The sequence below is a fragment of the Dendrobates tinctorius genome, unplaced genomic scaffold (assembly GCF_039654945.1).
Source record: "Dendrobates tinctorius isolate UK_male_01 unplaced genomic scaffold, ASM3965494v1 ptg000165l, whole genome shotgun sequence".
Lineage (NCBI taxonomy): Eukaryota > Metazoa > Chordata > Amphibia > Anura > Dendrobatidae > Dendrobates > Dendrobates tinctorius.
This window is the reverse complement of record NW_027361832.1, coordinates 19,039,299-19,183,477: the sequence shown is the minus strand read 5'-3', so window position 1 is coordinate 19,183,477 and position 144,179 is coordinate 19,039,299. Positions and strand designations below refer to the sequence as shown.

The 144,179-nt window shown below is 46.4% G+C and overlaps 2 long non-coding RNA genes across 2 annotated transcripts; both read left to right on the top strand.

Annotated features, from left to right (window-relative positions):
- Positions 1 to 26,046: 26,046 nt before the first annotated feature.
- On the top strand, positions 26,047 to 87,266 carry LOC141053067 (uncharacterized). The gene is made up of 2 exons (XR_012220955.1): positions 26,047 to 26,079; positions 86,895 to 87,266. It is a non-coding gene; the product is annotated as an uncharacterized lncRNA (long non-coding RNA).
- Positions 87,267 to 114,489: 27,223 nt separating this feature from the next.
- LOC141053064 (uncharacterized) lies at positions 114,490 to 136,230 on the top strand. Its single transcript, XR_012220954.1, has 3 exons — positions 114,490 to 114,613; positions 124,718 to 125,096; positions 134,404 to 136,230. It is a non-coding gene; the product is annotated as an uncharacterized lncRNA (long non-coding RNA).
- The last annotated feature ends 7,949 nt before the right edge of the window (positions 136,231 to 144,179 follow it).

Genomic DNA, 144,179 nt, shown 5'->3' with positions numbered 1-144,179 from the left:
TCAAATGATAAGGGACTCGGATGGGGTACATGGTGTACGGCTGGGGAACTCAGAGCATAAAATAAACCTATATGCAGATGATATCATACTCACACTGACGGATCCTGTTGAATCACTGAAGGAGATTTGGGATATTATTGATTTGTTTGGTTCAGTTTCATACTACAAACTTAATGTAAAGAAAACTAACGTTTTGTCACTTTTTATTTCAGCCCCCATTAAGCAGCAATTAAGGGACAAGTACCCTTTCAATTGGGATTGTACTAAGATCCCATATCTAGGAATTTGGCTTACAGGTAACCTCACACACATGAGCGAGATAAACACTGATTGTCTTTTGCAGTCTCTCGACCTTAAGTTGAAAGAACTGTCAAAAACCCCGGCCACTTGGATGGGTAAAATAGTCCTGTACAAAATGTTCTGCCTCCCAAAGGTGTTGTTTTTATATAGGAATGTTCCTCTGCCTCTTTCAATGCAGTCCATACAAAAACTAACTCACCAAATGAATAAATTTATTTGGAATAATCGGAAGCCTAGAGTGAGGAAACACACACTACTCAAATCTAAAGAAAATGGTGGGATAGCCCTTCCAGATCTAGAGGCATACTATTTTGCTACCAGGACTGAGTTAACAAAAATGTGGTTCACGGAACAGACTGAGTTGGGATGGCCAGAGATTGAGAGAGATCTGATGCCTAACAGGGAACTGACATTATATATATCTTATTTTCTTCTGCACAGAAAAGAAATCATACACATAGAGAATCCAATACTTAGAGCTTCTATGCTTTGTTGGTCACATTTATGCAGAAGAAGGTTTAATGTTTCCCCTCTTTCAACTAAAAAATTGAGACTCCCTTTTTTGTCACCTGTCAAGATTTCTTTAAGACCAATATTTGACAGTTGGACAAAATTCCCCATCACATTTGTGAATGACTTACTAGATAATAATAGAGTCATGCCCTTTGGGCTGATCAAAACCAAGTTTGGAGTCCCCAATACGGAATATATGAAATATCTCTTGCTCAAAGAGGAATACAGTAATTATAAGAAACACTTCTGCGGAGTGGTTTTGATTAACCATACCATTCATAACTTTTTAACTAATACATCTCCCAGTCACAGGAGTTCTCTTAAACCCTTGTACAACATCCTAACCGGTAAATACACCTTTTCTAGTGGAGGATGTTTTGAGAGGTGGGAAACCACTCTGCAGAAACAGATACAGATCCCCCAATGGACATCATCTTTTAAAATTGCGGCAAAGTCCACAAAATGTATGAACATACTTGAGACACACTATAAGCTAGTCCACAGATATTATCTTACCCCGAATAGACTCAGATATTTTGGAGGGGGGGGATCTGGATTATGCTGGCGTGGATGTGGATCTCAAGCTGACTTGCTCCATGTCTTTTGGGGATGCCCTGTATTGAAAGTATACTGGCTCAAGGTTTTTAACTTAATCTCGACCATATGTAACTGGCATGTCCAAACGCATCCTGCCCTAGCCCTGTTACTCATAGGTATTTACAGACTTAAAAAAGAAAAGTTTCTGGTCGCTCACATTCTTATGTCTGCAGTGTACCTTATAGCGAAAGGTTGGAACAATAAGCAACCTCCGGATATTGTCACACTGATTATGTTGATTGATAAACACTGTACTTATGAAAAGATTCACTATATCAATAATCTATCAATAAAATTATTTGGTGATAGATGGTATAAATGGTTGGAACTCAAGTCCAAAATAGAGGAGTTTATACCCTAAATCTTTGTTTTTCTCTTTTTTTATTATTCATGATGTGCCAAAATTTTATATATATCTAGGTCTCTGCCTGTGCTCTTACAATTGACTTTTTGTTCTGTTCTGTTCATGGTTAATCGCACTCACTTCAAGTGCTGATATGATTGTAATGGTATTATACTGTGATGTTTTGATTTACATTACTCCAAATTTCATTCGGATATGACTATATGAATGTATGTTTTACATTTCTATTACTCTGAAAACTCTAATAAAAATATTGTTTAAGAAAAATTGGACATGTTTGCAACCCCGTAGACTAACATTGGTCCAGCCCATGTTTTGTAGGATCGCATTCAGATGGAAAATACAGCTGTGGGTCTCAGAGAAACATGTTAGTTATGTGCTCCCCTTGTCTCCCTCCAAAAATAGGGCCATGTTGAAGTGAACAGACTGAGCTGAAGTATAAGACACAGCATAATGAGAAGTTTGACACTGTTTGTGGGGAAAAATGGATCAATGACACCTGTATTCCCCCTACAACCTGAAGTTGAACTTGAAGATGCATTTTAGGACTACATTATGCAAATAAATATTCCTTATTATTGTATATACTAGTGACTATTCTGTATGAGGACTTCTCATTACCACTGTCCTTATGATACAACTAGGATGATCCCTTCCCCTTTTTTTCTCCTTTGGATCTAGATCTATTACATGACCATGTTCCACTAAGCCAGCAAGAATTAAGCTTTTAGACTCACTTTAATTCTACGTCTTTTTAGTGTCCTTTAAAAAAAAAGGTTGGAAATAAAAATGCAGAGTCCTTTTATTTGTATTGACAGAAGATCCGGGGGCTTAGTTAAAATTCTGCTGGTGACTTGCAGAGCTCGAGGAAGATTTTAGCACAACCTTTGGAAAAATCAGGACTTTGGATTTCCTATACTGATTCAATTATTCATAAAGGCTTCCGCATGGAGTATGAGTACACAAGCAGAGCTACTGTGAGGCATGAAATCGTTTTATGTCTCATTGATGGCATCTCTGACAAAAGCACACTTTATTGTTCAGAGAGGCAAGCGGCCGTCCTTGTACTGAGACCCCTGAGATTGTGTTCATTCCGGTGCATAGCAATCTCCTGTGAAAAGAACACGCAGAAATATTGAACGAGGACACAATGTCTATTTTTGTAAAGTTGAGAAATAATTTCCACTCAATGATTTTGCATCAAACATGAAAAATATCCAGACTAGGTATGAGTGAGCACTGAAGTATTCGGACTCGCTATACTCGTACCGACTATACCCTAATACTCGGGTATTCGGTACGAATAGCTAGTTCAATGATAATCAATGGAAAATGCGAGTAATTGTCTGCTGGACCCTTCAAAGTGGTCTGGGGGCTGAGGAAAATGCTAAAAAATGTGTAAATGTTAAAAAATGTATGCTGTAAACAAATGTATATAACATGGGGGCACCTGGTCAGGGGCTGCACGATTGTTTTTACCCCACTGCTTCACTAGAATGTACAAACACTATTTTAAGTCCTTTGTTTTTTTGCCGGAAGAGCGGGACTCGTACGCCACTTACGCAGTGCCAGTGATATATCAAAAGTGCCGTAAGAGCGAGTGATGATGGAGGCGATCTGCCCTAGGGGTAGGGGCTGTGTTATGGTTAACGTAGGAAGAAGCCACCCATCATCATCATCATCACAAGGGATTCACAATTACAGTGGGGCAAAAAAGTATTTAGTCAGTCAGCAATAGTGCAAGTTCCACCACTTAAAAAGATGAGAGGCGTCTGTAATTTACATCATAGGTAGACCTCAACTATGGGAGACAAACTGAGAAAAAAAAATCCAGAAAATCACATTGTCTGTTTTTTTTTCATTTTATTTGGATATTATGGTGGAAAATAAGTATTTGGTCAGAAACAAAATTTCATCTCAATACTTTGTGATATATCCTTTGTTGGCAATGACAGAGGTCAAACGTTTTCTGTAAGTCTTCACAAGGTTGCCACACACTGTTGTTGGTATGTTGGCCCATTCCTCCATGCAGATCTCCTCTAGAGCAGCTTTTCGCTTGGCATCACGGACTTTCAACTCCCTCCAAAGGTTTTCTATAGGGTTGAGATCTGGAGACTGGCTAGGCCACTCCAGGACCTTGAAATGCTTCTTACGAAGCCACTCCTTCGTTGCCCTGGTGGTGTGCTTTGGATCATTGTCATGTTGAAAGACCCAGCCACGTTTCATATTCAATGCCCTTTCTGATGGAAGGAGGTTTGCACTCAAAATCTCACGATACATGGCCCCATTCATTCTTTCATGTACCCGGATCAGTCGTCCTGGCCCCTTTGCAGAGAAACAGCCCCAAAGCATGATGTTTCCACCACCATGCTTTACAGTAGGTATGGTGTTTGATGGATGCAACTCAGTATTCTTTTTCCTCCAAACACGACAAGTTGTGTTTCTACCAAACAGTTCCAGTTTGGTTTCATCAGACCATAGGACATTCTCCCAAAACTCCTCTGGATCATCCAAATGCTCTCTAGCAAACTTCAGACGGGCCCGGACATGTACAGGCTTAAGCAGTGGGACACGTCTGGCACTGCAGGATCTGAGTCCATGGTGGCGTAGTGTGTTACTTATGGTAGGCCTTGTTACATTGGTTCCAGCTCTCTGCAGTTCATTCACTAGGTCCCCCCGCGTGGTTCTGGGACTTTTGCTCACCGTTCTTGTGATCATTCTGACCCCACGGGGTGGGATTTTGCGTGGAGCACCAGATCGAGGGAGATTATCAGTGGTCTTGTATGTCTTCCATTTTCTAATTATTGCTCCCACAGTTGATTTCTTCACTCCAAGCTGGTTGGCTATTGCAGATTCAGTCTTCCCAGCCTGGTGCAGGGCTACAATTTTGTCTCTGGTGTCCTTTGACAGCTCTTTGGTCTTCACCATAGTGGAGTTTGGAGTCAGACTGTTTGAGGGTGTGCACAGGTGTCTTTTTATACTGATAACAAGTTTAAACAAGTGCCATTACTACAGGTAATGAGTGGAGGAAAGAGGAGACTCTTAAAGAAGAAGTTACAGGTCTGTGAGAGCCAGAAATCTTGATTGCTTGTTTCTGACCAAATACTTATTTTCCACCATAATATGCAAATAAAATGAAAAAAAAACAGACAATGTGATTTTCTGGATTTTTTTTTCTCAGTTTGTCTCCCATAGTTGAGGTCTACCTATGATGTAAATTACAGACGCCTCTCATCTTTTTAAGTGGTGGAACTTGCACTATTGCTGACTGACTAAATACTTTTTTGCCCCACTGTATAAAGCTTGGACTACTGTCCTTGTTGTGCCACTGCCCAATGTGTAGGCATAGATTTAGTGTCTTCCAAACATTAGCCATATGGGCTGTATCATGGTTGGTGAAGAAAGCAAGGCAGGTCTGAAGGGCCTAACAATTATGATAAAGCCAGGACTACTAGCATAGACGTGGCTGTGCCCAGTGTCCAGGCATAGCTATAGTGTCTCCAAAAATTAGCCCATGGGGCTGTATCATAGTTCATGAAGGAAGCAAGGCAGGTCTGAAGGGCCAAACAATTATGATATAGCTAGGAGTCGAACTACTAGCATAGAGGTGGCCGTGCCCAGTATCCAGGCATAGCAATAGTGTCTCCAAATATTAGCCCGTGGGGCTGTATAATAGTTCATGAAAGAAGCAAGGCAGGTCTGAAGGGCCAAACAATTATGAAGCTAGGAGTCGGACTACTAGCATAGAGGTAGCCGTGCCCAGTGTCCATGCATAGCCATAGTGTCTCCAAAAATTAGCCCAAGGGGCTGTATCATGGTTAATGAAGGAAGCAAGGCAGGTCTGAAGGGCCAAACAATTATGATGAAGCTAGGAGTCGGACTACTAGCATAGAGGTGGCCGTGCCCAGTGTCCAGGCATAGCAATAGTATCTCCAAATATTAGCCCGTGGGGCTGTATAATAGTTCATGAAAGAAGCAAGGCAGGTCTGAAGGGCCAAACAATTATGATGAAGCTAGGAGTCGGACTACTAGCATAGAGGTGGCCGTGCCCAGTGTCCAGACATAGCAATAGTGTCTCCAAAAATTAGCCCAAGGGGCATGATAGCATGGTTGATGAAGGAAGAAGGGTCTCACTCTCATCAGTGCCTCCGATGGGAAATATTAACGTAACATTGTTTTTAGCTTATTGACCATGAGGCACGTGTGTCAGAAGCAGGTTTTGAAAACGTGTAAGAAGAAGAAAAGGGGCTTGTATGGGAATGGAATGGGATGGATGTGAACACCAATTTTTTAAAAAAACATGTTGGGTAACTTTAGGTTGGGATACTGTCATCTGGAGGGCTTAAATACTGTTGCGAAATCCAGTCCTTGTTAAATTTTATCAGAGTCAGCCTGTCTGCATTCTCTGTAGTCAACCGTGTGCGTGTATCTGTGATGATTGCCCCAGCGGCACTGAAGACACGCTCTGACATCACACTAGCAGCAGGGCAGACCAGCACCTCCAAGGCATAGAAGGAGAGGTCGGGCCAACTATGCAGCTTGGATACCCAGTAATTAAACGGTACAGAAGCATCAGGAAGGACGCAGGTATCGTCACTTAGATAGTCGTTGACCATCTTGTTCAACTTCTCCCTCCTTGACATTGCTACTGTTGCAGCTAGTCCTTGGTGATGAGCCGGTTTATTGAAGATGGCCCAGTTTGTGGACATTTTACCACCACCTCTTTTGGACCTGTTTGGTGTATCTCTCCCCATTAATGCATGCTGTTGCACAGAGCTGGTATCTCTGCTAGCAGTGGTGTCTGAGGGTGCTGTTGCCATCAAATTATCGACAACGGCCTTCTTGAAGGATTCCATTGTGAAACCCCTTGGTGACTGCAACAGTAGCAAAGGAAATTTGTCCTTGTACTGTGGGTCTAGAAAGGTGGACAACCAGTATAGGTTGCTATTGAAAATGTGGATTACGGGAGGGTCTTGGCACAGACAGTCAGATATGAAGTGTGTTATGTGTGCCAAGCTGCATAGAGGCAAATTTTCTGTGACCCCTTAAGGAGGAGCAATACCCAACCTCTTCTCACGCTGACTCTCCTCCTCCACCTCCTCTTCAGCCCACCCATGCTGGACAGACATGAAGCTGGGGTTTGGATTCCCCTCTGTAGCATGACGTGTCCCCTCGGTACCACTGAAAAAGAAGTCCTCTCCCTCCTCATTTTCATCATCATCTTCACCTACCTGATGATATTGGCTGGGCTGGGTAGGATCACCCATTGTGAAATCTTGCTCTATACCCAGCTGCTGGGCACGCAAAGATTCCATTTTTTGATTCTGCAGAGATTTTTTCAGCAGACATAGCATAGGGATGGTTACACTGATAATAGCCTGATCACCGCTCACAAGCTTGGTGCAGTACTCATGTAGTTCCAAAGCTTTACTCACAGTCTGTTGAGCATACAGGTGCCCGCATCTGTGCGGTGTCCTCCAGGTCCAGGGCTCAGCCAACCTCCAGGCAAGATGAAGTACTCCGTTCCAACACTCCGCCAACATATGTGCCTTTTCTGAACGTCTCCCTTTTGAGCCTATAGTGAAGTACTCTCAGTACTGAGTTACGCTGGAGTTCCTCCTGTCAGATGTTCTTAGAACTCGCTCATGTTGCTGTTGTGCCCCCAAGTCTTGTGTGGGAATAAAGTGGTGACAACTTCTATTCCTCCGGTGTCTGTCGCAGGACCATTAGTATCCATACAGCCTCGGGGACCAGACCCCGGCCTTGCGCTATGAACTTGGGAAGGGTTCTGCTTTAACCCTGATCCTTAGTCCTCCTCTCCTTACGTTCCATACTAATCCTTCTTTCTTATGGAGAGAGTCAGGCTTTCTATCAATGTTCCTTTCCTGTGCCAGCGGACCAGGTCACTGAGGTCGGCTGTAGCACTTCCTTCATCCATCCCACTCAGGGGATCTTCACTCTTCCTCTGATTCTGTCAGACTGACCAAATCCTAAACTCTTTCCTCTCTTTTGATGCTAGCTAAACTCCACCCGCCTTCCAGCACGCTTCGTGTTCCCAGCAGGGAGCCACCAAAGGGTGCTTTGCTACACTACTGTGTTGTGTAGGATGCAGGTGTTGGAGCATGGTCAGGTGTCTCCACCTTACCTGAATGGTGGGGCACCACACCTCAGGAGGAGGTGCATTACCTCTATGGTGACTGAACCCTCAGGGGCGCCACACAGACACTGATTTAGTACCCTGTTGTTCAGCCCACCGACTAGGGTGCTTGGCTGCCATGTGTTTCCACATACTGGTGGTGCTTTGGTTGCCTTTGCCCTGGCCTCTGCTCAGCTTCCTATGGCAGATGCTACAGATGACAACATTTGATTCAGAAGGACAATCGGAAAAAAATTTCCAGACAGCGGCTGAACGCACCCTTGCCTTGACTTGGGGCACAGAAGGATTGCTCTTGGCAACAGTTGACACACTTCGCACTCTACTCAAACCAGTAGTCCTTGGTGCCTTTGTTGGTACTACGTATCCACCTTCATCCTCTGTGCTGCTGTGCTGGCTATGCGTGCCAATGGCCCATGTCGGATCGGTGGTCTCATCATGGACCACCTCGTCGTCCATGACATCCTCCTTCCGTGTTGATAGTGGTGACTGGACAGATGGCAACTGTGTGTCATCACCATCAGCCTCCACCTCTTCACCCGGTATATCAAGAGGATGAAAGTGGCTTTCTTCTGGACGTGGGGTTTCAAATATTTGGCCATTTTCAACAGACGATACCCCCTCACGTTCCTCTTCAATGTCGTGCGGTAAGAGGCCAGAGGCAACGAAAGAAAATGGACCAAAGAGATCCTCGGAGTGACCAAGGTTGGGGTCAAATGTTTCCTGTGACTCCTGACCGGGTGAAGAACTAGGAACAGATTGAGAATAGGATGACCCAGCGTTATCTGTATGGACAGTAGACTGTTTTGTCATGGACGATAGGGTGCTGCTAGAACATTTCGTGGAGGCCTTGTCAGCCATCCAAGACAGTATCTGCTTTTGTTCTTCTGGCTTCCAGGCCCGTTTATCTTCCAGACTGGGAAATTTCACCAGGAAACTAGATGCATCAACCTTCTTCAATCTCCAGGCTCTGTGCCTTGTTGGGCACCAACGACCCCACGTCCACGTCCCTGTCCCTTCGCAATAGCCTTTTTAGGAATTTTGGATTTTTCTGCCATAGTTGCAGATGTTCAGATGCAGATATTGGGGAACAAGGAGCAGTTAGTGCTTTGTGGAAGGTAGCACTATAGCCTGGTACTGCTTTGTGTTTTACAAACTGCACTGCAGTAGCAGAAAAAAATTGCCCTGAGGTCCAAGGTGAGATTACGCACCCCAGACACCACACAAGACAGCGGTGCTGCCTGCGTGTCAGTTGTGCAGTACCATGCGTGCGTACTATTTGCTGTTTTTATGCGAACGCAGCACGGTAGCAGCACAAAAAACTGCCCTGAGGTTTAAGGCAAGAATATGCACCCAGGACACCACACAAGACAGCGGTGCTTCCTGCGTGTTAGTTGTGCAGTACCGTGCGTGCTAGTTGCTGTGAATGCAGCATAACAGCAGCACAAAAACCTGCCCTGCAGGGGTAATTGTGACCTAAAAAAAGCTGGGAAAACGGTCACTACTCAGTCCCTGACCTTATACTTCCAGCTCTGAAAAGAGCTTTTGGGTTTCACAGAGGATTTCTGGCTGATTTGAACCAAAAAACACAACTCTCCATAGCAGCTGCTCACACTCTCCCTACACTAGCTGTGTTCTGCATGCAATGTGCAGAAAATGGTGGCGGCAGGCAGGGTTTAGTGCCAGGCTATGATTGATGACTCATAGGAAGCTGGGCAGCCAGCCAATCATAATAATGCCGCCCACAACCAAGAAGGGTGCGGCATTACTGTGATTGGCAAATGCTGGGCGGGAGAACCGAATAGCGAAGCGAGTAGTGAAATACTCGCTTTGGTTCGAGTACTGCGAGTACCGCAATACTCGCCGAGTACCGAATACCCATGAATATGCTCGCTCATCCCTAATCCAGACCTCTTATAGACAGCAAAGCAAAGAGCTCAGACCCCATATAGTGGCACAAAGAGGTGTTACAGGTCTGTATTAGTACGGTTGAAAAAAAGACACAAGTCCATTGACTCTCAGAGCTCCATAAGGCTAAGTTCACATGATGAGTATATAACGCGTTTCTCCTGCTGCGTATTTTCATGTGTAAGGGTGGTGGCCTGTGCTACAACGTTCCTTCCCCTGAAAACACTATTTGCATCCGAGTGAAAAATGTCTTTCGTCTTTTGCATATATAATGTATGTGATATGGTTACATATAGTGTGCAGTAATGTAAGATAAGTGTAATTTATAGTATAGGATGTATAGAATAAGGTATAGTGTTATAGGACAGGTAGTATAGGGATGTAGGTAGTTGACTATATTGTGAGGAAGTCCAGGGCTGTAGTTGTGGCCCACAATGGTGGCTGTTTCAGCGCACCCTGGCCCTCCGTCACATGCATACAATGTCCCCTTTGTAGCGTACCTTTCTTTGTGCTTACAGATCTATCAATCTGATCTGCTGAGGGTTTCCTTCTGACGGTTTTAAACAAAGAGAGACAGAGTCCAGTCGCAACTTCAAATAAACAAGATTACTTGGTACCATTCTCAGCACGTCCAGGTCAGTCACAGCAACATCATAGGGATCGTCATAGAGCACATTCCTTTCTGTCCCTGTTTTCCCTTGATTTTTCTAGAATGCCCTAGGGTTGTACCAACTTGTCCAGTACCGCAGCATTTCTTCTGGCCAGCCTAACTATGTTCAGGAGTTCCCCTGTCCGTTTCGCCCCAGACAAAAGGGCATCAGCCCTTGTAGTTAGCTGCCACATATTGGAGCTGCCCTGCATTCCTCTGCTGCCGTGACCTTCAGCCAACAGACCCTGGCTGACTGGCCTCCTTGCTTAATGTTGCATTGCCAACTGCCCTACCCGGGCTCTTAGGCCTTACTGACTAAAATGCAGAAAATTCTCTGCCTTACCCACAGTTTGCCCCTTGTAAATTAACTACTTCCTATCCTAAGTGGGTCGGCCTCCCAGGGCTGTGGGGTACTCGGTACCGGGCCGGTGTCAGGGGGATGTGTCACAGCAGCGGTGACCCGGTCCGTGGCCCTGGGCGCCCAAATCAATGGTGGTTGCGGTTTGTAGTGTAATAGTTCGTGACGCCACCTGTGGTGTTCGGCAAGTGAGATGTTAGTCCAACACTGCATGCAGATCCTCTGGGGCTGGTGGTGTGTTGCAGCATAGATGGTGTAGCTCCCCACAGGTGAAGCTGTAGCCCCAGGGCAGTGTAGTATTAATAGATGAGGAGAGGCGCAGGCGGTGTAGGAGATAGTACCCAGATGTAGTGGTGTTGAGGGTGTAGGCGCGATAATGAATGGAGGACACCAGGGTCTGTAGTTCCAATGCTTTACTCACAGTCAGTAGGGCACACAGGTGTCTGCCTCCGTGCGGTGTCCTCCGGGTCAGGGACTCAATCAACCCCCAGGCAAGATGGAAGGCTCCTCTCCAACACTCTGCCAACATGTACCTTTTTGAACGCCTCCTCTATTGCGCCTTTAAGTGTGAAGATCTCCTAGCACTAAGTTACACTGGAGTTCCTCCTTACAGATGTTCCTGTGTTCTCTACTCGTATGGCAGACAGCTTTAGCCTGCTTCGGGGACTCCCTTCTCCTGAGTCCAGGCTCTCTATACAGATGCTGTTGTGCCCCAAGTCTTAGAAGGGAGTAGTGCATTTACAGCCAACTACTCCACCGGTATCTGCTGCAGAACCATAAGTGTCCATACAACCTCGGGGACCGGACCCCGGCCTTGCGCTGAGAACCTATAGGCAGGGTTCCTCTTCCAACCCACTTCTCCTCTCTGCTCTCTACTTCTTCGTTCCGTACTTGACTCTCTTTCTTATGGAAACTTAGGTTACAGTTCTACGTCTTTCTCCTTTCTATCCTTTCCCGTGACAGCTGGCTCAGGTCACTGAGGCAGCTGCAGCACCTTCTTCCAGGGATCCCCACTCCTCTCCGAGTGGCTTCCTTCTCCTACTTTCCTAGGGGACTGCTCTCGCAGCCTGCCCCCCGTAGACTGACCTCCAGTCAGACTGACCTGTAATTCTAAACATTCCCAGTCTTTTTTGTATTCTAACTCCACCCACCTCCCAGCACGTCCAGTGTTCCAAGCAGGGAACCACCAAAAGTGCTCTGCTACTCTCTAAGTACAGAGCCGCTTGTGGCTGTGCAGAACTACTCTGTGTGTGTGGGGTGCGGGTGTTGGAGCGTGGAAAGGAGTTCCCACCTTACCTGGATGGTGGGGCACTACACCTTAGGAGAAGGTGCAGTACCTCTGTGGCGACTGAGCCTCAGGGGCGCCACATAAGTATGCTAAAGTGCCCCCATCTAGTAGGCTAACTTAAGTACTGCACTTTCCCTACAATATATATATTAACACATTACATACACAGTAACAGCATTACAAAACATATGTGACATAGCACAAAATAACATGGACTAGGGCAAAGGGAGTGGGGCATGAGTCAATCCCAGTACACCCCTTACAGTAGCATAGGTAGTGACGATAGTGTAAGTTAGGATAGAGTTAATGTTTGTGACTAGCCCACAAGAGCGGGTTTAAGGATAGGGCAAGTAACTGCTTCCTGTGAATTAGACAGTTCAAGTTTGGAGTGCAAAATGAGCAGTGCTATCTAAAGGGTGATCCTAAGTGACAGGAAACTAAGGCAAGGGATAGCATGATCCTGAAGAGAAGTGATTGATGAAACAGAAGGGTCCAAGTCACGAACCCCAGAGTTTGTAACTCAGAAGATAATAGACCTAAACAAGACTGAGACAAACTTGTGGGGGTCCCGAGTTAAGAGGATTCCAGGGCACCAGTATTGGAAGAACTAGGATGTGGAACTGCTGAGCAAGTAAGGAGACTTGCTAATCAGGACTGTAGATCTAAGGCTGTGTTGTGAGGAAGTAAAGAGAAACAGTGTGCCTCACTAGCCCTGGAGTAAACTATGGAGGAAGGATACTGTGTGGAAGATGCTTTATACTGTAAAGGAAATGTTCAGAAAACTTTGTACCTATTGTCCTATAAAACTTTACCAAGTTACCATTCAGTAAAAAGTTAGTTTTCGAACAGAAGTCTCCTTCATTGACCTATGAAACGCCTGGTTCTGGCCAGCCCACACCACCAACTACATGGGACCTGCTAGGAGGTAAGGCCTTCACAGCACCAATCCACACACACAGCCATGCTCTACACTTTCTTGTGGTGCGCCAGGGTGAAAAAGGAAAAAAGCCTAGCTATATCCCGCTCTGCATTAAACATGCACAAAAAACGCAGCGTCTCAGTTCTAGTAAAGTGGATGGGGTTTACAGAAATCTCATGCCCACTGTGCTTTTATTATAATGCTGCATACACTGACATGCAGTGCGTGTTTGAAATTTGCAACATGTCAGGTTCTCTTGCAGTAAAATGCAGTTTATTTGCAGATTTTCCCCATAGACTTTGATGTGATGAGGAAAATCTGATATAAAAAAAATGCACATGATATTTTATTGTGCTTACGCAGCAAAGACACATTAGCAATGCATGTGATCTTAACAAGTTTATCAATAAAATCAAAACCAAGTAACAGGAAGCATCCAAAACAACACAGCTTTATTTAAAACATGGCATACCAAAAAAGAGAAAAATACAATAAAAACGTTTAAAAAAAAAATACACTCAAAAACTGCTGCAGAAAATTTGAAACATCAAAAATGCACCAAATAACCATCTTGGCCTTTTAGTGAACATCTTCTATGGACACTGCATAGAGCTCTGTACTGTGGGCTTGAGGCCATAGAGAAAATAGAGAAGCAAAAAATGACTGTGTAGCAGCACATTGGTGGGGGGCGAGGGGTTATTAAGGTGAATCTGTCACCAAGTTTTTGCTGCCTCATTGGAGAGCAGCATAATGTAGGAAAAGAGACCCCGATTCCAGCGATGTGTCACTTAGTTTACTGGGTGCAACAGTTGTGACAGTCGGAGTCATTAGATGTAGCATGTACCAGAACTAAGAAAACTATCCCACCCACACCAGGCTTTCTGTGTACATTGTATATGGACAGGGAGCTGCTTATCAGAGGAAGGGAGTGGTCAGAGCAAGGCTCCTGTGAGTAGAGATGAGTGAACTTGTTCAGAAAATATCCACCAATCTCAAATTCGGTACAACGTAGCACATTTAGATTTGTGTTCGGTTTCCCGAGAATTTTCCTCAAAGTCGGCAAAATTAGGTCACAGTTCGGTAAATCATCACGTTTCTACTAATGCTTTTGTTTTAACTTTGTCTAGGAGAGTGGTGCTGTATGATGAGTGAGGGGGAGACGTTTATGATGAGGGGTGTCTAGGCAGAGAGGCTGCGGACAAAACCTACAAAAGACAAAATGAAAAAACCCTGCTATAATTAAATAAGTAAAAAGCAAAAGTGCATTTAAATCATACAGAGTTCTTAGTAATACTGTATTTGATCAAACATAGCATAAAAGCCGTCCCACCATCGACAAGGTGACTCTGTGGTCGGGGCGGTCCTACACTGTCTAGTATTAGTAACCTTATCATGTGTCAAAGTTGACGATAAGGGCAGACAAGGACCGGATCACAACCAGTGGACCCCAATTCTGACCACTGTACCTTTATGAGGTCATAACTCTGGAACGCTTCCATGGATCCCGGTGATTCTGACATTGTTTTCTCGTGACATATTGTACTTCATGTTAGTGGTAAAATTTCATTCAAATAACTTGCATTTATTTGTGAAAAAAGCGGAAATTTGGCAAAAATTTTGAAAATTTCGCAATTTTCCAACTTTGAATTTTTATGCCCTTAAATCACAGAGATACGGCACACAAAAAACTTGATAACTAACATTTCCCACATGTTTACTTTACATCAGCACAATTTTGGAACCAAAATTTTTTTTGTTAGGAAGTTATAAGGGTTAAAAGTTGACCAGCGATTTCTCATTTTTACAACACCATTTTATTTTTAGGACCACATCACATTTGAAGCCACTTTGAGGGGTCTATATGATAGAAAATACCCAAAAGAGACACCATTCTAAAAACTGCACCCCTTAAGGTGCTCAAAACCACATTCAAGAAGTTTATTAACCCTTTAGGTGCGTCACAGGAATTTTTTTGAATATTTAAAAAAAAATGAACATCTAACTTTTTTTCACAAAAAAAATATTCAGGTTCAATTTTTTTATTTTACCAAGGGTAACAGGAGAAATTGGACTGCAAAAGTTATTGTGCAATTTGTCCTGAGTACACTGATACCTGATTTGTGGGGGGGAACGACTGTTTCGGCGCATGGCAGAGCTCAGAATGGAAGGAGCGCCGTTTGACTTTTTCAATGCAAAATTGGCTGGAATTCAGATCGGACGCCATGTCACGTTCGGAGAGTCCCTGATGTACCTAAACAGTGGAAACCCCGTACAAGTGACCCCATTTTGGAAACTAGACCCCCCAAGGAACTTATCTAGATATGTGGTGAGAACTTTGAACCCACAAGGGCTTTACAGAAGTTTATAACGTACAGCGGTACAATTAAAAAATCATATTTTTTCCACAAAAATGATCTTTTCACCCCAATTTTTATTTTCCCAAGGGTAACAGGACCCTAAAAATTATTGTGCAATTTGTCTTGAGTACGCTGATACCCCACATGTGGGGGTAAACCACTATTTGGGCGCATGGCAGAGCTCGGAAGGGAAGCAGCGCCATTTGACGTTTTTGGCTGGAATTGAGATCGGACACCATGTCGCGATTGGAAAACCCCTGATGTACCAAAACAGTGGAAACCCCCCACAAATGACACCATTTTGGAAACTAGACCCCCTAAGGAACTTATCTAGATGTGTGGTGAGAACTTTTAACCCCCAAGGGCTTCACAGAAGTTTATAACATACAGCCGTACAATTAAAAAATCATATTTTTTCCACAAAAATGATCTTTTAACCCTCAATTCTTATTTTCCAAGGGTAACAGGACCCTAAAAGTTATTGTGCAATTTGTCCTGAGTACGCTGATACCCCACATGTGGGGGTAAACCACTATTTGGGAGCATGGCAGAGCTCGGAAGGGAAGCAGCGCCATTTGACTTTTTCAACTCAGAATTGGCTGGAATTGAGATCAGACGCAATGTTGCATTTGGAGAGCCCCTGATGTGCCCAAACAGTGCAAACCCTCAATTCTAACTCCACCCCTAACCCTAATCTCAGCCCTAACCCTGACCCTAGCCCTAACCCTAGCCCTAACCCTACCCTAATGGAAAAATGGAAATAAATACATTTTTTTAATTTTATTATTTTTCCCTAACTAAGGGGGTGATAACGGGGGGTTTGATTTACTATTTATGGCGGTTTTTATGTTTGGCAGCTGTCGCATGCTAAAAGACGCTTTTTATTGTAAAAAATAGTTTTTGCATCACCACATATTGAGAGCTATAATTTTTCCGTATTTTGACCCACCGAGTCATGTGAGGTCTTATTTTTTGCGGGACGAGTTGACGTTTTTATTGGTACCATTTTCGGGCACGTGACATTTTTGATCGCTTTTTATTCCGATTTTTGGGACGCAGAATGAACAAAAACCAGCGTTTCATGAATTTCTTTTGGGGGAGTGCGTTTACACCGTTACGTGTGCGGTAAAATTGATAAAGCAGTTTTATTCTTCGGGTCAGTACGGTTATAGTGATACCTCATTTAGGTCGTTTTTTTATGTTTTGTCGGTTTTATGCAATGAAAACTATTTTATATAAAAAATAATTATTTTTGCATCGCTTTATTCTGCGAGCTATAACTTTTTTATTTTTTCACTGATGATGCTGTGTGGCAGCTCGTTTTTTGCGGGACAAGATCACATTTTCAGTGGTACCATGGATATTCATATGCGTCTTTTTGATCGTGCGTTATTACACTTTTTGTTTGGCAGTATGATAATAAATCATTATTTTTTGCTTCGTTTTTTATTTTTATTTTTTAAGGGGTTCACTAAAAGGGTTAACTAATGGGACAGTTTTATAGGGCGGGTCGTTACAGACGCGGCGATACCTAATATGTGTACTTTTATTGTTTTGGGGTTTTTTTATTTCCAAAAAATGGATTTATTTGGGGGAATATTTTTTTTTTTCTAATGTATTTGGCAATTTTTTTTAATTATTTTAACACTTTTTTTTTTAACTTTATTAAATAGTCCCAGGTGGGACATCACTGTCCTGTGACAGATCGCTGATCTGTCACATCACAGATCACTGTGACAGATCAGCGATCTGTCACAGGCAGTGCCGAAGGCTTCCTCATGCCTGCAGGAAGGGAGCCCCCCGCAGCAGCGCTGCACATTGCGCTGCCGTGGGGGGCTCAGGGAAGCACGGAGGGAGCCCCCTCCCTGCCGATGCATCCCTTTAACCCCCGGTACACCGCGATCGTGTTTGATCGCGGTGTGTAAGGGGTTAACGTGTCGGGGGCGGTCCGTGACCGCCCCTGACACATTGTGCCGGGTGTCAGCTGTGATAATCAGCTGACACCCGGCCGCGATCAGCGGCGCTCACTACGTGGGCGCCGCTGATCGCGGTAGACGTACTATCCCGTCTATGGGCATAGGGGCCCGGGTCCCATGGACGGGATAGTACGTCTCATGTCAGGAAGGGGTTAAATACAATTTCCAGCTCAGGAGAGGGAGGCCACACCCCAGCTTGCACAGAATGCAAAAATACAAAGAAAAAACACACAAATTGAGCTTGGTTTGAGTTGGTACACATGCAGCATATAAATGCATGTTCACATGGCCAAAAAGCATTCAAAACCTACAAATGACAAAATGAAAAAAACCCTGCTATAATTAAATAAGTAAAAAGAAAAGTGCATGTAAATCATACAGAGTTCTTAGTAATACTGTATTTGATCAAACATGGCATAAAAGCCGTCCCACCATCGACAAGGTGACTCTGTGGTTGGGGAGGTCCTACACTGTCTAGTGCAGACAAGGACCGGGTCTCAACCACTGGACACCAGTCAGGGGAAGCCTTTAAATACAATTTCCAGCTTCCCCTGACTGGTGTCCACTGGTTGGGACCTGGTCCTTATCTGCCCTTATTCACACAGACATCAACTTTGACACATGATAAGGTTACTAATACTAGACAGTGTAGGACCGCCCCGACCACAGAGTCACCTTGTCGCTGGTGGGACGGCTTTTATGCTATGTTTGATCAAATACAGTATTACTAAGAACTCTGTATGATTTAAATGCACTTTTGCTTTTCACTTATTTAATTATAGCAGGGTTTCTTCATTTTGTCTTATGTAGGTTTTGTATGCTTTTTGGCCATGTGAACATGCATTTATATGCTGCATGTGTACCAACTCAAACCAAGTTCAATTTTTGTGTTTTTTTTTTTTGTTTTTTTTTAAAGAGGCTGCGGAGTGTAATTATTATTTTTTCTTTAATAACATAATGTGTGTGCATTCTGGCAGCCAATCAGGGTGCAGAAACCATCCACATCAGCATGACACAAGGTCTTCTGTGATTGGCTGCCGAAGTCACATGTCCCTCCCCATAAGAAAAGCAGACATGTTGTTTTGCTGTTGCCATTTTCTCAGTGTCACATTACAGAGCGGTCGCTCCTGCTACTGCTGTTGCTGCTGAAAGCTAACGTGTCAGTTAGGCTAGGTTCACATTAGCGTTTGAGTCCACAGTGTATCATCCGCATGTGCAAACGTATGCAAAAATGCATGTTTACGCAGCATTTTAATGCGCATCACCTTACGCTGCATGTGCATGCGTTTGTGTTTTGCATACATTTGGGTTGTTTATGCACATGCGTTCGATATGACATCAGACAAAAATGGGCGTGTCTCATGGGATTTCTATTTACATTTTGGAACGCATGCGTATGCATGTTCTTCCGTACCAATGTGTTCCCATAGACAGTAATGCGTTTTTTTTACGCACTCATCTTCACGCCTGCGCATATTTGCCAGATTTTTGATGCCTCAAAAAATGCAACATGTTGCCTTCGCCAGACACCACAGCACACCGCAAAATGACGCATGCGTTCACAAAAGCATGCTACCGCAAGCAAATGCATGTCCCTGCGTACACCATGTTAAATATATGTTGCATGATGCAGGGGCATCAAACGCTGCGCACACAAATGCTAATGTGAAACCAGCCTTAGCTTGATAGCATCCTATCATGTGTGAAATCGATCTTCTAGCATCTAACTAGATTTTACTAAAACGGTGTTGCAGTCTCAGGAGGCTCTGTTTGCTCATCAAAATCGTTTAGGCAAAAACTGTTGAAGTGAGGAATCAGGAGACCCCATTTTCTCTTAAAAATCATTAGGCCTAATATTAGGGTTCAGCCAGGAGGCCTTATTTGCTAATCCAAATCATTTGGTATAAAATTATGTTGCAGTGAGGACTCAAAAGGCCAGATTTCCTCTTAAAAATCATCATGCCTCATATTGGGGTTCAGCCAGGAGGCCCTATTTGGTAATAAAAATTATTTGAGATAAAAATGTGTTGCAGTGATGAATCAGGAGGCCACATTTCTTAAAAATTGTTAGGCCTAATATTGGGGTTCAGCCAGGAGGCCCTATTTGCTAATCCAACTCATTTGTGATAAAACTGTGCTGGAGTGAGGAATCAAGGCCTCATTTGCTCATCAAAATAGTTAGGTATAAGAGTTGTGACGCTAGTCACTTCTCACGGCCAAGCCGTGTGTCAGAGTGGTCAAGGAGTCCAAGGTCAGAAGCCAGGAGGGTATGTCATAAACAGAAGGAAGAGACAAAAGCATAGTCTGGTTACATTCTGAGGTCAGAGTACCGGGAGAATAACAGATCAGAGCTGAAGGGGTTAAACAGGCGAATGGTCAGAATGAAGTCCAAGGTCATACAGAACTCAAGACACAGGAAAGCACAAATCTCACAGGCTGAATGTACATCTGGCAAGAGTTCTGGGAGACACGGTTCAGTTAAGAAGCATGGCAATTAACTGGTATAATAAACACTTGGAGACAGCCAAAGCCTTACATTCTCAGATTGGATAGTCGAGCTGTCAATCAACACATTGACGGCTCAGCATGCCCCTGTACCAGATTGGATGGCCAAGCTGTCAGTAACTGCATCCCAGACACACTGAGAGATGGAACCATGACAAGAGTGCTTTTGAGGCACACTAAGAAAATAGTGATTGCTCATTTAGTGACAGGTGACGGACAGGTGTGGGTCTAAGGTTGTGAAGCACTAGGTTAAAAAAGGGAAAGGGTACATACAATATGAGTGGGAAAAAGTGAGGTCATGGTGGATGGGTGAATGTTAATGAAAGGTCAACTGAACAAACACTGTCTCATCCTATCGAAAGACCACTGACAACATCTGTTACTGGACCTGTCACTCCACTCCCTTTCTTTGGCAGCCGCACAGCGGTATGCCTTGTAGATGAAGCTCACAAAGAACATGTTCTCCAGTGGATGGCAAGTGCTGCATCAAGTGGCCTCTCCTCTTCTTCCTCCATCTTAACATCACACATAGTACAATTCTCAGAGGCGGCACCCCAATCACACTTATTTCTCCCCACGTTACAAATTTCTATACACCCAACTGACTGTGGGGAACCACATATGGGCCATTCTGCAAAGCTGTTCTCATATTCTATTCCATGGGCATCAGAGATCTGCTCCAAAGATTCACAGAATCCAGAGGAAGAAAGCATCTGCACAATGCCCAACATTTTTTCATGTTGGATCCAGGGCCGGACAAAGTAGGGTCCCAGCAAAATTCAGACCCTTGTCATCAGACGTTAACCACTGGGGGTGGAGAAGATCCTGATGAGACTCAGATATGAGAGGCGCATCGGACTATACTGTGGTGTCAGGGCAGGGAGAGGAGGAGGGTGACTCTTAGGGTGAGTAGTGTGAGAACAGAGAGGATGACAAAGAGGTTGTTGATCCCACTTGGTGTGAACCCAGATACGCAGCTGAGTAGCTCAGCAGAGGAGGTGGAGGAGGAGGAAGATGAGGAGGTTACATTGTGGATTCCCGCACAGACACAGAGTGATGCAGCCATGATAAGCACTGCATTATCAGCCACAACTCTGGCTGTCAACGTTATCTCAGAACATGTCCTCAACGCTGCTGGTGGTGTCCTGATGAATAAGCACATCCTGCTGTCCCCTGAGAGTGTAGACTGCTTAACTTTCATCAAAATGAACAAGTCACGGATCTACAATGACTTACTTTCACTCAACTACCTGTGTTATTATCCTTACATTTTTCTACCAATGGCTCTGTCATCTGCTGAGATTCTCCTACATCCACTATTAGAGTGCACCACCATATTTGTAATCAGGGTTAGCTGGATAGTGGTCCACTCTGGAGTTTCCCCCCCCGATCCAAATCACTAGCTATGCCTCCAATACTAGGACAACCCCTTCTTGATCTAAATGTTTGGCCATAATAAAGTAAAAACCGTGCTGCCCATTATGGACTCATTGCTGCATTCTCAGTGTGACGAGCACATTTACAGATGAGCTGATGTTCTGTGTGAAAAAAATCACAGTATGTGCTTATGCACACAACAGTTTTAATCAGACTAGTGCTGTCCGTGGTTTTGACAGATAGCATTTGGACCAATGCTATTCTATGGGGCTGTGCACATATCTGATTTTATCTGACCACATGGTTCAAGGAAAAAAAAATCACGTCATGAATGATTTGCCTCCGAGAATCAGATGGCACTTGCCCATTCATATCTGCGTGTCCATGAAAATTTTTTTGACCACACTCGGATGACATGTGAGTGCAGCCCGATTTTCATGGACTGACACAATGGCAAAGGTGGAAAAACTTTCATTTCCTTTCCACCTTCGAGAAAATCAGATCCCACTCTGATCAGAGGGTGATTAGCATATTTGGACTAATTTTCTCAAATGAAGGGCAAAACGGCCATGTGCAACAGCACTGTGCACGAGTCTGGTCCATAATATGGACAAGGCTTGTGCTTGTCAGTAGTAAGAAACTCTAGCGCTCTTCCACTATGAGCTGCATATGGAGCCTGAATTTTAATTCAGCAGTGTGAATCCCGCCTTATAGAGAAACGTTTGCTTTGAGCCAGGTTCGGACACAGACAGAAGGGGTCCCCTGTGAATGAACAATATATGGGCCCTTTTTTGCCCATTAGCTCATCATAATGCACAAATCCACTTACTTTGAAGGTAGACGTGGCCCCCTCACCTCTTGGGCCCCTGTGCGGCTGACAAGTTAGAGCAATGGCATGTCCGCCCTTACTTTGAACTGTAAAATTATATTATATAGTAGCTGAAGAGCCCGGCGCTGCCCGGGCATAGTAACTAACTGTGGGTAGTTATAGAAAATTATAATTATCCTCCATCCCATAGTCCCGTGCCCATATACCCATCATACATATCCACGATCCCATAGGCCCGTGCCCATATACCCATCATACATCCTCCATCCCATAGTCCCATGCCCATATACCCATCATACATATTCTCCATCCCATAGTCCCATGCCAATATACCCATCACACATCCTCCATCCCATAGTCCCATGCCCATATACCCATCATACATATTCTCCATCCCATAGTCCCATGCCCATATACCCATCATACATATTCTCCATCCCATAGTCCCATGCCCATATACCCATCATACATATTCGCCATCCCATAGTCGAGTGCCCATATACCCATCACACATCCTTCATCTCATAGTCCCATGCCCATATACCATCATACATATCCTCCATCCCAGTCCCGTGCCCATATACCCATCATACATATCCGCCATCTCATAGTCCCGTGCCCATATACCCATCACACATCCTCCATCCCATAGTCCCGTGCCCATATACATATCCGCCATCCCATAGTCCCGTGCTCATATACCCGTCAAACATATGCTCCATCCCATAGTCCAGTGCCCATATATCTATCACACACCCTCCATCCCATAGTCCCGTGCCCATATACATATCCGCCATCCCATAGTCCCATGCCCATATACCCGTCATACATATCCTCCATCCCATAGTCCAGTGTCCATATACCCATCACACATCCTCCATCCCATAGTCCCGTGCCCATATACATATCTGCCATCCCATAGTCCCGTGCCCATATACCCATCATACATATCCTCCATCCCATAGTCCCGTGCCCATATACATATCCTCCATCCCATAGTCCGGTGCCCATATACCTGTCATACATATCCTCCATCCCATAGTCCGGTGCCCATATACTCATCACACATCCTCCATTCCATAGTCAACCATTATGACATCATAATGAGCGGCGGCAGGGCTTGCAACCTTTGATGACATCAGCGTCGCCATGGCAACCATTGTGACATCATAATGAGGGGCGGGGCTTGATACGCACACACTGCTTCCCCAGTATACAAATAGGGGCATCGTGACATCACAATGAGGGGCGGGGCTTGACGCGCACACACTTTTTCCCCCAGTATGTAGATAGGGGCAAAATTGTTTGGTGAATTGGAACGTGCGGGGTTAAAATTTCGCCTCACAACATAGCTTAGGACGCTCTCGGGGTCCAGACGTGTGACTGTGCCAAATTTTGTGGCTGTAGCTGCGACGGTGCGGATGCCTATCCCGGACATACAAACATACACACACACATACATACACACATACATACACACTTTGAGCTTTATATATTAGATGTCACAATAAGGGTGCAAAGCTCTCCCAGGCATGTACCAAACCTTGTATGTAAGATGCAAAGAAAAATGGAAATTGAGCATGCTTAATTAAAATCACATAGAAAAGAATATAATCTATATATATAAAACTGAATGTATGTATGTGTGTATCACCAACCAATCACGAAGCATCTATCATTTTGCCAGAGCTGTTCAAAAGACGCTGAGCTGTGATTGGTTGCTATGAGCAACAGTTTTCCTTGCAACCAATTACACATACACACACACACACACATACATACACACTTTGAGCTTTATATATTAGACGTCACAATAAGGGTGCAAAGCTCTCCCAGGCATGTACCAAACCTTGTATGTAAGATGCAAAGAAAAATGGAAATTGAGCATGTTTAATTAAAATCACATAGAAAAGAATATAATCTATATATATAAAACTGAATGTATGTATGTGTGTATCACCAACCAATCACGAAGCATCTATCATTTTGCCAGAGCTGTTCAAAAGAAGCTGAGCTGTGATTGGTTGCAAGGAAAACTGTTGCTCATAGCAACCAATCACACATACACACATACACACACACACACACACACACATACTTTGAGCTTTATATATTAGATGTTACAATAAGGGTGCAAAGCTCTCCCAGGCATGTACCAAACCTTGTATGTAAGATGCAAAGAAAAATGGAAATTGAGCATGCTTAATTAAAATCACATAGAAAATAATATAATCTATATATATAAAACTGAATGTATGTATGTGTGTATCACCAACCAATCACGAAGCATCTATCATTTTGCCAGAGCTGTTCAAAAGAAGCTGAGCTGTGATTGGTTGCTATGAGCAACAGTTTTCCTTGCAACCAATCACTAAGCATCTCTCATTTCACCAGAGTTGGTTAAAAGAAACTGAGCTGTGATTGGTTGCTATGAGCAAGTTTTCCCACTTGACAACACCTCAGCAAACACTGACTGGGTGGGAGAAATCTGGCATCCCTGGGAACATAAGCTCCCAGCCACTGTCTGCCCCACAGAAAGGAGCACAGAGCACTTTGGTTTTGACCCCAGGCCTCTCTTAAATGGATCCCCAGTATGGAAGTTAAAACTGTTCCACTCAGCTCTGTGGTTCTGACCCCAGGGTCTCCTAAAGGGATCATTGGTATGGAAGTTAGGGCAAATCCACTCTGCGCTTTGGAACTGACCCCAGGCCTTTTCTTAAAAGGGATCTCCAGTATGGAAGTCAGGGCAAATACATCCAGCGCTTTGGTTCTGACCCCAGACCTCTCTTAAAGGGATCCCCGGTATGGAAGTCAGGGCAATTGCCTTCAAATTCTCTGGTAGTGACCCCAGGCTCTCTTAAAGTGATCTTCTGTATGCAAGTCAGGGCAAATCCACTCTGTGCTCTGATTCTCACCCCAGTCCTCTCTTAAAGGGTTCTTCGGTATGGAAGTCAGGGCAATTGCCTTCAAATGCTCTGGTACGGACCCCAGGGTCTCTTAAAGGGATCTCCTGTATGCAAGTCAGGGCAAATCCACTCAGAACAGTGGTTCTGATCCCAGTCTCTCTTAAAGGAATCATTGGTATGGAATTTAGGGCAAATCCACTCTGCGCTTTGGTACTGACCCCAGGCCTCTCCTAAAGGGATCTCCGGTATGGAAGTTAGGGTAAATCCCTCAGCGCTATGATTCTCACCCCAGGCCTCTCTTAAAGGGATCTCCGGTATGCAAGTCAGGGCAAATCCACTCAGAACAGTGGTTCTGATCCCAGTCTCTCTTAAAGGAATCATTGGTATGGAATTTAGGGCAAATCCACTCTGCGCTTTGGTACTGACCCCAGGCCTCTCTTAAAGGGATCTCCGGTATGGAAGTTAGGACCATTCCATTCAGTGCTCTGGTTCTGACATGGAAAAAGGTTGTCCAGCTCCACAATGTAGTGAAAACAAATTTCTTTTATTCACTTCAAATCGATACAGGGTAGAGGTTAAAATGCCAGCATAGAAGATATAGATGCCTGCGTTCTCAATGCGTTTCTGGTGTCTTAGTTACTATGCCCGGGCAGCGCCGGGCTCTTCATCAAGTAATTCATATAAAAGTGACCTGCATAAAGTGCATCAAAGGTCCACATGGACATAAATGTAATAAAGTGCAGTGCCATAACATACATATATATCTTAACATATTAATGCCGACTTATACATTAATTGATAATTAACATACAGCTGAATATCATAAATCATTGTCATGACTCACCCCATTCTAAGTACACACTCGCTCGCCTATGTCGGCGTCCTGCCAAACACAGTGCGCACGTCTCAGGAAAGAATACAAAGATCATATGACCGGGAATACAGATCAACCTGCGCATGCGCGGAGGATGATTCCTATCACCGGCTCCATTTCAGTTACTGACAAAACATGATTGCGCATGACAAAGTCTGCAAATATTTTATTACCCATAGGCGAGCAAGTGTGTACATAGAATGGGGTGAGTCATGACAATGATTTATGATATACAGCTGTATGTTAATTATCAATTAATGTTTAAATCGGCATTAATATGTTAAGATATATATGTATGTCATGGCATTGCACTTTATTACATTTATGTCCATGTGGACCTTTGATGCACTTTATGCAGGTCACTTTTATATGAATTATTATATTCTTTTCTATGTGATTTTAATTAACCATGTTCAATTTCCGGTTCACTATAATTACCTTGTATGTGCACTATTGTGTCGCTTGAGAAAGGCTCAATATGAGCCGAAACGTCGCTGTGATGGGCTATCAAAACTAAGCCCCTGTAAACTTAAATCTGAACGGTGTGCTGCCTCCATTTTTCTTTGGATCTGAAATATATATATACTGTATATATATATATATATATAGAAAAGTAAATATCACTTACACATTTATATGTGCACATGTCTTCCTAATTTAAAATCAGATAATAATGCTCCTCTATAGCAGTATGTGCACGGCGGTGCCCTGTGCTCTGATCATGCAGAAAATATTCAGGAAAGAACAATAGTCCTGCAGAACAGTGTCCGGTTACTCAGGGAATTCATGGTCGTGTCACAGTAACCTTGGCTGCTGGTGGCTATTGATTAACATAGCAAAGGAAGCAAAAGAATTCCTCCACTAACAAGAGATGTTTGTTTAAAATTAGCGACTAACGAAGAGGTTCTTTCAAAAATACTAAATCTATCACAAGGACTCTCGACGTCAGCAAGTGTGACAAGCTCTCCTTCAAGTTCAATAAGCTTTTATGTTTTCCATGTAGCAACACCTGCAAACCAAAGTAGAGGGAGAAAGTGCTGCACTAAAATGACTACTGGCTAGTTCCATTGAATTTAGGCTCATCTGATGGCCAAAGTGATGACTACTAACTACAATGTGCATTGTTTACTGAAAATGGCATCCTCAGCCATAAAAATCACTCCAAAATGTCACTAAGTAGGTGTCTTCCTTCTGACTAACCTGCTTTTTTTCTCCTTTTGGCAAATGTAATCCGTCTCTAGCAGAGGCACAGAGATGGATTACAGGGAGCGCAGGAAGGTTTTTCATAGATCATAAAATGTTAGAGTTGGAAGAGACCTCCAGGGTCAATGTGTCCAACCCCCTGCTCAATGCAGGATTCACTACACTATCTCAGACAGATGTCTGTCCAGCCTCTGTTCGAAGACTCCCATTGAAGGAGAACTCACCACGTCAAAAGGCACTCATTGATCATACTCATTGTCAAAAAGTTTTTTATAATCTCTAATCTGTATCTTCTCCCTTGACGTTGGTATTGTCAAGTGTTTATCTCGTGGGGAGTCCAAGCGTCTTGACTTTCCCCCGATACCCCAACATGACCATAAAAAACCCCACCACCACCCCGGCGCCAACTAATACACAGACACCGGTATTTCTTTTGGAATGTTTATGGCCACAGCAGCCTTTTATTATAACAACAAAACAAACAATAAACACTGTATCATAAATAACAAAAGTACAATGACTTTAACCCTGGAAGGAGAAGTCCTTGAAGCCACAAGATCATGGTGAAATAGTCCAAAATATTGTGAACCAACCCCGACCATTTGCTCCCAGCGGTTACCCCACAGGCTCGGGAGCACCAGTACACCAATAGATATTGTCCACAAACTACTTGGAGATCCGCCCTCTTCCGACGGAAAACTCCGCATCCACCTTTCACCAGATCACAACCAGCATACCTTTAAACGAAGGAGACCCTACACACTGAGTCTCCAAAACCAATTTCCACCGACTTCAAGGACTCCCCCCTCCCCCAAAACCGCCATGACCCAAAATTGGAATCGCACACTACTGCCCCAAAAAGAAAAAAGGGAGGTTGGGACTGTTCTGGAGCTGTGAAAGCAGGAACAGAGGGCGGGAACCCTCCAGCCCTTAGCTTAAATACCCCCTAGCTCCCCGTCCCCATTAACCCTTCCCTCCAATAAACCCTCCAACCCCCCGTCATGATGGCCTCCACCCACGCCTCCTCTAGGGGCCCGGGAGGCTCACTCCGGCCATTTCTTGACGTTGGTATTGTCAAGTGTTTACATCGTGGGGAGTCCAAGCGTCTTGACTTTCCCCCGATACCCCAACGTGACCATAAAAAACCCCACCACCACCCCGGCGCCAACTAATACACAGACACCGGTATTTCATTTGGAATGGTTATGGCCACAGCAGCCTTTTATTATAACAACAAAACAAACAATAAACACTGTATCATAAACAACAAAAGTACAATGACTTTAACCCTGGAAGGAGAAGTCCTTGAAGCCACAAGATCATGGTGAAATAGTCCAAAATATTGTGAACAAACCCCGACCATTTGCTCCCAGCCGTTACCCCACAGGCTCGGGAGCACCAGCACACCAATAGATATTGTCCACAAACTACTTGGAGATCCGCCCTCTTCCGACGGAAAACTCCGCATCCACCTTTCACCAGATCACGACCAGCATACCTTTAAACGAAGGAGACCCTACACACCGAGTCTCCAAAACCAATTTCCACCGACTTCAAGGACTCCCCCAAAACCGCCACAACGAGGGGGCCTTGAACGCCTCAATGACCCGAGACCCCCACAACCCGCCATGCGACGGCCTTCTCTATACCCTCCTGAAGGGCGAGGGCCCAAATATCAGAACCCACTGCATTTAAATGGATCCTGTCCGCCAACCAAATATCGCCCTCGCCCTTTTCCAAATCGAAATGTCGCATGGCAACGCCCCCATTTTTAACTATAAAAGCAGACACCGCTCTGTTGACCTTAATCCTGGCCCGATTGACATTCTCCAACGATCTCATAGACCGCCAACGCCTGCGTGGCACAATCTCAGACCACACAATCGTGATCCCCCAATACATCAACCACAACCGCAAGCAATCTTGCTTAATGTCCTTGATCAATTCCCGAAAGGGCCGGACAGCCAGATCGTTACCCCCAGCATGAATAACGAGAATATCTGGTGCACGGTCCAACTGGACACACTCGTGGATCTCCGGCAACACCCGACGCCACACCAGGCCCCTGAAACCGAGCCACCGCACCACCGCCACCATCCTGGAAATCCCCAACTGTCTGCCTTCGTTCCTGACATTGGCTCGCAATGCTCCCCAATAAACAAAGGAGTGACCAAATATCCAGACCAGCAGCGGATCCTCACCTGAAACACAAAACGACACTAACAGGAAAAACATACTTGCAGAAAGGATTGAACTCCAACCCCTTTAACATTTAATCAACCCCATGGACACCACCATCCGAATCCACCCCCCTCACGCTGAAAGGCCGAACATAACTGCGATACCGATTAGACCTCCACCCGCCAATGCGCTGTTTGAAAGAGGGACCCAAAACACGCTCTGCTGCCTCGGTCGCCGCTCCTATCCTAAATGAATGCAAGGCAAATCGAGAATCATCTATCCCCAAACACCGAATTGACTTTTTAAACACCACGCCAAACTGATACCGAGACAAACTACTCCTGTCTGCGTGGCACAACAAGGAGCCGCTCAAACTGGGCCGAAGTTCCCAAAAAGTACGCAAACACTGAACCGGGCACATTCCAGAACCAGGCACGACACCCAACACAACTCGACGGCCTTTTCCAGACTGGTCCGTTTTAGACCGACGCAGCCAGAACTCAACCCCCTGGGAGGTCAATACCACATCCCTGGCTAGCAAGCCACCCATCGACTCTTTATTGGGAGACACCAGTTCCTCAATCCGCAAAGCCCCAAAAAATGCAAGCGAAAAGGCCAAGCGAAACAACACAATCTCATACCAATCTGCGCAAACCGATCCCAGAACCAGCCCCAATTGCTCCAGCATATTAAACAACACAGGCCGTCTTAAATCACCCCCCCTCGGAAACAGTTGAAACCTTTTGCCGCCTGTCTCACCAGAAATGTTTTCATCAAATCCCTGCACCCACGCAACCGAAAACCAAAAGACAAACCTGCCAACAAGCGTGTCAACTTCACACAAGACCAACCTTCGCTCGCGCCCCGCCCCAACCAAGACAACAACAAACCCTCTTGCTCAAGCCCAACCCCACTGGTGGGGCCAGCCGTAAGGACCTCTTCCCACATGCGCCACACATTCCGGTAAGCCTCCAAAGTTTTTGGTGCCAATGACGATTCGATCAGTGACTCTGCGGCTCGTAAGCCACCCTCCACAGATCCTCCGGACAAATTAGACCCTCGAACTCTGCTTCCGGAGCCAAGGAACGAAAACGATCCCACTGCGAACGAGAGAGTCAGCTATCTCGTTCTTCACTCCAGGCACATGCGTCGCAGTCACATGTGCATTCAAAGACAAACACGAGAGCACCAACTTCTGCAAAACCCTGACAACTGGAGGGGACGATGCAGTAAGGCTATTAATCACGCTCACAACACCCATGTTGTCGCAATTAAAACGAAAGCGCCGATTCCGAAAATCCTGTCCCCATAAATGTACCGCCACCAGAATCGGAAAAATCTCCAACAACATGATGTTACGCACCAACCCGGCCGAAACCCACGCAGCGGCCACTGAGCTGCGCACCATTGCCCTCCGAAATAGGCACCAAAACCGAGTCTGCCAGCTGCATCCGCAAACAAATCCAAAGCATCGTTACAAACCACCTCAGCCATTACCAACGTGCGACCGTTGTACTCCTCCAAAAAGGACTCCCAGACAGCCAAATCAGCCCTGAGCTCCGCCGACAACCTCACAAAATGATGGGGGGCCTGAATCCCCGAAGTAGCGCTAGCCAGCCTACGTGAAAAAACGCGACCCATCGGCATCACCCGACAAGCGAAGTTAAGCTTCCCCAACAGCGACTGAAGATCCCGCAACGATATTTTCCGCAACCGACGTGCACGAACCAATTCCGACCTCAAATCTACCAGCTTGTCCTCCAGCAACCAAAATTCCCATTCGACTGTATCGATGACGAGCCCCAAAAAACGCAGACACGTACTGGGGCCCTCAGTCTTTTCGGGCGCCAACGGGACCCCGAACAAATCTGCCACCCACTCAATCGCTTTCAAAATCCTGAAACAATGTGAAGAATCCGCCGGGCCAACACACAAGAAATCGTCTAAATAATGAACCACCGAATCGAAACCAGAAGCGTCGCACACGACCCACTCGAGAAAGGAACTAAACGCCTCGAAATACGCACAGGACACCGAACAACCCATAGGTAAACACCTATCCACAATAAACCTGCCTTCCCAAAAACAGCCCAACAACTTCACGCTGTCAGGGTGGACCGGAAGTAGACGAAAAGCGGATTCGACATCGGTCTTAGCCATAAGGGCACCACAACCACATTTCCTCACCCAACATGCCGCCTCGTCAAACGAAGAATATACCACCGAACAAATCTCTGGATCAATACCGTCGTTAACCGACCTCCCACGTGGGTAAGACAAATGTTGAATGAGCCGAAACTTATTCGGCTCCTTCTTCGGAACCACCCCCAACGGGGAAACCACCAAATTCGGAAAAGGAGGGGACACGAAAGGGCCCGCCATGCGAACCAACAAAACTTCTTTCCTGAGTTTCTCTGAAGCAACTGAAGAATACTCCAAGGCTGAGCGCAAATTTTTTAAAACAAACGGAGGACTCGGAATGCGAAAACCCTCCTTAAAACCTGAATACAACAGCCCCGCTCTTTCCCTATCCGGGTACCTATTTAGATAGGGAACCATCCTTTCCAGATTCACCGGAGTCTCCCCCTTGCAAATTACCACCCCCAGATCTGGACTTCCCTATCTTGAAACACTTTGACGCCCCGGGTGAGGCGCCATTGCAATTTGAGCAGAGGTGTTTAAATTTACAGTTGGCCCTGAACTTACACTGGCCGTCATTAAACTGCCAGTAAACCCCCGCCCTGTGTGTTCCTGACTGCCCTTGCCCTCCGCCACCCGTAGAGCTGGAGGTGCCGCTACTCTGGCTGGTGCTTCCAGCCCCCCATGAAAGGAACTCCCAAACTTATTTTGCGCTATCACGCGCATCCACAACCCAATATCTTTTTGGTCCCAACGAATAGCCGGACGCACAGCTTTCCTCTGACGAAATTGCTCGTCATACCTCAGCCACGCCTGACCGCCATATACTCTGTAAGCCTCCCCAATAGTGTCCAAATAACAAAACAATGCGGAGCAATTATCGGGGGCCTGTTCCCCAATAACACTTGCCAAAATGGCAAAAGCTTGCTGCCAATTTACAAATGTCTGAGGAATCAAGCGCCACCTCCGCTTTTCCTCATCCTCCTTTTTGCTATCCTCCTTCTTACTTTTATCCAAATTAAACTTTTCAAGAGGCAATAACGAAAATATTTCCACATATTCATCCTTCCAAATCTGCTCTTTTACCTCCTTTTTTAAATGAGCCCCCAACAAACCTTCAAAGCACACATACACCTCGCCATGCGCCCGATCATCCAAATGCACACGACACTCTTTTTCTCTGTCGGTTTGCACGACCCAACAAAACCCCGCTCCAAGCATGACAGCAAGTTACGCACATCCGCCAGCATATCACACACGCCCCCGGCCGACCCTGAACTGCTCAACCCAGCCGCGAACCCAACGCCACTGGATTCTGCCGAGGGGCCCCTTACCACCACTGACGAAGATAAAAGCGGGAGACAAACAGGGGACATAGACACATACTCACCGGGCTGCGAGGGGGCTGTGTGCCCTCCAGCCGGAAATCCTGGATCCCCCAACGCCTCGTGGACCTCACGGCTCCCGGTGGCGGCCTCGCCGCCACGTTGTTGCAACCCGAACACCCCCGCAGCCAGGGCCGGGGTGGGAGGCCTGAACCCCTGGACTGAACCAGGTGGTGGTACCCCCAAATCCAAAGCCTCCTGGCACCCCCCGCCGAGAGTTCTTGCTGATGTGCCATCACGAGGCACCTGGGCACCTAGGGCCCCCCACGACAGCTGGGAGCCGACACCATCCTCCTCCGCACGAGTCGTCCTGCAGCCGGCACTGACCCCGCCAGGCCTCCCCCCCCCAGTCCCGCTGCAGCCCCAGGGCTGTAAGGTGTAGTCAGAGGGTCAGAAGCAGGCGCCGCTGCGGGGCCAGTGCAGCGGCGCCCCCCACCACGGCCGGTTCCCCCACACCGCTGGGGGACAAAGAAGGACCCGGCCCTGCCACCCGGCAGGCCGTCACTCTGCCGGCGGCTGAATTCCCCGATGATGCAGAGGCAGGCCGCGCGGCACGTCCACAACCGCCGCGGCCCCCCGAAGAAGCTGGTACAGCAGGAAGCCGGGCGTGTGCCGGCTCCGCCCCCTCCTTCCCCGGGGCGAAGGTCCGGACGCCGCCGCGGGGCCTCGCCGCACCTGAGGATTCCTCCCAGGCCGCGACGCCCTGGATGGAGGAGTCAGCGTTGCGCGGCCTGGAGGGTCCCGGGAGGGCCTCCGGCGGCGATGCGAGGCCCGGGGAGCGGTATCGGGCGAGAGCCGTTCTGGAGGCCTCGCCTGCCTGGACCTCCGCTCTCTCACCTCGGCCTGCGCTGGCGCCCCATGAAGCAGGCCAGCCACCCCGGAGGCTGCACCGCCGCTGCCGCCCGCAGTCTGTCCAGGGCCTGATCCACTCCAGACATCCCGGTAAGGTGTGGGACTGTTCTGGAGCTGTGAAAGCAGGAACAGAGTGCGGGAACCCTCCAGCCCCTAGCTTAAATACCCCCTAGCTCCCTGTCCCCATTAACCCTTCCCTCCAATAAACCCTCCAACCCCCATCATGATGACCTCCGCCCACGCCTCCTCTAGGGGCCCGGTAGGCTTACTCCGGCCATTTCTTTCAGTTTCATTCCATTGCGTCTCGTGTTTCTGTCACAGGTGTGACAAATGCTACAGACAGTCACTCTGCGTCTGGCTGCAGAAGGTCTCTACGTTTGGCATTGCAGACGCCTTCTTAATCCTTCTGACTTTTGGACCCAGTGCCAACCTCACTACCGCTCAAATTGACACACCTGGACCTGGGTGTTTATAGACTCTCAGTCTGTTTCAGAGAGTTACCAGTGATATTCACATTTTCCCTTGTGAAGGCTTGGAGCTATAGCAGTCAGCTTACTTCCTCCCTGGTGCTGTTGGAGGACGTTTAGTGTTATCTCTCTGAGTCTGCTCAAACTAAATGGCTTTCCCCTTGTTTATCTACCTTCTTCTCTTTAGCGTACAGTGGGGACTGACCAGTGCTCACCCGTCCCCTTCCCTATTCAGGGCCTAGCTCTAGGGATATACGGGGCTTAGGTTCCTGATTGCGATTGGTGTGGAACCAATATAGGGATGGTAGAGGAGGCAGGGTGCTATTAGATCTGCTTAAGGGGTCTTCACTCCCCCTTTCCCTAGCGTTTGGGCTTCTTTCCCTTCTTGTTGTACTTAGTCTTCCCACACTGTGTATGATAGTTTCCATGTGCAAATGAGAATAAGGATGATCCCTTTATGCTGTGACAGCCCTTTAGATAGTTGTAGACAGCTATTAAATTTTTGTCTCTCTACTCCTGCTCAGCTGTCTAACAAAATGCAGGCACAACAAAAGGATGGCTCTTAGTTCATAGCTGGCAAAACATTGGACACTGGTAGTGGGTCGCCCTTCCAGGGCTGTGGGGTACTCGGTACCGGGCCCGATGAGCTTTAATGGGAGATGTCACGGCAGCTGGGACCCGGCCCGTGGCCCTGGGCGCCCTTTGTAAAAGGGGAATGTTCAGTGTGCTGATGATGAGTGATTCGTGACGCCATCTGTGGTGTTCGGCAATAGAGATGTAAGCCGACGCTGCAGACAGATCCTCTGGGACAGATGGTGTGGTGCAGCAGTGATGTTATAGCCCTCCACAGGCGGGGCTGTAGTCCCAGGGCAGTGTAGGTGAAGTGACACTTAGATGGTGTAGTGTCAGGCGCAAGGGATATAGCAGTGCTGGACAGGTTGGCGCGGGAATAAGTGGAGGACAACAGGGCATGTAGTTCCAAAGCTTTACTCACAGTCTGTTGCAGGTACAGGTGCCCGCATCCGTGCCGTGTCCTCCGGGTCAGGAGCTCAGCCAACTTCCAGGCAAGATGAAGTACTCCTTTCCAACACTCCGCCAACATATGTGCCTTTTCTGAACATCTCCTCTTATAGCGCCTTTGAGTGAAGTACTCCTAGTACTGAGTTACACTGGAGTCCCTCCTGTCAGATGTTCCTATGAACTCTACTTGTATGGCAGATAGCTGTAGCCTGCTTCGGGGACTCCTTGCTACTAAGTCCCGGCTCACTAATATGTTGCTGTTGTGCCCCCAAGTCTTGAGTGGGAATAAATTGGTCACTACTTCTATTCCTCCGGTGTCTGCGGCAGGACCATTAGTGTCCGTACAAACTCGGGGACTGGATATTGGCCTTACGCTTAGAACTTGAAAAGGGTTCTCCTCTAACCCTGGTCCTTGTTCTCTTATTCTCCTAACTGTTGTGAGTTCATTTTCTGGTCTACCAGTCAGGCTCCCTCTGGTGGTAACAGGAGGTAGTGAGGCTGATTTAATCAGTAGAGATCTGCCACCTGATAATGAAAATGACAATTGGACCTCAGGAATCTCAGATTGGATTTAAGACAGCCGACGCCCTACTCTGGTGCTGGTGATTCCTTCTGCTTGTCAGGTCTTGGTTCTCAGCTCTGTTCCAGTCAGCTCAAGCTAAGTTTCTCTGCTAATGTTCACACTTGATTTTGTTGTTCTATTCAGTTTTTGTGTGGTCGGCCGGCCCCGGTTGGGGCTGTGCTGAATTTCCACTCTTATTTATCTGTATTTGCCAATTTACTTTTTATCCCTTATTAGATTGGCCTCTTTTTGCTCTGTCTCAGAATATTTCAGAGTGCTGATATAGTGGGAGAAGTCTAGTGACTTCAGGGTTAATTTTGTTATCAGAAGTGTTGGACATTATTTTGTAGGGTTTTGGGCAGATTGCAGACAGTGTCTTTCCTTTCCTATCCTTTCTAGTTAGTTTGGGCCCCATCATTTGCTCAGCCTATTTTCCTACCTGTGTTTGTGCTTTCATCTTGTTTCACCGTCAATACATGTGTGGGGTCTGTCTTTCCTTTGGGGTCTGCTCTGGGGCAGTTAGTTTTCCCTTTTCTTGCTTTAGGCTTATTTAGTCCTCTGGCCGTGACGAGGCGTCTAGGTTCATCGTAGGCACGCTCCACGGCTGCTGCTAGTTGTGTGGTTAGGATCAGGGATCTGCAATCTGCATAGTTACCAACCTCTCTGGCTTTTCTGGGCTTAACATGTTTAGGTTTTTTCCTCCTCGATGACCCATTCATAACACCTCACGTTCCATGCTAATCCTTCTTCCCAATGGAGAATCAAGCTTCCTTTCTCTGTCTCTTTCCGTTGCCAGCAGACCCAGATCACTGTGGCCTGCTGCAGCACTTCCTTCTTCCATCCCTCTTCCAGGGATCTTCTCTGTCCTTCTACATCTTCACTCACTGACTGAATGAAAGACTGACTGACTGACTCAACTCTTCCCGCTCTTTTATGTGAACTAAACTCCACCCACCTCCCAGCACGTTTCGTGTTCCAAGCAGGGAGTCACCAAGGGGTGCTATGCTACACTCCAAGCAGGGAGCCGCTGAAGGTGCTTTGCTACACTACTTTGTGGTGTGGGGTGCAGGTGATGGAGCGTGGTCAGGTGTCTCCACCTTGCCTGGATGGTGGGGTACCACACCTCAGGAGGAGGTGCAGTACCTCTGTGGCGACTGAACCCTCAGGGGCGCCACAGTAGTCATAATGTATCTTGGAAGGTGAGGGAAAAGAACTTCCAGTACCTATAGTGCTGGAAAAATGCTGATAAAGAAATACAGCTTAAGAAAGGACAGTGAGCAAGACCATTGTTTTACTCTGGTTTGCAGGTACATTTTTAAGTATGTTTAGGACTACTGCATATATGGTTATTTTGGTCCCTGTTACTAAACAGCTGTGTATGGAGATGTTAGAGAGAACCAGAGTTTCAGGAGTGAATACAAACACATGACATACATACAAACTGCATGGGCATATTGACTGCCCATGACTGTGAAATATATTGAGCACAATGTCATCTACACTGTGTCCTAGAAAGTGCAAATAACTAGTAATTGAATTAGAGATCAATGAGAGCTGCTCCACAAGTTGACGTTCATCACTCCACTCATATCACATGGAGAGTAAATGGCTTTATGCGTGATATTGATTGTCATCACAAAATGTAAATCGCAAATGTAGAATAAATTATATTCTGTACAATGCTAGCCTTTTATAGAAACAATCCATAGTAATGTACAGCATATATATATATATTTATACAGTATATATATATCACACACAGTATATATATATATATGGACCCGTATATACATGTGTGTAGTGTGTGTGGATGATATAAGTATTTGCTCTGACAAGCTGCAATTTGTTTTAAAAGAGGCTAGGGGGAGAACTTAATCCTACATTTAAGGACATTGGATTAGATCACAGTGATTCTTTCCAGGCCTGATAGTGGATCAGTTCATTTAATTGTGTCTGAGTGCCTCCATCCACCAATAATTACTCATGGGAATGGATGTGAATGTTTGGAAAACCTTCAGTTTTAGGCCTCATACCCATTGGCGATTAAAAAAACAGTCCGTTTTTGGTATGGAAAAATCGGACGATTGTCTTGTGATTGTGATGCGATTTCTGTGCGATTTTTCTACACATCATCCGTTTGCCATCAGTTTTACATCAGATTTCCATCTGATTTCCATAAGTTTTCCATAAGTTTTCCATCATTTTTAAACAGAGCTAGAAGGCATAATCAATTAGAAATCATTAGGGCCAGCCCTATATAAAGGCACTTAGCAACATATCTCATTGCTTGATGTGATTTTACACATGTTTATTTGTGTATTGCAACCAAGTAAGCATGGCAGCTAATAATCTAAGTCTTGATCCTACTGAGGAGCTCCTCTTTTACTGGGTGTTATCCCGGGAGTATGGTGTAGGATATTCCCCTGTAGTAGCTCCAAGGAGGCGGCACTGTTTTTGGGTGCATCCGCTAATCACCCAACGCCCAAAAAAAGCCCAAAATTTTTCGGTTGTCTTGTTGGCCTTAGTAGACAGCAAGTACAATTTTAGAATTGTAGCTATAGGGGCCTATGGAAGAACGTGAGATTCACGAATCTTCAATTGTTCCATGATGGGTCGGCAGCTGAAGGCCAATGAATTGGGTGTCCCACCACCAAGGAATCTTCCTTCTTCTGTTGGCCAACCAATGCCTTATGTAGTAGTTGCTGATGAGGCATTTCAACTTACACATTCAGTAATGAGGCCTTATGCTAGACGTGGTCTGGACAGACGTGGGCGCATATTTAATTAACAACTAACTCAAGCCCGTCGGCTTTTTGAATGTGCCTTTGGCATTTTGAGTGCTAAATTAAGGGTCTTGCTCAGTGCCCTTCAGTTAAGCGACCAAAATGTAAATTTGGTAATCAAGGCCTGTGTAATCTTGCATAATTTTAAGGCCCCGTCTCACTAAGCAATCTCGGTAGCGAGATCGCTGCTGAGTCACAACTTTTGTGACGTAACAGCGATCTCACCAGCGAGATCGCTGTGTGTGACAGCGATCAGCGAGCGGCCCCCCTGCCGGTATCGCTGATCGCTGCAAGAAACCTCTGGACATTTCTTTTGTCGCTGGTCTCCCGCTGGCCAGCACGCATCGCTGTGTGTGACAGCGGGAGACCAGCGATCAGGTGTAAAAAAATTATAAAAAAAATAAAAAATATAGTTATTCTCACCTTCCGATGTCCCGTTCAGCCATCCCGCCTCTCTCCACGCTCCGGTCCCAGTGATCCTTTGCATGAATGACCGCGAGATTTTGTTATCCCGCGAGACCGTGACATCTCGCTGTCATTCGTGCAAAGGATCACTGGGACCGGAGCGTGGAGAGAGGCGGGATGGCTAAACGGGACGTCGGAAGGTGAGAATAACTATATTTTTTATTTTTATTCTATTTTCTACAGCGATAGCCAGCGATGCCGGGCGCTCGGCATCGCTGTGCTGATCGCTGGTGAAGCTGTCTGTGTGACAGCTCACCAGCGATCACATAGCGACTTACCAGCGATCCTGACACCTTGATATCGGTGTCGGGATCGCTGGTGAGTCGCTTAGTGTGACGGGGCCTTTAGCCACCAACATGATTGCTCTGTGTCTTAGGATTTTGTTGGACAATTAGCCAATCAATCCTTCACACATTTCCCATGATTTGCCCAGAGTGAGACAGCTTTCAGGCCTCAGAGTCCGCAATCTATTAGCAAACTATTTTGTGTCACCTGAGGGAGCAATACTGTTTCAAGAAAAAGTACACACATGATTTTTAATTTTTCACCTGTATTGATTATTTTTGTCATAACCTTAATAACATTTGTTTAATGATTCTGCCAAAATAAGGTATTTGTGTGGTCTTTACCAGACCAACATTTTTTTGAGGTAACCCAAAAAATACTTTACAATTAAAACTAGATGTGTATTTCCTGAAGGAAGTACAGATAGTGGTTTGAAAAGGTACCCGGGCTGCCCCTTTAAGAGAGACTTGCCTGCTGCCCCTGCAAGACTTTCAACTCAGGATTCGTTTTAACTGTGAGTGCCTTTCAGGGGCCACTTTGGCCTCAGGGCATGATTTGGAGGGTGGGCCCCTCAGGATCCGATTCAGTGGCCTGGGCTCCTCAGGGCTTGAATTGCTGGCCGGGATCCCTCAGGGTCCGATTTTGTGGGTGTGTCCCCTCAGGGTCCGATTTTGTGGCTGTGGCCCCTCAGGGTCCAATTTTGTTGGTGTGGCCCCTCAGGGTCCGATTTTGTGGCCGGGGCCCCTCATGGTTCGATATTGTGAGTGGGGCCCCTCAGGGTCTGACTTTGTGGTCGGGGCCTCTCAGGATCCGATTTGGTGGGCGGGGCTCCTCAGGGTCCAATTTGGTGGGCGGGGCCCCTCAGGGTCCGATATGGTGAGCGGGGCCCCTCAGGGTCCGATTTGGTGGTCGGGGCCCCTCAGGGTCCGATTTGGTGAGCGGGGCCCCTCAGGGTCCGATTTGGTGGGTGTGGCCCCTCAGGGTCCGATTTGGTGGGCGGGGCCCCTCAGGGTCCAATTTGGCCACTCTGAGTCCGATTTGGTGGGCGGGGCCACTCTGGGTCCGATTTGGAGGCCAGGGTGTCTCAGCATCTGATTTGTAGGCCATGGTCGATCAGCCTCCGATTTGTGGCCTGGGGTCACTCAGCTTTCGATCTGGCGCGCCGGCCCTTTAAGACTCATTTTGGTGCGCCGGCCCTTTAAGAATCACTTTGGCGCGTCGGCCCTTTAAGAGCCAGTTTCGCTCACTGGGCTTCTAAATCCACTTTGGCGCACATTCTCTCTCAGGGGCATGCGTCATGTGATGAAGCAAGATTTGCATTTCTGCTGTGGGTTTCGCTTTAAGAGCAGAAATTATCTGGCAGAAACTTTGTCCTGGGGGGTCTTGAGAAGTTCATAGGCGTTGGCACAGTAACTGGGTGAGCCTGCGCATATCAATGAGCTTAACAGCCACCTCACGACTGCCCCATGTTTTCCCTATGACAACATTTTCCCGTTAAAATGCATTGAGACAATGCATTCCAATGACAGGAAAATGCTTTTTCAAACACAAATTGGGCAAAAACTACAAATCCGATCGACACGAAAAATACTTAGCACACCACTCTTGGACGTTGGCTTCAAAATGACGCCTCAACGGAGTCTGTGCGTGTAGCGGTTCGGGCCGCATTAATTGTGGAAATCAACTGAATAGTAATAATAATACTAGATGTGTATTTCCTGAAGGAAGTACAGATAGTGGTTTGAAATGGTGCCTGGGCTGCCCCTTTAAGAGAGACTTGCCTGCTGCCCCTGCAAGACTTTCAACTCAGGATCTGTTTTAAATGTGGGTGCCTCTCAGGGGCCACTTTGGCCTCAGGGTCTGATTTGGTGGGTGGGGCCCCTCAGGATCCGATTCGGTGGCCTGGGCTAATAAGGATTTGAATTAGTGGCTGGGATTCCTCAGGGTCCAATTTTGTGGGTGGGGCCCCTCAGGGTCCGATTTTGTGGGTGGGTCCCCTCAGGGTCCGATTTTGTGGGTGGGGCTCCTCAGGGTCCGATTTTGTGGGTGGGGCCCCTCATGGCTGATTTTGTGGGTGGGGCCCCTCAGGGTACGATTTTGTGGGTGGGGCCCCTCAGGGTACGATTTTATGGCCGGGGCCCCTCAGGGTCTGATTTTATGGCCGGGGCCCCTCAGGGTCTGATTTTGTGGGTGGCACCCCTCAGGGTCCGATTTTGTGGCCGGGACCCCTCAGGGTCCGATTTTGTGGTCTGGGCCCCTCAGGGTCCGATTTTGTGGCCGGGGCCCCTCAGGGCCCGATTTTGTGGCCGGGGCCGCTCAGGGTCCGATTTTGTTGGTTGGGCACCTCAGGGTCCGATTTTGAGGGTGGGGCCCCTCAGAGTCCGATTTGGTTGGCGGGGCCCCTCAGGGTCTGATTTGGTAGGCGGGGCCCCTCAGGGTCCGATTTTGAGGGCGGGGCACCTCAGGGTCCGATTTTGAGGGCGGGGCCCCTCAGGGTCCGATTTTGTGGGTGGGGCCCCTCAGGGTCTGATTTGGTTGGCGGGGCCCCTCAGGGTCCGATTTGGTAGGCGGGGCCCCTCAGGGTCCGATTTTGAGGGCGGGGCCCCTCAGGGTCCGATTTTGAGGGCGGGGCCCCTCAGGGTCCGATTTTGAGGGCGGGGCCCCTCAGGGTCCGATTTTGTGGCCGGGGTCTCTCAGGGTCCGATTTTGTGGCCGGGGCCTCTTAGGGTCCGATTTTGTGGTTGGGGGCCCTCAGGGTCCGATTTTGTGGGTGGGGCCCCTCCAAGTCCGATTTGGTTGGCGGGGCCCCTCCAAGTCCGATTTGGTTGGCGGGGCCCCTCAGGGTCCGATTTGGTGGGCGGGGCCCCTCAGGGTCCGATTTTGAGGGCGGGGCCCCTCAGGGTCCGATTTTGTGGGCGGGGCCCCTCAGGGTCCAATTTTGTGGGCGGGGCCCCTCAGGGTTCGATTTTGTGGCCGGGGTCTCTCAGGGTCCGATTTTGTGGTTGGGGCCCCTCAGGGTCCGATTTTGTGGTTGGGGCCCCTCAGGGTCCGATTTTGTGGCCGGGGCCCCTCAGGGTCCGATTTTGTGGCCGGGGCCCCTCAGGGTCCGACTTTGAGGGTGGGTCCCCTCAGGGACCGACTTTGAGGGTGGGTCCCCTCAGGGTCCGATTTTGTGGCTGGGGCCCCTCAGGGTCTGATTTTGTGGGTGGGGCCCCTCAGGGTTCGATTTTGTGGTTGGGGCCCCTCAGGGTCCGATTTTGTGGCCGGGGTCTCTCAGTGTCCGATTTTGTGGCTGGGGACCCTCAGGGTCTGGATTTGTGGGTGGGGCCCCTTAGGGTCCGATTTTGTGGGTGGGGCCCCTCAGGGTCCGATTTTGTGGCTGGGGACCCTCAGGGTCTGATTTTGTGGCTGTGGCCCCTCAGGGTCTGATTTTGAGGGTGGGGCCCCTCAGGGTCTAATTTGGTGGGCGGGGCCCCTCAGGGTCCGATTTTGTGGGTGGGGCCCCTCAGGGTCCGATTTTGTGAGTGGGGCCCCTCAGGGTCCGATGTTGTGGCCGGGGCCCCTCAGGGTCTGATTTTGTGGCCGGATCCCCTCAGGGTCCGATTTTGTGGCCGGGGCCCCTCAGGGTCCGATTTTGTGGCCGGGGCCCCTCAGGGTCCGATTTTGTGGCCGGGGCCCCTCAGGGTCCAATTTGGTGGGTGGGGCCACTCTGGGTCTGATTTGGTGGGCTGGGCCACTCTGGGTCCAATTTGGTGGGCGGGGCCACCCTGGGTCCAATTTGGATGCCAGGGTGGCTCAGCCTCCTTTTTGTAGGCCGGGTCTATCAGCCTCCGATTTGGAGCCTTGGGTCACTCAGCTTTCGATTTGGCGCGTCGGCCCTTTAAGACTCATTTTAGTGCGCCGGCTCTTTAAGAATCACTTTGGCACGTCGGCCTTTTAAGAGCCAGGGTGACTCACTGGGCTTCTAAATACACTTTGGCGCACATTCTCTCTCAGGGGCATACGTCATGTGATGAAGCTAGATTTGCATTTGTTCTGTGGGTTTTGCTTTAAGAGCTGATATTATATGGCAGAAGCTCTGTCTTGGAGAGGTCATGTGACGTTCGTAGGCGTTGGCATAGTAACTGGGTCTGCCTGCGCATATCAATGAGCTCAACTGCCATTTCAATCGCCTCAGGGCATGTTTTGTCTATAGCAACATTTCCCCATTCAAATGCATTGAGACAGTGCATTCCAATGACGGGAAAAAAAATTTTCAAACGCAAATTGCGCAAAAACTACAAATCCTATCGACACGAAAAATACTTAGCACACCTCTCATGGACGCTGGCTTCGAAACGACACCTCAACGGAGTCTGTGCGTGTAGCGGTTCGGGCTGTATTAATTGCGGAAATCAACTTAATAATAATAAGAAGAAGAAGAATAAGAATAATAAGTTAGCAGCGTTCGGATTACAATATAGTGGTTTTTTCAAACCACTATAATAACATAGAAACATTTCAAGAAGCTTCGTTTTGCCTTAACAAATAGCTTGCCTCAATTAGCGAGACTTTTTGGCTTGTCAAAAATGGATACATTACAAGGGCAAAAAAGACGGCTGGGATGTTGAGGGCGAGGATGTGGTTTGTGAGGTTTGTCTTTGTGATGGATTTTGGGAAGTTGGAGCCAAAGATAAATTGTGTGCCTGTGTTGTGATATGATGTGGGTTGTTTGTTTCCTCACTGTGGCTATATGCCTCATGTGGGCCATGTGCCCAACCAGGAACATTTTCAGACTGGTATGATCCTCTTGTACCGCGTTGCACAATGCGATCTTGCAGCAGTTGTCCTTGCTGAAAATAGTCAGCATGGCCATATGCATCATAAAAGCTGCTTTGCGGCCCATGGTGGTACCGGTCAATAAAATAATAAGATGGACCAGATGTAGGAGGCATTTGTGTGTAGCTATGAGTAGGCCTCAAAGTTTGTTGGCCATGGAGATGCTGCTGGTCTTGGGAATGTTGTGGTTGGACGTTTGTGTTATGACCTGTCTCTATCTGTTGCCCAGTGTTTGCAGTGTGATGTGTATGAGTCTGTTGTTGACTGGCTGGTTGCGGATGGTTTGAGGGTGTTGGTAATGGAAGTGTGGCAGAATCAGTTGTTTGGGGAATTTGTGCAAGAATTTGGTTTTGATACACTATAATAATAAATAATAATTTTTATTTATATAGCGCCAACATATTCCGCAGCACTTTACAATTAAGCGGGGACATGTACAGACAATAAATTCAATACAAGTTAAGACAATTCAAACAGTGACATTAGGAGTGAGGTCCTTGCTCGCAAGCTTACAATCTACAAGGAAATGGGGGGACACAGTAGGTGAGAAGTGCTTGTTAATTCAGGTCTGGCAATTATAATAAATAGGGATTTTCATATAAAGCTGCATGATCCGGTCATCAGCCCGTGTGTTTAAGTGCAATAGACAAGTATCAAGTGCAGTTATCGTGTGCATGGAGGGTGTGGAGACAGATGAATAGTAGGGTGCAGATTCAGAATAATATTTGGAAGGAGGGAACAGGGCAAAGTTAGTTTGCTGAGTAGTTGATGTGGTAGGCTTGTTTGAAGAGATGGGTTTTCAAAGCGCACTTGAATAGGTCAGGGCTAAGTATCAGTCTGATCGTCTGGGGAAGTGCATTCCAGAGAGCTGGAGCAGCACGAGAGAAGTCTTGGAGACGGAGGTGCGAGGTTCGGATTACGGGGGATGTTAGTCTTAGGTCATTTGTAGAACGGAGGGCACGTGTAGGGCGATGGACAGAGATGAGAGAGGAGATATAAGGCGGTGCAGAACAGTGGAGAGCTTTGTGGGTGAGAGAGATGAGTTTATACTGGACCCTGTAGCGAATAGGTAGCCAGTGTAATGACTGGCACAAGATGGAGGCATCGGTGAAGCAGCTGGACAGAAATATGACCCTGGCTGCCGCGTTCAAGACGGATTGGAGAGGAGAAAGTTTGGTAAGAGGGAGACCGATCAGAAGAGAGTTGCAGTAGTCCAGACGAGAATGAATAAGAGCGACAGTAAGAGTCTTAGCAGTTTCAAAGGTGAGAAAAGGTCGGATTCTGGAGATGTTTTTAAGATGCAGGTGACAAGAGCGACTGAGTGATCGGATGTAGGGAGTAAAGGAAAGTTCAGTGTCGAATATGACCCCAAGACAGCGGGCATGCTGCTTGGGAGTTATGGTTGAACCCTCCAGGGTTATTTCGATGTTAGGTAGAGTGAGGTTAGTAGAGGGGAGAAACACAAGAAGTTCAGTTTTGGAGAGATTTAGTTTCAGATAGAGGGAGGACATGATGCTAGAGACAGCAGACAGACAATCCTTGGTATTTTGAATTAGGGTAGGGGTGATGTCAGGGGAAGAAGTGTATAATTGGGTGTCATCAGCATAGAGATGATACTGGAACCCAAATCTGCTGATTGTTTGTCCAATAGGGGCAGTGTATAAAGAGAAGAGGAGGGGGCCTAGGACTGAGCCCTGCGGGACCCCGATAGTAAGGGGACGAGGAGAGGAAGAGGAACCGGAAAAAGATACAGTGAAGGAGCGGTCAGAGAGGTAGGAGGAGAACCAGGAGAGGGCTGTGTCCTTGAGGCCTATAGAGCGGAGCATAGTGAGGAGGAGCTGGTGATCCACAGTGTCAAATGCGGCAGAGAGATCCAGGAGAATCAGCAGGGAGCAATGACCTTTCGATTTAGCTGTTATTAGATCATTAGAGACTTTAGTGAGGGCAGTTTCAGTAGAGTGTAAAGAGCGGAAACCAGATTGTAAGGGGTTGAGAAGAGAGTTATCCGAGAGATAGCGGATTAGGCAGGAGTGGACCAAGCGTTCCAGGAGTTTAGAGATGAAGGAAAGGTTAGAGACAGGTCTGTAGTTAGCAGTGCAGTTCTGGTCCAGGGATGGCTTTTTAAGTAAAGGGGTTACGATGGCATGTTTAAATGAGGAGTGAAATATACCTGAAGAAAGAGAGAGGTTAAATATTTTAGTCAGGTGAGTGGTGACCACTGGTGAGAGAGACTGCAGGAGCTGTGAAGGAATGGGGTCACTGTTGCAGGTTGTAGGCCGAGCAGAAGCGAGGAGCTTGGAAACTTCTTCTTCTGAAACAGGCTCAAAGATGTCTAGTGAGCTTGAGGTGCGGCAGGGAAGGGGATCCAGGCACTGAGGAGATTGGGCTGAGATAGCCTGATGGATGTGGTTGATTTTTTCTAGGAAATAAGTGGCCAGATCCTCACCGCTGAGGTTGGTGATGGGGGCCTGTACTTTAGGTTTCAGGAGGGAGTTTAAGGTTTCAAAAAGTCGTCTTGGGTTGTTGGATAGTGAGGTGATGAGGGTGGTGAAGTAGGATTTTTTTGGCCAGATGAAGGGCAGAGTTATAGGTTTTGAGCAAGAACTTATAGTGGGTGAAGTCTTCTGCTAAGAGAGATTTTCTCCACTGCCGCTCTGCACACCTTGAGCAGCGCTGAAGAAAGCGTGTTTGCGTTGTGTGTCAGGGCAGCCATTGTCTGTGTCGGGTCTTTCTGCGTGTAGAAGGTGCTGCTTCATCTAGGGCATTCTTCAGTGTATTATTGAAGTGTGACAATGCTATGTCTGGACAGGAGAGGGTGGAGATGGGGGCTAAAGATGTGTGGAGATTGTCCATAAGCTGTTGGGTATTAATGGTACGTGTATTCCGATAAGTGTGGTAAGTGGGGGTGTCCCGGGTGAGGAGACAATTCTTGACTGAGAAGGAAAGAAGGTTGTGGTCCGAGAGCGGGAGAGGTGAGTTAGTAAAGTCGTGCAGTGAGCCGGGACGGGAGAAAACCAGATCCAGAGTATTCCCGTCCTCATGTGTAGGAGAATTAGTAAACTGTGAGAGGCCGAATGAAGAAGTTAGAGAAAGAAGATGAGAGACAGACTGGGAGAGCGGATCATTGATGGGGATGTTAAAGTCTCCCATGATGAGGGTGGGGATGTCACAGGATAGAAAGTGAGTAAGCCAGGTGGCGAAGTGGTCTAGAAACTGGCGGGATGAGTCTGGAGGGCGATAAACAACCGCCACTCATAAGGAGAAGGGCTTAAAGATTCTGACGGCGTGGACTTCAAAGGAAGGAAATGTAAGTGAGGGAACCGGGGTATGACCTGGAAAGCACATTGTGATGAAAGGAGCAAACCAACACCTCCACCCTGTCTGTTCTCAGGTCTGGTGGTATGTGAAAATTTCAGCCCACCAAATGAGAGAGCGGCAGCAGCGGTGGTGTCTGAATGCTGGATCCAGGTTTCTGTAATAGCCAGAAGGTTAAGGGAATTAGAGAGAAAAAGATTGTGAATGTAAGTCAGTTTGTTACACACAGACCGTGCATTCCAGAGAGCACATTGGAAAGTGATAGGGGAAGGCATGCACTGAATGTTAATAAGATTAGCAGGGTTTCTATATGCAGCTGGAGGAGAGTAACGTATGCTGGTGGAGGGAGGCACAGGGTTAGGGGAGATGTCACCTGCAACTAGTAAAAGGAGAAAAAACAGAAAAAGCAGGTGGTGGGATGATTTGTATGAACGTTTTGAGTGCTGCATGGAGGTTTTGGATGGTTTGGTGTGGGTAAGAAATGTCAATAGAGCCTCAGAGTTATACATGGGAGAGGGGAAAAGGGAGGGGTGGATATGCAGAGAGTGCACAGAATGTGTAAAAGGGCAGGCGAGTTGTTAAAAAGCAGAAGTGAAGACAAATAAGCAGCAGGTTGATATGATCAATGCATATGTAGTACAATTGACCAAGAAGCATGCGTGCATGAAAAACTTATGCACCTTACCTGTCTCCTGCCCAACTGCATTGTCTAACTGCAAAACACTTGATCCTGTTGCACTTAATATCTGTTGCCCGCACGCGTGCTATCCCAGCCAGAGCTAAATATATATGAAATGAAATGTCTGCTAGCTTCAGCCACCAAAAGGCCACAATCAGTAATTAACCAATTAGCAAAAGGCCAGAGCAGGCATTACTATGCAGGGTAAATAACTAAAGCTGGACAAGGCCATCAAACAGAGAAAGGGGAAAAAAAACCTTTCTACACTTTAAAGCAGAAACCAAAAAGAAAAAAAAAAAAAGAAAGACCCACCACAGGAGTGATGGAATTAAATACCATGAAAATATCTTGCAACATATGATGCAGTTCACACTTGTCAGACAGCACACATGGATGATGGAATTAAATACCTGTGTGAAGAAGAGAAGAGAGGAACATCAGCTTCAATGCATTGTCTAACTGCAAAACACATACATTCAAAGATGGCTTGGGGATTATTTGGAGGGATTGCGGCAGATAGAAGCTGGAAGATTGCAGTTTTAGTTGGTAGGCGGTAATGTGTAGGAATTTGGCGTAGGTGCTGGGCCAAACTTTGACCAAAGGCTTCCTCCCCATCATCTGTGATTGTGCGTTGAATATAGTCCAGCACGCGACTATCAACCTCTTGGCGGATAGATTGTGTTGGCTGCTCTCTCCTTTTTTGCAATCTCCGCGGAATAGCAGTTGCTTGGGGTGAGGTATCAAGGGCCAGAGTTGGGCTGTTGCTTCGTGCCTGCTCCTCTTGTTCAGTTCCAGTTTGTGCTGGCAAATCAGCTACTTGTTGTTCCTCCGCGGAAGGTCCAGGAGCACCCTCCCATGCGGTTCCTGTTTCTTCATTTTGTGATTCTGCTTGCTCTGCCTCAGATGGTAGCTTTTGATCTGCTAAGTTTGATTCCGTTCTAGCAAACAGATCCGCAAATATTCAATATTTTGTAAGTCAAATGTATAGAACACATTTAAAAACGAAACAATTACTTACGGTCTTAAATCCATGATAGATGCTGCCGAGCCACTTTTCTTACGATTCTGACGTTCCCTCCTGTAGGTATCTCTACAGCTGCGCCATCACCGATGCACATCTTGCACTTTGAAATTAAAAGCAAAATCAAAACTTAGGCCAAAAAAGGGCAGAACAATTGACCTAAACAAAACTAGGCCTCAAAAATTTGACAAAAATTTTATTTAAATTTGTTTAAAAATTTAAAACAAAAGCAAAAACCAAAAAAAAGAAAAAATTAAATAAAAAAATAAAAAAAAATAGAAAAAATAAAGTAAAAAAACAAAAGAAAAAATAAAAATATATAAAAAAACAGAAGAAAAAATAAAAAACAAAATCTAAAAAACAAAACAAAAGACAAAATAAAAAAAAACAAAAAAAAAGATTGACAAGTACAGACTGATTTAAATCAGACAGACTTGTGGACAAGGCAAGGGGCTCGTGTTCGTCATTAAATGATTGTGGTTACAAAAGGTTCAAAAAGGGACATTGCCCAAGTCAAATGGTTACAAAAAAAAAAGGGCCCTTTTAACATATATTTTGGATAACACCACCACGAACTTATTTTAAAAAAAAAAAACTTACTAATTCCCAACTGCACATCAGGATCACTTGCAGGATAATTTGTAAACAATTGGCGACAGATATATGTCCACGATGCGTCCTTCATACTACGGTTTTGATAGTTGGTGTCTCTGGGATCCCACAGCTCAGGCCGTTCTTGGACAAGTACCAACATAAGCTCCACATTTATGCTTCGGGGCATAGCAAATTTTGCACATAAATTAAATCCATGGAGGTGTGTCTGATGCAAGGCTTGCACACACTCCTTTTACAACCAGCCCTCTCTGCACTTCCCTGTTTGCCACTTCCTGTTATGGGCTTTTTTTTTTTTTTACAAACTTTTTGTGGTTACTTTTGAAGAAAAAACGGACAGAAAATGGATGGTCCGTTTTATGTCCATTTTTTAATCGCACCTATTGACTTCTATTGTTGAATATCGCTGCAAATCGCAGAATGCTGCAATTTTTTTCTCTGACCGATTTTGGCTGAGAACAAAAATCGCAAGTGAGATGTCACCCATTGACTAACATGGGTCAGAGTGCAATCCGATTAAAAATCGGATTGCAATCAGCCGATTTAATCGCCAATGGGTATGAGGCCTTATAAAGAATTACATACCAACACATAAAACAGATAACTAAAGGAAATATTTTGCTAGCTTTTAAGGGAATCTATCACCAGGTTTTTGCCACCTAATCTGAAAGTAGTATCAAGTAGAGACAGAAACCCTGATTCCAGCGATGTGTCACTTACTGGGCTGCTTGTATTATTGATAAATCAGCAGAGGGCTAGTAAATCTGCTGCAATTTAGTCCTCCATATTCATGAGCTATGTATAACCCCGCCCATATCACTGATTGACAGCTTTCTGCCTATGCCCAGAGTACCAGAAAGCTGTCAGTCAGTATTGTGGGCGGGAAAATATAGAGCTCAGCATTCAGAGAACTGGTAGATATGCAGTAGATAAAATGGGGATTTTATCTAAACTACAGCAAGCAATTCATAAAGTGATACATCGCTGGAACCAGGGTCTCTGCCACTACATCATGTTCCTCTATGATGGGGTAGCAAAAACTTGGTACCAATTCTCTTTCAGATAGGGTCAATTCTATAAACCATCATGCTTCATTTCAAGGTGAATAATCCAGGTATAAACAACGATGATTATTCATAAACAGTGGCTAATTCTATTCTTTGAAAATGTTCAAACTTGTACTAAAGCTGGATAAGCACAGGAGTTAGGCACAAAATCTAAGGGATCTTCCTGTTCCTCATCAAAACCGTTCTAATCCCAAGGTTTTAAGCAGAATGATCATCTATCGGCAGTGGAACATGGCGGCAGGACGTGTAGGGAGGAGGACCCCCACAGAATGTCTGGGCCAGAACCAAGGGAACCGCCATCTGGGTTCCTAGAGAAACGGGACCCGGGGGACAACGCAGGAGAGCGAGCTACTGAAAGTGACAGGTCAACAAGGGGCACAGCGAGTATAAAGGGGGCAGGGAGTGCGTCAGGAAGTCAGTTGGTAGTACGCCAGACACAGGGAAAGAGACTGTGGGGGTGTGACAGAGCCAGAGTGACTGACGGCGACCAGAGGAGAGATCAGCAGCAGAGAGATCTACAGCGGCCTTCAGAGAGGACGTACCGAGCTTACCAGCAAGAGACTGTCGCCCCTCTCCAAATTGGGCCTGTGACCTACCCATGGTTATCCTCAACCACTGCCGCTGCACTCCAGCCCGTTGTGGCCTGCTCGGTGTCTCCCGCGGCCGCTGACACACCACTTCAGTCTGTGATTGCGGCCTGCCCGCTGCCGCCCCGCCTCCGTCCTTGGTTGCGGCCTGTTCATCATCGCCCACAGCTGCCATTACCCTGCTGCAGTAGGCAGTTGGGGCCTGTTCCTCGCCTATGGAGAGACTCCTTGCACAGGCACAGTCCGGGCGCGTGGCCTACCAACCGCCACTCTTCTAGACTACGTCACTACCCTGCTTGGGGGGACTGGAGTCCCCATGGACTCGCTAATGAACAGGACCCTGCTGTGGCTACAGGGGGTTACCGCGACAAAAGACTTCCTTAGGGCCTGTTATGCCCCAACTTCTCCTGGGTGCTGAGACGCCTGAAGGCTACTACAGTTTCTCAACAGCTGGGCCCAGCGGCTGCGTCACCAAAGCAGCCACATCAGCGACACCAAAGCAGCCACATCAGCGACACCAAAGCAGCCACATCAGCGACGCCAAAGCAGCCACACCAGCGACACCAAGGGACGTCAGGAAGGATAAGTTGACTTTAGGAAATAAGGACCCGTGGTTGGCCGTTTCGTGGCTCTATAATATCCGGCCTTTCCTGGTCAGTCACATTCTCGTTAAAAGAAGTGTTGTTATTGTTGTTGAGTCCCTGCGAGGACAAATAGTGTTACACCTTTTTCGTTGTTCAGTATAGCCCTAGCGGCTCCAACACTCAGTCTCGTGTCTCATCACTGCATCCTGTGAACCTGCTGTTACCTACATTTGGCGTAGTCGACAGGATGCAGTCTCCGAGCGCGGACCATGGTGCCCCAGACCAGGGCAGGGCTGCGAACTCTACAGATAATGAGGGCCCCCGTTTCAGCATTTCATTGGTGGGCTATGCTGAACAACCTGCCTAGGATTTCCAGCTCCAATATTATGCTATGGAGCTGGACAGAGCCGATGCGGGGACTCTTTCGGATGCACCCAATGACTCCTGACCTGGAAGCCGAAGTAACTCTCATGGCATTAGACGGGGAGGTTCGGAGGTCAGTGATGTTGAGGCCCCCGGGACACCGCAATACCTTTAATAAAGTTTTGCAGATAGTAGAACAGACCCATGGGGACCCAACTAATGTGGGAGAATTAAGGACCCGGTTGTTCAGTTGAATGCAGGGAGAGGGGGAGACTATCACCCAGTATATGAATGTCCTCCAAGAATTGCATACGGCTATTGAAAGAAAGGATGTAGTAGGGGTAGGACCTATTGACATTACCCTACGCGACCTACTGGTGACTGGACTACGAGACCCGTTAATAAAACAGGCATTACGAGAGCAGATCAGAATGAATCCCCATACAGACTTTCAGAGGTGGGAAGTCAAGCAAGGGCTTGACAGCAAGAGCAGGGGATGGCGGTTCCCATGGTGAAGGTCCGGAGTGTGGAGGCTTCCGTGAACGCAGTCGAGGAGCCTCAATGGGTGGAAGAGAGATGAAACAAGAGTTGAGGAACATCAAGGGCGAGTTGGCCGAAGTAAAGAGAAGGACTGAGTCAGGGACTGGACGGCCTAGTTTTAATCCCGGCCCCTGGGGGTCCCGCTCCCCAAGGGGCGGTCGGTCTGCACAGGCCCAGTGTTATGAGTGCGGAGAACCAGGCCACTTTGCCCGAGTGTCCGTGGCGTGGGAAATACCCACCCCAGCGGCCATTAAACTAGAGGGCTCCAGGCTGGGGGGACGCCGCTCGGAGCCAAAAACCACATCTAGGTGTGGTGGAAGTCCCAAAGATTTGGTCACAAAATGTCCGGTGGTTTGGGCAGAAGTGGAGGGCCGGGCCATCCGGTGCCTGGTGGACACGGGGTCACAAGTAACCACGATGCCCGCAACTTATTTTCGACAAAATTTCCCTGAGGCAGCGAGACCCCAGTGGGAGCTTATGATCAGACTAGTAGCCGCCAATCAACTATGGTCCCGGTTGCCAGGGTGGTGTGGGTACAGGTGACGTTGTGCGGTAAATCCCTTGGTTGCAGAGGGATGGTACTAACTCAAGAAGAAACTGATAAGCAGCATCCAGTCATCCTAGGCATGAACATACTACGGGAGTTCTGCAACCTGCTCCTCAACGATCCTACGCATAAGATCCTGAAGCAGTGGGGTTCTCGCACGGCCCGGGGACAGGTATTCCAGTAGTTGGTGCGGGAAGCGTGGGTACATCAGGACTGCCAGGAAGGCGAGGCTCTGGGCAAATTCATCGTGCCAGCGGCTCCCCTGCTTGTGCTGCCTCCTGTGCAGACTGTGATGGCCCTGCCAATTCGAGCCTCGATACCCTTGGAGGATGTGGAGGTGCAGGTGGAGCCATGCTACTCAGAGCGCTTACCTCCTGGCATACTGGTGGCCCATTCCTTGACTACAGTGCAAAAAGGGACTGTCCTGGTGCGCTGCGTCAACCTCGAAGACAGAGACATCGTCCTGAAAGCACGGACCGAACTGGCCAAGCTAGTAAGGCCTTTAGAGGAAGTGCTGCCGGCTCCTGCGGTTCAATTGGGAGTACAATCCGAGAACCCTTGGGAAGTAAAGATTCAAACTCTACAAGCCACCGAAGTCTCGGCTCAGGAGAAGGGTCGAAACATCCTGGAACAGATGCGGGCCAAGCTCTCCGGGTTAACTCCAGCCCAGCTCTCACAGATAAAAACATTGCTCGGACAGTACCATGAGGTATTTGCTAGTCATGAGGAAGATTTTGGGTGTACCACCGCCATCACTCATGAAATCCCCACGGCAGGGGCGGCCCCCATCCGAGAACGATATCGACAGATTCCTCCACAACTCTATCAAGAGGTGAAAACTTTGTTGGCCCAAATGTTGCGAAAGGGGGTGATACGGGAAAGCCAAAGCCCCTGGGTGGCCCCCATTGTGTTGGTCCATAAAAAAGATGGCACATTACGATTCTGTGTGGATTATCGAAAGCTGAATGCTTGCACTATTAAAGACTCATACCCACTGCCCCACATAGAAGAATTCTTGTCCGCCTTGGGAAAGGCGACGTATTTTTCGACTCTGGACCTGGCCAGTGGGTACTGGCAGGTGCCCATGTCAGGAGAAGATAGGGCCAAGACGGCGTTCATACTGCCTATGGGACTATTTGAGTTCAATCGAATGCCATTTGGACTGGTCAACGCCCCGGGAACCTTTCAGCGGTTGATGGAGCAGTGTCTGGGATATCTCAATTTTGAGGCCACGTTGATATGCCTGGACGATATCATCGTCTATGCTGCCACATTTGAGGACCACCTAAAACGGTTGGGACAGGTGCTCGGCCGGTTGCAAAAGCACGGGTTGAAGGTAAAACCCCAAAAGTGCCACCTATTTCACTACCACATTGCGTATCTGGGTCATGTCGTCTCGGCAGAGGGTGTGAGGCCATCTCAGGAAACGGTTGCTGTTATTCAGGGATGGCCTACCCCCGAGACGATAAAAGACTTGCGGGCATTCCTGGGGTTGGCCGGATACTACTGTCTGTTGTGAGTTCATTTTCCCCTTCACATTTGATGTCTGATGAACTCCCTCTGCTGGTGAAGAGAGGTAGTGAAATTGATTGGGATGGGAAGAACCTGTTATCTGAACAGGCGGAGTGTGATTGGACATCTGGAATTTCTGAGTGGATATAAGGCAGCCGACGCCCTGCAGGGTTTGCTGGTGATCCTTTCTGCTCTGAGCTCTGGCATCCAGTTTTAGTTCCTGTCTACTAAAAGCTAAGTTTTGCCCTGCTATTATTCCATGAGATTTTGTCTGGTTTCCTTAGTGTTTGTATTCAGTGAGTCCTGGTTGGGACTGGCTGAATTCCATTTTTGTCTCTGATCAGTTGATCTCTTTGATCTTTTTTCAGAATATACCTGAGTGCTGATATAGTGATTTTGAAGTCTAGCGACTTCAGGGCCTTTTTTCCTATCAGACAGTTGGGACATTTTTGTAGGGCTTTTTGCGGATTGCAGCCAGCATCTTTTCTGTCCTGTCCTATCTAGTTAGTTGGGCCCCATCGTTTGCTCAGCCTGTCTTTCTGTCTGTGTTTGTGTTTTCATCTGTTTTTCACCGACAATACATGTTGGGGGCTGTCTATTGCTTTGGGGTCTGCTCTGGGACAGTTTAGATTTCCCCTTTCCTTCTTTAGGCTTATGTAGTTCTCCGGCTGTGACGAGGGGTCTAGGGCACCGTAGGAGCCCCCCACGGCTACTGTTAGTTGTGGTGGATAGGATCTGGGGTCTGCAATCCGATAGCTACCAACCTCTCCGGTTTTCTGGACTTAGCTTGATTTTTGTTTTCTCCTCCTCCGGTGACTCATTCATTAAAGAATCACCAGCCATACCGCAGATTCTAGGGTACTCAATAGCAGGAAAGAATTGTAAAAAAAAAAAAAATAAGTGTCAGAATTTTTATTTTGTGTATATTTTTTCCTCTATTTCTCTGAGACCGTAGGAGGAATTTTTTCTCAATGGAGATTGAGCAATTGTCTGATCGTGTGGAGCAGCTTACTGCTGAAGTGCAGGGAATTTCCGCCTACCTTGCTCATTCACATGCTGCTGAACCAAAGATCCCTACTCCTGATGTGTTTTTTGGGGATCGGTCTAAATTTCTGAATTTTAAGAATAATTGTAAATTATTTCTTGCCTTGAAGCCTAACTCATTGGGGAGCTCCGCGCAGCAGGTTAAAATTGTCATCTCTTTGCTGCGCGGCGATCCCCAGGATTGGGCGTTTTCTTTGAAACCTGATGATCCTATTCTGACTGATGTGAAAGCATTTTTTCAGGCCTTGGGGTTGTTGTATGATGAACCTAATGCTATTAATGAGGCTGAAAAGGCCCTGTTGGCATTGAGCCAGGGTCAGGATTCTGCAGAGTTGTACTGTCAAAAATTCCAAAAGTGGGCGGTCCTTACTACCTGGAATGATGGTGCCTTGGCAGCTCTCTTTCAGAAGGGTTTGTCAGAAATCATAAAAGATACTATGGTGGGATTTCCTGTTCCCTCTGGTCTTGACGATTCTATGTCATTAGCCATTCAGGTTGATCAGCGTTGGCGTGAACGCAAAACTGTACGAGAGGTGTTGCCACCTGTTGAACAAATGTCTGAACCTATGCAATGTAATAGAGTTTTGTCTAGGGCGCAATGTCAGGAGTTCAGAAGGCGTAATAAGCTGTGTTTTTTCTGTGGAGATGCCTCTCATATGATTTCTGTCTGCCCTAAATGAGAGAAACGTTTTGCACACACATTTGCTGTGGGTGGTGTTCAACCTAAGTTTCTTCTGGCAATTACTCTGATCTACTCCCTGTCCACATTTTCCGCTAAGGCTTTTGTGGATTCGGGAGCAGCTCTGAACCTGATGGACTTGGATTTTGCTAAACGTTGTGGGTTTCCTATGACACCTCTGCGGATGCCTATCCCTTTGAGGGGTATTGATGCAACTCCTTTGGCGAAGAATAAACCTCAGTTTTGGACCCAAGTGGTAATGCGGGTCGTCCCAGACCATCAAGAAAATTGCAGATTTTTGGTGTTGCATAATTTGCATGATACCATCGTTCTGGGGTTTCCCTGGTTGCAAATCCATAATCCAGTTTTGGATTGGAAATCTGTGTCTGTGGTGAGTTGGGGTTGTCGTTGTGCCCTTAGTGACGCTCCTGTTTTCTCCACCTCCCCCCAGTCGCATGATGTTCCTGACTATTTGGCTGAATTTTATGATGTATGTAGTGAGAATGAGTCTGCGTCTTTGCCTCCTCATAGGAGTTATGATTGTGCAATTGAGCTGAGCCCTGGATGTAAATTTCCCAAGGGTCGACTTTTCAATTTATCTGTACCCGAGCATGAGGCTATGCGATCCTATATTAAGGAGTCATTGGAGAAGGGTCATATTAGACCATCCTCTTCACCCTTAGGTGCTGGGTTTTTTTTTATGGCCAAGAAAGATGGTTCATTAAGTCCTTGTATTGACTATCGTTCCCTCAACAAAATTACTGTTAAATATCAGTATCCGTTACCCCTGATTTCTGATCTATTCTCCAGAGTTAAAGGTGCTTGCTGGTTTACCAAGCTTGACCTCAGGGGGGCATATAATCTTATTCGCATTAAGCAGGGGGATGAATGGAAGACGGCATTTAATACTCCGGAGGGACATTTTAAGTACCTGGTGATGCCTTTTGGGCTCACTAATGCCCCTTCTGTCTTCCAGTGCTTCATGAATGATATTTTCCGAGATTTTGTGGATAAATTTTTGATCATCTATCTGGATGATATTTTGATCTTTTCCAAGGATTGGGACTCTCATGTGGAACATGTTCGGACTGTGTTCCGGATTTTGAGGGAGAATTCCCTGTATGTCAAGGGATCAAAATGCCTTTTTGGTGTACAGAGGATTTCATTTTTGGGATTTATTTTGTCTCCGTCAACTACTGAAATGGACCCGGCCAAGGTACAGGCCATTTATGATTGGGTTCAGCCCACTTCTTTGAAAGCCCTCCAGAAGTTTTTGGGTTTTGCTAATTTTTATCGTAAATTTATAGCTAATTTTTCTGGTATTGCCAAACCATTGACTGATTTGACTAAGAAGGGTGCTGATGTGCTGAATTGGTCTCCGGAGGCTGTTTCTTCCTTTCAGGAGCTGAAGCGAAGGTTCACTTCTGCCCCGGTTTTGCGGCAACCTGATGTCTCACTCCCGTTTCAGGTAGAGGTGGACGCTTCTGAGATTGGTGCAGGAGCTGTTTTGTCCCAAAAAGATCCTGTAACATCTAAAATGACTCCCTGTGCTTTCTTTTCCCGAAAGTTCTCCCCATCCGAACGTAACTATGATGTGGGGAATCGGGAACTGTTAGTCATGAAATGGGCATTTGAGGAGTGGAGACATTGGTTGGAAGGAGCTAAACATCAAGTCGTGGTCCTTACTGACCACAAGAATTTGATTTACCTGGAGTCGGCCAAACGCTTGAATCCTAGACAGGCTAGGTGGGCCTTGTTTTTCACACGTTTTGATTTTGTGGTCTCTTTTCTTCCGGGCACTAAGAATGTCAAAGCAGACGCCCTCTCTAGGAGTTTATTTGCTGATTCTCTTATTGTGACCAAGCTTGCTACCATCTTAGGTGAGGGGGTAGTTCTTTCTGCCATCTCGCCCGATTTGAGACGTGCTCTGGAAGAGTTTCAGGAGGACAAACCTGAGCGTTGTCCCAGTGGAAAATTGTATGTTCCTGACCAGTGGAGGAAGAGAGTGATGTCTGAGGTTCATTGCTCCGCATTGGCTGGTCATCCAGGTATTTTTGGTACTAGAGATTTGGTGAGTCGGTCTTTTTGGTGGCCCGCCTTGTCTCGTGATGTCAGGAATTTTGTGCAGTCCTGTGGGACTTGCTCCCGGTCTAAACCTTGTTCTCGCTCTATTGGGTTGTTGATGCCTTTGCCGGTGCCCAGGAGGCCATGGACCCATATTTCAATGGATATTATCTCTGATATGCCTCTCAGAGAATGACTGTTATTTGGGTGATTTGTGACAGATTCTCTAAGATGGTCCATCTTGTACCACTCCCTAAGTTGCCATCTTCCTCAGAGTTGGTGCCCTTGTTTTTGCAACAGGTGGTTCGCTTGCATGGGATTCCTGAGAACATTGTATCTGACAGAGGAGTTCAGTTTGTTTCTAGATTTTGGAGGACTTTCTGTTCCAAGCTGGGAATTCAGTTGTCCTTCTCCTCTGCGTTTCACCCTCAGACCAATGGGCAGACGGTGAGAACAAACGAGACTTTGGAGTCGTATTTGAGAAGTTTTATTTCTGCTGATCAGGATGATTGGGTTTCATTTTTGCCCTTGCCCGAATTTGCTTTAAATAATAGAGCTAGTTCTGCCACTTTGATGTCACCTTTTTTTTGTAACTTTGGGTTTCATCCTCGATTCTCTTCAGGGCAGGTGGAGTCTTCTGCCTGCCCAGGTGTTGACACTGTGGTGGAGAGAATGCACCAGATCTGGGACCAAGTGGTGGATAAGATGTCTCTCTCCCAGGAAAAGGCCCAGCGGTTTTCCAACCGGCATAGGACCATTGGTCCCCGGTTTAAGGTGGGTGATATGGTTTGGTTGTCATCAAAGAATATCTCTATGAAGGTGGCTTCTCCAAAGTTTAAACCTAGATTTATTGGACCTTACAAGATTTTGGAGATTCTTAATCTGGTCTCTTTTCGATTGGCTCTTCCTTTTACATTCAAGATCCATAACGTGTTTCATAAGTCTCTGTTAAAGAGGTTTGTTGAGCCAGTAGTTCCTGTGGTGGCACCTCCTGACCCTGTATTGGTTGAAGGTAATGTTGGAATATGAGGTTGAGAAGATACTGGATTCTCGTCTGGTTAGACGGAGACTCCAGTATATGGTTAAATGGAAGGGTTATGGCCAGGAGGATAATTCTTGGGTCCCTGCGTCCGATATTCATGCCGAAAGATTGGTTCGTGCTTTTCATCGGGCCCATCCTGATCGCCCTGGTGGCGTGGATGAGGGTTCGGTGACCCCTCCTCAAGGGGTAGGTACTGTTGTGAGTTTATTTTCCCCTTCACCTTTGATGTCTGATGAATTCCCTCTGCTGGTGAAGAGAGGTAGTGAAATTGATTGGGATGGGAAGAAACTGTTTTCTGAACAGGCGGAGTGTGATTGGACATCTGGAATTTCTGAGTGGATATAAGGCAGCCGACGCCCTGCAGGGTTTGCTGGTGATCCTTTCTGCTCTGAGCTCTGGCATCCAGTTTTAGTTCCTGTCTACTAAAAGCTAAGTTTTTCCCTGCTATTATTCCATGAGATTTTGTCTGGTTTCCTTAGTGTTTGTATTCAGCCAGTCCTGGTTGGGACTGGCTGAATTCCATTTTTGTCTCTGATCAGTTGATCTCTTTGTTCTGTTTTCAGAATATACCTGAGTGCTGATATAGTGATTTTGAAGTCTAGCGACTTCAGGGCCTTTTTTCCTATCAGACGGTTGGGACATTTTTGTAGGGTTTTTTGCGGATTGCAGCCAGCATCTTTTCTGTCCTGTCCTATCTAGTTAGTTGGGCCCCATCGTTTGCTCAGCCTGTCTTTCTGTCTGTGTTTATGTTTTCATCTGTTTTTCACCGACAATACATGTTGGGGGCTGTCTATTGCTTTGGGGTCTGCTCTGGGGCAGTTTAGATTTCCCCTTTCCTTCTTTAAGCTTATGTAGTTCTCCGGCTGTGACAAGGGGTCTAGGGCACCATAGGAACCCCCCACGGCTACTGTTAGTTGTGGTGAATAGGATCAGGGGTCTGCAATCCGATAGCTACCAACCTCTCCGGTTTTCTGGACTTAGCTTGTATTTTTGTTTTCTCCTCCTGCAGTGACTCATTCATAACAACCGTCGTTTTGTAAAGAATTTTGCATGTCGAGCTTGAGCCCTGCACAACCTGCTGAAGGGGGCTCCCACTGGGGCAAATGGACGGAAAATCCAGTGGCAACAACCTCAGGAAGAGGCCTTCCGAGATCTCAAGGCTGCGCTCTCGGATGTTCTGGTGTTGGCCTATGCAGATTTCTCGCAACCGTTCATCCTACACACTGACGGGAGTCTTCACGGGCTGGGGGCTGTGTTGTCACAAATTCAAGACGGCCGGGAGAGAGTGATCGCCTATGGAAACCGCTCACTCCATGACTCCGAGCGCAACCCTGACAATTACAGCTCCTTTAAGCTCGAGCTCCTCGCAGTGGTGTGGGCCATGATGGAGCGGTTTGCAGAGTACCTAGCGGGCTCCGAGGTAGTGGTGTGGACCGACAACAACCCACTGGCCCATTTGGAAAATGCCAAATTGGGGGCTCTGGAACAACGATGGGTGGCCTGGATGGCGAAGTTCAACTATAAAATCATCTACAAAAGAGGGGACAAGAATGTCCATGCTGACGCCCTCTCCAGGATTCGACATACAACCCCAGGAAAGAATCGAGACAACGAATTAGAAGGGAAAGAGATACCGTTCGCCCTAACCGCTGCCACCCAAAAAGTATCTTCCCCAGAGACCCCAAGGGGCATACTGGAACAATCTCGGGATAAGTGGATACAACAGCAACAAGAAGACGAAGAAGTTGGACTTCTCCGGATGTGGGTCACCGCTGGCCAACTACCCACTGATGCCCAATGACAAACTTTGACTCAAGACATGTCACTGATGTTGCGACAATGGGTTGAGGTTGGCTATCCGAAAGGGACTATTGTACCGTAAAATAACGTCACAGACAACCTTCATGACGTTTTGGCAGGTGGTTACGCCCGGAGCCCAACTTTACGAACTGGCTCGAGAGGCCCACGAAAAAGGGGCTCATTTCGGAGCTAAAAAGACCTTGCAATGGTTGCAACAGAGAGTTTACCACCCACGCTTGCTGGCTGTTGTGGACGAAATTTGCCGGACCTGTCGCCTATGTGAATTAGCCAAACCGCCCGATCAGTGAGCCTCAGTACAGACAGACAATGGTAACCTCAGCACCCCTCAAGCTCCTGACGGTACATTACCTGACCATTGGTCCCGCATTCCAGGGGTACGAACACTGCCTCATCATGACGGATCATTTCACTAAGTTTGCTGTGGTCACCCCCACTCGAGACCAGACCGCGGAGTCCGCCGCCTCCGCAATTTGCAGAAACTTTATACAAGTATACGGCTGCAACCAACGATCACATTCCGATCAGGAAGCATGTTTTTTGGGAAAAGTTATGGAGGAACTACACCATCTCTATGGGATTGACAAATCCCGGACCACACCATACCACCCGCAAGGAAACGGGGCCTGTGAACGATTTAATCGGACATTAATCCAAATGTTGCGTACTCTGGAGAGTGACAAGAAGGCCCGTTGGCCCGAATATGTTCCTGAAGTAGTATGGGTCTATAACAACTGAGTACATCGAGTTACCGGCTACACCCCCTACTCTGTTGTTCGGACGAGAAGACAAAGGAATCACGGAGGTGGAGTTGGACCCCGAGGAGCCTCAGCCCTGGACCGGAGTATCATCCTGGGTCCGAAATCCGTCACCGTCTGCAAACTCTTCATCGAATCGTACATACTAAACTCCGAGATTTGGAACACCCGGGAAAGAGTACAACTCCACCTTCCCACATCCAAAGTGGGGACCGAGTACTTGTACTAGATCAATGCCCCCAGAACAAACTGGGACCGCGCTGGGAAGAGAGTCCCTATCGGGTCCTACGCCGTATCAATCCTGAAGGACCTGTGTACGAAATACGGTCTGAGAAAGATGAAACGCTGCCTACCCGCATTGTGCACCGTAATATGTTACGCTCATGTATTTCCACCAACCCAAAGCAACCGGAACCTGTCCCTCCGGCCTCTGAACCGCTACCCGTGTTTTGGGACCCGGACAACGACGAAGACTTTCCTCCAACTTCCAGAGGCCCTCCACTCAATGACGAGCCAACTGACACAATTAACCCACCACCGTCCACCACCCCAGAAGACCTCACACCAGTTGAACTAAGACGCTCCGAGCGGTCAACAGCCGGCAAACCCCCCAAACGATATGAACAAGACTAGTTCATATGGCAACAAAAATTGAAACCCCTACAGACCAATCCCAATATACTGAGGCCCTCGCCCAAGGACTGGTGAGCTTACAGGGTGGGGGAGTGAAGGGAGGAGGACCCCCGTAGGATGTCTGGGCTGGAGCCAAGGGGACCGCCATCTGGGTTCCTAGAGAAACGGGATCCAGGGGACAACGGAGGAGAGCGAGCTACTGAAAGTGACAGGTCAACAAGGGGTGGGGCGAGTATAAAGGGGGCAGGGAGCGCACCGGGAAGTCAGTTGGTAGTATGCCAGACACAGGGAAAGAGACTGTGGGGGTGTGACAGAGCCAGAGTGACTGACGGCGACCAGAGGAGAGATCAGCAGCAGGGAGAGCTACGGCGGCCTTCAGAGAGGAGGTACCGAGCTTACCGGCAAGAGACTGTTGCCCCTCTCCAAATTGGGCCCGCGACCTGCCCACGGTTGTCCTCAACCGCTGCCACTGCACTCCAGCTCGTTGCGGCCTGCCCGGTGTCTCCCGCGGCCGCTGACACACCACTTCAGCCTGTGGTTGTGGCCTGCCCACTGCCACCCCGCCTGCGTCCTTGATTGCGGCCTGTTCATCACCTCCAACAGCTACCATTACCCCACTGCAGTTGGCAGTTGGGGCCTGTTCCTCGCCTACAGAGACTCTTTGCAAAGGCCCAGTCCGGGCGCGTGGCCTACCAACCGCCACTCTTCTAGACTACGTCACTACCCTGCTTGGGGGACTGGAGTCCCCATGGACTCGCTAACGAACGGGACCCTGCTGTGGTTACAGGGGGTTACCGCAACGAAAGACTTCCTTAGGGCCTGTTATGCCCCAACTTCTCCTGGGTGCTGAGACGCCTGAAGACTACTACAGTTTCTCAACAGCTGGGCCCAGCGGCTGCGACACCAAAGCAACACCAAAGCAGCCACATCAGCGACACCAAAGCAGCCACACCAGCAACACCGAGCGATGTCAGGAAGGATAAGTTGACCCGTGGTTGGCAGTTTTGTGGCCCCATAATATCCGGCCTTGCCAGGTCAGTCACATTCTTGTTTAAAAAAAAGTGTTGTTATTGTTGTTGAGTCCCTGCGAGGACAAATAGTGTTACCCCTTTTTTAGTTGTTCAGTATAGCCCTAGCGGCTCCAGTTCATAAACGTTACTTTCCAAAACAGCACTCAGTCTCATCACTGCTTCCTGTGAACCTGCTGTTACCTACAGACACATTAGGGATGAGGTACAGAAGAATAATCCGGTGTTAATTGTGGGTCAGAACTGGAATGTAAATAAGAAACAAGAAATCCAGAGGAAAATCTGGATGCAGAATCAGAAGTCTAAGCCAGAGGTCAAACCATAGAGAAGTGATGGTGGCAAATCTAACGTGTGAGAGTAAAGGTATAATTCAGGCAAATGTCAAAGGTCAAAGACAAACAGGTTGGAGAAAATAATGACATGCTACAGGGAGCATGTAGTCAATAGTAATCGATAGGGTATGTTTCCACAGTCAGGTTCTTTGGATCAATTTTGAAGCCAAGGCTTTCTAAAATCTGCATCAAAACTCTGAATATGGAAACATTCTCAAAAGTCGGGAAGACCTTACCTGCTTTAATGCACCACTCCAGTGTTTTTTCTAATGTTATTACTGTAGTGGTGTCACTAATCTAAGTTCACTGCTTCCAGTGTTTATACTCATCAGCTGCCATTTTCTTCTATTCTCGGTGCCGCTCAGGTTAGTCTTCTGCTTGTTGTGACCTGCCGATCTGCTCCAGTGTTTGCAAGGTGGGCCAGACATCACAACTCAATGTAAGTCTATGAGAGTCGTAACGAGGCCAGAACCACGCTCTCATGGACTTATATTGAGAGCTTCGGACCCTTACCCATGATTTCCGGGCAGGCAGAAGCTTGATCACAAGATGTGGGCGTGAGACAGGAGGAGCATAAGACTGTAGCTGGTAAGTATAATACTAGGGTCAGGGAACAAAGATTAATGATACCATTCCAGCACCGAAATTAAAAATAATGTTGGAGTTTTGCTTTAAATAGGCCATAAAGGAAGATTGGTATATGACCTACAATCTGAGTTGTCACCACATGCCTCAGCAACAAGATGTATCCTCCAACAGATGCAGAAGAGCAGTGCTGGAGCTGGGGAAGGTGTTGTGAATTCTCTCTCTGGCTTCCCTCTGGTGGTTACTGGAGGTAGTGGAGCTGATCTGATTGACAGAGGCTTGCCACCTGATAATGAGGAAGACGATTGGAGATCTGGGGTTTCTGATTGGGATTTAAGACAGCTGACTACCTCTATCCCTGCTGGTGATTTTCTTCCTGTTTCTTCTGAGGTCTGATGTCTCCTGCTCTTTCCCTGCATGTTCAGCTAAGTGGTTCATTTGTTATTCTGTTTGCATTTGATCTGGTTTTGCTTATCTCTGCTTTGTGCGGGTCAGCCAGCTCCGGCTGGGGCTGTGCTGAATCACCGCCCATATGTTACTGCATGTGCCAGTTTGTTTTGTCCCCTGTTATATTGGTCTCTTTTTGCTTTGCTTTCAGAATATACCAGAGTGCTGATATAGTGGGGGCAAAGTCGTGCGACTTCAGTGTTTTTGTGCATCAGACGTGTTGGACTTTTTTGCAGGGTTTTTTGCATGATTGCAGACAGTGTCTTAACTTTCCTGTCCTGCCGTCAGTGTGGGCCCCATCGTTTGCTCAGTCTATTTTTCTGCCTGCGTTTGTTTTCATCTTGTCTCACCGACAATATATGTTTGGGGGCTATCTATTCCTTTGGGGTCTGCTCCGGGGCAGTTTAGATTTCCCCTTTCTTGCTTTAGGCTTAGTTAGCTCTCTGGCTGTGCCGAGGCATCTAGGATCATCGTAGGCACGCTCCACGGCTACTGCTAGTTGTGTGGACAGGATCAGGGGTCTGCATCTGCTTTGTTATCAACCCCTTTTGTTTTCTGTGGCTTAGCTTGGGCCTGCTATCCTCCTTGGTGCCTATTCATAACAGGAAGGTAACAAACACCTATAAATTAAGACATTGAGGTAGATCATTATGGCCTCTACAAAGCTTTTCTGGCTAAAGTCACACATACGTGAAACCTGGCTATATTTATGCCTATGGGGCAGTGGGCTCAGGCCAGAAGTCCTGATGGTCAGGCCGAGTATTGAGATACACTCACGGTCTGGGTTTTAAGGATGTGAATTCTGTCTAAAGGAGATCAGTTTATGTGGATCTGTCATGAATAGAGTTGAGCGATACCATCCGATACTTCAAAGTATCGTATCGGATGGTATCGGCCGATCTTTAAAAAAAGTATCGGTATCGCCGATTCCGATACCGGAAGTCCCATTCAAGTCTATGGGACTTCCGGTATCGGAATAAGAAAAACCCTTTCCTGCCCTTGTACAGCCTCTCTGGGGTCTGTACGGGCCTTTCGGGGGGCTGTGCCGGCCTGCCAGGGGGTCTGTGCAGGCTCCGGTGGTCTGTGCCGGCCTGCCGGTGGTCTGTGCAGGCTCCGGGGGGCTGTGCCGGCCTGCCGGGGGGCTGTGCCGGCCTGCCAGGGGGTCTGTGCAGGCTCCGGTGGTCTGTGCCGGCCTGCCGGTGGTCTGTGCAGGCTCCGGGGGGCTGTGCCGGCATGCCGGGGGGCTGTGCCGGCCTGCCGGGGGGCTGTGCCGGCCTGCCGGTGGTCTGTGCAGGCATCGTCCGATGGGACTACAAGTCCCATCTGGCGATGCCTGCTACCATGACAGTGATTGACACATTAGCCAATGATGGGACAGTAGTAGTCCCATCATCCGGCTAATGTGTTAAATGTAAAAAAAAATAAAAAAAAAAAATTACATGCTACATTCATACTACATACTACATACATGCTACATTCATACTACATACATGCTACATTCATACTACATGCAACATACATACTACATATATACTACATGCATGCTACATATATACTACATGCATGCTACATACATACTACATGATACATACTACATATATACTACATGCATGCTACATACATACTACATATATACTACATGCATGCTACATACATACTACATGCTACATGCATGCTACATACATACTACATGCTACATGCATGCTACATACATACTACATACATGCTACATATATACTACATACATACTACATATATACTACATGCATGCTACATATATACTACATGCATGCTACATACATACTACATGCATGCTACATACATGCTACATACATACTACATGCTACATGCATGCTACATATATACTACATACATGCTACATATATACTACATACATAATACATATATACTACATGCATGCTACATACATACTACATATATACTACATGCATGCTACATACATACTACATGCTACATGCATGCTACATACATACTACATACATACTACATATATACTACATACATACCACATACATACTACATGCATGCTACATATATACTACATGCATGCTACATACATACTACATATATACTACATGCATGCTACATACATACTACATGCTACATGCATGCTACATACATACTACATGCTACATACATACCACATATATACTACATACATACAATACATTCATACAATACATACATAGACATACAGTACATATAACATAGAGTAACATACTTACCAATACTTGTCACATTGTTCCCCGAAGCCATTGTCGTCTACGGAATAAATATTAACATAACAAACCACAAAAATACTCACCCACGATCCGAAGCAGTCCACGAGTGTGTCCCACGACGATCTTGGGTAGAGAACTGCAGCATCAGCTGATGCTGCCGTTCTCTACGGGCTGCAGGAATCCAATGACGGAAGGTAGGTATCCTTCCGCACTGTATTCCTCCGCCACTTAAAAAAAAAAAAAGTCCCTAGTCTCACTTTATGCCATTGCTGTGTGGGAATTTCCCACACAGCAATGGCATAAAGTGAGACTAGGGACTTTTTTTTTTTTAAGTGGCGGAGGAATACAGTGCGGAAGGATACCTACCTTCCGTCATTGGATTCCTGCAGCCCGTAGAGAACGGCAGCATCATCTGATGCTGCAGTTCTCTACCCAAGATCGTCGTGGGACACACTCGTGGACTGCTTCGGATCGTGGGTGAGTATTTTTGTGGTTTGTTATGTTAATATTTATTCCGGAAAGACAATGGCTTCGGGGAACAATGTGACAAGTATTGGTAAGTATGTTACTCTATGTTATATGTACTGTATGTCTATGTATGTATTGTATGAATGTATTGTATGTATGTAGTATATATGTGGTATGTATGTAGCATGTAGTATGTATGTAGTATGTATGTAGCATGCATGTAGCATGTAGTATGTATGTAGCATGCATGTAGTATATATGTAGTATGTATGTAGCATGCATGTAGTATATATGTAGCATGTATGTAGTATGTATGTGGTATGTATGTAGCATGTATGTAGTATATATGTAGTATGTATGTAGTATATATGTAGCATGTATGTAGTATATATGTAGTATGTATGTAGTATATATGTAGCATGCATGTAGTATATATGTAGTATGTATGTAGTATATATGTAGCATGCATGTAGTATATATGTAGTATGTATGTAGTATATATGTAGCATGTATGTAGTATGTATGTAGCATGCATGTAGCATGTAGTATGTATGTAGCATGCATGTAGTATGTATGTAGTATGTATGTAGCATGCAGTATGTATGTAGTATGTATGTAGTATATATGTAGTATGTATGTAGCATGCATGTAGTATGTATGTAGTATGTATGTAGTATATATGTAGTATGTATGTAGCATGTAGTATGTATGTAGTATTTTTTTTTTTTTTATTTTTTTTTTTTAACATTTAACACATTAGCCGGATGATGGGACTACTACTGTCCCATCATTGGCTAATGTGTCAATCACTGTCATGGTAGCAGGCATCGCCCGATGGGACTTGTAGTCCCATCGGACGATGCTTGCACAGACCCCCGGACATCAGCACAGCCCCCCGGCAGGCCGGCACAGCCCCCCGGCAGGCCGGTACAGACCCCCACAGGGTGCACAGCCCCCCGGCAGGCCGGCACAGCCCCCCGGCAGGCCGGCAGAGACCCCGGGCAGTCCACACAGCCCCCCGGCAGGCCGGCACAGCCCCCCGGCAGGCCGGCAGAGACCCCCGGAAGGCCCGAAATGACGGCGCATCATGATGCGCACACACCGCGCATCATGATGACGTCAGGCCGTCAATCAACTGAACTTCCGATTCCGATGCCGAATTCCGATATTGAAAAAATATCGGAAGTCGGTATCGGAATTCCGATACAGCAAGTATCGGCCGATACCCGATACTTGCGGTATCGGAATGCTCAACACTAGTCATGAATCAAAGACTGAAATGGTAATCTAAAAAAAAATTCTAAAGGTTTGGTAATGTGTACGGACCACCATGCCTCAATGAACGTGTTAACATCACTAGAAGACATTGATTGTTTAGTTTGTCATACAGATGCACATGTAGCACTGACCATTCTGTTAATTTCTCAGGGCCAGAAATGGAGATGCGGATGCTGACCAGTACCGTTATGATGGCATCTTTTGCTTTGGGATAACCTACTGCAGATTATGATAATTGACCTTCCCATGCTGAGCCCCACATGACATGTGAAAACATATGGAAGGAATAAATCTTATCAATGCTTCATTGTACAGTAGATGTATGTAGAGGTCATATTTCCATCTATTGTTTTCATGAATCCCAACATGTTGGGCATCTTGTTGAAGAACCAAAGGAAATGAAGTATTGTAAACTCGTTCATGTAAAATCCCTATTGTAATGTCTGGCCAATAGCAGAACATGATTTCATCCAACTTGTAATCATTTTTAGATCTTTACTTTTTGTATTATTCTATAGAAAAATAGACTTATTCTACAGCCATAATAAAACTTAAAAGGATATTGACATCTATAGCAGTTATGGCATATTGACAGTACAGCATATGCCATATATTCCTAGTGTCGGTTCTACTTTAAGGATGTCAACCTATTGTGAAAATGAAGATGGCCTTCTCTCGGTGGTATTATAGAAAAGACCATGTATGCACGGGGCTCTCTCCATTTTTACTTATTCCTTACTAGAATGCCTTTCAAGGGTCTGCAGACCCCCATTCTGCTGATATCCTAAAGATGTCACACAATTCACCATTAGTATATACCAGTCACTGGTCCCACCTACATGACACTTCTCCTCTCTCTGTCAAAAAAAAGGTGGGCACCTTGTGGCCCCTGGACCATAGGTTGTTCACCACTGGTCTAGAAAGTCAAAAGAAGTCATTTTCTTACAACTACTATATTTTATGAATTTTATGCTTACATAGCAATAAGTTCAGAAAATTAATTCATAAGGGATACATTGTAAAATACCCCAGTTTGGCTCAACTCTATCCAATTTCTCATTAATATCTAACTACCAACTTACAGACATTTTGCAATTTACTCATGATCTTACCTCTAACATTTTAATACTTTCTGCATACCTGCCTCTTATCTCCAAGGCTTATTCTATCATTTGTGATGACAAAGAGTGAAAATAAATTCAGTCTTCCCAAAGTATGGATACAGAAAATATAGAAAGGTGCATAAAATGGACAGTATAATGGGTTCATTGTTAAATGCTAGCTTCATCCATTCTTGTTCTGGACCATGGGCAGAGTATTTTGAACACCTATTTTACACTTGTAGTTTGCTCACTTTTATTGCGTAGCCACTCACAGCCTTCGTACATGTAAATTCCTTTTCCAGCGTCATTTTTTATCTCATTGGCATTGGGACATGTCCAGAGTGAAGCCACTCATATATACAGTATATTACACTAATATCAGTCCAACCACCAATTTAGACAGGCTTGTCCAACAGTCTAATGCATATGGGACCCCCGGACAATGGATCGTCAGAGGAGTTAAGGATCCGACCTGTCCATTTTTGGACTGATGATCATTTTATCTTTCCTACAATAAGTCACTGCCAGAAAGGATTCATAGAGAAGACAGATGAACTCGACCCATCGAGACGCTACTTCATATGGAAGAGATGACCAAGATGGCTTCCACCTGAACGATCAACCGAACAATCATTTGTGCGACAGCTACCTAATGTGCAGGATATCTGTTAAATTACTATCCCTTTCCATCAGGGAAGGCAATGTTCTCAGACTGCCTCTTGCATAGTCAATTAAGGTGAGATTAAGGTTAGTACAAACATCAGAGGAACACATTTGGCACCTATCCCACCCAGTAAAATATTGATATCCAGACAGTATCCACTATTCCAGCAGATTACATGACCAGTCTGTTCTTTCTGAATTGCACTTGTTGACTTGGTCAGCAACAGAAAAAAAAAATGTTGTCATCCATCTACCTTTGACTTTTACTTTATTAGAAGTGTATAAAACATTGAAGTGTGAATGACGCTCTGTGCTTTTGTGATTCAATCTATACAGTTCTCTTCTCATACAAACCATTTTAATGCAACAAATTTGTGAACGCGGATGATGCCTTGTGTTTGTGATCTGCACCAATCCCATCAACCTACACACCTACTGGCCCTCAATAGTGGTCACATATTGGACAGTAAACTTTTTAAAGGTCCACTTCATTTAATATCTTAATATACTCTTGTATCATTCCTTATTCCGCATTATTGTACTGCAGTGTTACCAACTTTTTTGATCAAAAAAGAATAAATGTTATCCCACTGTGACAATGTGTACCCCAATCGGGACGGTCCTATCTTTTAGTATTAAAACCTCACATTGTGCAATGAAATCAATGTAAAGGGTGCAGTGCGGGATCGGCATCCAACTGGTTAGACACCTACCATAGGAAGCTATATAAATAAAAATCACTAGCTCAAAAAAGGAGCCATACCTGTTTGTACAAAGTACAAACAACTACAGCAAAACCATAGAAATGAGCCGTAGTATAAGTTGGAATCATGCAACATATAAGATCATATTCACATTTTGGCCACTTAACAGAAGATATGTAAGGTTCTAGCAGGAACGCGGGATGCAGTGACAAGCAGCAGGCAGTGCAAGAGTTAACGGGTTGTTTATAAAGAGTTATTATAACAGTGAATACTCCATTTAGGGAGAGAGAGGGTGAGGGAATATAGGTGAACAAGACATATGCAGTAATAGAGCAATAGTAGAAGTTCAAATAACGGGTTAACTTATCACTGTGGTTCCCGGACGGAGGAGGCTGGAAAATCCCACGATGGCGCCATAGGTGATGCGTGAAGTACCCGAACTGGTTCAGGAGAAAGGTGAAGCACTGTCTCTTAATGGATCCTGGCCTTCCCACACGTAGTCTTGGTGTCTTGGAACAAGGTACTGCTCGAGTGGGTAACTGCAGCACTGCGTTTAGTGAATGAAGTCCCGAAGTGGAGGCCGCGGTCACGCTACCTGCTTCAGCGTACACTGTTTGGTGAGTATTGTGTTGTGGGTCGGCAGGAGTCAGCGGTAAAGAACGGTTTGTCTTAGTCATGTCAGCGACAACAGGAGTGATGGTCTCTTGGAGGTACACAGTCTGTGTGCGTGGGGGATGAAAGAGTGCAAAGCAGGCCTGCTCGCTGGCATCGGTCAGCAGAGAGGAAGTCAACCTTCTCCTGTAACACACACTGTCTTCCATCCAAAGGCCCCGTTCTGGCGTGTCCCATCCCTTTTGTCTCAGACCCGCCCCTACAATCAGGTGTAAATGTCTCTTCCAGTCAGAAAGTCTTTCCCCCAGCAATAATGGTGACATCCCGACAGTTCCGGCCCTGTCACGAGAGAGATACCACCAGCCCGGTCCATCTCCCTACAGATACATAAGATAGAAACAAAATGAGCATATACTCTGCTGTAAGTAAATAGTAATAGTACATATAAATAACATTGCATGCTTAGTAACTTACTAACTTTACTAAGTACCCCATGTTATTTATGTAACACCGCTTTAGGGATACCACTGTCCCCTGGGTGTTATGGAGGGTCTCACCTCTTTTGTACACAGTGCCTGCACCCGAATCTTGATTGGAGCTCTGTCTCTGGGCTGCAGAAGGACAGTTATCTTCTGCCAGGGGCTGATTCGGGAAACCCCTGCCACAGCTCAGTACACACTCAGGAAGCAGGAGTAAAACAGTTTAACAGATTTATTGCTATAAAGCAGAATTGAGGTGGGTTTAAAGGAATAAACATACAATGCAATTAACTGTGCTCTATAAAAGTCATATACACATAACCATCTAATTAAACTCCAACCCTGCAAATATAATGTGGCAAAGTCCCCCTCTTCTGTATTTACTCAGTCCAAACGTTGGGGCCCAGTTGCCGCGGATGTTGGCGTGCAAAGTAACAATCATGGGTGCACTTAGATGAACATTGATGTCAATAGTTTATGTTGCCTTGTACACACTGTAAATAGCGCTGATAGAACCACAAGTCTCATAAGGGCACTCACTGTGTCTCTAATGGCCGGAGGATTCTTTGGACTCCAGCTGGGGGCTGCAGGATTTAGACCTTTATCCGATGGGCGTGCCGGCGGGACTCTCTGGATCTTTGCTCTCTCCAGCAACACAGGTATCTCTGCGGGGTTCCCCACACTCTGCAACTTAGGGGAATCAAGATCCACACAGCTCTGTCTCTCATAACCAGCAGCAGCCATGTTCTCTCTCCGCTGCACATTTACTTTCATTTCCTCCACAGCGTCCTCTCCCAAGTCCCTCCTCCTCCCTTCTTCTATCATCTCACTGGAACAAGGATCCCTGGGAGTTGTAGTCTTCTGCCACTCAGGAGAAAAACGATTAGTGTCTGTAGGTCCCTGTTTAACAGCCACTGCAAAACTCTTCTTAGAGTGTGTAAACTCCAGCATGCCGGTAGATGCTCTGACAGTTCCCTGTGCAGGTGTTACATATATATGTACTATTATTATTTAGTTACAGCAGAGTATATGCTCATTTTGTTTCCATCTTAGGTTTTGCTTCTTATGTCTTTTTCAGCCTACTGTATAGCAACTTCATTTCCAGGTGTATATTCTTGCCAAATTCCCAACCTGACTGCTGACCGTCCGCCTGACAAGAACTAACAGCCTTATATGATTCTGTTAGTTCAGGTGACCAGAAAGGGACTTATGTCCATAACACAGACCTGAAAATCCAATGGTTATATGGTCTTGTGGGAAAGGCCTTATAGAGTGTAAGCTTAAGCTCAGGTGGTCAGGGAACTCTTAATGTACAGTGGGCCCAAAAGTATTTAGTCAGTCAGCAATAGTGCAAGTTCCACCACTTAAAAAGATGAGAGGCGTCTGTAATTTACATCATAGGTAGACCTCAACTATGGGAGACAAACTGAGAAAAAAAAAATCCAGAAAATCACATAGTCTGGTTTTTTTTCATTTTATTTGCATATTATGGTGGAAAATAAGTATTTGGTCAGAAACAAAATTTCATCTCAATACTTTGTGATATATCCTTTGTTGGCAATGACAGAGGTCAAACGTTTTCTGTAAGTCTTCACAAGGTTGCCACACACTGTTGTTGGTATGTTGGCCCATTCCTCCATGCAGATCTCCTCTAGAGCAGTGATGTTTTTGGCTTTTCGCTTGGCAACATGGACTTTCAACTCCCTCCAAAGGTTTTCTATAGGGTTGAGATCTGGAGACTGGCTAGGCCACTCCAGGACCTTGAAATGCTTCTTACGAAGCCACTCCTTCGTTGCCCTGGCGGTGTGCTTTGGATCATTGTCATGTTGAAAGACCCAGCCACGTTTCATCTTCAATGCCCTTGCTGATGGAAGGGGTTTGCACTCAAAATCTCACGATACATGGCCCCATTCATTCTTTCATGTACCCGGATCAGTCGTCCTGGCCCCTTTGCAGAGAAACAGCCCCAAAGCATGATGTTTCCACCACCATGCTTTACAGTAGGTATGGTGTTTGATGGATGCAACTCAGTATTCTTTTTCCTCCAAACACGACAAGTTGTGTTTCTACCAAACAGTTCCAGTTTGGTTTCATCAGACCATAGGACATTCTCCCAAAACTCCTCTGGATCATCCAAATGCTCTCTAGCAAACTTCAGACGGGCCCGGACATGTACAGGCTTAAGCAGTGGGACACGTCTGGCACTGCAGGATCTGAGTCCATGGTGGCGTAGTGAGTTACTTATGGTAGGCCTTGTTACATTGGTCCCAGCTCTCTGCAGTTCATTCACTAGGTCCCCCCGCGTGGTTCTGGGATTTTTGCTCACCGTTCTTGTGATCATTCTGACCCCACGGGGTGGGATTTTGCGTGGAGCACCAGATCGAGGGAGATTATCAGTGGTCTTGTATGTCTTCCATTTTCTAATTATTGCTCCCACAGTTGATTTCTTCACTCCAAGCTGGTTGGCTATTGCAGATTCAGTCTTCCCAGCCTGGTGCAGGGCTACAATTTTGTTTCTGGTGTCCTTTGACAGCTCTTTGGTCTTCACCATAGTGGAGTTTGGAGTCAGACTGTTTGAGGGTGTGCACAGGTGTCTTTTTATACTGATAACAAGTTTAAACAGGTGCCATTACTACAGGTAATGAGTGGAGGAAGGAGGAGACTCTTAAAGAAGAAGTTACAGGTCTGTGAGAGCCAGAAATCTTGATTGCTTGTTTCTGACCAAATACTTATTTTCCACCATAATATGCAAATAAAATGAAAAAAAAACAGACAATGTGATTTTCTGGATTTTTTTTTCTCAGTTTGTCTCCCATAGTTGAGGTCTACCTATGATGTAAATTACAGATGCCTCTCATCTTTTTAAGTGGTGGAACTTGCACTATTGCTGACTGACTAAATACTTTTTTGCCCCACTGTATCTAATGCACATCTGTAGGATTTTGTGTTAAAAATCACTTGTTACTTTGCATTCATGTAATTATTCATATGTAACAACAAATTTATATGTGCACATTATACAGTCGTGTTATGACTGCAATTCTGGAGGTCAGAAGATCCTACTGCAGAGGTCAGGAGACCCTACCTTGAAGTTCAGGGGACCCTACCATGTAGCTCAGGAGACCTTACTGCGGAGTTCAGGAGACCCTACCGTGTAGTTCAGGAGACCTTACTGCGGAGTTCAAGAGACCCTAACGTGGAGTTCAGGAGACCTTGCTGCGGAGTTCAGGAGACCCTACCGTGGAGTTCAGGAGACCTTTCTGTGGAGTTCAGGAGACCCTCCGGCAGAGTTCAGGAAATCTTACCACAGAGGTCAGGCGATCCTACCGCAGATGTCAGGAGACCCTGCTGCAGAGGTCAGTAAACTCTGCTGTGGAGGTCAGGAGACCCTACCGCAGAGGTCAGGAGACCTTGCCAAGGAGATCCTACGGCAGATGTCAGGAGACCCTGCAGTGGAGGTCAGGAGATCCTACCGCAGAGGTTAGGAGACCCAGCCATGGAGGTAAGGAGACCCTGGCATAGAGGCCAGGAGACCCTACCGCAGCGGTCAGGAGACCCTACCGCCTGTCTTCTGAGCTCCAGCCCAGGCACAAGCTGTATAATAGGTGAAGATTCAGCCTTTAGTTTTTTTTATTGAGAAATGATGAAACGATAATCTGAATGAATAAATACATAGTAATGTATGGGGCTAAATAAGCACTGCCTGAACTTTATTAGCTGGGGATCAGAGCGGCATCAATTATTTTTGTAGCTTTGTCCGGCTGGTAATGGGGCATCATTATTTAAACATGTGTTTATTAGCACCACCTAACAAATGTGTGTGCACTAAAAAGAAACCTTTATGACTTTACTCAAACAATGTTGATTATGGCATGTTCTCATTACATCTGTGAATTTTTGATTGTGCTACTAAATAATTCATGACACATTATCAAATAAATCTCATTAAAAAGTCATTATAGAGACCTTGCTGTGTGTTCTGCCCAGCTATTAGCCTGACATTGTACATTCCCTAGTATTTGTAAGAGATTCCTCAATAATTGTAATAATCTTAAAGACTTCATGTGTCACAGGAGGCTTTGAAACACCATAGACCAGTGGGCTTCTTTTCACTGTGTAAGGCTAGTTTCACACTAGCGTTTATGAGCGCAGCGACGGCCTGCGCACGGCCGCCGCTAAGCCCCGCCCCCTGCCGTGCCTCCGCCGGTAGCTCCGCCCACCGGCGCATGACGCTGCATGCGCCCTGCGTCCCTTATCTTTATCACAGGGGGCGCAGGCCGTGCGCAGTATGCGTTTGGCGGCGCATGCGCCTTTTTGACGGTGCGCCGACGCAACCAAACTGCAGCAGGTTGCGTTTGGCGCAGGTCGGCGCACCGTCAAAAGGACGCATGCGCCGCCAAACGCATACTGCGCACGGCCTGCGCCCCCTGTGATAAAGATAGGGGATGCAGGGCGCATGCAGGGTCATGCGCCGGTGGGCGGAGCTACCGGCGGAGGCGCGGCAGGGGGCGGGGCTTAGCGGTGGCCGTGCGCAGGCCGTCGCTGCGCTCATAAACGCTAGTGTGAAACTAGCCTAAGGCTTTGTGTTGAAACTTAAAGGGAATCTGCAGCTAGGATGTTGCTACTTCATTTGCGCACAGCATGATTTTTTATGGCAGACATCATGATTCCAGCGAAGCTTCACTTACTGGACTGCTTGCTGTAGTTTTGATTAAAAACATTTTTACGAGTTGCAGATCTACCAGTTTTCTGAATGATGAGCTCCGTATAACCCCACCCACAAAACTGACCAGCAGCTTTCTTTGTGTACTGTGCATAGGCAGAAAGCTGCCAATCAGTGGTGGGGGCGTGGTTGGACTACCTGGCAGTAGGTTTACTAGTCCCCTAGTGATAATCTTCTACTAACAGAACAGTGATTTTACAGCAACTAGCCCAGTAACTGACACATCACTGAAATCTGACCGTACATTATGCTGCTTCCAGATTTGGTGCCAAAAACATGGTTACGGATTTGCTTTAAGAGAAGCTGAAGATCTTAATGGTGAATTTCACTGCCACTTTTTCTATCGACTACTGCCAGAAAACTTTGTCAGAATTTATCCACATTTTTTTTCTATGATTTTTTTGTCTTTTTTTATGGTGCTAATTTACCTATTTTAATCTAAGGAGAAAATCAGCATTAAACCACTGACAGAAAAGACATATTGCATTTAAAAAAAAAAAAAACACAACACAATCCATAACACATAACACACAGCAGTTTCTAAAAGTCTCATTAATTCCATTATTTCTGTAAAATGCTGCTTTTCTTACATGAAAAACGCATGGATTGACTGAGCTGTAGGTGAAATACAGGGGCAGAAAGTCGACGTATGGATAACACTAAAACTTAACCTTTAATGGTTACTCAATAAAAACAACATATAGTGACAAAAAGCACCCCAAGTGAAAAAAAGACAAACAATTAATAAAACCAAAAAAACTGGTCCGTTATATATCTTTTCTATGGTCTGCTCAAAACAATAGGTAGCAGCCTATTGTTGGATGCTTTTACACAGATAAACACATGCCCATATCAATCTTTAACCATTACTCATTTAACAGTACCTAGGAGCAGCCGGCTATATTCAAGTACTAAGGCTAGTTTCACACTAGCGTTTATTCCATGCAGCGCACGGCGCCGCTAAGCCCCACCCGGCTCCCTGCCCGCCCCATCCGGTCATCACCACCTACTATCGCACACGGCTGCATGCGATCTGCGCAGCCTATCTTTAGCATAAGGTGCGCAGATCGTGCGCTGGCCGTGCGCTAGTAGGATTTTAGCGTGCGCTGCGCACTTTTGAAGGTGCGCCGTGCGCGCCAAAATGCAACATGCTGCATTCGGCGCACGCCGTGCGCTGCATGGAATAAACGCTAGTGTGAAACTAGCCTAAGATCTGTTTTCACTGAAGATATAGAAATATTCTAGCGTTCAAGCACCATTATAGAAAATCATCAGGACAAACAGAAAAGGACCTATAAATTTAATAGCAGCAGAGAGGGAGGCATAGAAAAAATGTCAGACTTCTCCCAAATTGCAGTGTAACCAACTAAACTAAACCACACAGGATTTTCTTTTTCTTGTGGTTACTTGCAGCAAGAAGTTACATATCACAATTCATCCAGAAAAACATATGATTTTCACAAGCTGTTCAAGACAGCAATGGTCAGATCTCACCCATAACATTTGAGGAATCTCCTGCACCAGCGTCATTCAGCAGAGAGCCTTCTAAATACAGGTGATATTGTTGTAGCCTCCATCATATAAGATAGCGTTTCCCGACGCGTTTCGTCCAGGTGGGACTCATCGGGGGAGTATATAATAATGAATCGCTGCTTGAGCTGCTTGACGAATGACGCTGATGCAGGAGATTCCTCAAAGTCATTATCTCAGTAAATTAGAATACTTAATAACACCAACTTGAAAAAATGATAATGACTTTTGGGTTTTCATTGGCTGTAAGGCGTAATCATCAACATTAACAGAAAAACACGTGAAATAGATCACTCTGTGTGTAATGACTCTATATAATATATGAGTTTCATTTTTTGTATTGAAGAACTGAAATAAATTAACTTTTTGATGATATTCTAATTTTGTGAGAAGCACCTGAATCTCCTGTATTTCCCTTCACTCTGTAATATAAGATTATGTTCATAAACAGGTTTTTGCCCTATGTTTAGTGTGTATGCTGTATTAAAGCCCTAATATCCAGAGGACTATATTGTCTTTTTGGCTTCCATCTGGCCAGTATGCAGTGGCATGTATAAGTTTGGGCACCCCTGGTCAAAATTATTGCTATTTTCCAAGAAAGAATAGATGAAAATCCCTCAAACAAGAGCTGAAAGACTCTTGTCTGGCTACAAAAAGCGTTTACAAGATGTGATACTTGCAAAACTCATGAAATAGGCCTGGACAGAGATGATGGTACCCCTGACAATAATGGGACAAAAGGAACATGATAAATCAAGTTGTGTCCACTAATTAGCATCACAGGTGTCTACAATCTTGGAATCAGTGATTGGCCTGTATAGAGGCTACAGATACTCACTGTGCTGTTTGGTGACATGGTGTGTATCACACTCAGCATGGACCAGAGGAAGCGAAGGAAAGAGTTGTTTCAGGAGATTAGAAAGAACATTATAGACAAACATGTTAAAGGTAAAAATTATAAGACCATCTCGTGTGTATACCGTATGTTAAATGGAGGCCATAAAACATGAGATGGGAAATGCAGATGGAAGCTGCACAGTGGACACTTTTATGTTGTCAATCATTCTATTAGATACAATTATTTTAATACCAAAAGTTCAACAATGTTACTTTAATGTAATTTTAACTGTTTCTAGCACAAAACCTTTTTTATTTGCTTCCTTATATTCTTCCCTGTGCTAGTAAGAGCAGCCTCTGCGCAGATCAGTCTCCTACCACTTCTGGCAGCTCATAATAATTTTTTTTTCTTCCCTTTCAGATAAGTATTCTAGAATTTAACGTATTGAAGGTATTACTGTGTAACATCCACAATGTGCAATTTCAATTTTAGAAATCAAGCATGACAGAAAGACATTTCTACTGGTTTCACAGCAGTTAACAGGAGATCATAATGCAAGAGAACTGGCTGTAAGGACAGAGACTGAGCATGTGTTATCAGCAGCAATCAGCTCATTAGGCATATGCGCACATTTCTATACCTTGAAACATCAAGCGGCACCATACTGTATAAGGCTAGGTTCACACTGACATTTGGAGCTCCATCTTTCTGCTCCTTTATAGGAAAGCTAAAATGAAACTACTACAAGAAATGGCCAAAGATGGATGCAAACTGCACCAGACAGATCCGATTGAAAATAATGCTCCACTTTGCCTGTGGGAAAAAGCATGGAATTTGAAATGGCGCCTGCATTACTTAGCTTTAGTAAATGTCTAAAATCTGCAAAATTGTTTCTTTTCTTTTCAACAGAATATAAGTGGAGAATGTTTTTAAATTTCACCCAAGACCATGGCCATATTTGCCATTAGGCACTTGAGGGCACGTGCCTAGGGCGGCACCTAAGCAAGAGTTTTTTTGTTCTTTTTTTTTTTTTTCTACCCACCCCCTGGCGCTGTGCTTAGAAACCCTCTGTGTACCTTAGTTACCAGCACGCTGATGCACGGAGCTGGTAACTAAGGTACACATCGGGTTTCTAAGAGACGCATGTCCCTTAGAAACCCAAAGTGTACTTTAGTTACCAGCTCCCTGCATCAGCGCGCTGGTAACTAAAGTACACAGCGACGCTGCGCGCTCAGCGTCGCTGGTCCTGATCGCTGGTGAAGCTGTCTGACAGCTCACCTGCGATCATGTAGCGACTCACCAGCAATCCTGACACGTTGATATCGTTGTCGGGATCGCTGGTGAGTCACTATGTGTGACGGGGCCTTAAGTTCTGCAGCCTCCTCCAGGGCTCATCTGATCACCTGATATCACAGATTAGTATGTGTGTAGGTATGCACTTGTATACTGTATGTATTATGCATGTATGCATCTGTGTATGTACAGTATGTGTGTGCATCTATGGGTATGCTTCTGTGTGTACCTGTATATGTTGTACGGTATATGTGTGTGTGTATGTATGGTATATTTGTTCGTCTGTGTGCATACATGTACAGTAAATGTATGTGTGTATAGTATATGTGTGTATCTGTGTATGTGCTATATATTTGTATGTATATATGGTGTATATATATATATGTATGTTTATGTGCATGTATGTACAGTACATGTGTATGTGTGTACGGTATGCGTATACTGTATGTGTATATAACTGCATGTGGGTATGTACAGTGTATGTGTATTTACGGTATGTGTATTTGTATCTGTGTGTATGTACAATATATGTATGTAGGGTATATGTATGTATGACGGTATGTTTGTGTATCTGTGTGTATGTATGCTATATGTGTGTTTGCATAGACGGTATATATGTGTATCTGTGTCTATGTACGGTGTATGTATGTACGGTATGTGTGTCTATGTATGTACGGTATATGTATGTGTATCTGTCTGTGTATGTACGGTATATGTGTGTATGTATTGTGAGGTAGCGCTGTCATTCAAGTAGGGGATACTCGCTCAGCAGCCACAAAATCAGATCCGGCACAGATTTTCCATAAACTCATAACAGTCCATGCGGTTTATTCAGCAGCATAAACCCATAGCAGCAACATAACTTCATATAACAGCATAGCGTCTATTATAGCTTCACTCTGGTTATCATTATATCACACAGATTAAGCAAATGTCCATTACACAGGCTCTTCAGCCTCAGCATTATCTCACCCACGTCAGGGTCACGCATGGTTCCTTCACCATCATGCGGCAGACGTCCATTCCTTCCAGGGAATTACCAGGCACGTGCAGCCATTAACACAGCGTTCACTTGCTGTCAGAAGGCAGCCCCATTTCACTCAGACGGGACCTTCCACACTTGACCAACCAGGTCCCAGCATTCACCACATGTGACCTTCCCTGGCCACATTATATGGTCCATAGCCACGCCCACCAGGTCACATGACTATGCCCTCATCACAGGTCCTTCAACCACTCACACTCTTTACAACAGTGTTCTTTAAACACACCCCCTGTGTGGGTTTGTAGGTAACTGGCCCACCCATCTCCCTAGTTACCTGGAGACTTCTCCCTGACAAATTAAAGCAGCACCTCGGCAGTATCACTGCTGATCAACACATAAGTCTCCATCTCAAAGTCACCCACTTTGAGATACATAACGGCCATTCAGTATTCTGCCATTCATCCTTTCTCCTGGGACATCCACACGGCGCCCTCTAGCAGACACAGTGGTTACTACACCACATACCTCCCCCCCTTCTGTTCAAACTTGTGGGGTTGAACACACATTACACCAGGGTCTCGCGACCGGGCACTCACTACACCTTGCCCCACAGGTCGAGAGAACCATCTCCATCTGTCATACGGCCTCGTTCCTACATTAGACCTCCCCACCTCCAGCATTCAGAATATCGGTCATTGGCTTTGACCCTCCAGTCACGGTCTGTCTGTGTCGTCAGACACTGGTTAGTCCCCATCCTCTCTCTATCTAAGCGTCTTGTAAGAAATGGTACCCCACCACATCTAAGTTTACTTTTCAGTGCATTAACCTCACAGTTCTTTGCATCTGCTGTCTCCGTAGCAACCTCCAGTTCACACTGTAATCTACGGTGCAACGTATTGGCACGTTAAGACTCTTTCTCTGCTTCTTCCACCTGGCGTTTCAACTGTTTCAGACGCACATCATTTCCCTCCGCCAGGTCTTTGTACTGCTCAGAATTACGCCTTTCATCATCCATTTGCCTTAGTACAACCTTCAGTTTTTTCTCCGTACGACGTACTTGTTTGCTAGCAGATTGTCGCACTTTAATTTCTGCATCAAGCTGTTCCTCCAGTAGTGCAACCTTTGTTTCTAAGTCCTTATTCTGGCAAACTAATTGCTGACGGGCACTCTCATTCTTCTGAGCATTACTACACTCTGTCTTCAGATCAGCATCCATCTGGTCAACCTGAAGTGTGGCCTTTCTCAGCTTGTCATTGGCTAATTCAACGTTGCTGTGTTCTTCCTCCACTTCTTCTTCAATTTGAACAATGCGAGACTCTAACCGCCTCTTTTCTTCCAAAGCCAGAGCACCTTCACCTCTGTTGTTGGCAATCACATCAGCCAGTTCATCTCTTTCCTGCTGTGCTTGTCTTTTAGCACACTCTGCAGCAGCAAGCTCCATCTGCAAATGAATCACCTCTGCTTCCATACTTTTCAGTTTCTTTTTGTCTTCACACTGTTCCTCATTCAGGCCTGGCCGCTGTAAGTCTTCGTCCCACTTATTCTCCCGCAGAAGACCTCTTACAGTTTCTGTTAGTACTCCTACCTCTTCTCTGAGGGACTTATTCAGACCTTGCCATGATGCCAGGTGAACTTTGAGCTCGAAGACTTCTTTCTCTAAGTGATCTAGTCTGTGCTCTCTTTCTCTCTCATAGCCACAGTCACCCTAGAGTCTGAGTCACGCCGATCAGCCGAGTCAACCCTCCAGTTACCCTCTGACCTTGTGTCCACTCCAGTCACCTCATCTCCCAGCCCACCATCTGTCTTGTTACGAGACGTCAGGTCCGTCAGTTGGGCAGATGTACTTCTTCTTCCAGTCAGTTCTACCTCTGACCTGTCCACGTCAGGAGCAGTCACCGTCTTCATACCTGTTAGTCCAACAGTAGAAACGTCTCCAACCTCCTGCCATATGTCATCAAACACGGCAAAGTCCCAGCCCCTCTCCAAGGCATAGACTAAATCCCGTGGTATCCCGCCCCCTTGGCACGCACCACCTTTGGTCCCTTTGAACATTACTCGGTCTACTGCATAGTTCACCGTGACCCCATGTTTACAGCGAACCCTGGCGTTTTTCTCGGTCAGAGATAAAATGAGAGGAGTTCCTGTCAGAGTCACCAGACTCCCTGAGTCCAGTCTACCAAAGACTCATTCCCAGCGCAGCATCACGGTACACACCTGTGGCCCGTCATTATCCGGAAAATACATGCCGCACTCCTCAAAACTCATACAGACACACTGCAGTTCTCCAGACATACCCACTGAGGCAACCAGTGCTGCCATTTCCTGAACCACCACAATTTGGGTCACCGCTCCCTTCCAGGACTCCACCCCTTTTTGGGTTACCACCCCAATTTGGGTCACCGCCCCCTCTGGGACTCCACTTCTTTTTGGGTTACCACCCCAATTTGGGTCACCGCCCCCTTCTGGGACTCCACCCACATTTGGGCTACCACCCCGATTTGGGCCACCGCCCCCTTTCGGGACTTCCCCATGTCCGTTATATCAGTCTTCTCAGACCACAATTCACACAACACAGTTTATGTCTTTTAACGATACCATAGAAGTCTTTGCTGGCACCACCACAGCTCCTGCTGTCACCAATCACAGACACCACCGGCTGCTGTTCGCACACACAGCGGCTGGTGTCCTCTTCGTAACCCCGCCGAGTTACAGGAAGCCGCTTGTCCCCTTCGTAATCCCGCCGAGTTACAGGAAGCCGCTTGTCACCTTCTTGACTCCCACTGAGCCACCGCAGGCTGAGTTGAGAAAAGAAAAAAAACACCACACAAAAAACTCATGTGTCCTGTCTGTGTGCTATTCAGGATGTACCGTCTCTGCCTGAGACCGTCCAACACACAGGGCACACCAGGTGCTATTCAGGGAGTCGACCCTCCTCCCAGGGTTTCCCAACACATCGGCCTCACCAGGTCCAGGGGCTCAGCAGGTGCTCTTCAGGACATCCATCTTCTAACTGATACTGCCCAACACTTATGCCTCACCAGGTCCAAGGTCATACCACGTGCTCCAGGGATCCGATTCTTCTAGCATCTCCCAACACTGACCCTCCAGGACCTTGCTCACTGAACCCTCCAGGTACACAGTCTTTCCCACTGACCCAGGTCAGTACAACACGAACACCTGTCCGTTACCTGTGTTGGCCACACAGGTCCTTGGATACCTCTTCGCCACAGAGGCACCCTATAGCAATCACCAGTCTCTTTCTCACTGACCCCGGTCAGTACAACACGGTTTTCACGACTGTCACCTGCTGGCCGCGCAGGTTCTCGGACCCCTCTATCGCAGAGGTATCCTATAAGTCTCTTTCTCCTGGGGAAACGGCCGCATTGGGCTCACCGATCCGGACAGTGCGTTACTCACTAGGCCGCCCCACGGTTCCAAAACCACAGCCGGGCAGTGGCTTCCCCAACCATCAGCCCTCCTGGCTCAGCATTGCCAGCACTGCAACATGCGTTTTTGGAAACCGTTGCCCTTAGCAACCGAACATTGCAGTCCTCTTCCGTTGCTCCCAGCAACAAGGCTACAAAGCCCGTATTCTTCACCAATTGTGAGGTAGCGCTGTCATTCAAGTAGGGGATACTCGCTCAGCAGCCACAAGATCAGATCCGGCACAGATTTTCCATAAACTCATAACAGTCCATGCGGTTTATTCAGCAGCATAAACCCATAGCAGCAACATAACTTCATATAACAGCATAGCGTCCATTATAGCTTCACTCTGGTTATCCTTATATCACACAGATTAAGCAAATGTCCATTACACAGGCTCTTCAGCCTCAGCATTATCTCACCCACATCAGGGTCACGCATGGTTCCTTCACCATCATGCGGCAGATGTCCATTCCCTCCAGGGAATTACCAGGCACGTGCAGCCATTACACACAGCGTTCACTTGCTGTCAGAAGGCAGCCCCATCTTACTCAGACGGGGCCTTCCACACTTGACCAACCAGGTCCCAGCATTCACCACATGTGACCTTCCCTGGCCACATTATATGGTCCATAACCACGCCCACCAGGTCACATGACTATGACCTCATCACAAGTCCTTCAACCACTCACACTCTTTACAACAGTGTTCTTTAAACACACCCCCTGTGTGGGTTTGTAGGTAACTGGCCCGCCCATCTCCCTAGTTACCTGGAGACTTCTCCCTGACACATTAAAGCAACACTTCAGCAGTATCACTGCTGATCAACACACAAGTCTCCATCTCAAAGCCACCCACTTTGAGATACATAACAACCATTCAGTATTCTGCCATTCATCCTTTCTCCTGGGACATCCACACAGCGCCCCCTAGCGGACAAAGTGGTTACTACACCACAGTATGTACGGTATATGTAGAGCAGATACCAGATGTATGTATGCTGTATGTGTAAGGGGGTAAGATATGATGTTTTTCATGCTCCCCTTCCCTCTGATTGTCTTCCAGTTCTAAATGTTTACAGATGTGTTTTATGATTATTGCCTGCGGTACTGCTACATGTATAACTATGTATTACCGCTCATTGGTTATGGTATTGCCACTTGAATGTGTTACCATTGTATAGAAAACTGTATATATTTCCTTGCATTCCTGTTTTATAATATTGCTTACATACTATGTGTTCTTTGTGTATGTACAGTTAGGAAAAGGAAGATGTGGCGTCTCATTGCCTGGGCCAATGCTTTTAGGGCAGAAGTTGGTTGGACTAAAGAGATGAAAGGAGATGGAGCTTCGACGAGATCGGTACAGACGGTGTCGGATGCTTCACCAGAGGCCCCAAACATAGTGATTGATAAATTCATGTCTGGGACGAAACAGGCTGAAGGAAATGTCATTGTAGTTAGGTCAGACCTGGAAGGAAATGGAAGCAGTCTAGTATGGGTCGGACCGGGCGTGTACTGCACAGATGCGACAACAAGCAAGGGAAAGATCAGGAAGCAAGCAAATGTTATATTGTACCAACTGTGGATGTAACGTGTGAAATCCTAAGTAAAGAAAGTGTTAAAGTTGTCTCGGACTGTGTCTCCATTGATGGGGGTCGCTTAGAAGAGGGACCGTTATGGCCTGGGAAGTGCCCGGGTGAAGATGAATCTGGGGATGCAGGTATGCCAAGGAGCATAGTATGTTTCATGTAGGGGAAGGACTGGACACAGCTGCCACCAGAATACAGGTCACGACTACAGTCCTGTCCCTCCCTTATATATGAATGTACGGTATGTGAATGTATGACAGTATATGTATGTGTATCAGTGTGTATGTATGGTATATGGGTGTGTTTTCATATACGGTATATTTATTTGTATCTATGTGTATGTACAGTATGTGTGTAGGTATGTATGTGTATCTGTGTATGTACGGTATATGTGCGTATGTATGTATGGTATACAGTATGTAGAGCAGATACCAGATGATACAGCTACCAGACATAAAATGTAATATAATACAAACAATGGTCGGGCTCTGCCGGTTCCAGCAGTAATCACATAACTAAGAGTAGTCGCTTTGCACACTTGCTGACATGTGTCAACTAGAGTGTCAGCCTTATCTGTACAGTAGTGTTCTAGTCACTGACAGCATACACTAGTTGTCATTTGACTGCAAGTCTGACTGCACTGGAGCCAGCAGGACCGTATGCTAACGGATATATATATATATACTAGATCATGGCCCGATGCTATCGCATCGGGAGGATGCGATAGCATCACACCTCTTGCCATGTTAACCCTCAACACACACACTCCTCAACACACTCCTCTCACCTTTCACCATCTCCACTCACGTCCACTCACTCCTTCACTCCACATACGACCCCTTCTCTCACTCCGTCTCTCATACTCACACCGTCATCGCCGCTGCTCCACGATCCCCGACATCATCTTCCGCCGGCGCCATCCTAGATCTAGACGTCCTTCCTCGCCGGCGACATGTTCTTGCGGCGACGCCATCTTGAGTATCGCGGGATTTCGCCGATCCAAAATGGCGTCGCCGCAAGAACATGTCGCCGGCGTGGATGCCGTCGGGATCCAAAATGGCGTCGACAAAATCTTGCGAGATTTTGCCAACGCCATTTTGGATCCCGACGGCATCCACGCTGGCGACATGCTCTTGTGGCGATTCCATCTTGAGTATCGCGGGATTTCACGATACTCAATATGGCGTCGCCGCAAGAACATGTCGCCGGCGTGGAGGACGTCTGGATCCAGGATGGCGCCGGCGGAAGAAGATGTCGGGGATCGTGGATCAGCGGCGATGACGGCGTGAGTATGAGAGACGGAGTGAGAGAAGGGGTCGTATGTGGAGTGAAAGAGTGAGTGGACGTGAATGGAGATGGTGAAAGGTGAGAGGAGTGTGTGTTGAGGAGGAGTGGTGTGTTGAGGGTTAACATGGAAAGAGGTGTGCGGTGACGTCACCAGTTACAACTGGACGGAAGTTGTTACAACCGGAAGCTGCTTAGGGCATTTATTATTATAGATATTCATTACACACACAGTATATAAATCCATCTCAGTGAAAAAATATAAATATATATTTTTTTAGAGGTGTAGGGGCCCAAAAAGAACTTTTGCTACGGGGCCCTGTGATTGCTATATACACCCCTGCTTGCAGGGCAGTAATAATGAGGGCAATCTGCCTTGTTTCTCAGAGCCCGAGGCTCCAGGGTCCCATTGCCAGATTGCCATCATCATAAGCAGCATACCAAGCAGGGAGGGGGGCACAGACACATTTCTTGAACAGGGGCCCCAAGCTTATTAGTGTCTGCCTCTTCCCTCAGCCAGTGGTGTGTCACTAATACCAGACCAATGCCCAAACCCCATGACCTCCTTATCCATCATCTCTCCAAATCACAATTCACCACTTGTGCACTCTACCCCATCCCATCTCATACCCAACCTCACCATCACTCTTATTCCACCCAGCTCTTCAACCTATTACTAACTTTTGGTACCTTCCTTCTGCTTTCAAACATGCTACAATCACGCCTACCCTTTAAAAGACAACCCTCGACCCAACCGCTGTGTCCAGCTGTCGCCCAATATTGCTGCTCCCATTAGCTTCCAAACTCTTGGAACAGCACGTCCACGATGGACTTTCCTCCCACCTCTCATCTAACTTGCTCTTTGACAATCTACAATCTGGTTTCCGCCCACATCACTCCACTGAGACAGCACTGACCAAAATTACTAACGACCTACTTACAGCCAAAGCTAATGGACAATACTCTATACTCCTCCTACTAGACCTGTCCACTGCCTCCTACTACAGATCCTCTCCTCCTTTGGTATCAAGGACCTCGCCCTATCCTGGATCTCCTCATACCTCTCAAACCGCACATTCAGCATCTCCCACTCCCACACTTCCTCCTCATCTCACCCCCTCTCTGTTGGAGTCCCTGAAAGCTCTGTTCTAGGACCCCTACTTTTCTCAATCTATACACTTGGCCTGGGGCAACTTATAAAGTCCGCCGGATTCCAGTACCACCTTTACGCCGATGATACTCAGATCTACCTCTCTGGTTCAGACGTCACCTCTGATCTACCTCTCTGGCCCAGACGTCACCTCTCTGCTCTCCAGAATCCCATAGTGTCTATCAGCCATATCCTCCTTCTTCTCCTCCCACTTCCTCAAACTCAATGTGGACAAATCTGAACTGATGATCTTTCCTCCATCTCACAGATCTTCCTTACCTGACCTATCTATAACAATTGACAACATCACACTTTGCCCTGCACCGGAAGTCCGCTGCCTCGGAGTAACCCTTGACTCTGCCCTGTCCTTCAAATTGCACATCCAAGCTCTTACTACCTCCTGTCGTCTCCTGCTCATAAATATTTACAGAACCCGTCCCTTCCTCAACCCTCAACTAAAATGCTTGTGCATGCCCTCATCATCTCCCGCCTCGACAACTGCAACATCCTTTTCTGTGGCCTCCCTGCTAACACCCTCGCACCCCTCCAGTCCATCCTTATCTCTGCTGCCCGACTAATCCACCTCTCTCCTTGCTACTCCTCCGCTTCTCCTCTCTCCAAATCTCTTCACTGGCTCCCATTCCCTCAGCGTATCCAATTCAAATTACTAATACTGACCTACAAGGTTATCTATAACCTGTCTCCTCCATATGTCTCTGAACGAATCTCCTGATATCTTCCCTCACATAATCTCCGGTCCTCCCAAGACCTCCTTCTCTCCTCCACACTTATTCGCTCTTCACACAACTGCCTCCAAGACTTCTCCCGAATAGCCCCCATCCTCTGGAATTCTTTTCCCCAACATGTCCGACTATCAACCACACTCGGATCCTTCATACGGAACATGAAAACCCACCTCTTCAGGAAAGCTTACAGCCTGCAATGATCCCCGCTGCCTCCTCACCACTGCTGGAGCTACCGCCCCCCCATCACTGGAGCTGCTGCAACCCCCCAACCTACTGTCTCCTTCCCCACCATCCTGTAGAATGTAAGCTCAAAAGGACAGGGTCCTCTCCACTCTGTATCTGTCTGTGATTGTTAGTTTATTTACTGTAAGTGATATCTGTAATTTGTATGTAACCCCTTCTCATGTACAGCACCATGGAACCAATGGTGCTTTATAAATAGATAATAACAATAATAAAAATACTAATAATAATAATAAATAGTGGCACACCATGCAGCTGCTATGGAATCCGTGAGTGAGGGGGGCCGCCCAGTGCCAGCAGAGCAGCGGGTGACAGGAGGAAGGACCGGGCTGCTGCAGCTAAAGCCTGTGCCCGCTGCTAAAGTGAAATTCATATTCACTGCTCCCCACGCACATAGTCACTCTCACCTCTATGCACTGAAGCCCGTGCTGAGAGATGGGAGGGACTATAGGAGTGGAAAGTAAATATTCATTTCACTTTAATAGCGGGCACAGTAGCCGCAGCTGCAGGCTTCCTGCTAGGTGATCACATGTGCCTGCTACTAAATAGAATGAATATTCACTGATCTCCATTCCCATGAATATGGTTTATATCAGTGAGCAAGTGAGTATGTGGTGGCCATAATACTGTAAGACTGCATTATATTCTATGTGTGGCTGCACTATATTCTATGGGGGCTGCATTATATTCTATGTGGGGGTTGCGTTTTACTATATAATGTCATAATATTATTCTATATATATATAGGGACTGCTTTATACTCTATGGAGGACTATGGGAGTGTATTATACTCAATGGAGGACTATGGGGAGTGTATTATACTTTATGGAAGACGGTTATGATTGGGTCGCCGAGGAGGATAGCAAGACCAAGCTAAGCCACAGAAAACCAGAGAGGTTAGTAACTAAGCAGATTGCAGACCCCGTGATTCTATCCACACAACTAGCAGTAGCCGTGCAGCGTACCTACGATTATTCTAGACGCCTCGACACAGCCAGAGAACTAAATAAGTCTAAAGCAAGAAAGGGGAAATCTAAACTGCCCCAGAGCAGACCTCAAAGGAATAGATAGCCCCCAAACATATATTGTCGGTAAGACAAGATGAAAACACAAACGCAGGTAGGAAAATAGGCTGAGCAAACGATGGGGCCCAAACTAACTAGACAGGACAGGAAAGGAAAGACGCTGTCTGCAATCATGCAAAAAACCCTGCAAAAAATGCCCAACACGTCTGATAGAAAAAATACTGAAGTCACTAGACTTCGCCCACTATATCAGCACTCTGGTATATTCTGAAAACAGAGCAAAGAGAGGCCAATCTAATAAGGGACAAAAACAAACTGGCACAAACAATAACATAAAGATGGAAATTCAGCACAGCCCCAGCCGGGGCTGGCTGACCACACAAAACTGAAATAGACAAAACCAAATCAAATGTGATCAATAGCGAAAGAACACATAGCTTGAGCATGCAGGGACTGAGCTGGAAACTAAGACCTCAGGAGGCAGGAAAAAATCACCAGCAGGGATAGAGGGAGTCGGCTGTCTTAAATCCAGTCAGAAACTCCCAATGTCCAATCGTCCTCCTCATTATCAGGTGGCAGGCCTCTGTTAATTAGATCAGCGCCATTACCTCCTGTAACCACCAGAGGGAGCCCGGAAAGAGAACTTGCGACCCCTCTGTCAATATAACCATCTCCACTACCTTCATCAGCAACCAAAGGTAGGCCAGAAAGTGAATTCACAACAGAGGACTATGTGGAGTGTGTTATACTCTACGAAGGACTATGGGGAGTATTTTATACTATATGGAGGACTATGCAAAGTCTATTATACTTTATGGAGGACTATGGAGAGTCTATTATACAATATAGAGGACTATGGGGAGTGTATTATAGTATATGAAGGACTAGGGGAGTACATTATACTATATGGAGGACTGGGGAGTCTATTATACTATATAGAGGACTATGGGGAGTGTATTATAGTATATGGAGGACTAGGGGAGTACATTACACTATATAGAGGACTATGGGGAGTCTATTATACTATATGGAGGACTATGGGGAGTCTATTATACTATATAGAGGACTATGGGGAGTGTATTATAGTATATGGAGGACTAGGGGAGTACATTATACTATATGGAGGAGTATGGGGAGTACATTATACTATATGGAGGACTATAAAGGTGTAATATACTATATGGAAGACTAGGGGGGAGTGTAAAATGCAGGATATTCATCAAGTGATTCGATTAGTTATGTCGGAACAAAAATCATTGTTCTCATCAGCAAAATGCTTAGTGAAAACTGCAGTTATGCTACTAAGATGATATTGTATGTGGACAGATTGATCTACTAGTAATCATTCTGTCCTCATCATTACTCCTCAGACTATGTAAAGAGGCCGGGAAACAAGCGGCGAATGACTTCAATATTGTTGATCACATGCATTTAGTGGCCTGAAATTAGCGCATGTAACTTCAACAGAAATGTTTCTGTGTGATGGTGCAATTTGATAGCTTTTGAGGTCCCATTTTAAAACCGGCCCTGTGTTCAGTTGGTAGGTAACCCCTTTAATCAATATGCTAGCCCTGTTTATGGAAGGGAAATCCTCTTATGACTAAAAATGGCTGCCTCACCTGTACACTATCTTCTTGTGGCCTATTGGGGATCACTGTATGCTATATTGAGCTTTTTCTGGCACATTATACATCTCCACGGGTTATAACTTCTTGGACTAAAGACTATTGAGTATTACACCTGATACCTTTGTTTTCTAAAAGACTTGATATTGTAATGCAAATGCTTCTGTGGCAAAAACAAATGACAATATCCATGAAATCTTATATTTCATATGAATGTAGAGTTAAATACACTGCTTTTTAATCCCATTACCATAACACCATTCTAAGTGGGCATTTAAAGACCCTTAATCTTCAACTTTTAATTAAGTTAGGCTTAAAGTGACTGCTAGCTGCCAAGTTCTCCCTCACTATGGTTAGTGATATAGTTTATTAAGCTGTTGAGGCAGAAAATTAATATAACTGCGCTGGAGGAGGACATTTGCCAATGTAATGTGATAGGAATTACTGCTACTCTATTTCTTGTCCCTTGGGTATTGGTAAAACTATGTATCGCATGTGATGTGCAGAAGTTCTGCAAGCGTTCCTGTTTAACTTTGCTGAATCTAAAACTTACCGTATGCATTATTGTAATAAATGTGCAACTATTCCTTTCTAATGTATAACTATTATTAGATGCTTCCTTTACAAGTTTGAGCAATGTTTTTAACATGCATATACAGTATATTGCTTCAATCAAAACTCCGCATCGCAGCCCAACAACCATTTTATTCTATTTATATTTCTGGATACGTCTTAATAATAATAATAATAATAATAATTTTATTTATATAGCGCCAACAAATTCCGCAGCACAGAGAAACACATAATCCAAAAGTTACTGGAGGAGTGAGGGTCCTGCTCGTTTACAATGTATAAGAAAATATTGAGGACACAATAGGTAAAAAGCGCTCATTATGTATGGTCCCGCCCTCATTATAATAAATATGGTGTAAGCATGCATCTGGACAGGTCCTCAATGGGAGATATTTGTCTCTTAGGTGGTTAGCCTCAGTGATGTGAAGCTTGGATAGCAGGTTCCAGCAACATTAGGTTGCTGCTTTGCTTTTTTTAAAGGGATTGGATTTCTGGGGCTGGGTTTTAAGAGCAGCTAGAAGAGCTGGATGGGACCAGCTGCTCCTACATCTCCAATCACGGCGTTGCAGCCAGTATATATGGGTACGTGCACACGCTGCGGATTCTGCTGCAGATTGATCGGCGCAGATTTAGCAAAATAAGCAGGTAAATCCGCAGGTCAAAAGACCTGCGGTCTATCTGCGGATTAGCCTGCGGTTTTGCCCTGCGGTTTATCACCTCTACAATGGAGGAGATGGTAAACCGCAGCGGAATCAGCAGAAATAATTGACATGTCAATTCTTTCTGCGGATTAGAAACCGCAGCAAATCCGCGTGTAAAAATCTGCACCGTCTGCACTGCGGTTTCCATTTCCCATAGGATATTATGGTACTGTACACCGCAGCAGAAACTACTGCGGATCCGCAGCAGAATCCGCAGCGTGTGCACACACCCTAAAACGCAGCTGAGCTGTCTTAGTTGTTGTCAATGAGTGAGAGGTGAAAGACGAGAGGTGAAATAGTACGTGTGAAAAAGACTTGGGCATACTAATAGATCACAGACTGCATATGACTCAACAGTGTGATGCAGCAGCAAAAAAAAGCAAACAGTTCTGGGATGTATTAAAAGAATCATAGAGTCTAGATCATGTGAAGTAATTATCCTCCTCTACTATTCCTTTGTTAGGCCTCATCTGGAATACTATGTCCAGTGGAAAAATATTCATACTGTCCCACCCACAACATAATCCATCTGTGCAATGTGGTTTTAAAAATGAACACTCGCATGATGAGACCATTCACTTTGAAAACCAGGAGAGAATAAGCTGCAGCGAGCGGGCCAATGAACTAGCCAGTAAACACTAATCAAACAACTGTGAGCTGTTATTAATAGCCAGGATATATTTTGGCTTAATGGCCCCTTCCTAGGCTATTAATATCAGCCCACAGCTGTCTGTTTAGCCACTGCTGGTTATTGAATTTAAGGTGGACCCCATGTCAATTTTTTGGGGTGGTCTCTACTAGAATAAACAGTAGATGCTAAGCAAACAGCTATGAGCTGATATTAATAGCCTGGAAACCTTTATATCGATTGGACTGTTCCCAGAAAATTAACATCAGCCCCAGCCACCGGCTTTCCCTCTGCTGATTATGAAAATTATGGGAGACCCCATGCCTTTTTTTCCATTTTTTATTAAAGAGGGGAAAGAAAGAACAGAGAGAGAAAGAAAGAAGAAAGAAACAGAGAGAAAGAAAGAGGGGACAGAAAAAAAGAACAGAGAGAGAAAAAAAGAAAGAGGGGAAAGAAAGAAAGAACAGAGAGGGAGAGAGAAAGGAAGAGGGGAAAGAAAGAACAGAGAAAGAAAAAGCAAGAAAGAGGTGAAAGAAAGAAAGAAAGAAAGAAAGAAAGACAGGGGAAAGAAAAAAACAACAGAGAGAAAGAAAGAAAGAAAGAAAGGGGAAAGAAAGAACAGAGAGAGAAAGAAAGAAGTGACAGAAATAAAGAACAGGGAGAGGGAGAAAAAAAGAAAGAGGGGAAAGAAAGAACAGAGAGAGAAAGAAAGAGGTGAAGAAAAAACAGAGAGCGAAAGAAAGAGAAATAAAGAAAGAAAGAACACAGAGAGAGAGAAAGAACAGAGAGAGAAAGAATAGAAAGAAAGAGAGGAAAGAAAGAGAACAGAGAAAGAATGAAAGAAAGGAAAAACAGAGAGAAAGAAAGATTAGAGCGAGAAAGAAAGAAAGATTACAGAGAGAAAGAAATAGGGGAAAGAAATAGAAAGAATAGAGCGAAAGAAAGAACAGAGAGAAAGAAATAAAGAGTTGAAAGAAATAAAGAACAGAGAGAAAGAAAAAGAACAGAGAGAAAGAAATAGTGGAAAAAAGAAACAGAAAAAAGAACAGAGAGAGAAAAAAGAAAGAGGAGAAAGAAAGAAAGAACAGAGAGGGAGAGAAAGAAAACAGAGAGGGAGAGAAAGAGAGGGGAAATAAATAAAAAACAGAGAAAGAAAGAACACAGAGAGAGAAAGAAATAGGGGAAAGAAAGAAAGAACAGAGAAAGATAAAGAAAGATGGGAAAGAAAGAGAACAGAGAGAGAGAAAGAACAGAGAGAGAAAGAGAAGAAAGAAAGAAAGAACAGAGAGAGAGAAAGACAGAATGAGGGGAAAGAGAACAGAGCGAGAGAAAGGAAGAACAGAGCGAGAGAAAGGAAGAACAGAGCGAGAGAAAGGAAGAACAGAGCGAGAGAAAGGAAGAACAGAGCGAGAGAAAGGAAGAACAGAGAGAAAAAAAGAACAGAGATAGAAAGAAAAAGCAGAGAGAAAAAGAAAGGAAGATTAGAGAGAGAAAGAAAGAGGGGAAAGAAAGAACAGAGAGAGAGAAAGAAGAGAGAGAAAGAGAGGAAAGAAAGAACATAGAGAGAGAAAGAAAAAAAGAAAGATTAGAGAGAGAAAGGAGAGAGAAAGAAAGATTCTATAAAGATACTATAGCAGCCTGACTCCCATTGTAGTGCCCACCTGAGCCTCCCGATGCAGGACATATCATGATCCGCTCACATGGCCGGCATCCCCGAGTCCAAGGCGATCCCGCTGTCTGGGTTGTCAGAGGACACGGTGATGGATCTGAAGCATTCCCCAAAGTGCCTCCATGATTCCGTCACAATCTCCTGAAATTACCTAATTTCCGGTCAGTTTCTAGCATGTTACTTCCGGTGGAACATCATGTGCGAATTTTAACCCCTTAATGTCCAATGACAGACACAGTCCATCATTAGACATATCCCCTGCTTTGATGAGGGCTCCGGCGCTGAGCCCACATCAAAACCGAGACATGTCAGCTGTTATGAACCGCTGACATGTGCCCGCAATAGGCGCGAGCGGAATCACCGTCCGCCCGCGCCTATTAACTAGTTAAATCCCACTGAGAGCGGGCATTTAAATAGCATTTCCGGCCGCCGGGCCGGAAATGACCTCATCGCCGACCCCCGTCATGTGATCGGGGGTCGGCGTCATGTTGCCTGGACAACCAGAGGTCTCTATGAGACCTCTATGGTTGTTCCAGGCATATGGCTTTCAGCGCCACCCGGCATGGAAAAAATAAGCCCTCACCCGACCCCAGATCATGAAAAATGGAGATGCTTCGGGTCTCGGAAAATTGCGCAAACTTTTTTTTTTTTTTTTTAGCAAACTTTGGAATTTTTTTTCACCACTTAGATAAAAGAGGACATAGACATGTTTAGTGTCTATGAACTCGTAATGACCTAGAGAATTATAATGGCAGGTCAGATTTAGCATCTAGTGAACCTAGCAAAAAAGCCAAGCAAAAAACAAGTGTGGGACTGCACTTTTTTTGCAATTTCACCGCACTTGGAATTTTTTTCCTGTTTTCGAGTTCACGAAATAGTAAAACCAATGGTGTCATTTAAAAGTACAACTCCTCTCGCAAAAAATAAGCCCTCACATGGCCATACAGACAGAAAAATAAAAAAGTTATGACTCTGGAAAGAAGGGGAGCAAAAAACAAATGCAAAAAAATCGAAAAAGAGTCCGTGGGCAGTTGAGCGAAACAGGTCGGTCAGATTCAAAAGTCGCCAACTTTCGCCAAAGTCGGGTTTCATGAAACGAAACCCGACCACAGTGTGAAGTCGGGCATGCGGTCGGCAACCCAAGTACCAAAGTCAGGTTTCACCGAATGCTTGCACGTGACTTTTTTCAGCCAATGAGAGAAGCGTAGCGTAGCTGGAGTGGGAGAGAGAGAGAAGAGAGAGAGATTTTGCCGCCTCTCGGGTTAAAATTCATGCCAGGTGTGTTTACAGTCCTCCACTCACTGCCGACTTTTCTCCCCATTGACTTGCATTGGGTTTCGTGTTTCACGACTTTTTACCTATAGTCGGCCAATTTTGTTCGACTCGACTTTTAAGAAAGTCGGGTTTCATGAAACCCGACTCGACCCTAAAAAAGGCAAAGTCGCTCATCTCTATCCGTGGGAAAAGCTACCGGCCGGGGCAGACTCTCTCTCAAAATCGGGACTGTCCAGCTGGGAGGTATGGATGCTCCCCACCATACACCTTGTACACGTATGGCTCCGCACACCTCATACACACGGTTCCGCTTTTTATGTCTCGTACACACACAGCTCCGCTATGAACACCTCGCACACACCCGGCTCCACTCAGTACACACATGACTCCACTCTGTAAACCTTGTACACATGCGGCTCTGCTCCGTACACCTTTTACACACGTGGCCACGCTCTGTACACCTTGTACACACATGGCTCCACTCCGTAAACCTTGCACACATGCGGCTTTGCTCCATACACCTCGTACACACGCGGTTCCACTCCATACACACGTGGCTCCACTCCGTACACACATGGTTCTGCTGCATACACACACGGCTCTGCTCCGCACACACATGCTCAGCTCCGTACACTTCAGACACACAGGGCTCTGTTTTGTATGCCCCAAACACACACATCTCCACTCCGCACAACCCTTAGACACACGGCTCCGCTCCGTACACCTTTTACACACGTGGCCACGCTCTGTACACCTTGTACACACATGGCTCCACTCCGTAAACCTTGCACACATGCGGCTTTGCTCCATACACCTCGTACACACGCGGTTCCACTCCATACACACGTGGCTCCACTCCGTACACACATGGTTCTGCTGCATACACACACGGCTCTGCTCCGCACACACATGGCTCAGCTCCGTACACTTCAGACACACAGGGCTCCGTTTTGTATGCCCCATACACACACATCTCCTCTCCGCACAACCCTTACACACACGGCTCCACTCCGCACAACTCTTACACACACGGCTCCGCTCCGTACACCCCGTACACACGCGGCTCCGCTCCGTACACCCCGTACACACGCGGCTCCGCTCCGTACACCCCGTACACACGCGGCTCCGCTCCGTACACCCCGTACACACGCGGCTCCGCACACCCCGTACACACGCGGCTCCGCTCCATACACCCCGTACACACGCGGCTCCGCTCCGTACACCCCGTACACCCGCGGCTCCACTCCGTACACCCCGTACACACGCGGCTCCACTCCGTACACCCCGTACACACGCGGCTCCACTCCGTACACACGCGGCTCCACTCTGTACACACGCGGCTCCGCTCTGTACACACGCAGCTCTGCTCCGTACACACGTTGCTCCGCTCCGTACACCTCGTACACACGCGGCTCCACTCCGTACACCCCGTACACACACGGCTCCGCTCTGTACACACGTTGCTCCGCACACCTCATACACGCGGCTCCACTCTGTACACCTCGCACACACATGGCTCCACTCCGTACACACGCGGCTCAACTCTGTACACCCCGTACACAGGCGGCTCCACTCTGTACACCCCGTACACACACGGCTCCGCTCTGTACACACGCAGCTCTGCTCCGTACACCTCGTACACACGCGGCTCCACTCTGTACACCCCGTACACACGCGGCTCCACTCTGTACACCCCATACACACACGGCTCCGCTCTGTACACACGCAGCTCTGCTCCGTACACACGTTGCTCCGCTCCGTACACCTCGTACACACGCGGCTCCACTCCGTACACCCCGTACACACACGGCTCTGCTCTGTACACACGTTGCTCCGCACACCTCATACACGCGGCTCCACTCTGTACACCTCGCACACACATGGCTCCACTCCGTACACACGCGGCTCCACTCTGTACACCCCGTACACACACGGCTCCGCTCTGTACACACACAGCTCTGCTCCGTACACCTCGTACACACGCGGCTCCACTCTGTACACCCCGTACACACGCGGCTGCACTCTGTACACCCCGTACACACACGGCTCCGCTCTGTACACACGCAGCTCTGCTCCGTACACACGTTGCTCCGCTCCGTACACCTCGTACACACGCGGCTCCACTCTGTACAACCCATACACACACGGCTCCGCTCTGTACACACGTTGCTCCGCACACCTCATACACACGCGGCTCCACTCTGTACACCCCGTACACACGCGGCTCCGCTCCGTACACCCCGTACACACGCGGCTCCGCTCCGTACACCCCGTACACACGCGGCTCCGCTCCGTACACCCCGTACACACGCGGCTCCGCTCCGTACACCCCGTACACATGCGGCTCCGCTCCGTACACCCCGTACACCCGCGGCTCCACTCCGTACACCCCGTACACACGCGGCTCCACTCCGTACACCCCGTACACACGCGGCTCCACTCCGTACACCCCGTACACACGCGGCTCCACTCCGTACACCCCGTACACACGCGGCTCCACTCTGTACACCACGTACACACGCGGCTCCGCTCTGTACACACGCAGCTCTGCTCCGTACACACGTTGCTACGCTCCGTACACCTCGTACACACGCGGCTCCACTCCGTACACCCCGTACACACACGGCTCCGCTCTGTACACACGTTGCTCCGCACACCTCATACACGCGGCTCCACTCTGTACACCTCGCACACACATGGCTCCACTCCGTACACACGCGGCTCAACTCTGTACACCCCGTACACAGGCGGCTCCACTCTGTACACCCCGTACACACACGGCTCCGCTCTGTACACACGCAGCTCTGCTCCGTACACCTCGTACACACGCGGCTCCACTCTGTACACCCCGTACACACGCGGCTCCACTCTGTACACCCCATACACACACGGCTCCGCTCTGTACACACGCAGCTCTGCTCCGTACACACGTTGCTCCGCTCCGTACACCTCGTACACACGCGGCTCCACTCCGTACACCCCGTACACACACGGCTCCGCTCTGTACACACGTTGCTCCGCACACCTCATACACGCGGCTCCACTCTGTACACCTCGCACACACATGGCTCCACTCCGTACACACGCGGCTCCACTCTGTACACCCCGTACACACACGGCTCCGCTCTGTACACACACAGCTCTGCTCCGTACACCTCGTACACACGCGGCTCCACTCTGTACACCCCGTACACACGCGGCTGCACTCTGTACACCCCGTACACACACGGCTCCGCTCTGTACACACGCAGCTCTGCTCCGTACACACGTTGCTCCGCTCCGTACACCTCGTACACACGCGGCTCCACTCTGTACACCCCATACACACACGGCTCCGCTCTGTACACACGTTGCTCCGCACACCTCATACACACGCGGCTCCACTCTGTACACCTCGCACACACATGGCTCCACTCCGTACACACGCGGCTCCACTCTGTACACCCCGTACACACGCGGCTCCACTCTGTACACCCCGTACACACACGGCTCCGCTCTGTACACACGCAGCTCTGCTCCGTACACCTCGTACAAACGCGGCTCCACTCTGTACACCCCGTACACACACGGCTCCGCTCTGTTCACACGCAGCTCTGCTCCGTACACACGTTGCTCCACTCCGTACACCTCGTACACACGCGGCTCCACTCCGTACACCCCGTACACACACGGCTCCGCTCTGTACACACGTTGCTCCGCACACCTCGTACACACGCGGCTCCACTCTGTACACCTCGCACACACATGGCTCCACTCCGTACACACGCGGCTCCACTCTGTACACCCCGTACACATGCGGCTCCACTCTGTACACCCCGTACACATGCGGCTCCGCTCTGTACACACGCAGCTCTGCTCCGTACACACGTTGCTCCGCTCCGTACACCTCGTACACACGCGGCTCCACTCCGTACACCCCGTACACACACGGCTCCGCTCTGTACACATGTTGCTCCGCACACCTCATACACACGCGGCTCCACTCTGTACACCTCGCACACACATGGCTCCACTCCGTACACACATGGCTCCACGCCGTAAACCTCGTACACATGCGGCTCTGCTCTTACACCTTTTACACACGTGGCCACGCTCTGTACTGCTTGTAGACACGGCTCTGCTCCGTAAACCTTGTACACATGTGGTTTTGCTCCATACACCTCGCACACACGCGGTCCCGCTCCGCACACCTCGCACACGTGCGGCTCCACTCCATACACCTCCCACACATGCAGCTCTGCTCCATACACCTCGCACACATGCGGCTCTGCTCCATACACCTCATACATGCATGGCTCTGCTGCGTACACCTCGCAAACACATGGCTTTGCTCCGTACACCTCGCAAACACATGGCTCTGCTGCGTACACCTCGCAAACACATGGCTCTGCTTCGTACACCTCGCACACATGCAGCTCTGCTACATCCACCCTGTAATCCCCCCCTGACCCCACACATAAAACTTCCCTTATTCAGCAAGCAGCACAGCAGAGTCTTGCATAGTACGCTGAGGCCCCTGATCATGTGACCTCGACTCCTCCCCTCCTGTGACCTCATCACAGGTCCTATGCGGAGAAGCGAGCAGAGCAGTGATGGAAATGATCGATAGACCGACGGCTGATAAGCACAGGAACTGTGATGAGGTCACAGGAAGGGAGGAGTCAGGGGTCACTTGATCAGCGAGCCCTGACTCCTTCCCTCCTGTGACCTCATCAATTACAAGGCTCTGCATGCTACCAGCAGCACCAGCGTGAAGAGGGCGAGGCTAAATTGTAGGTGCTGGCTGCATTGCAAGTTATCTGACTGACTGCAGGGGGCGGCGCCGACGGCTCAAATTGCCCCATTATAGATGTGGCCCTGGCAAGGAGAGCAATACTGAACTTATCAGAAAAGGAGATTTACAAAAAAACATTTAAATGTAAAACATAAAGTTTATTGATGAAAACTTAAACATTGTTAAAAAATGCATATAACAAGGAATGCATGGTGAAGACAGTGTCCGGTCAGAAAGAAAGAGCACCGCAGCTAATGGGAAAATAAGGTGTAACTGTCAAAATGGAGATGCACAAATAGTAAAAAAAGAATATAACAATGTGCACATATGTGTGAGAAACTATACCCAATTTGTTACTGGTGAGTAAAATTACCCAAAATACCAAGGGGGAAACTAACACATAAAGCATGAGCAAGGTGGAAGAAAAAAAATGATAATGAAGATTGTGCAGAGCTTAGATTACCTGAAAGCTGTGGTGCCACCACCCCAACGAGCTGCAGTACCTTCTTCTGGGGGAGTGGCATCACAGATATCAGAAGGAGATTAAATAGTAGACATGGACCAATGATGAATCATGGCTTAAGCCGCACCAATGTATCGTTGTCCTTTATTGTACCACCGGCTCCTCCGGAAGTTAGCATGACCAAAGGCGTCATCAGGAGGGGAGTGCGCATCGCATACAGGACCGCCTACATGATCACATGAGTGGGTCTGCAGTCACACGGTCACCCCTGCTCCGAGGGAGACGCTGTCAATGATGCCACGCAACGGAGCGAGAGCGGACATGTGCACTGGACAGCCGGGTAAGTATATTGCGATCCTAAGTCATAACAAAACCGGAGAAGCTAAAAGCCTCAAAATAGAAGAGCAAAGAATCAATAACGTTTAGACATAAAGTCAGAAATTTTGTGTAAGCAGGTGAAAGGGTGAATAATTATATAATGATGAAAAATAAGCTAGAATAGCAGTGATTACATAAAAAATGTGTAATAAGCAATAAAATAAAATGAGATATTATATAGTTAACATAGTATAATGTTGAAAAACATGAAATACACCAAACAGCACAGAAAAATAATTAATATGCTGGATTAAATACCATAAAAATGCATAAGATTCACACACTGGAGATGGAATTATTAAAATATTAAAATAAAGTGCAATGCATAATAGATACAATGTTATTATATACTTGAACAAAATTATTAGCTGTCCAGGTGAATGTGACATGCCGGTGATTCACCATTTGATTGGTCCGATGGTCTTTATTCCAAAGATAAAGAAGGAGTAGAAAAGGTGATTATATGCACTAAGGAATAAAAACATCCTATGTACCATCCTAAGCCAACCTGTTCCTGGGGCTGTGGGAGAGAGATCTGTTCTCGTCTGATCGGGGTCCATCAATGAAGCGGGTCGTACTTTGGACCCGCTACATCGATGACATTTTCCTGATTTGGCGAGGTACACCCGGTGATCTTGAGATGTTATATGCATTTCTTTAGCAATGTTTTAATTTTCATCAATAAACTTTCTGATTTATATTTAAAATTTTTTGTGCATCTCCTTTTCTTATAAGTTCACCATATGTTAGGTTTTATTGTATGGAATGATGTTGTTTGATTTGGATGCTCATAGGGCCACTTGAATCTCCACTGGAATTGGCAACCAGAGTCAAATCCTGACAGTGAGTATATTTAGTATTTGGCATGCTACAGTGCATAATTTTAAAATTAATGTCCCTAATATAAATATAGATTTAGCAACCCTTACTTGTCAGACGGCACTTTATTTATACAGCCAAGTATTATGTAATCTGAAACGTTATAGATTGTTACATGTGTAGGTACAAGAACAGAACCAATAATAATACAGGAGCACATCACCAGAACCACTCTCAGTACATGTATACATCACCAGAACCATCATTAGTACTTGAGTATATCACCATACAGCAATCAACTGCTATGTCAGATTAGCTCTATATCTAATCGTTTTTCATGGACCTACAACTTCCACTATGTCCCTAAAGAGCTTGTCCAGACTTGGGGTTCAAGTCTGCGGTCACTTTGTGTGGCTGAAGACTTGTGAACCCTCACAACGTGCACACTGCATGCTGTCAGTATTCTCTTGTGCCAGAAGCGAGGCTACCACATCTAGTCAGCACATGACTACATGCATACAAATCCAAGTGCCATGATGAATTTTCATATCCATAGATGGCCTCTGCAGACTTCCATCTTCTCCAGTCTTCTACATCTCATTCCAACAAAGTGCCCTTAAAAATAATGTCTTTATAGTGCTCCTGAATAAAAAAAATCTGCCATATGCTGTGTTCCTGATTGCACCTCAGTTTGCTCCCTGGACAAAATGACTCCCACACTGCTCTTCTTATGATTCTTATGGTACATAGACAGCACACTTTTCTTTTATGGGATATAACTTCCTCACTTTCCGCCCTTATTAGCTATATCAGTCACACTGTCAAAATCTTCAGGGTCCCACCCATGCTGCAGCCTTTGCATATTGGGCACCCATCTCACACTTTCCCCCCTTTACATACTTTCCACCAAACTGCCACCAATAATACTGTCCTTCTTACTGTCCCTACACACTGTGCCCCCGGCATACTGTCCAGTCTCTATAGTGTGCTCGCTCATCATACTTTTTCCCCCTGTGCATAATGTACCATCCATACTTTGTCCTCACTGCCCCCCATCCTGCCCCTTCTCTATACTATGTCCCATTTTGTAGCCTCACACTGTGTCCTCCCACTGTCTCATTAATGTACACTCTGTACCCTATCTTGACTGAAAAAAACAGAAATGTAGCAATTTTTGCAAATTTTTTAAAAAAGAAACACTGAAATATCACATGGTCATAAGTATTCAGACCCTTTGCTCAGACACTCATATTTAAGTCACATGCTGTCCAATTCCTTGTGATCCTCCTTGAGATGGTTCTACTCCTTCATTGACAACCAGCTGTGTTTAATAAAAACTGATAGGACTTGATTTGTAAAGGCACACACCTGTCTATATAAGATCTCACAACTCACAGTGCATGTCAGACCAAATGGGAATCATGAGGTCAAAGGAACTGGCCAAGGAGCACAGAGACAGAATTGTGGCTAGGCACAGATCTGGCCAAGGTTACAAAAGAATTTCTGCAGTACTCAAGGTTCCTAAGAGCACAGTGGCCTCCATAATCCTTAAATGGAAGTTTAGGATCACATTCACCAGAAGTCTTCCTAGATCCGGCCGTCCAGCCAAACTGAGCAATTGTAGGCTAAGAGTCTTGGTAAGAGAGGTAAAGAAGAACCCCAAGATCACTGTGGCTGAGCTCCACAGATGCATTAGGGAGATGGGAGAAAGTTCCACAAAGTCAACTATCACGGCAGCCCTCCACCAGTCAGGCCTTTATGGCAGAGTGGCCCTATGGAAGCCACTCCTCAGTGCCAGACATATGAAAGCCCTCATATAATTTGCTAAAAAACACATGAAGGACTCCTTGACTATGAGAAATAAGATTCTCTGGTCTGATGAGACAAAGATAGAACTTTTTGGTGATAATTCTAAGTGGTATGTGTGGAGAAAACCAGGCACTGCTCATCACCTGCCCAATACAATCCCAACAGTGAAACATGGTGGTGGCAGCATCATGCTACGGGGGTATTTTTCAGCTGCAGAGACAGGAGGACTGGTTGCAATTGAAGGAAACATGAATGCCACCAAGCACAGAGATATCCTGGATGAAAACCTCTTCCAGAGTGCTCTGGACCTCAGACTTGGCCAAAGGTTCACCTTCCAACAAGACAATGACCCTAAGCACACAGCTAAAATACCTTCAGAAGAACTCTGTGACCATTCTTGACTTGCCCAGCCAGAGCCCTGGAGAGACCTAAAAATGGCTGTCTATGTCTACCAACGTTCACCATCCAACCTGATGGATCTGCAAGGAAGAATGGCAGAGGATCCCCAAATCCAGGTGTGAAAAACTTGTTGCATCATTCCCAAGAAGACACATGGCTGTACTAGCTCAAAAGGGTGCTTCTACTCACTACTGAGCAAAGGGTCTGAATACTTATGATCATGTGATATTTCAGTTCTTCTTTTTTAATAAATTTGCAAAAATTTCTACATTTCTATTTTTTTTTCAGTCAAGATGGGGTGCAAATGGCTGCAATCAAAGAGTGAAGAATTTAAAGGGGTCTGAATACTTTCTGTTCCCACTGTATTTCTCCCACACAGTAAAACTCCCCTGTACCTTCGGCTCTATTGAAGTGCTTACCTTCCCAGCGCCTTCTCTTGCTCTGCGGCACAAAATTTCCATCATCAAGTGACCTCATCGCGCAGCTATATGTCATTTTGACATCGAAAGTGCCGATGGTCAGAGATTCAGTTGTATTCATGTCTAAATGAGGAAAGTATCATTGACAGCAGGGAGAAGGCCTGTTGCCTGTTCTTTAAGCTGTCTGCCAATTTAACAACTGGCTCAGAAAATGTCAAAACTGACAATTTTTTCATTACTTTAACACCATTTTTGTGTGGGGTTGTTAATGAAAATGAAAAAAATGGATGTAAAAACACCCTCAACCATTTTTACCATCGTGATTTTACAATGCATTTTAGATACTCCTGTGTTTACAGGTGAAAAACTTCAAAAAAACTTTGACCTGCAATACCAGAATGCGAGAAACAGTATTACAAAAGACAATATTTGCTGTAAAAAAAGTATGCTAATTGCAGCTTATTAGCATAATTTTTTTAGGTGCTTAAAGGGTTATTGAGAAAAAGGTTAACTTATGTCCATGAAGCAGACTAGCATTTGTTCGACCTCTGTTGCATTAATTGTCTAGGGTACTTCCAGAAAGAGTGGTTGGGATTGCAGAGCACCAATTTTGGGATTGCCGGGGACTCCTGGAGATCAAGTTATCCCATATCCTGTTTTGTTTTTTCTTTCCTTTTTTTTGTGGGGAGTGGTAAAACTCCGTAATGCATTTTGTGTTTGCTTAGTAAAAGATGCAGGGAGTGAAGGAAAATCACACATCACAGATTTTCCTCCTTTCCCTCCAGGGTGATTCAGACTACTAGAGTCACTCTAAAAATATTAGTAACTAGCTGAAGAGCCCGGCGCTGCCCGGGCATAGTAACTAAGGCACCAGAAACGCCTTGAGAACACAAGCATCTATATCTTCTATGCTGGCATTTTGACTCGTCTTCCCAGTGCCTGACACGGCTTTCAGCCAGGTCGACCGCCTTCCCTCCTCCACGCACGGTGACTGTACGCTACCTGACCACTTATTACCTGAGACTGAGGACCATAGCTGCTCTCACAGACCGGTGTCCCCGACTAGGTCCATCACGCTCACCACTGCTGATCCTCTTCACCATCCTGTACTCGAGGGCGCGTTTGTGGCCTACTCTCCGGGATCCCACACTACGCACTCAGTGCCAGAGTGCTTCACCTGTTCCCCTTCGTGTACCAGGACTGAGAGTCTTCGCCAGGAAAATCCAAAGAGCACTGCTTCAGGAGAGAGACTGTGCAGTAACTTCATCCGGGACCGTTTCAACGCCATCTCGCGACAATCTTCACCACCAGCGAGGACTCTTCCAACCTCCCTCCATCTAGGAGCTACGAACTGACAAGTTAATACGTTTAATTTGCTGACTCTTTTCTCTGCATAGTGTTTACTGCATATTGTCTGTGTACGGCATACTGTTTAAAGTTGTTTCCCGTGCTCCGCTTCTGTTATTCTTGCATAAAACTCCTGTTAACTCTTGGTTTGCCTCGTGCTCGTCACTGCATCCCGCATTCCTGCTAGTATACTTCATAATTCTAAATCAATCACACTTCTATGAAATCAACCTGTCCAGTTATCAATCAACACTGACTGTGAATCAATTCCTCCTGCTGTTGTACAAATGGAACAGACAACAAGTAGAAATGATAGGCAAATAGAAAAGACAACTCCTATAAAGGAATCGTTCTGCAGGGGGTGACCACAGACAATTTCTCTGTTCTTATCCTTTTTGGCTGTTGTTTTGGTCACTTTTGCATTTTCTCATTGCTCTCACCCCTATAGGTACTGTACAGAAGCATGAGGCGATGTCTACAACCCACAGAAGTTGCTCAGGTAGTGCAGCTTATTAAGGATGGCACATCAATTAGAGCTGTAGCAAGAAGGGTGGCTGGGTCTGTCAGCAGTGTTCAGAGCATGGAGTAGAAACCAGGAGATAGGCCAGTACTAGTGTTGAGCATTCCGATACCGCAAGTATCGGGTATCGGCCGATACTTGCTGTATCGGAATTCCGATACCGACTTCCGATATTTTTTCAATATCGGAATTCGGCATCGGAATCGGAAGTTCAGTTGATTGACGGCCTGACGTCATCATGATGCGCGGTGTGTGCGCATCATGATGCGCCGTCATTTCGGGCCTTCCGGGGGTCTCTGCCGGCCTGCCGGGGGGCTGTGTGGACTGCCCGGGGTCTGTACCGGCCTGCCGGGGGGCTGTGCCGGCCTGCCGATGGTCTGTGCACCCTGTGGGGGTCTGTACCGGCCTGCCGGGGGGCTGTGCCGGCCTGCCGGTGGTCTGTGCACCCTGTGGGGGTCTGTACCGGCCTGCCGGGGGGCTGTGCCGGCCTGCCGGGGGGCTGTGCTGATGTCCGGGGGTCTGTGCAAGCATCGTCCGATGGGACTACAAGTCCCATCGGGCGATGCCTGCTACCATGACAGTGATTGACACATTAGCCAATGATGGGACAGTAGTAGTCCCATCATCCGGCTAATGTGTTAAATGTTAAAAAAAAAAAAAAAAAAAAAATACTACATACATACTACATGCATGCTACATACATACTACATGCTACATACATACTACATATATACTACATACATACTACATACATGCTACATACATACTACATGCATGCTACATACATACTACATGCTACATACATACTACATGCATGCTACATACATACTACATATATACTACATACATACTACATACATGCTACATACATACTGCATGCTACATACATACTACATACATACTACATACATACTACATGCATGCTACATACATACTACATATATACTACATGCATGCTACATACATACTACATGCTACATACATACTACATATATACTACATACATACTACATACATGCTACATACATACTGCATACTACATACATACTACATGCATGCTACATACATACTACATATATACTACATACATACTACATACATGCTACATACATACTACATGCTACATACATACTACATGCATGCTACATACATACTACATGCATGCTACATACATACTACATGCATGCTACATGCATGCTACATACATACTACATGCTACATACATACCACATACATACTACATACATACTACATACTACATATATACTACATGCATGCTACATACATACTACATGCTACATACATACCACATACATACTACATACATACTACATACATACTACATGCAACATACATACTACATATATACTACATGCATGCTACATACATACTACATGCTACATACATACCACATACATACTACATACATACTACATGCTACATACATACTACATATATACTACATGCATGCTACATACATACTACATGCAACATACATACCACATACATACTACATACATACTACATACATACTACATGCTACATACATACTACATATATACTACATGCATGCTACATACATACTACATGCTACATACATACCACATACATACTACATACATGCTACATATATACTACATGCATGCTACATACATACTACATATATACTACATGCATGCTACATACATACTACATGCTACATGCATGCTACATACATACTACATACATACTACATGCTACATACATACCACATATATACTACATACATACAATACATTCATACAATACATACATAGACATACAGTACATATAACATAGAGTAACATACTTACCAATACTTGTCACATTGTTCCCCGAAGCCATTGTCTTTTCCGGAATAAATATTAACATAACAAACCACAAAAATACTCACCCACGATCCGAAGCAGTCCACGAGTGTGTCCCACGACGATCTTGGGTAGAGAACTGCAGCATCAGATGATGCTGCCGTTCTCTACGGGCTGCAGGAATCCAATGACGGAAGGTAGGTATCCTTCCGCACTGTATTCCTCCGCCACTTAAAAAAAAAAAAGTCCCTAGTCTCACTTTATGCCATTGCTGCGTGGGAATTTCCCACACAGCAATGGCATAAAGTGAGACTAGGGACTTTTTTTTTTTTTAAGTGGCGGAGGAATACAGTGCGGAAGGATACCTACCTTCCGTCATTGGATTCCTGCAGCCCGTAGAGAACGGCAGCAACAGCTGATGCTGCAGTTCTCTACCCAAGATCGTCGTGGGACACACTCGTGGACTGCTTCGGATCGTGGGTGAGTATTTTTGTGGTTTGTTATGTTAATATTTATTCCGGAAAAGACAATGGCTTCGGGGAACAATGTGACAAGTATTGGTAAGTATGTTACTCTATGTTATATGTACTGTATGTCTATGTATGTATTGTATGAATGTATTGTATGTATGTAGTATATATGTGGTATGTATGTAGCATGTAGTATGTATGTAGTATGTATGTAGCATGCATGTAGCATGCAGTATGTATGTAGCATGCATGTAGTATATATGTAGTATGTATGTGGTATGTATGTAGCATGTAGTATGTATGTAGCATGCATGTAGTATGTATGTAGCATGCATGTAGTATATATGTAGTATGTATGTAGCATGTAGTATGTAGCATGCATGTAGTATATATGTAGTATGTATGTAGCATGTAGTATGTATGTAGCATGCATGTAGTATATATGTAGTATATATGTAGCATGTAGTATGTATGTAGCATGCATGTAGTATGTATGTAGCATGCATGTAGTATGTATATGGTATGTATGTAGCATGTAGTATGTATGTAGCATGCATGTAGTATATATGTGTTATGTATGTGGTATGTATGTAGCATGCATGTAGTATATATGTAGTATGTAGCATGTAGTATGCATGTAGCATGCATGTAGTATATATGTATGTATGTAGCATGTAGTATGTAGCATGCATGTAGTATATATGTAGTATGTAGCATGTAGTATGTATGTAGCATGCATGTAGTATATATGTGTTATGTATGTAGCATGTAGCATGCATGTAGCATGCATGTAGTATGTATGTAGTATATATGTGGTATGTATGTAGCATGCAGTATGTATGTAGCATGCATGTAGTATATATGTAGTATGTATGTTGCATGTAGTATTTATGTAGTATGAATGTAGCATGTATGTAGTATGTAGTATGAATGTAGCATGTATGTAGTATGCATGTTGTATGTATGTAGCATGTAATTTTTTTTTTTTTTTTTTTTTTTTACATTTAACACATTAGCCGGATGATGGGACTACAACTGTCCCATCATTGGCTAATGTGTCAATCACTGTCATGGTAGCAGGCATCGCCCGATGGGACTTGTAGTCCCATCGGACGATGCCTGCACAGACCCCCGGAGCCTGCACAGCCCCCACGGCAGGCCGGCACAGCCCCCCGGAGCCTGCACAGCCCCCCGGCAGGCCGGCACAGCCCCCCGGAGCCTGCACAGACCACCGGCAGGCCGGCACAGACCACCGGAGCCTGCACAGACCCCCTGGCAGGCCGGCACAGCCCCCCGAAAGGCCCGTACAGACCCCAGAGAGGCTGTACAAGGGCAGGAAAGGGTTTTTCTTATTCCGATACCGGAAGTCCCATAGACTTGAATGGGACTTCCGGTATCGGAATCGGCGATACCGATACTTTTTTTAAAGATCGGCCGATACCATCCGATACGATACTTTGAAGTATCGGACGGTATCGCTCAACTCTAGCCAGTACACCAGCAGATGTGGAGGGGACCTTGGTGGGCAACAACCCAGGAATAGGACTGTTTCCTCCTCCTTTGTGCAAGGATAAACAGGAGGAGCAGTGCCAGAGCCCTGCAAAATGACCCTCAGCAGGCCACTAACATCCATGTGTCTGCTCAATCTGTCAGAAAGAGACTCCATGATGGTGGAATGAGGGCCCAACATCAATAAGTGGGTGTTCTGAATACAGCCCAGCACCAAGCAGGTTGATTGGCATTTGCCAGAGAACACCAATATTGGCAGATTCGACATTGGCGCTCTGTGTGCTTCACGGATGAGAGCAGGTTCACACTGAGCACATATGATATACGTGACAGAGTCTGGAGACGTTGTGGAGAACATTCTGCTGCCTGCAACATCCTCCAGTATGACCGATTTGGCAGTGGTTCAGTAGTGGTGTGGTGAGGCATCCTGACTGCCATTAGGTACCGGGATGAGATCCTCATACTCATTGTGAGACCATATGCAGATGCAGTGGGTCCTGGGTTTCTTCTGATGCATGATAATGCTAGGTCTCATGTGGCTGAAGTGTGTCAGCAGGCATTGATGAAGGCATTGATACTATGGACTGGCCTGCCTGTTTCTCAGACCTGAATCCTATTGAGCATGTTTTGGACATCATGTCTCGCTCCATTCACCAACGCCACATTGCACCACAGACTGTCCAGGAATTGACTGATGTTTTAATCAAGGCCTGGGAAAAGATCACTCAGGAGACCATCCACCGCCTCATCAGAGCATGCCCAGGCCTTGTAGGGAGGTCATACAGGCACGTAGAGGTCACACACACTACTGAGCATCATTTTCTTGTCTTGAGGCATTTTCACTGATGCTGGATCAGCCTGTAATTTGATTTTGAGTATCATTCCAAATCTAGACCTCCATGGGATATTAATTTTGATTTACATTGATCATTTTTATGTTTTATTGTTCTTAATCTCAACGCATTCCATGTAATGAAAAAACATTTGCAACTGGCATAATTAAATCAGTGATATCTAGGATGTGGTATTTTGGTTTTCCCTTTATTTATTATTTGAGCAGTGTATATTTACTTCCCATTATTATGTTTACTTTACATCACATTGTTATGTTAACTCCACATCACATTATTATATTTACATCGCATCACATTGTTATATTTACATCGCATCACATTGTTATATTTACTCCACATCACATTGTTATATTTACATCGCATCACATTGTTATATTTACATCGCATCACATTGTTATATTTACATCGCATCACATTGTTATATTTACATCGCATCACATTGTTATATTTACTTTGCATCACATTGTTAAGTTTACTTCACATCACGTTGTTCTATTTACTTCACATCATATTGCTAAACTTACCTGCCTTCTTTTCCAAACTTTTCCTGGCAACTAACAGGCCTTGTCATGTCCCACGATTTGGGAATTATATAACATTGTATTATGATTGTATTATTGCTATTATATTGCAATGCAATCAGTTCGCCTTTTGAAGTTTGTCCTGTCTGTCTCTCCATAGTCTAGCACTCATGTAGATAACCCCTCCCTTCTTCTTGTATTTAACCATTGTCTCATGTTCATTCTCTGAACATCCCTGATTCGGAATCATCTTTTCACCTGCTGCTGCTGTCACTGTGGGAATAATAGAAGAATTCAGGCTCTACTGGAATCTCTATGCCTCTGCTGCTGAGTTGACAGTGTCTGATAAAGTCCTTGGTGTGAGTACTCGTTCAATATAGACATTCATAGAAACTCTGTCTAGGGAGCTCCACACTCGCAGCCTAGTTATAGAGTCAGAAAAGGCTTCCTTCTTGCTCTAAACCACTGGGTCCCAGGTATGCCAGGCATGTCTTTGAATTAACCCCATCTATGACAAGATGTTCTTTTCATCCATGACAGTATTTTTTATTTGAGCCCCTGTGCAGCTGAAAGCTGATGGGTACATCAGGTCCGCTGAGGCGCTCGTCTGCTTGCAGCATTTACATTTGAAGAGGCCGGTTTGTATAAAAAGTAAGCCGAGCACTGTTTGGCTGATCCCCGGCCAACTAGCGCTAGGCTGCATTACCACACACAGGCAGGGCAGTGATCGCTCCCGCTCTCAGGTGCAGATGTGGTAATTGTGCACTGATTGGCTGATAGCTCATCAGTGCACAGGGCAGTACTACAGAGCTTCTCCCTGCTGATGCCCCCAGTGATGGAGCCAGCAGGGGGAGCGGCAATTTGTATACCATGTCGCCACTAAATACAGCGATGGTAGATATGTTACTGCTGAATACTCTGCTAAATTGTGACCCCTGCAGAGAATTTTTTAGGCTGCCATGATCATAGTAAAAGCAGTCCTCTTTGCACCCAATTGAGCATGGGCACCGCTTGCCCACCCGTAGATATGCTCCGGTCCTGGCCGCTAGACTGATTAGATTTCACAATTTCATATCGCAAACCAGCAGATTACCAGAGTAAAAAGAGAAAATCCAACCAGCTCACCTGATGCAGCTTGTGGTGTGTGGGAGCAAGGAAACATGTAGTCCAGCATGTGTTCAATCAAGAAGAAAAGGAAAAAAAATCCCAGCTTCCAAAAGATCCATATTTTATTATTAAAAGTAGCAAAAAATATTGACAGAGTTTGCATGAATACACAGAGCGACGCGTTTCGAATACTAGACCTGTGTTCTTTTTCAAAAGCTGATGATCAAACTGATACAAAGATCTTTTATACACAGCTTCAGCCAATAAACAGCAATATATACACATGTGTTACATGAAACTGATTAAAATTACCAAATCATGATGAATTAGAATTATGAACACACAAAACGACATGCAATATTATATCACAAAATAGAAAAAGCAGAAAAAAGAAAAATAAGAATACTTTTACATATAAATTGCACACTAATAATGGTACATGATTTCTCTGCGTGCATTTAAACCAGCTGGTTTCAGATGGTCATTGAGAGAGAGTTGAAAAACTTGGATAAAAAAATGGAGAATAATAAAAATGCTAATTTAACCTCCTCTCAATTTAAAGCATAAATGAAATTAATTAATGTCAAATTTAACTGTAAAAATGGCAGACAAAGGAGGTTTGGTGGTGGTGATGGATTCTTCGGTATATTGCAATCAAATTAATCTTTTGTTAGAGGATAATACTACATATACAAAATTAAAAAGTGACCCTACTGTCCAATTTCAGAAAAAAACATTTAAATTGATCGATGAGGGTTTCTCTCTTGGTGTCATAACCAAATCTCAATCTGATTATCTTAAAGTTGATTGTCCTATACTACCTATCATGCATGCTTTGCCAAAGGTCCATAAGGGTATTTGACCGCCACCAATGCGCGCCATTATATCTGGTATAGGCTCTGTCACAGAAACCCCTTCCCTCTGATATTACGCATGTGGATAGGGAATTAGTGCAGCAGTCAGCGCCAGTCAGTGGCAAGCCTTAGGCCACTGTGCACACCGCACCTCTTCTCTAGCGTCCGACATTGCGCCTGCCTCCTAGCTTTGTCGTCTAGCGGCCGTGCCCTACGCCGCGCTGCAGTTGCAGCCCTCCTTGGCGCCCGCAGTAGCGACGCCGCACACACGGTAGGTCTAGACGGACGCAGCTCCTCTGCCTTCGGTCCTGCTCCTGTGACCAGACACCGTGTGTGCATTTCCCTGTGGTCTGTGACACTAACAGGCTCGGCGTTTTCGTATGTTTATGTTGCTTCTCCTCTGTGTGTGAACAGAGCCCGCTTTGCGCACTTCGGGTGAAGTCTAACCCATGCGCATTACACCGCCATATTGCTCGTCTGTCATTACCTAGCAGTGGTGTAACACCTACTGCACGGTGGACCCCGAGCGGCGAACGCACTTTATTATTTATTTTTATTTAGTGCGTTCCGCCGTTCCTAACAATGAGAGAATAGAAGCACACTGTGAGGAGCAGATTGAGAACAACATTTTTCCATCGTCTCCAGTGTGTGAGTCAGCGGAAAATTGGACTGCACTCAGATGTCATCTGTTTGCAGTCTGCTTCTGTTATGCATTTTCCCCCTTATTTGATGCATTTTTGGTGTGGATATGAAGCCACGTTTTTAACCGGGGACTGTACTTTAGGGCTCAGGAGGGAGTGGAAAGTCATTTTGGATAGCCGAATAGTGCGGTGATGAGGGTGGTGAAGTAGACTTGTTTGACCAGATGATGAGCAGAGTTATCAGATTTGAGCATGAACTCATAGTGGATAAAGTTTTCTGCCGATCGTGATTTTTCTCCACTGATGCTTAGCACACCTTGAGCAATGCTCTAAAAAATGTGGTTGCAGCGTGCTCCGTTGTAACTGTCATCTGTGTGGAGTCTTCTCCATTTTATTGTTTTCTGAAAGGCTGTATAAATGCTGGATTGCTGGTGGTGCCGCCTGTCATGTCCCACGACTTGGGAAATCATTTAATATTTGCATTGTTTGTGTTGCATCATCTGTTGCTAGGCAGAAGTTTGCCTTTCCCTGTATTTTGTTCCAACTCTCTCCCTGTAGTCCTGTGATGTATGTTTGTTCCCTCCTTCATTCTCCATTTTGTGATCGTCCCTCCATCTGTATGCATCCTGTTGCATGTGCTCTGAAGAATATTCCTTTTTACCTGCTGCTTTCATCATAATACAAGAATTTCAGTTAAAGCATCCCTCTTTTCCTGGAGTCTTCTTACATGAGATCGTGGCTGAGTTAAGCTGTCTGATTAATCGGTATGAACGTGAGTACAGGTCGATACGGAAAGGGCCCAGAAAGAGAGGTCTATCCAGGCACCATACGTTCTACATATCCATGAGTCAGAACAGTAAAAAGGAATAACCTGCCTTCAGAGACAGTAACTCAAGGTCTGTGCTGAATCTCAGTGGAAAAGGACATTTTCCAGATAGACTGTAACCCAGTTCCAGCCAGACCCCAGCGTGCATAGAAGCCACACTGCAGCTGAACAGAGAGGAATATAACTCCCATCATTACGCAAGACCCTGCAGCTGCTCCAGCATTAGATACAAAGTATCAACTCTGTGCAGAGTCTGTGTATTTCCTGTTGCTGAACAGTGAGAAGTATAACCCTCATCATCCACTCTTCCTGCCTGCAATCTAATCATGTCTGAAGCAAGGAATACAATGTCCCTACCAGACTTACAAGCACAGGAAAGAGACCCAGACCCCCATCCACCATCTAGCGAAAGGGGAAAACGTACAGTCAAACCCACATGGAAAGTCATGGAGAATCTAGAGACTGCAAAATGTGAATTATATAGTGATGTGTCCTCAGTATGGAAGAAAGTGCTGAGTCATATAGACACTGCATCAAGGCCTGCTTCTCATGAGTTACCACCAGAGTGAGTCCTAGAACAATTATGCACTGCATACCAAATGTATATGGAGAAGAGTGACCAATATATTATTCTCCTGAAGAAACTGAATCTCCCAGAGACTTTAAACGAATTGCAAGGTTTCCAGCAGCTTAATTCTGAAAGAGACTGCACTGTATGTGACATTAAAGCCAAGATAGAGGCTAGAATCGCACGAACACCAGATGCATCAACTTGCTCATCCAAATCGTGTAAGCACTCAAAACGTTCATCTAGGTCAAGTTCATCAAAATATTCTACTCTTACTGAGCAGCTTATAAGAGCACGTGCTAAGGCTGAAACTACTAAGGTACAAGCTGCCTTTGCACAAAAGAGAGCAGAAATGGATGCAGCTGCTGCACAAAAGAGAGCAGAAATGGATGCAGCTGCTGCACAAAAGAGAGCAGAAATGGATGCAGCTTCTGCACAAAAGAGAGCAGAAATGGATGCAGCTGCTGCACAAAATAGAGCAGAAATGGATGCTGAAGCAGCACGCATGGAAGCTCTAGAGAAGGAATGTGAGCATGCAACAGCCATGGCAGAATTAAAGGTACTCGAGCAGGCTATCAGTGGGAGTCAAAGAGACAGCGTCAGTTTGTGTGAAATGGAGGCAGAAGACCCTATTGAACGCACAAGAGACTACGTGCTAAGCCAAGATGGCGAACCGCAGATCATCACTAACACTCCTGATGGTGTTGACGCTTCTCCAGAGCACCAGGATGCCGATCCACTTACAGAAACCTGCATTCAAGGTCAGTACAATGCTCCCAAACTTGAACTTCCTTCATATTCCAGTATGCGCCAAAACCCTGCATCTCACCAAACTCCACAGGCTAATACCTACATGCAACCCAATATGCCGGCAGGTCATTATACCCTCGACAACCACACAGTGCCACCTCCGCAGGTAGCAGAAACTATACCCACCAAACCAGTTGCTGGACTAAATGCATATGCCACTCCATACTTCCCCATGTTTCAAGGCCAAGACGTCTCCACCCCTATGTACAACACCGCTCAGCCTACAATTGTGCATCCTAAGTCAGAAAGAACAGACATGTCCGACTTCGCAAGGTACATGATTCGCCGTGAACTTACTAAAACCGGTCTCACAAGGTTCGACGACCAACCTGAAAATTACAGAGGTTGGAAAAGTGCCTTTAGAACCGTAACTAGTGACCTCGGCATCACTGCTGCGGAAGAGCTGGACCTGCTGATCAGATGGTTAGGACCACAATCCACAGAGCGTGTCAAGAGACTCAGGTCTGTACATATCAGTAATCCAACGGCTGGTCTCATGGCTGCATGGGAAAGACTAGAGAGAAACTTTGGCAGTCCAGAAGCCATAGAGGATGCACTGTTCAAGCGACTGCAGAGTTTTCCAAAGATATCAAGCAAGGACAGTTCAAAGTTCCTAGAGCTCAGTGACCTGCTGTTAGAGCTCCAGCTGGCCAAGGCAGACACCCACCTACCTGGCCTCAGCTACCTGGACACTGCTCGTGGAGTAAACCCCATTATCTCCAAGCTACCATACAATGTACAAGAGAAGTGGACTGCAATAGGGTCAAAATACAAGAAAGACCATCAAGTGTCATTTCCTCCATTCTCCTACTTCTGTGAGTTTATAAAAGACATTGCAGAGCGTAAGAACGACCCAAGCTTTTCCTACGGAGAATCCAGTGGCCCAGCTTCACCTAATTCTAAATACGTGAGCACACGCTAGAATGACAGAAACCGCAGGGGTCCAGTGTCAGTGAAGAAGACGGATATTCTTCCCTTACCAACATCAGCCCCAGGCAAGAACAAGGGTGAAAAGATAGAGAACCCAAATCGTGAGTGTCCCATCCACAAGAAGCCACATCCCTTAAAAAAGTGCATCGGCTTCAGGAAGAAACCGCTCAAAGAACGCAAGGAACTTCTAAAGAAGTTCGGGGTATGCTACAGATGTTGTGCTTCTACTGAACACCTTGCTAAAGACTGTAAAACTACAATTAAGTGTATGGAGTGTGACAGTGAGGATCACATACAAGCACTCCACCCATACCGTCCTGACTCTACACGTACTCCTTCCCCCACCACGAGCCATGGCGGGGAGGACGCAGCTCAAACTGCAAGTCATACCACAATATCTTCTTCATGCACAGAAGTCTGCGGAGAAGGTCTCTGGGACAAGTCCTGTGCGAAGATTTGTCTGGTGAACGTATATCCCAACGGTCACCCAGAGAAAGCCGTGAAGGTGTACGTCCTCTTGGATGATCAGAGCAACCGATCACTTGCAAGGTCAGAACTCTTTGATATGTTTAACTTAAAGGGAAATGCTTACCCTTACACCTTAAGTACCTGCAGCGGTGTTACAGAGGTCTCTGGGAGAAGGGCCAGTGGTCTTATAGCGACATCCCTCGAAAACACCGTAGAGATACCCTTACCTACACTTGTCGAGTGCAACCAGATTCCATCCAATCGAGAAGAGATCCCAACACCAGAGGCTGCTCTTCATCACCCACATCTCAAGGGGATAGCAAACAAGATACCAGCCCTCAACAATAGCGCAGATATCCTGATTCTGCTTGGCAGAGACATTCTCCGGCTGCACAAGGTACGTCAGCAAATTAACGGACCACATGACGCACCATTTGCCCAACGCTTTGATCTAGGCTGGGTAATTATAGGCGATGTTTGCATACACAAGATGAAGAGACCTAATAACATCTCCTCTTACAAAACACACATCTTGCCAAATGGTCGCAGCACTCATTTTCAGCCATGCCCACATCATTACTGGGTGAAAGAGAAAGTGAGCAACACCAAGAGGCAACAGGAATCCTTCAACAACATGAACATGCTCCAGCCCTGGGACGAAAACCTCGGGTCAACAGTGTTCGATTCCACAAATGAAGACAACAAGTTAGCACCCACAAGGGAAGATAAAGAATTCATAAAGGTTATGGACAAAGAATTTGTTCAAGATGACTCCAACAGTTGGGTAGCTCCTTTACCCTTTTGTTTCCCAAGAGCGAGGTTGCCGAACAACCTGCAGCAAGCAACTGCAAGGTTCTCATCCTTAAAGCGTACCCTAAAGAGGAAACCAGAGATGGAGAAGCATTTCATTGACTTTATGCAGAACATCTTTGACAGAGATCATGCTGAACCTGCGCCACCACTGAAGGAAGGAGAAGAATGTTGGTACCTTCCATCCTTTGGTGTCTATCACCCTCACAAGCCTAACCAGATCAGAGTGGTGTTTGACTCCAGTGCGCAGTATGAAGGCCTCTCTCAACAACCTGCTACTAACTGGACCCAACCTGAACAACAGGCTCCTTGGAGTATTGATCCGCTACAGACAAGAACCTGTTGCTATAATGGCCGACATCCAGCAGATGTTTCATTGCTTCATCATGAAGGAAGACAGCAGAAACTATCTTAGGTTCCTATGGCACAAAGACAACAATGTCAACAATCAAGTCATAGACTACCGGATGAAGGTCCATGTCTTCGGCAACAGTCCTTCACCTGCTGTGGCGATCTACGGACTGAGACGGACAGCCCAGGAAGGTGAGAGAGAGTACGGATCCGATGCTCATCAATTCGTAGAGAAGAACTTCTACGTAGACGACGGGCTCAAGTCCTTGCCCACAAGTTAAGAGGCAATTAACCTACTCTCCAGGACACAGGAAATGCTATCCACATCAAACCTCAGACTCCACAAGATCATCTCTAACAGTCAAGAGGTAATGAGCGCGTTTCCATCTGAGGACCATGCCACGAACCTAAAGGACCTCAACCTAGGTTCTGATGTTCCTCCCACACAGCGCAGCCTTGGTCTACTGTGGGATATCAAACAGGACACCTTCACCTTCCAAGTGTCGCCCTGTGACAAACCCTTTACCAAACGAGGAGTCCTATCTGTCATAAACAGCATCTACGATCCTCTCGGGTTTGTAGCACCCATCACTATTCAAGGCAAGATACTGTTAAGACAGCTCACTGCCGAGAACACTGATTGGGACACCCCGCTGCCGACTCAGAAACAGCAAAGGTGGGAGACATGGAAGAAGTCCTTGAAGTTCTTAGAGCAACTCCAAGTCCCACGTTGTTATTCTCCAAGATCATCTTTGGCTGCAATCAGAAGAGAAGTCCATATTTTCTGTGATGCATCTACAGAAGCCATAGCCGCAGTAGCTTATCTGAAGACCTTAGAAGCTAATAAGGTGCATTGTGGTTTCATCCTGGGTAAGGCCAAATTAACCCCGAAGCCTGCACACTCTGTACCCAGACTCGAACTTTGCGCTGCAGTACTGGCAGTAGAAATTGCTGAAGTTGTAAGAGACGAAATGGACATTGCAATTGATTCCTTTACCTTCTATGGAGACCTTGTTCTCTTAAAAGACAAAGAGGCTCATCGTAACGACTGGCCAATGGGTCTTATCACCAAGGTCATGCCCAGCGAGGACGGAAAGACGCGTAAGACAGAAGTTAAGGTGACAAAAGGGGGCTCTACCCGAACCTTCCTCCGTCCGGTCACCGATCTCGTGCTGCTACTGCCAAAGGAGGACGTCACATGAACTGAACATTGCTCCTGGATGTTGCTCACGGCGGGGAGCATTCCTCCTCATTCCCCAGTTTTTTATTGAACATTGACATTTTCCATTGGGTTGCTGGGTTGGTGGAAGAGTTGGCATGTTTGCGGCTTCCCCAATCCGAAGATGGGTTTAATAGACTTGGACTTATCTTCCGGTGTGATCTACGGGTCAACAACAACGAGTTGGACTTTAAAAATGTTTATTATTGCATGCATGTTTTTCTTTTCTCTTGTTTTTCAGGTTCGAACGACTTCGAAGAATTAAGGACATCATGAAATCCAAGGATTTCAGACGGGGAGTGTCATGTCCCACGACTTGGGAAATCATTTAATATTTGCATTGTTTGTGTTGCATCATCTGTTGCTAGGCAGAAGTTTGCCTTTCCCTGTATTTTGTTCCAACTCTCTCCCTGTAGTCCTGTGATGTATGTTTGTTCCCTCCTTCATTCTCCATTTTGTGATCGTCCCTCCATCTGTATGCATCCTGTTGCATGTGCTCTGAAGAATATTCCTTTTTACCTGCTGCTTTCATCATAATACAAGAATTTCAGTTAAAGCATCCCTCTTTTCCTGGAGTCTTCTTACATGAGATCGTGGCTGAGTTAAGCTGTCTGATTAATCGGTATGAACGTGAGTACAGGTCGATACGGAAAGGGCCCAGAAAGAGAGGTCTATCCAGGCACCATACGTTCTACATATCCATGAGTCAGAACACCGCCATTGTGCTCTGACTAGCGTAGGGACAGGATGCTGCTCAAGTGAGGGACAGTGTAAAAGAAATAAATAATTTAAAAAATAGGAAAGTAGACAGCTGTGAGCTGGTCTTATTATCCTGGGAAAGAGCCAAATATCCATGGAGTTCCCCAGCCTATTAATATCAGCCCCCAGCTGTCTGCTTTGCCTTTGCTGGTTATTAAAAGTGGGGGGCCCAAAAAAATGAACTGGTTGGTGTAACTAGTTAAGGCAAAGCAGACAGCTTGGGGTTGATATTGATAGACTGTGAAGATCCATGGATATTGGCCTATTCCTAGCCTAATAAGACCAGTCTTCAGCCACCCCAGAAATGGCACATCCATTAGATACGTCAGTTCTCGTGCTTAGCCTCAGCCCTTCCTGATTGACCTGGTGTGGTGGTAATTGGGGTAATCCTTTTTGGGGTTTATGTCAGCTGTGTAATGTCAGCTAGCATCAAGCCCAGGGGTTAGTAATGGAGAGGCATCTATCAGACACCCATATTACAAACCTCATATTTAAATATAAAAAGACACACACAGGAAAAAAGTTCATTTCAATAAAAACTCCCCCATACATTCTCTGGTTTACCCATTTATTATTAAAAAATAATCCCAGCAACTACTGTATAATCCATTGTGGTTCCCACGACGTCCAACATATCTCTCCTGCTATCAATGGAGCGTCGTTCTGAGAACAATACTTCAAAGGTTACTCATAGTCATGTCTCACGAGTGATGATGTCAATAACACCACTGCCCGTGAGACATGACTAAGAGTAATTTATGGAGCCTTGGTGCCATAGGTCACTCCCGATCCTGTCAGTAACGTCATTGCAAGCGAGACATAACGGGAATGACCTATGGAGACTCGACTCTATAGGTCACTCCTGGTCATGTCTCATGGGCGATGACATTACTAATGTCATCGCTTATGACACTTGACCACGAGTAACCAATGGAGCCTCGAGAAACTTGACTGAAACTAGATCTGAATAAATTCTTTTGGTGGACTAAATTGAAAACATATAGTATTTTGATGAACAACTTGCTTTTCAACGTATAGTGCAACTAGAGGCAATACTTAGAATAAATTATGTAGATCTCTTGCTCATTAATAATAATAAATAATCTTTATTTTTTTATAGCGTTAACCTATTCCGCAGCGCTCACAATCTACATTCCCTATCAGTATGTCTTTGGAATGTGGGAGGAAACCGGAGAACCTGGAGGAAACCCACGCAAACATGGGGAGAACATACAATCTTGGTGGGATTTGAACTCAGTACTCAAGCGCTGCAAGGCTGCAGTGCTTACCACTGAGCCACCGTGCTTCCCTTACGCCTCCTACCTCACTACCACCCAAAGATACATTCATCATGGTAGTGGTAGATAGTAATCGATAAAGGAACAAGAAAAAGGAATTTTGCTCGGTCATCTGAATATGACTAAGGATGAACTTCAGGCTATGAGTTATCTTTTCCATGGCTATGATGATTTCACCATCAAACCCACTGACAAGAGAGGGTAAGTCGTGGTCATGTGCCACAATGTGCTACAAGTTCCAACAGTAAAATTACCCTGCCTCCCTAGTGGCTTTTTACAGCATAAGGGAAGAGTTCTCTTTTTGGACAGGAACTCCTTAGGCTATGTCCAATAAACATCTGTTAGGCTGGTTTCACATTTGCGTTTTTTTGCGCTGGAAAAAAACGCATACGTGCGCATGCGTTTTTTCCCCTATATTTAACATGGGTGCGCATACCTGCGCGCTGGCTTGCGCACGTATGCGATTTTCATGCGCTGCGTTTTTTTGGGGTGTGCGTTGGTATTTTCCAGACGCAGCATGTTGCATTTTTTGGCCCTGCAAAAAAGCGCATGCGCACATATGCGCACGTTTTGTGCTAAAAATGGCCATTATAGCCTATGGGTGCGCATATGTGCGCATTGGCATGCTTATGTATGCGTTTTTTTGCACATGCGTTTTTTTATTTTAACCATGGAATTTAGGGGTTTGGGTTAGAGTTAGGGTTAGTTAAAGGGGTTTAGGGTTAGGGTTAGGGTCAGGGTCAGGGTTAGGGTTGGGGTTAGGGTCAGGGTTAGGGTTAAGTATGGTTTGGTTAAGGGTTAGGGTCAGGGTTAGGGTTAGGGTTAGTTAGGGTTAGGGTTAGTTAGGGTTAGGGATAGGGTTAGGGTTAGGGTTAGGGTCAGGGTTAGGGTTAGGGTTAGTTAGGGTTAGGGTTAGGGTTAGGGTTAGGGTCAGGGTTAGGGTTAAGTATGGTTTGGTTAAGGGTTAGGGTCAGGGTTAGGGTCAGGGTTAGGGTTAGTTAGGGTTTAGGGTTTGGGTTAGGGTTAAGTATGGTTTGGTTAAGGGTTAGGGTCAGGGTTAGGTTCAGGGTTAGGGTTAGGGTTAGTTAGGGTTTAGGGTTTGGGTTAGGGTTAAGTATGGTTTGGTTAAGGGTTAGGGTCAGGGTTAGGGTTAGGGTTAGTTAGGGTTAGGGTTAGGGTTAGGGTCAGGGTTAGGGCTAGTAAAGTCATGGTTTGGGTTAGTGTGAGGGGCCACCCTAATGTTGGAAAAAAACGCAAACGCGGTAAAAACGCACTAAAAACGCATACAAACGCATAAAAACGCTGCGTTTTTTTCATGCATGCTCATAAAAATGCTTGAAAAAAACGCAGCAGTTGTATGCTTTTGTATGCGTTTTTTTAATGCGTTTTTTTGCGGGAAAAACGCGCTGCAAAAAAAAGCAAGTGTGAAACTAGCCTTAGACACAACTTTTTGTGTTCAGCTAAAAAAAACTGATTTCAACTGGATCCATTTTTTTAACTAGAAGTCTATGCAAAAATGATCGGTTAAAAACCCATCTTATTGACAAAAGAGGCTAGTGGAGATGTAAAGGTTGGGCAGGGCAGTAGTCGTGGCTGAGGTTGTTGGGCATTATGTACCCTGGCCTTTCTCTACCTGAAAAAGGTGCTTCTTATTCTGCATTCTTCAATCAGTACTCACTGTGCTGTCAGTGTCCCCTTTTCCGTGCTGGTATGAAGCGGCTTCTGAATCCCAATGAATAGAGACACAGTCCAGGGTAACTCTTAACCGAACAATTTTATTCACTTCAGGACACAGTACATCCAAGTAGTTTCCAGCATTCCCATCACAGTAGATACTGCACATCACTTCATCTTTCCCTTCACTGTTTCCTTTGTCACTAAGTGTTTCCGCTGGACGGACTGTCTCCCATTCATTTTGCCCCAGACATAAGAGATTCAGCCCCCGAAGCTATCCGTCACATTCTGGAGCGACCTGTCCATACACTTTTACGGTGACCTTTTGCATTCCTCTTCTTCCTCTCTCCCCCTCTCTACGGATGGATCTGCTATTCCTTGCTCTTCTCTGTGTATCCTGGATGGCTGGGCACTCGCTTGAATGTTACGGGGTAATTGGGCAGCCCGGGCCTATAGCCCACCCGAGTGGGTCGCCCTCCCAGGGCTGCGGGGTTACTCGGTACCAGGCCGGTCTCAGCGGGTGGTGTGTCACAGCAGCGGTGACCCTGTCCGTGGCCCTGGGCGCCCAAGTAATGGCGGGATAATGCTTATGGTGGAATGTAGTTAATGGAATAGTTTGTGATGCCACCTGTGGTGTTCGGCAAGTGGGATGTTAGGCCGACGCTGCAGACAGATCCTCTGGGACAGATGGTGTGGTGCAGCAGTGATGTTATAGCCCTCCACAGGCAGGGCTGTTGTCCCAGGACAGAATAGGTGAAGTGACACTTAGATGGTGTAGTGTCTGGAGCAGGGGATGCAGCAGTGCCAAGCAGGCGGACGCAAGAAGGAATGGGGGACACCAAGGCATGTAGTTCCAAAGCTTTACTCACAGTCTGTAGTGCCCGCTTCCGTGCCGTGTCCTCCGGGTCAGGGACTCAGTCAACCTCCAGGCAAGATGGAATGCTCCCTTCCAACACTCCGCCAACTTATGTACCTTTTCTGAACGTCTCCTCTATAGCGCCTTTTAGTGTGAAGATCTTCTAGTACTGAGTTACACTGGAGTTCCTCCTATCAGATGTTCCCAAGAACTCTACTTGTACGGCAGACAGCTGTAGCCTGCTTCGAGGACTCCTTACTCCTGAGTCCCGGCTCTCTATCCGTGTTGCTGTTGTGCCCCCAAGTCTTAGATGGGAGTAGTGCATTTACAGCCCACTACTCCACCGGTGTCTGCTGCAGAACCATTAGTGTCCATACAACCCTGGGGACTGGGCCCCGGCCTTGCGCTTAGAACTTCTAGGCAGGGTTTTCTCCTAACCCACGTCCTCTGTGTTCCCTTTTCTCCTACGTTCCGTACTTGTCTTTCTCTCTCATGGAAGCTCAGGCTTCAGTTCAATGTCTTTCTCTTTCTTCCCTTTCCCGTGCCAGCAGACCCGGGTCACTCAGGCCTGCTGCAGCACTCCTTCCTCCATCCCTCTTCCAGGGATCCCCACTCCTCTCCGAGTGGCTTGCTCTCTCCGACTCTCCTTCAGACTCTCTCACAGACTGACTTGTAATCCTAAACCTTCCCACTCTTTTATGTATTCTCAACTCCACCCACCTCCCAGCATGTTTAGTGTTCCGAGCAGGGAACCACCAAAGGTGCTCTGCTTCTCTCTAAGCAAGGAGCCGCAATGTGGTTTTGCTGAACTACTCTATTGTGTGGGGTGCGAGTGTTGGAGCGTGGTCAGGAGTTCCCACCTTACCTGGATGGTGGGGCACCACACCTTAGGAGAAGGTGCAGTACCTCTGTGGCAACTGAGCCTCAGGGGCACCACATACCCCTCCTGTTAAACACAGCACGTCCGCGGGCTGCAAGGCAAACAAAGTTGACAATTCAGGAACATACAAAATTTTTGTAATGCTGAATAAACATTTCTTATACTAAACTTCCCAATGTGAGAGGCACTCATTCTTGAACGTTGCAAACAATTCTTAATTAACTATCTAAAATTCTAAGTCAAAAGTGCAATTTTCCATACAATACTCATTTCAAAGTGCTATTGTCTGTTACTCACTATCACTTCAGTATTCTTCATCAACACATTTCTTTTCACCTCTAGTGCACATTTTCTACTCTCTCTTAACTCTGAGTGACAACCGTAGTGACATTTTCAATTCTTTATTAGTCTCTATCCAAATCTCTCATCTCTTTATTAAAACATTCTATATAAAAGCCATTTACTCTCATAAGACACATCATTATCAAATACTTTACATTAAAATGTTCAATTATTCTTGTAAGTGCTGAACACTGCTCCCAGCCGGGATCTCTTGCAGTGTCCTTTGATGAGGTAGAACTTATCTTCGCAAAGTGTCCTATGAAAAACCAAGAGAGGGCACCTAAAGAGGTGCAACTATTTCCAATTACAGTTCTGGACCATTCAGCGGTCATGATCTCTGCAGTTCAATGGAAATTCTGCCAACAAAACAGGGCAACACTGGAAAAACATGATGCATAAACAAAAATAACTTTAAAGCACAACAGTGCAAATATCCTCCTGGGTAACGAGATTAATGATTGTTGTTCCCTCCTGGGGTTCTGGAAGCTGCTGATTGGGAACTGCTACCAGATACTTTGGGTGTCTTCATCCTGTTGCTGGTTGCTTGAGTTCTGGTGCTCTGATGCGTGGCCTAGCACCGAGGGATGCCTCAGCTTGTCGGCGCTGATAGGCGACTACATGGGGACTTGGCAGCCAAGGGATCCCGAGGTCACTATCCCACAGCGACCTAGACTCCTCCAATCCCCGAAGATGCCGAATCGTGCGCGCCTGTTCCAGCCGTACCCTCCTCAGTAGGGACCTCCTCCACCTCCACATCTCTGACAGTCCAGTGCCCCCAGCCGACTCTTCCAACTGCCCCATTTCGAGATCCCACAAGCCAGCCTCTGACAACGTGAAGTCGGGGGGCAACCCATTAGGAGGGCCGGGGTATATACAGTGGGGCAAAAAAGTATTTAGTCAGTCAGCAATAGTGCAAGTTCCACCACTTAAAAAGATGAGAGGCGTCTGTAATTTACATCATAGGTAGACCTCAACTATGGGAGACAAAATGAGAAAAAAAAATCCAGAAAATCACATTGTCTGTTTTTTTTCATTTTATTTGCATATTATGGTGGAAAATAAGTATTTGGTCAGAAACAAGCAATCAAGATTTCTGGCTCTCACAGACCTGTAACTTCTTCTTTAAGAGTCTCCTCTTTCCTCCACTCATTACCTGTAGTAATGGCACCTGTTTAAACTTGTTATCAGTATAAAAAGACACCTGTGCACACCCTCAAACAGTCTGACTCCAAACTCCACTATGGTGAAGACCAAAGAGCTGTAAAGGACACCAGAAACAAAATTGTAGCCCTGCACCAGGCTGGGAAGACTGAATCTGCAATAGCCAACCAGCTTGGAGTGAAGAAATCAACTGTGGGAGCAATAATTAGAAAATGGAAGACATACAAGACCACTGATAATCTCCCTCGATCTGGTGCTCCACGCAAAATCCCACCCCGTGGGGTCAGAATGATCACAAGAACGGTGAGCAAAAATCCCAGAACCACGCGGGGGGACCTAGTGAATGAACTGCAGAGAGCTGGGACCAATGTAACAAGGCCTACCATAAGTAACACACTACGCCACCATGGACTCAGATCCTGCAGTGCCAGACGTGTCCCACTGCTTAAGCCTGTACATGTCCGGGCCCGTCTGAAGTTTGCTAGAGAGCATTTGGATGATCCAGAGGAGTTTTGGGAGAATGTCCTATGGTCTGATGAAACCAAACTGGAACTGTTTGGTAGAAACACAACTTGTTGTGTTTGGAGGAAAAAGAATACTGAGTTGCATCCATCAAACACCATACCTACTGTAAAGCATGGTGGTGGAAACATCATGCTTTGGGGCTGTTTCTCTGCAAAGGGGTCAGGACGACTGATCCGGGTACATGAAAGAATGAATGGGGCCATGTATCGTGAGATTTTGAGTGCAAACCTCCTTCCATCAGCAAGGGCATTGAAGATGAAACGTGGCTGGGTCTTTCAACATGACAATGATCCAAAGCACACCGCCAGGGCAACAAAGGAGTGGCTTCGTAAGAAGCATTTCAAGGTCCTGGAGTGGCCTAGCCAGTCTCCAGATCTCAACCCTATAGAAAACCTTTGGAGGGAGTTGAAAGTCCGTGTTGCCAAGCGAAAAGCCAAAAACATCACTGCTCTAGAGGAGATCTGCATGGAGGAATGGGCCAACATACCAACAACAGTGTGTGGCAACCTTGTGAAGACTTACAGAAAACGTTTGACCTCTGTCATTGCCAACGAAAGATATATCACAAAGTATTGAGATGAAATTTTGTTTCTGACCAAATACTTATTTTCCACCATAATATGCAAATAAAATGAAAAAAAAACAGACAATGTGATTTTCTGGATTTTTTTTTCTCAGTTTGTCTCCCATAGTTGAGGTCTACCTATGATGTAAATTACAGACGCCTCTCATCTTTTTAAGTGGTGGAACTTGCACTATTGCTGACTGACTAAATACTTTTTTGCCCCACTGTACCTGGTGCCTCCTGGCGGTGCGATCTCTGCTCCGGTGCAGGTGTAGTGGCAGTGGATGCTGGTTGGTGCGATACCGGGGACGGTGGTGGAGCTAAGGGCGGCTCCGGATCCGCAGGGGTCTCCGTAGGGACCTGCGCAGCCGCGTCAGCTCCGGACAGGGGCTTCTCCTCCGCTTCAGCTCCATGTGCAGTGTACAACTCCTCTGGTAGTTGCGGCAAGGAGGGGACAAGGTACACTGCCGGTAGCATGGCAGCGGTCGTCTGCTCCACAGGGTCTGCCTGGAAGAGGTCCGGTGCAGCAGCGGCGGGTACCGGTGTCACGGGTACCGCAGGTGTAGGCCCCTCCAGGGCGTGCTGCAGATTCAATGTCCATAGCGTTTCCTGCCTCAGTTGCAGGCAGCGTGTCAGCTGGGCAATTTTGTCCTCCAGCTGCCGGCGGTCCATCTCCGATACGGGGTTGGAGCCTTCAGCCATGGCGCCAAGGAGATTCGCTTCCCCTCGCTCCACTGGCCTCCTCCCGTCTCTCTCCAAAATGGTGTTCTGATGTTCTTCTTCCTGCCTCGGCCCCTTTCCCACCACTGGCTTCTGCCCCTCCTTCTTGGGGCGGCCTCTTCTTCCAGCGCCTCCATATCAAGCCAGCATATGAACCCCTCGGGGGGTAGGCCATGTCGCTGTCACATAGTAATTCAGGCAGGGGAGGCCCAAGACTTTTCGCGGTCTTTTCCTAGGATCTCCCATCTCGTCACGCCCTTCTTCTCCACGCCAACGGCCATTTTTAATGTTCATTTTACAGTCTATTAAATTGGGTCTTCTGCACATTCTCAAAAGTTTTAAGTCCAAGGCACACAGAACCCGATTGCATCGGGTCTCATCATCCTGTTCGTGACGCCAACTTTGGGTCGCCCTCCCAGGGCTGCGAGGTTACTCAGTACTGGGCCGGTCTCAGCGGGTGTTGTGTCACAGCAGTGGTGACCCGGTCCGTGGCCCTGGGCGCCCAAGTAATGGCGGGATAATGCTTATGGTGAAATGTAGTTAATGGAATAGTTTGTGACGCCATCTGTGGTGTTCGGAAAGTGGGATGTTAGGCTGACGTTGCAGACAGATCCTCTGGGAGAGATGGTGTATTGCAGCAGTGATGTTATAGCCCTCCACAGGCAGGGCTGTTGTCCCAGGGCAGAATAGGTGAAGTGACATTTAGATGGTGTAGTGTCCGGCCCAGGGGATGCAGCAGTGCCAAGCAGGCGGATGCAGGAAGGAATGGAGGACACCAAGGCATGTAGTTCCAAAGCTTTACTCACAGTCTGTAGTGCCCGCTTCCGTGCCGTGTCCTCCGGGTCAGGGACTCAGTCAACCTCCAGGCAAGATGGAATGCTCCCTTCCAACACTCCGCCAACTTATGTACCTTTTCTGAACGTCTCCTCTATAGCGCCTTTTAGTGTGAAGATCTCCAAGTACTGAGTTACACTGGAGTTCCTCCTATCAGATGTTCCCAAGAACTCTACTTGTACGGCAGACAGCTGTAGCCTGCTTCGGGGACTCCTTACTCCTGAGTCCCGGCTCTCTATCCATGCTGCTGTTGTGCCCCCAAGTCTTAGATGGGAGTAGTCCATTTACAGCCCACTACTCCACCGGTGTCTGCTGCAGAACCATTAGTGTCCATACAACCTTGGGGACCGGGCCCCGGCCTTGAGCTTAGAACTTCTAGGCAGGGTTCTCTCCTAACCCACGTCCTCTGTGTTCCCTTTTCTCCTACATTCTGTACTTGTCTTTCTCTCTCATGGAAGCTCAGGCTTCAGTTCAATGTCTTTCTCTTTCTTCCCTTTCCCGTGCCAGCAGACCCGGGTCACTCAGGCCTGCTGCAGCACTCCTTCCTCCATCCCTCTTTCAGGGATCCCCACTCCTCTCCGAGTGGCTTCTCTCCGACTCTCCTTCAGACTCCCTCACAGACTGACTTGTAATCCTAAACCTTCCCACTCTTTTATGTATTCTCAAGTCCACCCACCTCCCAGCACGTTTAGTGTTCCGAGCAGGGAACCACCAAAGGTGCTCTGCTTCTCTCTAAGCAAGGAGCCGCAACGTGGTTTTGCTGAACTACTCTATTGTGTGGGGTGTGAGTGTTGGAGCGTGGTCAGGAGTTCCCACCTTACCTGGATGGTGGGGCACCACACCTTAGGAGAAGGTGCAGTACCTCTGTGGCGACTGAGCCTCAGGGGCGCCACACAAGCACCTAGGGGTATATCCCCTGACTGACTATAACCAGGAAATACTCCTGCCTTACTCCCCAACTAACCCCTCCTACAGTTAACTATATCCTACCCTACTCACTACTATGCACATACTACTGAACTATGTGCCCCATCTAATGGCCACACTACAAACTGCACTGTCCCTATTATATACAAGGTGCAGAAGAATTATAGCATTACACTACACTTCATACATAAGTATATATCAAAGCAAACATTAATTATGCACTTAAGCGGTTAATGAAGTACACTAAACATTGTAACCCCTTACAGAAATATGAAATATAAGCAGAGAATCCCATTCAACTTTACCAACTCAAACACTAGTGCACATATTCTATAAATTATCTGGACAAATTGACACATATTAGGTAGTCAGCTACATTATGTTATGGAGATTATGTAATCTAAAAGATAGGTTGTCCCTGAAAAACCTAAGTCGGTACACAAAGTTTTATTGGCTGTTCAAAAATGAGTACTTACCCCTGCCTGAGGGCCAGTAACTGTGCTCTCATGATGAAAGAAGACTTGTATAGTCATTCTCCCACTCATAAACAGTTTTGGGTGGACATTATTTTGCATGCTAGTCACATTTTGTTTACATTTTCCAATGTCCTTGTCAGTTGTTGTATATGAGTGAAACAACACTTGAATGCAAAATCATCTAACAGCCATGGTACCCTCGAAAGCAAGTGTCCAGACTTCCATGTCTCTAAATATAATGTGAAGATAGGACACACCAAACGGGAATTGACGCTCCAGATCATTGACTATGGTTCTCTCCCCAAACATGGTGGTGACAAAGTAGCAAATATAATAAGTTCTTAGATGGAGTGGATTTACAGTCTTGAATATTCTGAAACTATATGGTTTAAATGTGATTTTCAATTTGAGCTCTGCCCCTGTCGGATGAAGTAGTGGTCTAGTAGTCCCTGGGAGCCTGTTCTCCACCGTCTGTGATTGACAGACTTTAGAAAAATTGTCTCAAATGTCCTTACTGACCTAACCTTCCTTTTCTTTGTGTTTTACAGAGGACTACACCATGTCATGAAATGAACAGAAGACTAACCATCTTTGAAATTCTTCTTGAGCCCTTGTGTGTGTAGGGAAGGTGACCTGACAGACGGAAATGTCTGTATGGAGAAGGGACGGTTTGTGCACTGTAGACGGATGTTTCTAATGACAAAAGGGAAACAGCTGGGAAAACGGAAAAGGAGTGCAGTACCTAAGTTTGGGCAGGAGAGGGTTCTAGACGGTTCCAGTCCTGGGAGAAGCTCAGGAGGAGAAGAGACAGTGAAGGAGAACGAGCAGTAGTGGAGAGCTCGACCAGGGGACTGAGGAGAAAAGAAGTCAGGGGGGTGGTCCCGCCACGAAGAACCGCAGAACGGACGAGGCCCCGGGGGTACCAAATTGACGACGACCTCGGACTGGTGAATCGCTGGCGGTAGATAGGCCTAGGGCAGCCCCAGTAAAAGAGCCGCGAGGAACGTCACTACGACAGAAGGAAGGTGCAGGTACCCGGGCCTGGATACGGAGAGCTGTGAAGGTGCTGCGGTGTATTGCTACGGTCGTCAGGAGGACGGCCAATAAACTCGGACCTGTTGTACCTGAAAATCTGCCTCCGTCTCGTCTCTGTGTCATCTGTGCGCGGTAAGCAGTGGACCACCCCTCAATCTGGCCCTTACTACATGTGTATTATCTCTGTAAAGTTCATAGCAAATAACTTAACATTTTTTTTCTCCTTTGGATGCCAAGTGCAACTTCATGTGGAGATTTTTGCCATTTCACTCAGTACTAATGTGTCTTACCCATCCTTTGATGTAGAAAGTTATGCTAATATTTGGACTGATTTGTTTTATTTTTGTTCTTTTTGTAATTTTGTGCAATTCTTTTTAATATTGTGACCTTGATCAGATAAAATGAGACATTACCATCAGTTAATTTGCCCATCCGAATCATTTCTCATGCAAGCGCACATGCGCAGGTCATGTAGACGACAATAGTGATGTGACCATACCGCAAGCACTTTTGCTTACTGCCCCCTAATCTATGCGCTCTCTTCACATCATTACTAAGTGTACTTAACCTATCCACTGTCTGATGGGGGCGCTACGCACTAACTTGTTAGGAATGTTAAACATGCTGCTAGAGAAGTCAGGATTCTGAATATATTATTGTAGTAGTTCAGCTCACCCATCGGTACACGGAGGTAGAAAACAGGACCACTGTCTCTTTAAATCTTCTGTTGGTTTATTATATAGACGGCATAAAAAAAAAACATGAAGGAAAAAATAAACACAGTCCTTAAGGCAAAACAAGAAAACAAAATATTGTAACACATTCCATACATCTTTGGAGACCTGCTCACTCTGGAGAAACACAGGGATAGCACAGGTTCAGACTTTCCTCCTCAGGACTCAAACCGATGGAGATTCTCTTTCCAGCGCTACTGACCTCTGACTGACTCTGGAGGCCAGCTACTTAAGCCCCAGAGATAAGGTGGACATCCTCCCCTCTATGGTTGTCAACAAAAAAAAGCCGTTTAACAAATTGTCTGTTAACCCCTTGCAACACTTAATGTGGGTGTCTCATCACTGAAGCCATTAACCTCAGTGAAACGTATCTTCCCTCCAGCGCACTGCCCGTTTGTCACATTATGTAGTGCATGTTTTTCCATTCACGTTTTTACATCTATTTAAAATGTTGGAGAATTGATCAATTTACCTTTGTACACTGTAATGCAATAACTTTGTAATACTGTATATGAACTTCACATTGTGTCATTCCATATGGATAATGTAGGCATTAGACTTATGGTACACTGTAAACATGGATGAATAAACAAACCCTACACTTTGGAGTGTTGTATCTTTTTCAATATTGTATATTGAAAAATTAGTTCTTCGTAACCATCTGATATGTAGAACCCCCAACTGTGACTAGTGTGGCTTTTTTTTGTATAATATATATATATTGCTGTGAAAAAGTTTTAGGCAGGTGTAGAAAGAATGCTACAGAGTAAGAATGCTTTGAAATATAGAGTGTTAGTTAGGGATGAGGGGACACATGGATGTTCTGGCTCATTGAGTTTGGCCAAACTGTAGTTCAAAGTTCGGTTTGGCATCCGAACTTGACCCTGGACCCGAACCCAATAGAAGTCAGTTTGGACTTGAATTTTAAAATAGCAGTAAAATGGTCATGGCTGCAAAAGGAAGGTAAATGGAAGTAAGAGCAGGATAGTTGCCCTGCAAACAAATGTGAACAGGGAAATGATGTAATATAACAGAATTAAAAAAATAATTATATTAATCTTGACCGAGGAGGCAAAAGTCCAAGTGTAGGTGGAGGTAAACAACAATATTTCTGTGTTTTGTTTTATTCATTTTTGGGGGGGTACTCTGAAAACAGGCTCTGTGGGAGTACTCTGCATACAGGCAGTATAAGAATCTGCTGGACACTCTCTCTGTATATAGGCCGTGTTATACTCTTCAATTTTTTAGAGTGCAAAGAATGAGGATAGATATGTGGGGAGGTTGAGCTGAGTACGGCTCAGTCTGTAGTAGAAGACAGAGAGGTAGGAAAAGAAGGTGTCATGTGGCAGTCTGTCCATTAGAGGTCACTGGAGAGCACCGACGACAGTGGTTATGTAACTGCCATGCGAGCGTTACATAACTGCCAGAGGTCAAGGTGACTCTGATTGGGCAAAGGTGACTGTCAGGTGACAGCGGGCGGGGCTACCTGGACTGACTGGATAAATACTGAGGTAAGCTTCTAGAAGCTTCAGTCAGTCTGGGGAGCTCACAAGGAAGGAGGGTCTGTTATACAGAGGAGACCCCTCAGAGAGTTTGGACAGCAGATACGGTTACGGGGGGGTGACCCTTAAGGACGTTGGTCACAGGCAGAGACGGTCTGTGAGGACCTGTAATTTGGTGGACTTTGCAGGGTGAAACTCCGTGGTATATTGGCCTAGGGCAGGCACGGTGGAAGAGCCACAAAGTACACTTCTACGGTGAAAGTCAAGAAGCGAAGGTACTCGGTCCTGTCTGCAAGAGAGAACAGTGTAAAAGTCCTGACATGTATTGTGCTGGTCATCGTAAGGGCGGCCAATAAAAGAAGAACCTGTTGAATACATCTCCTGTCTCTGTCTCGTGCCTGTCGACGCCAAGAAGCGGGTCACCCCCCCATTCCTGTGAGTACAGCACACCTCCACCGCCTATCTGCACTAACACCAGCAGCACCACCACCCAATTGTTATCCCTGACTCGCCGTACCCTACACTTGGCATTGTCGGCAGCATCCATTGCCGCCAATACAACATCTTCAGCGGCAGGCCTGCCACCAAGTAGTAAAGGCCCCAAGCTGTGGGGGGTGAAGAATTGCTTGGCTTTTGTTCCCAGTGGATTACAATTCGAAAACTGGACTGTGGATTGCTGGCTGCTAAGAATGACTGTGGTAATTTGGTGCCCAAAGCAAAAGGCACAGACCCTGCTGTTTATTCTGGATGACCTGGAGCTTTATTGCATCCGCCCCTGGAGGGAGTGGTGTTTGTTGGAAGAGAGCTGCACCCTCATGTTGGACCCTGGAAAATGGGTGGAGAGGTCCATCGCCGCACCCCTAAAGAACGGGAGTGGCCTGGGTGGAGAGACCTGCAGTGGCTGTCTGGTGCCATTCAGCTACTGGACCTCGGGCAGCATGAGACGTTGTGGCTGTTGGGGTATCGGACGCCAGGAATGGCTGTGGCGCCAAGACTTGGAAACTTGCCCAGGGAGTTTCCCTGCGGAGCTGTCGGGCCTGGAGGCCAGCCCTGTCGGACGGTGGGGTGAAGACCAATGGCTAAGAATGGAGTGGTGGGAAAGTCTGCAGCGAGCAGCGGCGGCTGTGAAGGTGAGCATGTCCACGGTCCCGCCAGCAGCACTCCAGCCCAACCTGATTTCTACGCTCCGAGCGTCGGACAGACCACGGGGTCCCGACACCGGCCCTCAGCCTCCCAGCCCGACGCCTTGCACTGTGATGCCGGCTGTTCCGGATGACGGTGTGTCCCCTGCCAAGCTGACGGCTGCTGTATCGGCCACGCTCCTGGCCCCTACTAAAACCGGACCATCGGCTGCAGTATCTGCCTTACAAGAAAATGCGGCTGCTGTTTCATCTGTGGCCCCACCTGTGGTTGTTTTGCTGGAGCCCGTGGAGGCCTTGGACCCAGCTGCGGCCTCCCCTGCGGCCGCGCCGACATTGCTGACAAAGCAGGCTGCAGCCTATATCACATAGGAGCCTGCGGCCGCTTCTGCCTCGCCCCCGCTCTCGACCGCGACCCGCCCACCGGACTCTGCGGTCTATACCGGACCCTCTGCCTGGATCGCGGAGGTCATTGAAGAAAAGAAAGCCAGAGAGCGGGAGATCTGGGGACTCCTGCACGAGAAAGGAGAGGCTGGCATATCCGCTCCCCAATCATACGGGCGGGTAGTTTATATGGACACTGGCAAGGGCTACGGTTTCATAAGGGATAACACCGGTTACAAAGTGTATGTAAATGTGGACGACGGGACAAGGAGAAGACAGATGACCGGGTACCTATGCAGGGAGGCCTGTGTAACCAAGAGTTTGTGTGACACAGGGGTCTGAGTGACCAAAGGTCTGCGTGAGCAGAAGGCTGTGTGACGCAGGGAGGTCTGTGTGACCAGGAGACTGTGTGACGCAGGGAGGTCTGTGTGACCAAGAGTTTGTGTGACACAGGGGTCTGTGTGACCAAGGGTCTGTGTGACCAGGAAAGTCTGTGTGACCAAGGGAACTGTGTGACTCAGATGCAGACCATGTCAGTGCCAGGTATTGACACCACTTTCATCCCCGGGACGCGATTGTCGAGGACGACAATGGTCAAAGGAAGGAGGAACGTGAGGAGGTTGAGCTGAGTACGACTCTGTCTGTAGTAGAAGACAGAGAGGTAGGAAAAGAAGGTGTTATGTGGCAGTCTGTCCATTAGAGGTCACTGGAGAGCACCGACAACAGTGGTTATGTAACTGCCATGCGAGCGTTACATAACTGCCAGAGGTCAAGGTGACTCTGATTGGGCAAAGGTGACTGTCAGGTGACAGTGGACGGGGCTACCTGGACTGACTGGATAAATACTGAGGTAAGCTTCTAGAAACTTCAGTCAGTCTGGGGAGCTCACAAGGAAGGAGGGTCTGTTATACAGAGGAGACCCCTCAGAGAGTTTGGACAGCAGATACGGTTACGGGGGGTGACCCTTAAGGACGTTGGTCACAGGCAGAGACGGTCTGTGAGGACCTGTAATTTGGTGGACTTTGCAGGGTGAAACGCCATGGTGGATTGGCCTAGGGCAACCACGGTGGAAGAGCCACAAAGTACAATTCGACGGTGAAAGTCAATAAGCGAAGGTACTCGGTCCTGTCTGCAAGAGAGAACAGTGTAAAAGTCCTGTCATGCATTGTGCTGGTCATCGTAAGGGCGGCCAATAAAAGCAGAACCTGTTGAATACATCTCCTGTCTCTGTCTTGTGCCTGTCGACGCCAAGAAGCGGGTCACCCCCCCATTCCTGTGAGTACAGCACAGCTCCACCGCCTATCTGCACTAACACCAGCAGCACCACCACCCAATTGTTATCCCTGTCTCGCCGTACCCTACAGATAAATGACTTAAAGTGGTTTTACCATGAACAAAGATAATTTTAAAGTTGATTTTAGTCAACAGATCTTGGCATTATAATAATTTCTGAAATTTGCTGTGCTTAAAAAAAGTTTCTGTGCTGAGATAATATTATAAATGTGCCCCTGCTGTGTTTTGTGTAATGATTGTTTCTGACCGAGAAAGGACCATGGTCTGATCATACCACATCTCCTGGGCAGGGGAGAAAGCAACAAACTATACAGATAATATAGCACGGGATCGGAAATAATTATTTCTTTGAGGTAAAACATTTTTTAAAAACAGTGTGGGAATAGATAGCTCAGCTGGGATCTTTGCTTTGGCACAAGCATGTGGCTATGAAGTCACTTCAGCAGACTAGCAAGTTCCACATGAATATGGACACGGCATATTTATTGTGCACACTTGTTATTCAATGTTACACATGCCAAACATGAAATAAAACATCTAAGGCCGTCTGGCCACTAACTAACAATAGCAGGCTAACTACAAAATAAACCTATATAACAGCAAACAAGTCCATGTAATCTTACTGTGTCAGCTCCCAGCTCAGCAGACCAGAGAGACTGAGAGATCCCTGCTCCTCCTGATTATATCAGCTGGACCAGTCAGGAAACCAAAACCTGGATTGAATAAGTGGAGGGGAACTACCAGTCCTTTCCATGCTGATCACTAAGGAAACCAGGACTGGATTACAGTGAAATAAACTGGCTTCATCATCAGTACAGGGAGACATATGAAATGAAACGGGGAGAAATATACCTGTTTTCTAGTACCTCTCCCCTTGGCACCTCACACACCCCCCTCCTCTGTTCGAGCCCGTGGGGTCAGACATGACGAGTCACCAAGCAGTGCGTTCTAGACAACGCATCTGCATTTCTGTGCGCTGTGCCCGCCCTGTGCTCAACGGAAAATTTAAACCCTTGTAATGCTAAGAACCAGCGTGTCACCCGCGCATTGCCTTCTTTTGCCCGGGACATCCACGTTAGGGGCGAATGGTCCGTCACTAGCCTAAACTGTCGACCTAGTAAATAATAGCGCAAGGTGCACAGGGCCCATTTCACAGCCAGGGCTTCCCGCTCAACTACACTGTAGTTCTTTTCTGCTCTCGTAAGCTTTCTGCTTAGATAGGCCACTGGGTGTTCCTCGCCATTTACTTCTTGAGACAAAACCACGCCGAGGCCCACCCCAGAGGCGTCCGATTGGACAATAAACTCCCGTTTAAAGTCTGGTGCAACCAACACTGGTTGGTCACAGAGGACTGTTTTCAATCGCTGAAAGGCCTCCTCTGCTTCTGCGTTCCACTTTATTGTGACAGATTTCGACCCCTTAGTAAGATCTGTGAGAGGAGCTGCGATGGTTGCAAAATGTTTGATGAACTATAATAACCAACGATCCCTAAAAAAGCTCCAATCTGTTTTTTGGTTACCGGTCGTGGCCAATTTTGAATAGCGTCCACTTTATTGGCTTGAGGCTTCACGACGCCTCTCCCTATGCTATATCCCAGATAGCGAGCCTCTTCCAATCCCAACGTACATTTCTTGGGATTGGCAGTCAACCCAGCTGTTTTTAGGGAGTATAAGACTGCTTGTACTTTTGACAAAAGCGTGTCCCAGTCATCGCTAAAGATAATGATGTCGTCCAAGTACGCAGATGCATACTGGCCATGGGGTTTTAGGACAATATCCATTAGACGTTGGAAGGTGGCTGCGGCACCATGCAACCCAAATGGCATATCTCGGTACTGGAATAATCCCTGGGGCGTAACAAAGGCAGTTTTCTCTTTGGCTGATTCCGTGAGGGGAAACTGCCAATAACCTTTTGTTAAGTCAATAGTGGATATGTACCTGGCCGAACCCAGTCTCTCTATCAGTTCATCGACTCTTGGCATCGGGTAGGCATCGAATTTCGATACTTCATTTACTTTCCGAAAATCGTTACAAAAACGGATAGTCCCATCGGGTTTGGGCACCAGTATGATAGGGCTAGCCCAATCACTCTGGGACTCCTCAATGACCCCGAGCTCTAACATCTTCTTCACTTCCTGGGCAATGGCTTGTCTCCGAGCCTCCGGAATTCGATATGGTTTTAGCCGTAGCCGCGCCTGTGGATCAGTAACAATGTCATGTTTAATTAGGTGAGTCCGGCCAGGAAGTTCCGAGAAAATATCTGCGTTCCTCTGTATGAACTCCCTGGTCTCTCGTTTTTGGCTTTCGGATAGCGTGTCTGCAATACCCACTTCTGGTGGAGCTACCTGGGGGGTCCTTTACCTTAGAAGGTGGTGCCCCTCGAGGCCCATCCTCAAGGGCAGCTCCTGCCACCAGACTCTCCCTGTCCCGCCAGGCCTTAAGCAAGATTATGTGTTATATTTGTTCGGGCTTTCTCTTGTCTGGTTGGTGTATCTTATAATTTACTTCACCTATTCGTTCCAGCACTTCGTATGGTCCCTGCCATTTCACAAGAAATTTATTCTCTACGGTAGGCACCAATACCAACACCCTGTCTCCGGGTTGAAAGACTCGTGTTTTTGCCGCTCGGTTGTATACCGTACTTTGGGCATGTTGTGCGCGCTCTAAACACTCTTTAACTATTGGCATAACTGCTGCAATTCGGTCCTGCATAAGTGTTATGTGTTCAATTACACTGCGATAAGGAGTCACCTCTTGATCCCAAGTCTCCTTGGCAATATCTAACAGGCCTCTAGGACACCGCCCATAAACCAACTCAAAAGGTGAAAAGCCTGTGGAGGATTGGGGTACCTCACGTATAGCGAACAGGAGGTATGGTAGTAGGGCATCCCAATCTCTCCCGTCCTTATCCACCACCCTTTTCAACATTCCCTTTAAGGTTTTGTTAAAGCGCTCCACCAAACCGTCAGTCTGAGGGTGATATACTGAGGTACGCAAATGGGAGATTTTTAGTAGTTTACATAAATCCTTAAGTATACGAGACATAAAGGGGGTCCCTTGATCCGTAAGTATCTCTTTCGGAATGCCGGTGCGGGAAAACATATTAACCAGCTCCTTTGAAATTGATTTCGCATTGGCATTCCGTAAGGGCACTGCTTCGGGATAACGCGTGGCGTAATCCAATACTACCAAAATGTACTGATGACCCCTGGCAGATTTAACTAATGGACCGACTATATCCATTGCTATCCTCTCGAAGGGCACCTCTATTATTGGTAAGGGCACTAAGGGGCTTCTAAAATGTGACATAGGTGCGGTCAATTGACACGTAGGACATGACCGACAGTACTGGGTCACGTCTCCCACTAGACCCGGCCAAAACAAACGTTGCAGAATACGGTGTTTTGTCTTTTCTACCGCCAGGTGTCCTCCCAAGGGATGTTTATGTGCCAACTCCAAAACTACCTGGCGAAAGGACTTAGGTACCACTAGTTGTTCTACCACCACCCCTTGCACCTTGTCTATGTGATACAACATATCCTGCTGCACCGCCACGTGTGGGAACTCGTTTTGAGCCCCTGGATACAATGGTCTTCCCTCGGAGACCTTTATGTTTTCCCACGCCCTTGCTAGAGTAGGATCCTGGTGCTGAGCGGTCCCGAACTTACCACGGGCCACCTCAAGATCAGGCATTTCTAAAACATCCTCATGCTGGTCTGCCTCGCCTGCATACACAGCCAGAGGAGAGTCCGCAGATTCTAGTACTTCCTCTGAGATGGGTTCTCCGTCGTCTTGCTGCAATGGTTCAGGGGCTAGCTCCGGAGTACCGTCTTCAACTAGAGGGTTCATGCCACTTTTGAAGTTCCACAAGTCCCAAAATAAGGAAAAGTCTCTCCCCAGGATTACACTGTGTCCCATAGACTTTATGACTGCCGCCTGATGTCTTTTGGTCCCTACTGGCGTGGCAAGAGTAACCCAGGCAGTGGGGTAGTTCTTAGTATCCCCATGGATGCAACTAATGCCCACGGTTAAGTTCGTTAGGGCGCTAGAGTCCACCAAACTGGCATGTACCAAAGTTACTTGACTGCCGGAATCCAAGACGGCATTCACACTATAACGGTCAACCTCGACGTGGCACACGTGTTGTTCATTTCCCGTGAGGGTCTCCGCCACACAGACTGACTGCACATATAACGAAAGACGCCTCATAGCGTTACAGTCCATTGGCTCTGTAGTCA